This window comes from Amblyraja radiata, chromosome 26, assembly GCF_010909765.2.
Source record: "Amblyraja radiata isolate CabotCenter1 chromosome 26, sAmbRad1.1.pri, whole genome shotgun sequence".
Classification (NCBI taxonomy): Eukaryota; Metazoa; Chordata; class Chondrichthyes; order Rajiformes; family Rajidae; genus Amblyraja; species Amblyraja radiata.
The window spans coordinates 29,194,401-29,338,579 of record NC_045981.1 but is presented as its reverse complement, the minus strand read 5'-3'; the positions used below and the strand labels follow the sequence as shown (position 1 = coordinate 29,338,579).

Here is a 144,179-nt window from a genome sequence, read left to right as displayed (position 1 = left end):
AGTGCCCAGTTCGACACTAACCTTGGATGCTGTCAATGGGGAGTTTGCACGTACTCCCTGTGACCACGTGGGTCTCCACCTGCTGCTCAGGTTTGTTCCCACATCACAAAGAGGTGTGGGTTTGTAGGTTAATTGGCCTCTTAACATTGCCCCTAGCATGGAAGGAGGGGATGAGAAGGTGGGATAATATAGAATTAGTGTGAGCGGGTGATCGATGGTTGGCATGGGCTCGATGGGCCGAAGGGCCAATTTCCAGGCTGTATCTCTAAACTAAACTAAACAAAAAAGCATAGCTCCTTTGCAAGTACTATCACAACATATTTGGATAGATACATGGATAAGAAATGTTTAGAGGATATGGGCCAAATGCAGGCAGGTGGGACTAGTGTAGATGGGCATCTTGGTTGGTGTAGGAAATTTGGGCCGAAAGGCCTGTGTCCATGCTGTGTGACTCTATGACTATATCTCAGTGGGTCAGGCAGCATCCATGGAGCGAATGGACAGATGACCCTTCGACGGACATGGACGAGGGGTGAAAAAAAACTGGAAATGAGAAGTGGGGGCACGACAAAGCCTGGTGAGTGATAGGTGGACACAGTTGTTTGGGCGGGGGACGGGGGGGAGGGGGGGGCGGAGGGGGGGGGGGAATTGGCGGATGGTTGGAGAAGTTGACAAAGGCTGGAGGTGAAAAGGAGACAAAGTTTGGCAGTGCTGCACAGAAGGCATGGATACAATACTGGAATACAGGCAATGTCTTGTTTCCAATTAAGTTAATAGTGCGTTCCCAAGCCATTCCATTTCTTCACTCAATATTTTAGAATGATTAATTTTACCTCTGTGAGAACATTGCTCTTTAGATTGTCATATGGTAACTTTAAATAAAACTAATTGTTCTCAAGTTTCGCAATGATGCAGCCTCACTGAATCTCTGTTTTCATCTGCAAGCTTCCCAAGAGTGATGGTAATTATAACTCCCTCGCTAAATGGTTGAGAGCAAGCAAAGTTGCCTGAAGATGTCAAGAGTTTCAACTGCAAATTAATCATAGATTCAGACTCATGCAGCATGGATATAGGACGTTCGGTCCAACTTGCCCATGCCGACCAAGATGCTCCTTCTAGACTATTCCCACCTGCCCACGTTTGGCCCATATCCCTCTCAACCTTTCCTCTTTATGTCAAAATGGAAATGGATATTCAAAATGTTATAGAGTCATGTAGTCATACAGTATGGAAACAGGCCTTTCAGCCCAACTTGTCAATACCGACCAAGATGCCCCATTTAAGCTCGTCCCATTTGCCCACGTTTGAGGGATCATATAGAAACTTACAAAATTCTTAAGGGGTTGGACAGACTAGATGCAGGAAGATTGTTCCCGATGTTGGGGAAGTCCAGAACAAGGGGTCACAGTTTAAGGATAAGGGGGAAGTCTTTTTGGACTGAGATGAGAAAAACATTTTTCACACAGAAAGTGATGAATCTGTGGAATTCTCTGCCACAGAAGGTAGTTGAGGCCAGTTCATTGGCTATATTTAAGAGGGAGTTAGATGTGGCCCTTGTGGCTAAAGGGATCAGGGGGTATGGAGAGAAGGCAGGTACAGGATACTGAGTTGGATGATCAGCCATGATCATATTGAATGGCGGTGCAGGCTCGAAGGGCCGAATGGCCTACTCCTGCACCTATTTTCTATGTTTCTATGTTTCTATGTTTGGCCCATATCCTCTAAACCTTTCCTTTCCACTATCCAAATGTCTTTTGAATGTTGTGATAGTACCTGCCTCAACTACCTCCTCTGGCAGCTCATTCAATATACCCACCACCCTCTCTGAGAAAACATTCAGGTTCCTATTAAATCTTGCCCCTCTCACCTTAAACCTATGTCCACTGGTTCTTGATTCCCATACCCTTGGAAAAGGACTGTATTTACCCTATCTATCCCCCACACACCTCAATAAGATCACCCCTCATCCTCCTATGATCCAAGGAATAAAGTCCTAGCCTGCCCAACCTCTCCCTGTAGCCCAGGTCCTGACAATGTCTTTGTAAATCTTCTCCGCACTCTTTCCAGCTTAACATCTTTCCTATAGCAGGGTGACAAAAACTAGACACCATACAGCAAATCCATTGTTTGAATCATTGAATCCGGAAATTTAAATGTGTTTAAAATTTCAAAAATAAACTAGTGACAAGACAAGAGACATTTATGTGACAATAAATGTCTCTTGTCTGGTCACGGGTTTCTTTTTGAAATTTTAAACACATTTAAATTTCCAGATTCAATGATTCAACTATATTCTGCCCTCTGTTTCTTCACCTTTGCTCTATGGGCGATGGCTGGAGGCCCTGCAACAGCCTGGGGCTTGCCTGGAACAGGCCCCGTTCATAACAACCAGAGCGCGGACTGGACTTTGAAAATGGAACCAACACATGGCGCCTCTTGGATGCGAGATTACACACAATTTGCTCATCGGGGATCAATAATCATAACCCTAATATATTAGCCAAGTATGTTTTGCAACATACGAGGAATTTGGTTTGCCATACAGTCATACCAAAAAAGCAACAAGACACACAACTACGTAAAAATTTGACATAAACATCCACCACAGTGGCCCCTCCACATTCCCCAGTGTGATGGAAGGCAATAAAGTCTTATCTTCTTCCTCCTTTTCTCCCACGGTCGGGTATTTTCCCCGCGCTGTATCTCTGAACTAAACTAAACCAAAAACGGAAAGTTTAAGGACCCCAGTTAAATATTTGATTCCAAATAAAGTATTTTGGCTCCCATTTATTGGTGCATGAGTAAAATGCTTTAGTTGCTATTTATATACCTCTCATTATATCTTGCCAGGCAGGTAGTGTTATCAGTCGCCGAGAGGTTGGCAGGAGTATTTCCAGATCTCCGCGGTGCCAATCGTAAGCCAGTTATTAGATGGTGGGAGACCAGCCTGGAGTCATTTCCCCTCCAGCAAATGGCCAGCGTTCTCCACGTAATGGACTATTGTTCACCAGTGATTTCCCATGTGGGCAAAGGTTGGCTTTAATTGCCCTGTCATCAAGTTACCATCCAAAACCAATTGGAATCGAGCAGGTAGAAAGTTGGAGTGTATGGATTTATTCATGCCATGTTGTTTCCATTATCTTTAATATATTCCGCAGTAGGAACATCAGAGGAACAGGAAGGAATAACATGGGTTTGATCTGCACAGGGATGTAGCTCAGGGCTACAAGAGATGTATGCAACATGCACACAACCCTCTTTCAATAATTCTAGCTGCCTTTTTCTTTGAAACTCATTTGAATTCAGCATGAAGTGAAATACATTATGACTTGCTTTGGACTTTAACAGAAATGAACGGTGTGATTGATTTAAATGAGACTGTGGATGGTTGAAGGGTTTTCTGTGGCTGCTATAGGTGATGTTGTTCTCCATGTAGCTGCTGTTCCTTAATTTACATTTACAAAAAATGTCTGTCGAAAGTGTTGAGGAGCCCCATATTTCATGCAGCAGCAGGACTCGCTGTAAATTGACTGATTATACCAGCTTGCTATCGTTCACTAATAACTATTTAAATAACTTATGTCTGCCAGTGTATTAACCAGGAATCAGACACTATTGACATACTGCTTTGCACAAACACCTCCACTAAATTATGTAAACCTCAGGAAACCCACTCCTTTCAAGCTCCGATTCTCATTTGCTTCTCATGTTTTCTACGATTGATAGCCAGATGTGTTTATTGTCGTGGAGTTGTACAGCACAGAAACAAGCGCTTTGGCTCACATCGGTCCGTGCAGACTAAGTTGGCTGGTCCCATTTGCCTGCATTTGCCCCATAACCATTCGAAACCCGTCCTACCCATAAATCTTTCCAAATGTCTTTTGAATATCCGCTTCCAAAGCTTCCTCATTCCAGTTACGGACCACACTCTGAGTGAAAAGTGTCCTTACATCTCTCCACCCAAAGCAAAAGTCCCAGCCTATCCAATTTTTCATTGGAAGAGGTCTTCCATCTCTTAGAGACATTGTCGATATCTAGAGTATGGCGGGCGGCATGGTGGTATAGCGGTAGATTTGCTGCCTTCCAACGCCAGACACCTTGTTCAATCCTGACTACGGGTGCTGTCTGTAAGGGGTTTCAGTTGCACATAGCCTTCAAATCATCCACAGTGCTGCCTCCATACACAATACATGTAAGCATTGCATTAGCCCAATACAGATTGATTAAATTTGATGAACAAATGGCACCAAACTGGATTTTCTGTTTCAAACTGGTATGTTCTCCCTGGTTTTCTCAGGGCGCTCCAGTTTCCTCCCACACTCCAAAGACGTACAGATTTGTAGGTTCATTTTATTTTTATTGTTTACATATACAGAGCGGAATCAGGCCCTTCAGCCCACCAAGTCTGCATCGACCAGCGAACCCTGCACATTAACACTACCCTACACACACTAGGGACAATGTTACATTTATACCGAGCCAATTAACATCTTTGGAATGCGGGGGGAAACCAAAAATCTTGGCGTAAACCCATGTGGTCACGGGGAGAACGTACAAACTCCATACAGACAGCACCCGTAGTCGGGATCGAATGGGATCGAACCTGCGTCTCTGGCACTGAAAGCGCTATAAGGCAGCAACTCTACCACTGAACCACCATCCCTTCTGCCATATTCTAAATATTGACAAGAGTTTCTAAGAGATAGAAAAGCCTTTCGAATGAAAAATTGGATAGGCTGGGACTTTTAGTGCCGCCTATCTTTGTTCTCCAGAGATGCTGCCTCACCAATTGGCTTGATAAAATTGTAAATTGGCCCTAGTGTGTAGGATAGTGTTAGTGTGCAGGGATCGTTGTTTAGCGCGGACTCGGTGGGCCGAAGGGCCTGTTTCCACACTGCATCTCTAAACTAAACTACATCTAATCAGGAGACGCTTTAACATCCACCTAAGTGTAGCTAATGGTTCTGGAAGTCATGCCTATGAACCTGCCATCTTTTAACATTGGATCCAAAGTGGCACAGTGGTGCAGCTGGTAGAGCCGCTGCCTCATAGCGTCAGAGATTTGGGTTTGATCCAATTATGAGTGCTGTGCAGTTTTGCATGATCCACCTGCGACTGCTTGGGTTTTCTCCGGGTGCTCCGGTTTCCTCCAGGCAGATTTGAAGGTTAATTGGCCCTCTGTAAATTGTCCCCAGTGAGTAGGGAGTGGATGAGAAAGTGAAATAACATAAAACTAGTGTACAGGTAATTGATGGTCAGCGTGGACTTAGTGTGCTGAGAGGCCTGTTTTTGTGTTGTATCTCTAAACTCGAAAATATACTTCTATGGACACCTTTGCACTAGCCTTCCAACTGGGAATCAAATGGTTTGGGGACATTAGGAGCAGCCTGAAGGATATTGTACTTGGCAATATAGGGACAAGCATAGAAGTTTGTCTTCTCTCCTAAAAGAAATGGCCTCACGCTCTCGCACACCACCGTGTTTTTTAAACAACCTTTTGCCGAAGAATTCTTTGAATTCATTGAAGAATCCAATCTGGGAAGCACAGAAATTCCCAGAGTTTTGGGGGTAGGTTGGAGGCAGTTTCTCCAGCCGCCTGCAGGACCTGCGTTAAACTATTACTCTTCACGACTTTCTCTAGTTCATCCAGATTGTTGTTGAATTATGGTGGAAACTGCTGAAACTTCTTTTTATTGAATTCTTATTCTTCAAAAAGAAAGAAGGGAAAGTTAACAGAAGCTTCTCATGTGCCTCTGCTTGCGATATCACCCAATTATCTCGGCAGCTGACATCTAGTACATGGTGCTTTCAACTCTAATGACACAGGCTTAACATAAAGCTATTAAACTTGTGGATTTTTGCAGGTGTAAAATATTCTCCATAACTCTCCAAGAACATATTTAATTCTTTGCAATTTGCATCTATCACCCATTATCTCTCGGTAAGTAAACCTATAGTGTGGTCTCAAACAGGACATTAAAATCCAGTTTGGTGCCATTTGTTTATCTCATATCATCAATCTGTGATCGGCAATTGCAATACTTCATATATTATGTATGGACGCTCGCTGTGGATGATTTGAACGGCGATGTGCAACTGAAACGTCGCCCATCCTTTTTCTCCAGAGATGCTGCCTCACCAACATGTTTGGAGTTGTTTTCTCTGCTGTTTTGACTGTGCCTGCTTCCTTCTACGTGGACCTTTTGGGCTGTCCCTTGAAACTATCATGTTACAGAAGCTTTGGCTATCTAGACCTTTGCAGTTCTAGTGACAGATTATATATAACCATATAACAATTACAGCACGGAAACAGGCCATCTCGGCTCTTCTAGTCCGTGCCGAACACTTACTCTCATCTAGTCCCATCTACCTGCACTCAGACCATAACCCTCCATTCATTTCCCGTCCATATACCTATCCAATTTATTTTTAAATGATAAAAACGAACCTGCCTCCACCACTTCCACTGGAAGCTCATTCCACACAGCTACCACTCTCTGAGTAAAGAAGTTCCCCCTCATGTTACCCCTAAACTTTTGTCCCTTAATTCTCAAATCAGGTTGTTTGAATCTACTCTCAATGGAAAAAGCTTATCCACGTCAACTCTGTCTATCCCTCTCATCATTTTAAAGACCTCTATCAAGTCCCCCCTTAACCTTCTGTGCTCCAAAGAATAAAGACCTATCTTGTTCAACCTTTCTCTGTAACTTAGGTGTTGAAACCCAGGCAACATTCTAGTAAATCTCCTCTGTACTCTCTCTATTTTGTTGACATCTTTCCTATAATTTGGCGACCAGAATTGTACACCATACTCCAGAATTGTCCTCACCAATGCCTTGTACAATTTTCACATTACATCCCAACTTCTATACTCAGTGCTCTGATTTATAAAGGCCAGCACACCAAAAGCTTTCTTTACCACCCTATCTACATGAGATTCCACCTTCAGGGAACTATGCACAGTTATTCCTAGATCCCTCTGTTCAACTGCATTCCTCAATTCGCTACCATTTACCAATATTATATATTCTATTATAGATGCCTATATTCAGGGAGGGACTAGTGTGGTACAACCCCCCCCCCCAATATATATTATGTATAATAGCACATTGATGCAATCACAAAGACAACTCAACAACACCTCAACTTCCTCAGAAGATTGAGGCGTTCAATCCTGGCCTCGGGTACCATCTCTGTGGAGTTTGCACGTTCTCCCTGTGACTGCGTGGGTTTACTCCGGGTGCTTCAGCTTCCGCCCACGTCCGAAACGTGTGCGGGCTTGTAGGTTAATTGGCCTCTGTAAATTTCCCCTACTGTGTAGGGAGTGGACGAGAGAGCGGGATAACAGGGAACGGGTGATTCATGGTTGGCATGGACTCAGTGGGCCGAAGGGTTATTTACATGCTGTATCTCCAAACTGAGCTAAAAACATTAGGACAGATATATGAATAGGAAGGGTTTAGGAACCTATGGGTCTAATGCAGGAAAATGGGACTAAGCCAGCATGCCAACTTGGTCGGCATGGACAAGGTGGGCCGTAGGCTGAATAGTTCTCCGACTCTTTGACTCCAATTGGTTGTCCATGACATACCATGCACCATGTTGGGTACAGACATTGTGGGCCGAAGGGCCTGTTCCGGTGCTGTACTGTTCTATGTTCTATGTTCTTGAGACCAAAAGATACAGCTAAAGCCCTTGCACAGTCACTCATCCTAAACTAACGTCAGTGACATTTATATTGGGGGTGGTTTGTACTGAACAGATCCACACCAGTCCCTCCCTGAATATAAGCAGCAGAATCAAGAGAATGGATAAATCCCCACCTTTGCAGATCTGAAAATCCATTTGATGGACCTCTCTTCTCCTGTCACTCCATTAACAGGCACCACATCCAGGGGTTTGTCCCACTTTATTCACACTAGAGTCACTATTTGATATCATGAATAAAGATGTCTCGGCTCAAAAAAATATATCGTTTGCAGTGTGTTTCGTTGCAGATTTGCTGTAGATAGCAGCAAATGCGGTTGGCAATTGAGTGATTATTCTGAAATCCAGTCTGCACACACCAACAGGAATAAAATGTGCAGCTTCAAACGTTTCATCGCCAGACAGATGACTCCTGGGGGACAACTCCCGTGTAGGAGTTTCCTTACTCTGCATCTGAGTTGTGACAGCAGTGAAATCAATGAATACGGATAGAAGTGAATTTACCAACAATGCTAATGAATGCCGGTGTCAGGCTCAAGGCCAGCGTCTTGATTTATGCCACAACAGCTCAGCATGCCGGCAGCCCATCAGCAGATTGGAGTCAGGGAAGTCGATCAAGTTGAAACCACTGCGAAAGCATTAAAGGGGCTGTCAAAACTCAGTGGAATATTAACGGAGGTGGAAGCCAGGCTTGTGTAAAAGGGTCAAAGAGCGAGGGGGGAGAGATGTTGCAAATGTACAGATGATAAGATCACTTTAAATGGGATTTAAAGCACCTCTTGGTGCTCAATAATCATGATCGGATCATAGAACGTGCAGCACAGGAACAGACCCTGCGGCCCATAATGTTGTTGCCTCACATGATGCCAAGACCAACTCTTAAATGCATGCACATTATTCCCTCCATTCCCTGCATATCCATGTGCTTATCTAAAAGTCTCTTAAATGCCACTATCATATCTGCGTCTACCACCACCCATGGCCGCACGTTCCAGACACCCACAGTATGTTCTCTCTGTTCAATTCATCAGAAAGAGATGTGGAAGAGAGCTCGACTCAAAACTTAAAAATAAATACCCTAGCTGGCACCATCCCATCCCAACCATGCTAATCCAAAACCAGCCCTAGGCTAACTGCGTTTGAATATTTCCATCCTCTGCTCAGCCCAGAGGTGATGCAGTCATGTATCATTCAGGTCTACTGCATCTACATGGGAAATGATCAAGAAGCAAAGACCCATGCAGTAATGCCAAACAGTTCACCTTAACATGATAGAGTACAAAGTCATGTTGGCATGGTCCAATCTGAGTCAAATATTCTATCGGAATACACATCTGGCCCCCACACAAACATGTAGTTGGTTCCCAAAAAAAGACACAAAGTGCTGGAATAACTCAGCGGGTCAGGCAGCAACTCTGAAGAACATTGATAGGTGATGTTTCAGGTTGGGACCCTTCTTCAGACTGAAAATGTCACCTATCCATGTCTTCCAGAGATGCTTGCTGCCTGACCCGTTGAGTTACTGTACTTCGGCACTTTGGGTCTTTTTTTGTGAACCAGCATCTGCAGTTCCTTATGCCCAATCTTCAGCTTGAGTAACTTCACGCCATTGTAATAAAGATGAAGGAAGCTTCCAGACCAGACTAACTTGTCACTTGACACATCGAGCATGGTCGTACACACATGTGTCTGTCTATCAATAGTTATGGTACTTACATATACATCCCCCTGTCGTTGGGGCAAATTGCACTCAAGTTGATTAGCTAGCCTGTAGTACAGATCATATCCAAGGAACCCTATTGAAATTTCTGATTAAATAATTGAAGTAGTATTCTGTGGAAATATCTAAAATCTTAGAGTCATAGTCACACAGTATGAAAACAGGCCCTTCGGCCCAACTCATCCATGTTGACCTAGAGGTCCCATCTAAATTTGTCCTATTTGCCCACATCTGCGCTGTATCCCTTGAAACCTTTCCTATCCATGTACCTATCCAAATGTCTATTAAATGTCGTTATAGTACCTGCCTCAACTACCCCTCAGGCAGCTCGTTCCATATATCCAGCACCCTCTGAGTGAAAAAGTTGTCTCTCAGGTTCCTATTAAATCTTTCCCCTCTCACCTAAAACCTGTGCTCGCTCGTTCTTGATTCTCCTACCATGGGGAGATAAGAGTCTGTGCATTCACCGTATCTATTCCTCTCATGATTCTATACCCCTCTATAAAATCAACCCTCAGCCTTCTGCGCTCCAAGGAATCCAATGGAAAAAAATGGACCAAATGAATAGAACAAAAAGTAGTATTGGACTTTTTGAGGTAAAGTTAAGAAATATAGTACAGTGGCACAGTGGTAGAGCTGCTGTCCCACAGGGCCAGAGCCCCAGGTGTGATCCTGACTATGAGTGCTGCCTGTACGGAGTTTGTACACTCTCTCTGTGACCACATGAGTTTTTGAATTTAATATTTGAGTTTGAGTTTAGTTTATTGTCACAGGTACCAAAGTACATTGCTAAACAGTTAATGGAGAGACAATACTTGATTACAGTCATGCCATCCACAGTGTTTACATGCATGATAAAGGGACCATCGCAAATAATGTTTATTGCAGTAAACCCCAATCAAAGATAGTCCAAGGGTCTCCTAGGTACTCCCGAGTATTCCGGTTTCCTCCCACTTTCCGAAGACGTGCAGGTTTGTAGATTAGTCGGCTTCTGTATATTGCCCCTAGTGTGTAGGATGCAAAACTGGGATAACATCGAACTAGTTATCGTCAGATGGCACAATGGGCTAAGTGTTCGGCTGGCAACCGGAAGGTAGCTGGTTCGAATCCCGCTTGGAGTGCATACTGTCGTTGTGTCCTTGGGCAAGACACTTCACCCACCTTTGCCTGTGTGTGTCCTTGGGCAAGACACTTCACCCACCTTTGCCTGTGTGTGTGAATGTAATTATGTGAAGCACTTTGGGGTCAATACAAGTTGACTAAAAATGTGCTATATAAATAAAGAAATTTTAATTTAGTGTTGTTGAACGAGTGGTTGTTGGTCGGAACAAAATCAGTAGGGCCTGTTTCCACAGTATCTCGAAACTAAACTAAACTAAATTAAACTAAACTAAACTTCTGCTATCAAAGGTTGGTAGAAATTTGGAAATCCATTCTGCAAATGATTGCAATTCATCTTAGGTGATGGGGAAGAAGCTGGAGTCAATTATTAAAGATGTAATAGCGGTGCATTTGGATAGCAGTAACAGGATTGGTCCAAGTCAGCAGGGATTTACGAAGGGGAAATCTTGCTTGACTAATTTTCTGGAATTTTTTGAGGATGTAACAAGTAAAATGGATAAGGGAGAGCCATTGGATGTGGTGTACCTGGACATTCAGAAAGCCTTTGATAAGGTCCCAACAGGAGATTAGTGGGCAAAATTAGAGCATGTGGTATTGGGTGTAGGGTATCGACATGGATAGAAAATTAGTTGGCAAACAGGAAACAAAGAGTAGGAATTAACGGGTCCCTTTCAGTGTAGTGACTAGTGGGGTACCGCAAGGCTCGGTGCTGGGACCGCAGCTATTTACAATATATATTAATGATTTAGATGAAGGAATTCAAAGTAACATTAGCAAATTTGCAGATGCCACAAAGCTGGGTGGCAGTGTGAACTGTGAAGAGGATGCTATGAGGATGCAGGGTGACTTGGATAGGCTGGGTGAGTGGGCAGATGCATGGCAGATGCAGTATAATTTGGATAAATGTGAGGTTATCCACTTTGGTGGCAAGAACAAGAAGGCAGATTATTATCTGAATGGTGTCAGATTAGGGAAAGGGGAAGTGCAATGAGAAATGGGTGTCCTTGTACATCAGTCACTGAAAGTAAACATGCAGGTACATCAGGCAGTGCATGTTGGCCTTCATAACGAGAGGAGTTGAGTATAGGAGCGAAGAGGTCCTTCTGCAGTTGTACAAGGCCCTGGTGAGACCACACATGGAGTATTGTGTGCCGTTTTGGTCTCTTGATTTGAGGAAGGACATGCTTGCTATTGAGGGAGTGCAGCATAGGTTCACTAGGTTAATTCTTGGGAAGGCAGGACTGTCATATGATGAAAGAATGGAGCGACTGGGCTTGTATTTACTGGAATTTAGAAGGATGAGGGGGTTCTTATTGGAACATAAGATTATTAATGGATTGGACAAGCTAAATGCAGGAAACATGCTGGGGGAGTCCAGAACCAGGGGCCACAGTTTAAGAATAAGGGGTAGGCCATTTAGAACTGAGATGAGGAAAAACTTTTTCAGCCAGAGAGTTGTGAATTTGTGCAATTCTCTGCCAGAAGGCAATGGAGGCCGATTCACTGGATGCATTCAAAAGAGAGTTACTGCAGATGGAGCTCTTAGGGCTAGCAGAATCAAGGGATATGGGGAGAAGGCAGGAACGGGGTACTGATTGGGGATGATCGGTGTAGGCTCGAAGAGCCGAATGGCCAAATCCTGCACCTCTTTTCTATGTATCTATGTAAACTTCATATATAAGTTTAATAGGATGCTTGCTCACCAAGGATGCTGGGGGGAATGGCACAAAGGTAGGAAGTGGAGTTGGGTCAGGGGGCTGCCAAGACTTCAAAGGAGTGAAAGGAGGTTCTCAAAGGGAGACTGCTCTTCCTGTGTTCCCATACAATTTGCAACACTATTTTGAAGAATTTTGAAGAGGTATAATCTTCAAAGAAGAGCTCTCCATTGAAGTTTGCAATCGCCAGCATTAATCTATTATTATTGACAAACCTATGCTTGGATCACAGCCCTCTGGCAATGACGTGTTATGTGGCAATTGGGGAATGTTCTCTCTGAGTTGACCTGAATTAAGACGTTAAGATCCCAACCACATATCAACTGGTGATCACATAAATGTTTCAAAGAGCAGATCATAATTGTACGGTTTGACTCACTGTTTTTATATCTACATTAATATTTTATTTGAAAGGGCCCTGAAATTGGTATACTCAGCCTGAACTCCAAGTATAGCTCACTCCTGTACCACCCGTCTTTCTGAAGTAAGACCTCTGGCAATCATCCCTTAAGAGAAGTAATTCTCCTTTGCAAACTCCCTGCGTAGACTGATAGGGGTAACTTCAGGCATAAGCCTTCGGTTCTGCTGGTAAGGTTCCTTACTAAAGTTAATGCCTTTGGAGTACCAGAATAATATTATTCAATTCTAAACTCCCATTATCTAAAGGAGATAAATAACTTTAATTAATACTTTGAAATACAGAACAAATGGTATTAATTATTCAGGAAATTTAAGCTCAATTGCAAAATCTAAGGGAATAGAAATACAAATTCTAAACGAGGTACACTAATTGCCCAAAACGGAATTGTTTCACCTTTTGATTCCTGGATTATTTTAAAGAAAGATGTACAGGTGCATAGATTTCTAAAATTATAATAATTAGTTGGTTTATACAGAGCATTGTAAAAATATTGTTCAGTTAATATCTCTATGTGTTTACAGTGGCTTCCGTTTAACTAGGAACCCCACAGATATAATAACATCCTCATTGCCGACATTGGACTTCGCCTCTGGAACTGGTGCGCTACAATGCTGAGACCTATATTCCGCACTCTGTATCTTTCCCTTCGCTGTACCTATTGTACTTGAGTTTGGCTTGAATGTATTTATCTATAGTATTATCTGACCTGATCAGATAGCATGCAACATGAAGCTTTTCGCTGTACCTCACTTCATGTGACACTAATAAACCTAAACATCTATATCACACAAGTGGTTGCTTTCCAAGAGATTAGTCAAACATAAAGGTGGTTTGCATCTATAAAGCACCAGAGAGAGAGAGCTTTCAGAAGTGCCCCATAACTTGGCATAAAAGAACACAAAGTGCTGGAGTACCTTAGCGGGTCAGGCAGCATCTCTGGAGAACATGGACAGGTGACATTTTGGATCGGGATCCTTCTTCAGATTCAGCATGGATCAGTCTGATTTGTAAAGCAAAAGCCCATGAGGACATATTGAAAAGCAAAAAGTCGGCAAGTGAAATCTGGTTGTGAAATTTTATGCTGTGAATTTGGAGACTTAGGTCTAGATTTAAATGTATTATTGTCACATGTACTGAGGTACAGTGAAAAGTTTTAATGTCAAATAATACTGTACATAGATCTAATCTAACAGAGGAGATTTACTAGAATGTTGCCTGGGTTTCAACAACTAAGTTACAGAGTATAGGTTGAATAAGTTAGGTCTTTATTCTCTGGAGCGCAGAAGGTTAACGGGGGACTTGATAGAGGTCTTTAAAATGATGAGAGGGATAGACAGAGTTGATGTGATTAAGCTTTTCCCTTTGAGAATAGGGAAGATTCAAACAAGAGGACATGACTTCAGAATTAAGGGACAGAAGTTTAGGGGTAACATGAGAGGGAACTTCTTTACTCAGAGAGTGGTAGCGGTGTGGAATGAGCTTCCAGTGGAAGTGGTGGCGGCAGGTTCGTTGGTATCATTTAAGAATAAATTGGATAGGCATATGGATGAGAAGGGAATGGAGGGTTATGGTATGAGTGCAGGCAGGTGGGACTAAGGGAAAAAAAGTTGTTCGGCACGGACTTGTAGGGCCGAGATGGCCTGTTTCCGTGCTGTAATTGTTATATGGTTATATGGTTAATCAAGCCAAATTCAAGCACAATAGATAGATTGAAGGGAAAGGTAGAGTGTAGAATACAGATCTCAACATTGTAACACAACAACTCCATAGACAGAGTCCAATATCTGCATTGAGGTCGAGGTGAATGGGGCAGTGCCCTAGTTTAAGGAAGGACAGTTCGGAAGCCTGATAACAGAGGGGAAGAAGCTGTTCCTGAGTCTGGTGGTTCACCTTTTCAAACTTTTGTATCTTCTGCCCAACAGGAATGGGGAGAAGAAGGAATGACCGGGGCAGTAAAAGGCATTGATTATGTTGGCTGTTTTCCGGAGGCAGTGCGAGGTGTACGTTGAGTCAATGGTGGGGAGTCTGGTCTGTGTGTTGGACTGGGCTACATCTACAACTCTCTGTAAACACTGCCCAGTTCATCATCGGCTCTGACCTTCCTTCCATCGAGGGGATTTATCGCATTCGCTGCCTCAAAAAGGCTGGCAGTATCATCAAAGACCCACACCATCCTGGCCACATACTCATCTCCCTGCTACCTTCAGGTAGAAGGTACAGGAGCCTGAAGACTGTAACAACCAGGTTCAGGAATAACTACTTCCCCAAAGCCATCAGGCTATTAAACCTGGCTCGGACAAAACTCTGATTATTAATAACCCATTATCTGTTATTTGCACTTTATCAGTTTATTTATTCATGTGTGTATATATTTATATAATGGTATATGGACACACTGATCTGTTTTGTAGTAAATGTCTACCATGTTCTGTGTGCTGAAGCAAAGCAAGAATTTCATTGTCCTATCAGGGACACATGACAATAAACTCACTTGAACTTGAACTTGAATAATTCCACAATGTCCCTTCGTGTGGAGTGTGTCTTTAACCTGGATGAAAATGGAATCTAAGATCAAGACTGTAGATCACACTAAATTTTTCCAGGGTAGTGAAAAAGGAACCTTTAAAATGATATCAATAAACTGCTGAGATAGGTAGAAAAATGGGAAATAGAATGATCTGGAGAAGTATGTACAGTAATCATGCACTGGGCAAACAGGGCAACAGAATACACAATCATTGACCAAATAGTACCACATGATGTACCACATGATGTACCAAAAGATGCAGAGAAACCAAGGGATCATATGGATCCCTGTAGGTGATGGACCCAAAATGCTAGAGTAATTCAGCATGTCAGGCAGCATCTCTGGAGAAAAGGAATAGGTGATGTTTCAGGTCGAAACCCTTCTTCAGACCTTCTCAGTCTGAAGAAGGGCTTCAACCCAAAACATCACCTGTTCCTTTTCTCCAGAGATGCTTCCTGACCCGCTGAGTTACCCCGACACTTTGTGTCTACCTTCGGTGTAAACCAGCATCTGCAGTTCCTTCCTACACCTGAAGATGATGGCATGGGTAAATCAGGCATCTTGATTTACCTGACAGCACAGGTAATCAAGATGTCACACAAGAGTCCAGAAGAAGGGTCCTGACCCAAAACGTCATCTGTCCATTCCCTCTACAGATGCTGCCTGACCCACTGAGTTCCTCCAGCACTGCTTTTTGTTCAATAGTCTATTTGTTTTCCAATTACGGCAAGTTTAGAATTTAATTGATCACAATATTGACGTCAAGTGATCGTATTATTTGTCTTTTACTAGATTACCAAATAAGGAACTTCACGTAACAAAAATGATTGTAGTACAGACAAGTGTTTTTATGATATATAAAATTAGATTTTCCTTTAGATTCTAGACTTTTCCTGAGAGTGTGTCTTTCTTCAGTTTGAAGAAATCTAAACCATCAAAAAATTGTTGATTAAAACCCTTTCTCACCAGTAGATTCGGCAATAGTTGAGGCAGGTACAATAACAAGATTTAAAAGATCTTTAGGGAGGTACATGGATAGAAAAGTTTTAGAGGGATATGGGCCAAACGCGGGCAGGTGGGACTCAACTAGGCCCATCTGGGTCGGCATAGACATGTTGGGCCAAAGGGCCTGTTTTCATGCTGTATGAATGTAAACTATAACTCCATGATTCATATTTGGAGAACACGTCAGCTTAGTCTTTTGTACATTTACCATCCCATGGTGGAACGGTGTCTCTTTGCAAAGCCATGGAGCAGTATTAAAAAACTAACGGATGTTATGTGCAGCCATCACTTTTCATTGAAGCATCAACAATTTATCTGAATTTGGAAAACTCCAATACATTTTCACCTTTGGGAAATGAAAATAAATATTACTCTCAAACATTTCTTGACAATAGGAACATTCTGACCATCTGCTCTGTCAGCCTTCAACAAATTCCATTCTGAGATACATTAAATCAACAGCTGCATACCATGCAGTTCTCCAAAACTTTTTCATCTGCTCAATGACTAGCTTAAAACTCATAGAAACATAGAAATATAGAAAATAGGTGCAGGAGGAGGCCATTCGGCCCTTCAAGCCAGCACCGCCATGTAATCGTGACTGATCGTCCCCAATCAATAACCCGTGCCTGCCTTCTCCCCATATCTCTTGATTCCACTAGCCCCTAGAGCTCTATCTAACTCTCTCTTAAATCCATCCAATGACTTGGCTTCCACTGCCCTCTGTGGCAGGGAATTCCACAAATTTACAACTCTCTGGTGAAAATGTTTTTTCGCACCTCAGTCTTAAATGGCTTCCTGGAACTGATTCTGAATCTATTGAACATTGGAAAATGATCACCAATGCGTCCACTATTTCTAGAGCCACCTCCCTGAGGACCCTGGGATGCAGACCATCAGGCCCAGGGGATTTATCATCCTTATATCCCATTAGACTACCCAATACTATTTGTCGCCTATTGAAAATTTCTTTCAGTTCCTCTACTGCCTTAGATCCTCTGTCTTCCAGTACATCTGGGAGATTGTTTGTGTCCTCCTTAGTGAAGACAGATCTGAAGTACCTGTTCAACTCTTCTGCCATTTCCGTGTTACCCATAATAATTTCACCCGTGTCTGCCTTCAAGGAACCCACATTTGACTTTGCTACTTTTTTACCCTTAACATATCTAAAGAAGCTTCTACTGTCCTTCTTTATATTCCTGGCCGGCTTCCCCTCGTACTTCATCTTTTCAGCCCGTATTGCCCGTTTTGTCTCCTTTTGTTGTCCAATGAAAGCTTCCCAATCCTCTGGTTTCCAGCTACTCTTTGCTGTGTTATACATCTTTTCTTTTAGTTTTACTCAATCCCTAACTTGTCTTGTCAGCCACAGTCGCCTCAGTCCTTTTTGGAATGAAATGATCCTGCGTCTTCCGGATTATGCCCAGAAATTCCTGCCATTGCTGTTCCACCGTCATTCCTGCTAGGATCCCTTTCCCGTCTACCTTGGCCAGCTCCTCTCTCATGCCTTCATGGTCCCCTTTGTTCAACTGCATCACTGACACTTCCGATTTAACCTTCTCCTTCTCAAATTGCAGATTAAAACTAATCATATTATGATCACTACCTCCAAGCGGTTCCTTTACCTCGAGTTCTCTTTTCATATCTGGTTCATTGGACAACACTAAATCCAGAATTGCCTTTTCTCTGGTCGGCTCCATTACAAGCTGCTCTAAGAATCCATCTCGGAGGCATTCTACAATCTCTCTTTCTTGGGGTCCTGAACCAACCTGATTTTCCCAGTCTACCTGCATATTGAAATCCCCCATCACCACAGTGGCATTACCTTTGTTACATGCCAGTTTTAACTCCTGCTGCAACTTACACCCTACTTCCGGGCTACTATTTGGGGGTCTGTAGATAACACCAATTAGTGTCTTCTTGCCTTTACAATTCCTCAACTCAATCCACAGTGACTCTACCTCGTCAGTCCCTATGTCTTCCCTCGCAAGGGACTGAATTCCATCCCTCACCAGCAGAGCTACCCCCCTCCTCTGCCCACCTGCCTGTCCTTTCTATAGGATGTATAACCATGAATATTAAGTTCCCAGGCCCGATCCTCCTGCAGCCACGTCTCAGTAATCCCCACAATGTCATATCTACCAACCTCTAACTGAGCCTCAAGCTCATCCACTTTAATTCTTATACTTTGCGCATTCATATACAATACTTTTAATTCCTTACGCATCTCACCTTTCACTTCGATCCCTATTACACTTGGCCATACACTCCTATCCCTTTGTGAGCTTCCTTTCCCGTTAATTCTGGGGTCATTAACTATCTCTTTACTCACTTTCCCTTTAACTCCGTCCTTGACTATCCCATTTGACACCCCACCCCCCTTATTCAGTTTAAAACCACCCGTGTAGCAGTGGCAAACCTGCCTGCCAGAATGCCGGTCCCCGACCTGTTAAGATGCAATCCGTCCCTTTTGTACAATTCCCTCTTACTCCAAAACAGATCCCAGTGGACTAAGAATCTAAATCCCTGCCCCCTGCACCAGTTCCTCAGCCACACATTCAGGTCCGATATCTCCCTGTTCCTGCTCTCGCCAGCACGAGGAACTGGAAGCAAACCGGAGATAACAACATTGGAGGTCCTGCTTTTCAGCATTTTTCCGAGCTCTCTAAAGTCACGCTGCAGAATATTCATCCCCTTCTTTCCGACATCGTTTGTGCCGACATGCACTACCACTTCCGGCTGTTCACCTTTGCCCTTGAGGATTTTCTGCACTCTGTCCATGACATCCTGGATCCTGGCACCAGGGAGGCAGCACACTATCCTCGAATCCCGTCTGTTGCCGCAGAAACCCCTGTCCGTACCTCTCACAATGGAGCCTCCAACTACCATGGCGTTGCCTGACGTCGGCCTCTTTGGTTTTGGCTCAACAGCCCTTTTTGCTTCGCAAGCCAGTCCGCCGCTCAGTGTGTTAACTCATTTCATGACTCACAAAAGTTACAATATTCTTACAAAAAACTTACAAAAACTTACAAAACTTACAAAATTCTTAAGGGTACACAAAATTGTTGGGGAAACTCAGCGGGTGCAGCAGCATCTACGGAGCGAAAGAAATAGGCGACGTTTCGGCCCGAAACGTCGCCTATTTCCTTCGCTCCATAGATGCTGCTGCACCCGCTGAGTTTCCCCAGCAATTTTGTGTACCTTCGATATTCCAGCATCTGCAGTTCCCTTTTGAACAAAATTCTTAAGGGGTTGGACAGGCTAGATGCAGGAAGATCGTTCCCGATGTTGGGGAAGTCCAGAACAAGGGGTCACAGTTTAAGGATAAGGGGGAAATCTTTTAGGACCGAGATGAGGAAAACATTTTTCACACAGAGAGTGGTGAATCTGTGGAATTCTCTGCCGCAGAAGGTAGTTGAGGCCAGTTCATTGGCTATATTTAAGAGGGAGTTAGATGTGGCCCTTGTGGCGAAAGGGATCAGGGGGTATGGAGAGAAGGCAGGTACAGGATACTGAGTTGGATGATCAGCCATGATCATATTGAATGGCGGTGCAGGCTCGAAGGGCCGAATGGCCTACTCCTGCACCTATTTTCTATATTTCTATGTTTCATACTACCATGCCAAATTCCTCAGGAGCCCAGTATTAAAATTTCTCTTTGTTACCCTTATTTTGAGAGCAGGGGAATGTTCAGTAACTTTGACCATCTTGTGAGGATATACTTTTTTCATGTTACGGTACTTTAGGAATGCTTTACATTTCTATTGGGTGAGATTTTAGTTAATTAGTTTGCGTAAATTGTAAATTGTCGGTAGTGTGTGTAGGATAGTGCTAGTGTACGGGGTGATCGCTGGTCCTCGCGGACTCGGCGGACCTAAGGGCCTGTTTCCGCGCTGTATTTCTAAAGTCTAGAGTCTAAAGAAGAATCCAAGTAGAAGGGTCCTGACCCGAAATGTCACCTGTCCATGTTCTGCGGAGTTGCTTCCTGACCCGCTGAGTTACTCCAGCACTCAGTGTCCTCCTGGGAATTGAGACTGGGCAAATGGGTGATGTATCAGCGAGGGAACACTTTGGAACCAGTGACTGTGATTCTGTTTGTTTCAAGATAGTCAAGACGATGGGACTGGTTCTCAAGATGAAGTCCTAGGCTGGGAGAAGATTGATTTTGACAGCATCAGACAGGAACTCTCCAAAGTTGAAGGGCAGAAGCTGTTTGCAAGCAATAATTTGGGAGCCTTTAAAATGGAGATAAGAAGAATTCAGGCCGGCATGTTTAGGTTGGACTGAAGGGCAAGGCTGGCCAGATTAGTAAACCCTGTTTACAAGGGATATTGAGGATCTAGTCAGGAAAAAAAGGAGATATGTGTCAGATGTAGGCAGCTGGCATTAAGCAAGTCTCTGGAAGAGTATAATCGATTTAGAAGGACACTTAAGAAGGAAATTAGCAGGGCAAAAAAGGGCCATGAAATATCCCTGACAGATAAGATAAAGGATAATGCTAAAATATTCTATGTATAATAACAGTAAAAAGGTACCTAGGGAGAGTTAGTCCCATTAGTTGTCATTATGATAATATATATGTGGAGACATAGGTAGTGGGTGAAGATTAAATGAATAGTTCTTGTCTGTATTCCTCAGCCGCAGAAAATTGGAGAACTGCTAGTCTGCCTAGTCGGCAATGCCCTGTCTCTACTTCTTGAAAGATTGAGGGGATTTGGTATGTCGCCAAATACTCTATTGAACCTTACAGGAGTATGGGAGAGAACTTATTAACTAGTTGCATGACGGTCTGGTTCAGCAACTCGAACGCCCAGGAGTGAAGAGGGTTACAAAGAGTGGTGGACACTGCCCAGTCAATCACAGGTACTGACTTTCCCACCATCGAAGGGATCTATAGGCGGCACTGCCTCAAAAAGGCAGCCAGCATCATCAAGGACCCACCCCCCCCCCTGGCCACAAACTCTCATCTTTCTGCTAGCATCGAGAAGAAGGTACAGGAGCCTGAGAACCGTGGCCACCTGGCTGACCAAGAGCTTCTTGCCAGCAACCATCAGGCTCTTGAAACACTGCACAACACTAAACTCAGCCTTACCTCAGCAATTACGATCTACTGTAGACATTGTTTCGGTTGCACTACAGACTTTTTTAACTCTCAATAGCAATAATGCCCTTCCTCACATTAGGAGACCAAAATAGCACACAATACTCCAGGTGTGGACTCACCAGGACCCTGTACAACTGTAGTAGGACCTCCTTGCTCCTAAACCCAAATCCTGACACCATTCAGATAATAATCCGCCTTCCTGTTCTTGCCACCAAAGTGGATAACCTCACATTTATCTACATTATACTGCATCTGTCATGCATCTGCCCACTCATCCAACCTATCCAAGTCACCCTGCAGCCTCATAGCATCCTCATCGCAGCTCACACTGCCACCCAGCTTTGTGTCATCCGCAAACTTGGAGATGTCAAATTTAATTCCCTTCTCTAAATCATTAATATATATTGCAAATAACCGGGGTCCCAGCACCGAACCACCGGCACCCTACTAGCCACTGCCTGCCATTCTGCAAAGGACCCGACAAGGGCCTGTCCCACTGACGCGACCTTTCAGCGATTGTTTTCGACCTTCAAGCTCGGGGGTCTTCGCCTGAAAAACCCCGAGCTGGATCAACCGTCAGCGATGAAACCGCGAGCCGGATCGACCGTCAGCACACACACACACACACACACACACACACACACACACACACACACACACACACACACACACACACACACACACACACACACACACACACACACACACACACACACACACACACACACATCACAAAGGCGGGGGCCAGGGAAAGCGAGGGAGCGCTGTCTGAAATTCCCACTGTGCAAAGCCAAGGTGATACAGACACAGATCGCGATGAACATGAAGGTAAAAGATGGCTGGCACAGTGTACGGTAAGTCCTTTAAAAGAGCGGGGAGGGGCGGGGAGAGGAGAGGGGTAAGAAGGGGGGAGAAAGGCAGAGAACGGGGGAGAAGCGGAGAGAAGGAGTGGAGACACTTTTAAGAAGCCAGACAACTTTTAGTAACGTTTAGCGGGCATTTAACATTACCGGTCAGTTTTCCTTGGTTCTGAAAGCTCGTGCTTACGTTTTTTTCCCCAATGAGCCAATTAAAATGCCCGGTCAGCAAAGGAGATTGCCTACGGCTACCTCGACTACCTATAACTACATGACCCCACTACCACTGCACTACGAGGTCAAACAAACCATGCCAACCAAATTTTACTCGCGGATAATTTTTCAGCATATTAAAACTGAGGCCGCGAATATGCAGGAACTTCTCTCAAGCATGAAGGGGAGTTATAATGACCTCATAGGACCACGTGTCGACCATGCTGCGAGTTTGTGGCGAGCACAAACTCTTCTAAACTCGCAAATTAGGTCTCCATAGTGGGACAGGCCCTTTAATTCCTATTGTTTGCTTCCTGTCTGCCAACCAGTTCTCTATCCATGTCAATACCCTACCCCCAATACCATGTGCTCTAATTTTGCACACTATTCTCTTGTGTGGGACCTTGTCAAAGGCTTTTTGAAAATCCAGATACATCACATCCACTGGCTCCCCCTTATCCATTCTACTTGTTACATCTTCAAAAAATTCCAGAAGATCAGTCAAGCAGAGTAAGGCTGCGTCCTAAGAAATTCACAACAGACGTGTCAAATTAGGGCCGGCACAGTGAAGCAGCAGTAGAGTTGCTGCATTACAGCGCCAGAGACCTGGGTTCGATCCTGACTATGGGTGCTGTCAGTGCAAAGTCTGTACGTTCTCCCTGTGACCACGTGGGTTTTCTCCGGGTGCTCCGGTTTTCTCCCACACTTCAAAGACGTACAGGTTTTTAGGTGAATTGGCTTTGGTTAAATTGCAAATTATCTCTCTGAAGACTAATGTCAAAATAAGAACTTTATTGTTCCACTTCAGGACATATGACAGCAAAACGCTCTTGACTCTCTCTTGAAATGACACGTCCACTTTAGTTTAGTTTAGTTTATTATTGTCACGTGTACCGAGGAACAGTGAAAAGCTTTTATTTGTGTGCTATCCAGTCAAAGAAAAGACCATAGATGTCCGTAGTGCATAGATAAAGGATAAAGGGTATAACATTTAGTGCAAGATATAAATGTAAATACTTGTTTATTTTTGTATCCCTTAAAATCAATGAGACCATCAATACGTTCAAAGTTATTTAAGAGATCTAATAAAATTGGTGCAGCTTGTCAGAGAGTTATAGAGTCGTATTGCCCTTGGGCCCACCTTATCCATGGCGACCAAATTGGCATTCTGGGCTTGTCCCATTAGCCTGCATTTGGTTTGTAGCCTCGAAACCCTTCTTATCCTTGTATCTTTTCATTTCCAACCGCTTTGTCAGATTTCGTTCAGAGATATTGCGTGGAAACAGGCCCTTCAGCCCACCGGGTCCGTGCCAACCAAAGGTCACACATATCCTAATTCCATCCTACACACTAAGGACAATTTACAGAAGCCAATCAACCTACAAACCTGCATGTCTATGGAGTGTAGGAGGAAACCGGAGCACCCGGAGAAAACCCACGCTGTCACAGGGAGAACATACAAGCTCCTTAAAGACAGCACCTGTAGTCAGGATCGAACCCGGGTTTCTGGCACTGTAAGGCTACCGTTGCACAACTGTGCCGCCCTGAGGATATGCGTCCATGGGACACGTGATTATATCTAGGTCTAACTCATCAGATTCTAGTTCAGATATACTCCTAATGGAAGCAACATACTGAACACAGTAACGGTGAATTAACGGAGTTGAGCTTCAGCCTCAAATATCGGTAAGAAGAGAATGGTGGCCATAGTTGTTCTCTCCAACTATTCTCAAGCTCAATTCTTATCAAATCAGACAGGGGGATTTGAAACATTATTAATTCCATGGGTCCAAACAAAACTCATTGCCCCAGAGGTTAATTGAGGATCTACAAAATAACAAAATACCCACACTAGTGCACACCAATCTCTCCCACGATCACGTCCCTGCTTGCTGCTTCCATTACCTCCATCCCCTATATCCCTCCCTCCACATAATATTTCACTCCTCTTCTGTCCTTAGTTGACACGTTTTTGTCTTCTTTCTCCTCCAGATTGTCTCTGACTCCAGCTGGAAATTGCACGTTTCTAAGCTTCCCCCAAGTCTAGTTTCAGTAAAAACACGAAACAACTACATTTTATTTTAACAAAAGCGCATTAGAGCTCAACTACTGTACCTGTACCACCGAGGGTTCGATCCTCGTGTCTGCCTGTTCAAGCTCTCTAGGCCTCGCTCAGACAGAGACACTCCAGAAGTTCACGCAGTCCCAAGCGCTCTCCCAGGAGATCGATGCTGGACCTCGTGGTAGCAGACTTTTATATGTCCCGGGATCTCAAGGGGCCGAACCACATGGGGGTGGTCTCTTAATAACCCAATTACTGATATCGATTAACCCCATACATAACAGACAGTTCCCTAGCCCAATAATACAACAGCTTAATACATTGTATTCAAACCGGACTTCGTAAAGAAGCCAACTTAGAAACATTTACCCTGATCTGCCAGAAACCCAGACAAGGCTGAATACCTCATCCAATCAACACTCGGCAAAGCAGAACGCTGCAACATTATTTACTAGGTGTATGTCTGGTTTGCAGCCATCCAATCCATTCTGTGCATTTTGCACCTAATTGACAGGGTTGGCAGATGTTCTTATTCTTTTCTTGCAAATTGTATCTAGGCTCTAGACACACTGGCACCTCTCCGCAGCTTGTCCCAGCTCTGTAGAGAGCAATTCCAAATTGACCAAATCTCCCAGCAGCCCTGAAGCTTTCACCCCATTTTGAAGTCCTAGCCTCTCCAAGTTAATAATAATAATAATAATAATAATAATAAATTTTATTTTCGGGCGCCTTTCAAATCTCAAGGTCACCTTACAAAGATTAAACAGAAGAGAAAAAAAAACATATAGTCGGAGAAAAATAAATAAAAAGGACATCATCAATACACAAATTAAAGATAGAAATCGCTCCAAAGACACAAAATAAAAAAATAAAAAAAAACACAATGTGAAGAGAGAGCAGCGGCAGCTAAAGCGCGCCAGCGTCCACTCTCCCTTCCGACAGCCATCTTGGACACAGACTAACATAGTAACTACACACAGAAAAATCATCCCCCCACAGTGGTTACCACTGTGGGGGAAGGCACAAAAGTCCAGTCCCCAACCCCAGTTCTGCCAAAAGTCAGGCCTATTAAGGCCACCGCTGTTGCCTCAACGGAGGCCCGATGTTCCTGACCGTTCGAGCCGGGTGGTCTTGCCCCGGCGCCGGGAGAGTCCTCACAGCGGCTGGGCCACCTGGAACGGCTGCTTCCTAGCAGGGGATTGTCGGCTTCCGAAGGCGACAAGGACGCACCGAGTTGGAGCTCCCAGGCTCCCGATGTTAATGTCGGCGCCGCCCGCTCCGCTCCGCAGACCTGCAGCCCGGAGGTGTTGCTCTCGGCGGTCCAGCTCACCGGAGCTCCAGCGCGTCGATCCAGCGCGGCGACCCAGGCAAGGCATCGCCCGCTCCGCTCCGCGATGGCGCTCCAGCGCTGTGCCGCCACCGAAGCCGAGGTGCTGGGCGGTCCCCACCAGGAAACGGCACTCCAAGCCCGCTGGTAGGCCACGAGGACGGGTCGACGGGGCAGCCCAGAGAAAAAGCTGCCTCACCGACCAGGTAGGGACCTAGAAGTAAGGTTACCTCCTTCCCCCCACAATAAGAAGTCCATTTCTCCGAACAAAACTAACTAAAAACTGGAAAAAAAATGAATTAAACGGACGGCTGCTGGTTAGCAGCCGTTCCCCAAGATGGCTCCTCCTCCTCGGGAAGTTAGCCAGGATTAACACACCCATTTGCCAATGAAAATCCTCCTCACCTGTATCCACCTATCACTTGTGTGGGAAGGAACTGCAGATGCTGGTTGACACTGAAGATAGACACAAAATGTTGGTGTAATGGGTCAGGTAGCATCTCTGGAGAAAAGAGACAAAAGGAGGATCTGGACCTGAAACGTCACCTATTCCATTTCTCCCCAGATGCTGCCTGACACGCTAAGTTACTCCAGCATTTTGTGTCTATCTCCACCTATCACTTGCCAGGCTTTGTCCCACCCACACCTTTCTTTTCCAGTTTTCTTCACTTCCCCCCCACCCCCCTACAATCAGTCCCGTCCTGAAAAGTCACCTATTCCTGTTCCCCAGAGATGCCTGCCTCTCCTACTGAATTACTGCAGCACTCTGTGTCTTTTTTCTTGTAATCCAGCATCTGCAGTTCCTTGTGTCTACAACAAGTAACAGTCCTCACACAGACACGGGGTGCGGTAAAGTCTTCGTTTTAGATCTTTGCAGGATAGCTGCAAGTTGATCTCATTAGCCAATGCATGCTGCATATTCAAAGCACTTCTGAGAGCCCAAGAATTCTACAATAAAGCTACAAAAGAAGGTTCCCTGTAATCTGTAACGCCAGAGGATAAAAGATGCATGGGACGTTATGAAGAGGTGATAATCCAATCAAGGCGCTTCTGATCACAACATAATCCATCTGGATCAGTAGGTTCAAGTACTTCATGTGCCTCCCAGGATTAGATTATGGCTTTCAAATCTTTTTACTTATTTATTATGATTTACTATCTGTGCTTCTGGAGTTTTACAATGCACAGATGAAAAGAGATGGCCAGCTGACCTCAGAGTGAATTTGCTTATTGTTTTTTCTTGCCTGTCTCGTCTGTTTGCAGTAAATTAGAGCCTTCTGCGATGTCTTTTGTGTTTTCTTCACTTCCCCCCCACCCCGCTACAATCATGTCTTTTGTGAACCATAGCAGCAACACTTTGCTCCTTGGTGCCGAGATTTCCCCATTTTGGGAGAGTGCAATTTTATTAAGGGTATACACAACATTATTGATGTTACTGAGGCATTCCGTTGGAGTTTAGAAATACAACATGGAAACAGGCCCTTCAGCCCATCGAGTCCACGCCAACCATCGATCACCGGCGGCACAGTGGCGGCACAGTGGCACCGCGGTAGAGTTGCTGCCTTACAGCACCAGAGACCCAAATTCGATCCTGATTACAGGGTGCTGCCTGAACAGTGTTTGCACGTTCCCCCTGTGACCGTGTGGGTTTCCTCCAAATGCTTTTGTTTCCCAAACTCCAAAGACTTACAGGTTTGTAAGTTAAAAATTGTAAAAATTTGGTAAAAATTGTAAATTGTCCCTAGTGTGCAGGATAGTGCTAGTGTACAGTGATCACTGGTCGGCGTGTACTCGGTGGGCCGAAGGGCCTGTTTCTGCGCTGTATCTCTAAACTAAACTAAAATAAACTAAACCCGCACACACCAGTTCTACGTGATCCCACTCTCACATCCACTTCCGACACAGTCGGGGAGATTTAGAGCAAACCGATTAGCCTACAAACCCGCACGTCTTTGGGATGTGGGAGGAAACCGTCGCACCTGGAGGAAACCCGCATGGTCACAGGGAGAACGTGCAAACACCACACAGACAGCACCTGAGGTCAGGATCAAACCCGGGTCTCTGGCGCTGTGAGGCGGCAGTTTTACCAGCTGCACTTCATAAGCGTTATTAGCCCGTATCATGTGACAACGCCTACAGAAATGGGGCACATGTCTGCAGCAATTTGCTGAATACACATAAGTAATGTGTAGGATGGAACTGTAGATGCTGATATCTGAAGTAACTCAGCGGGACAGGCAGCAACTCTGGAGAGAAGGAATGGGTGACGTTTTGGGTGGCAACCCTTCTTCAGACTGGTTAGTGATAAAGGGAAACGAGAGATATAGACGATGATGTATCACTCTACAATGTCTGTGTTGTACATGATGCCAGGACTAACTTTTATCTGCATTAATATAATCCATATCCTTCCATTCCCTACATATCCACTAGCTTGTCCAAGTCTCTTAAACGCCACTATGGTATCTGCCTCCACGACAACCCCCAGCAGCACGTTCCAGGCACTTAACCTCCCTCTATGTAAAAAACTTGCCCGCACACCTCCTTCGAGGGCCTGTCCCACTATGGCGACCTTATTTGCGAGTTTTGGAGAGTCTGCGTTCACCATAATCTCGCAGCATGGTCAACACCTGGTCGTAGGTGTCACTGGTAAGTCTCCTTCATGGTCGAGAGGAGTTCCCGCATAGTGGTTACTAATCATGGCCGCATTTGGTCGAGGAAAATGTTTCAACAAGCTGAACATTTTTCTGCGAGCAAAAATTGTTCGGCATGGAGAAAATCGATAATTTTGAACTCGTAGTGCAGTGGTAGCGGGGTCGCCATGTCGGTGTAGGTAGTCGAGGTAGCCGTAGGGGCTAATTGGCTCATTGGGGATAAAAAAACGTAAGCACGAGTTTTCAGAACCAAGGAAAACCGACCGGTAATGTTAAATGCCCGCTAAACCTCAAAGCTTTGTATCTCTGGCTTATTAAAAGTGTCTCCACTCCTTCTCCCCCCTCCCCGCTCTTCACCGTACACTGTGCCGGTCATCTTTAATCTTCCTGTTCATCGCGGGTATCACCTTGGCTTTGCACCGTGTGAATTTCAGACAGCACTCCCCCGCTTTCCCTGGCCCCCGCCTTTGCGATGTGTTTGTGTGTGGGTGTTCAGCGCTGACTGTCGATCCAGCACACGGTGTTTCAGGCAAGTGCCCCTGAGCTTGAAGGTCGCAGACATTTTGCTGAAAAGTCGCGTAAGTGGGACAGGCCCTTTAAACTTCACTCCTCTCACCTTAAAGCTAAGCCTTCTCGTATTTGATATTTGATAAAAGGTTCTGACTGTCCACCCAATCTAGGCCTCTCATTATTTTATAGACTTCCATCAGGTCTCCCCACAGCCTCTGGTGTTCCAGAGGAAACAATCCAAGTCTGTCCAACCTCTTCTTGTAGCTAATGCCCTCCAATCCAGGCATCATTTTGATAAAAGATAATACCCACTCATTCAGGCATCATTCTGGCCCCACAGCAGAAGCATCCACGTCACGGGGCTGGAAACTGGACGTATCCTGAGCTAATTCTGCCACCACCATTATCTATTGCAACAAGTGATGGCTCCCACCGATTGTCGCCGGACGGACGATGACAGCGATGTCATCATTTGAAACACGGAAGATGAACACGAAAGAAGAAGAGGGCAGCATTCTATTAAAAGTTAACACCCTCTGATCCAGGCATCGTTCTGGTAAAAGCTAACATCCTTTAACCCAGGCATCATTCTGGTATAAACCTATTCCCTCTAATCCAGGCATTATTCTGGCGAAAGCGAAGACTCTCTAATCAGGCATCGCTTTGGTAGAAATATGTCAACCTCTGTAATAGTGAGCAATATCAGGCACCTAGACATTGACCCAACTACCGGGCACTTTAAAAAGTTTAATTGAATGTACTTTTATCTGTATTCCGTGATACTTCATCTGCACCATCAACCGAGTGTCAGCGGATATTTTACAAGCACCATCTCTCCAAAAGACCAAATACTTCAGTTTATTCCTTGTGCCCTGACTTCAGCTGGTGGCGGACACACATCACAGAAACAACAATATACCAGAGTCATGTTACAGTCGTTTATGGCCCAATATAAATATATTATTTTTCAGCTGAACGTGTCCTGGGGTAACTCGCTGTTGGAACAAGGCAGGTCAAGCACTATAATTGCTGTAAAATGCTCCCGTCCTACCACATAAGTGCTTACATCACAAGGAGTTACATCAATATTTTGTCATTTCTGTCATGCAATGTGACATTAACTGTCTCTAACCCCGGGGAGTTGCAGGAAGTAAGATTTATAATATGTACAATTTACTTCTGAACTGAGCATTTAAATCGAGGCTGGCTTGTACTGTGCTACAAGGTTGTATAACACAACCTTCGAGTTCAAATGGCTTCATAATCCACTTGTGCTGTATTATTTTGATTTATCACATCATCTCAACTGCAAGACAATGCCCCATACTTGTAACACAGTGAAAACCAGAAACTGTTCTCAGTATGGCAGCGATTCGTATCCTAGAGAGATGGAGAAACAAGGAACTGCAGGTAAAAGGACACAAATTGCTGGCATAACTCAGCGGGTCAGGCAGCATCTCTGGAGAATAATTCTACTGTAGAGAAGCAGCGTACTGGGGCGGCACGGTGGCACGGCGATAGAGTTACTGCCTTATAGCGCTTGCAGCGCCTGAGACCCAGGTTCGATCCTGACTACGGGTGCTGCCTGTACAGACTTTATCCGTTCTCCCCTTGACAGCATGAGTTTTCTCAGAGATCTTCAGTTTCCTCCCACACTCCAAAGACGTACAGGTTTGTAGGTTAATTGACTTGGTATAAGTGTAAATTGTCCCCAGTGTGTGTAGGATAGCATTATTGTGCCGGGATCAATGGTAGGCTGTGGGCCGAGCATCAAATTAGAATTTAAAATTAGAATTAGATCCTTTATTTGTCATTCAGACCTTACGGTCTGAACGAAATGTCGTTACCTGCAGCCATACATATAATAATAAACAACAGAACAGACAGTAATCACAAATTAACATCCACCACAGTGAGTCCACCAAACACCTCCTCACTGTGATGGAGGCAAAAATCTTAGGGCTGCTGTCTCTTCCCTCCTCTTCTCCCTCTGCGCTGAGGCGATTCCCCACCGGGCGATGGTATAATCAGTCCTGCGGCTCACCGAGCTCCGCGAATGGGCCGGTTCAAACTCCGCGGCCCGGGGTGGTCGAAGCTGCCGCCCTCCAGTCCAGCGGACGCAACTGTTGACGATGTCGTCCACTGGCCCGCGGCCGAACCCCGGACTCAGGCCGCCGCCGCCAGAACGCCGTCTCAGCCACCGGAGCACCGTTCCAGCCCCGAGCCGGGTCGCCCTCATGTGAGCGCCATTCCACCCTCAAGCCAGGCCGCCCTCACGGGAGTGTCTCAGCCCCTCACGGGAGCGCCATTCCAGCCCCGAGCCGGGCCGCCCTCACGGGAGCGAGCCCAGGGCGAGTCCTGACAGGCTCTGCCTGCGGAGCCTCGAGGTCACCAGCTCCGCCATTAGGCCTCAGCGCAGACGGAGGCAGAGAAGGGGGATATGACAAGAAAGTCGCATTCCCCCAAAGGGAGAGACAGAAAGCCCTGTTTCAACCCCCCCCCCCCCACCCCCACACACATAACACAAACCTAAAAACCAAAAACTTAACTAAACAAGACGAAAAATGTGTCTAGAAATCCATTGTCGTGACCCATGTCACGGAACTACATTACATTTTCCACAGATTTAGATGAAATATAATTGAGAATGATGTCATAACTCGTCATTGCCGAACGTTGCACATTAAATAATTAAACTAATTAGAAAATGAGATCGGGAAAGTAACCGCCATCTAGTGGCCAATGCCCATATTACACCATGGACAGCCTATTTCCGTGTTGCAGTCCATTTAAACTATATATAATTATACCTATATATATATATATATATATATATATATATATATATATATATATACGACTGCAATATATAATTAAGTATAATTATCTATATTACTAAAAGTCTGTTCTTGACCGGTTTTGGCCATCTGTGCTGCGATTTCCAAGAGAACGCCGCCACCTATGGCCGTCATTTTTGGCCACCTTGCTCAGAGCCCCCTCCGCCGTATGTTTGCCGAGGATTTTTCCCGTCGATGAAAGATGACAGAGAAATTAATGATTTTACAAAATTCCCCATTCTCTCTGCTGCCCCTGCTGGCGACAGGGGGGAGGGACTATAAAACCAGGAAGTGTTGTGCCTCAATCAGTGTCTGCAAGCTGGAGGAAGGCAGAGGGTCACGTTTCTCTGAGCTGTGAATAACACTGAACACATGTCTACTCAAATGTAAGTGTCCTTAGTGGTTCTAAAACGCTTGCAGAATGTGTCTATTGGTTCTAAAATGTTTGCAAAAAGTGTTTATTGGTTCTAAAATGTTTGCAAAAAGTGTCTCTTTTTGTTCTACAATGCTTGCAGAATGTGTCTTTTTTGGTTCTAAAATGTTTTTTAGGTTCTCCACCCCCTTTCCTCACCCTCCCCCCCCCCTCTCCTCCCCCACCCCCCCCCCCCCTCTCTCCTCTCCCCCCTCCTCTCCCCCCCTTTCCTCTCCTCCCCCCCACTTCTCCCCCCTCTCCTCTCCCCCCCTTTCCTCTCCCCCCCTTTCCTCTCCCCCCCTTTCCTCTCCTCCCACCTCTCCTCTCCCCCCTCTCCTCTCCCCACCTCACACCTCCTCTCCCCCCTCTCCCCCTCTCTCCTCCCCCCCTCCACTCTCCCCCCTCTCCTCTCCCCCATCCTCTCCCCCCTCCCCCCTCTCTCTCTCCCCTCTTTTTCTCCCCCTCCCCTCCATCCCCTCCCCCACAATTCCTCCCCTAACCCACTCCCCTCCACACACCCCTACCCCCTTCCCTCCACCCTCCCTCCCCCTCCCTGATCCCCACCTCTCCCCCTCCCCTCTCAGCACACCCTCTCTCTCCCCTCTCTCTTCCCCCTCTCCCCCCCTCTCCCCCCCTCTATCTCTCCCCCCCTCCCCCTCTCTCCCCCTCCCCCTCTCTCCCCTCCTCCCCTTCTCTCCCCTCCTCCCCTCCATCCCTCCCCCACCCTCCCTCCCTCTCCTAAACCCAGCCCCTCCACACCCCCTACCCTCTTCCCTCCACCCTCCCCCTCCCTCCCCCTCCCTGCTCCCCACCTCACCCCCTCTCAGCACCCCCTCTCTCTCCCCCTCACTCACCTTCTTTCTCTCCTCCCCTCCTCCCCCACCTTCCCCCCCCCCCACCCACCCTCCCTCTTATCCTCCTCTCCACCCCCCATATCCCTCTTGCCCCTCTCTCTGTGTCTCTGTGTCTCTCTCTGCCTCTGCCCCTTCTCTCTCTGCCCTCACTCTCTACCCCCGCCCCCCCCCCACCCCCACCCCCCTCTCTAGATGTGACTGCGTTGGGGGCTATGCGTCAGTAGATAGGGTGGTTATGTGGTAAAAGGAGCAAATGAATAATATTAATATAATATCAAGGGGGTGATTAGCGTGAGTGCGGGGGGGGGATAGTTAATGTGTGTGACGCTGCGTGCCGTCTCCCCCCCCCCCCCCCCCCGACAACCGCACGTTGGGGGAACAGACCCAACGGGTCTGCACTTGGTCTAGTCTATATTACTAAAACTCTGTTCTTGACCGGTTTTGGCTTTCTGTGCTGCGGTTTCCGAGAGTACGCCGCCACCTACGGCCGTCATTTTTGGCCACCTCGCTCAGAGCCCCCCTTGCCGCATGTTTGCCGAGGATTTTTCCCGTCGATGAAAATTGACAGAGATATTAATGTTTTTACAAAATTCCCCATTCTCTCTACTGCCCCTGCTGGAGGGAGGGGGAGGGACTATAAAACCAGGAAGTTGTGTGCCTCAATCAGTCTCTGCAAGTGGTGTGCCTCAATCAGTTTCTGCAAGTGGTGTGCCTCAATCAGAGCTTTGATTGATTGATTGATTGATTATACCTTTAATAATCCTTTACAGGAAATTACAGTGCCACGACAGCTTCAAGACAGACATAACACCACACATTTTCTCAAATGGCTTCCATACTTAACAAGTTAAAATACAAGTTAAAATACAAGTTAAAATACAATTAATTAAAAAAAAGTGCAGTTATTTATGCGCATTATATAACCTTATAGCAGCTGGTAAACAGGACTTCCTATGTCTCTCAGTTTTGCACATTGGTGCAATCAGCCTCTGACTGAAGATGCTGCTCTTGATCACCTTCAGGGCATGGAGTGGGTGAGTGGGGTTGGTCATTATTGAACCCAGTTTGTTCAGAGTTCTGGCCTCTGCCACCTGCTGGACCGTTCGTTGCTCAGCCCCGACCACTGAGCCGGCCTTCCTGATCAGCTTGTCCAGTCTGTTTTTGTCCGCTATGCGGGCGCCATCTCCCCAACAGGCCACAGCAAAAAACAGAGCACTGGCCACCACTGAATGGTAGACACTGCACAGTAGGGGTTGGCAGATGTTAAATGACCTCAGCCTCCTTAAAAAATACAGTCGGCTTTGTCCCTTCCTGTACACCGCCTCCATATGACACTTCCAGTTCAGCTCACTGTCAAGCTGCACCCCAAGGTACCTGTGGTTAGCGACCACCTCCACCTCAGTGCCCTTAATGGTGATCGGCGTTGCTTGAGTCCTCCTCCTCCCCCTCCTGAAGTCCACAACTATCTCCTTGTTTTTTTTGGTGTTAAGATGGAGGTTATTGTGTGCACTCCACTCCACAAAGTTGCTTATTATGTCTCTATACTCCTCCTCATTGCCCCCTTTAATGAGGCCGACAACAGCTGTGTCATCCGAAAACTTCTGCAAAAAGCAGCTGTTGGTGTTATATTGGAGATCCGCTGTGTAGATGGTAAACAGGAACGGAGCCAGCACAGTTCCTTGTGGAGCCCCTGTGCTGCTCAAGATGGTGCCCGAGACACTGTTCTGTAGGCGCACGTACTGTGGTCTGAGGGAAAGGTAATCCAAACACCACAGTACCAGTGATGGATCCATTTTCGTCTTCTCCATCTTCTCCCCTAGCAGTCGGGGCTGAATTGTGTTGAAGGCGCTTGAGAAGTCAAAAAATGTAATCCTTACAGATGCATCAGTAGTGTCCAAATGTGTGTACACCCTCTGCAGCATGTAAATGAGGGCATCATCGACACTGATGTTAGGCTGATATGCAAACTGTAAAGGATCCATTTGATTTGACACACTAGTCCTGATGTAGGAAAGGACAAGTCTCTCAAATGTCTTCATTATATGTGAAGTGAGCGCTACTGGTCTGTAGTCATTGTGGAGAGTGGGATGGGTCTTCTTTGGGACAGGTACCAGGCAAGATGTTTTCCACAGCCTTGGAACCCTCTGTAGACGCAAGCTCAGGTTGAACAGGTGTGTTAGAATACCACACAGCACTGAAGAGCAAGTCTTCAGTAGCCTTGGGCTGGTGTCATCAGGCCCCACTGCTTTCCCTGGCTTCAGTCTGTCCAGCATCACCTTGACCTGAGCAGTATGAAGAGTCATGGGTGGGGCTGCCGGTGGAGTGGGAGGTGGAAAGAGGGGACTCCGTACAGGTGACATCTCAGGAGTGATGGAGAGAGGGATGGGAGGTGGAGAGGAAGCAGCAATGGTCAGCAGACCAGGTGGGGGAGGCTGGGGTGGTGTGGGGCAGTCAAATCTGTTGAAAAATCTGTTCAGATCATCAGCCAGACTCTGTTCACCATCAGGCAGTGTACCACCATTCTGCTTCATGCCCGTGATCTTTCGCATTCCAGCCCACACCTGCTTCACACCATCTTGCTGCAGCTGTCGTTCTAATTTGAACCTATAGGCTTCTTTCCCCTCCTTAATCCTCACCTTCAGTTCCTTTTGAAGTTCTTTGATTTTATTCCTGTCGCCCTCCCTTGAATGACACTGACAAATGTCTACAGCACTGTGAGTACCCTTAATTTGGTTTGAAAATGAAAATATGGTTAGAGGTAAAAAAGCACTGCCTGCAAATGGTTGTTTGGGTTTGGGTTGAAGTAAAAAGGCACTCTCTCTCCCCCCCCCCCCCTCGCTCTCCTCTCCCCCCCTCCCTCTCCTCTCCCCCCCCTCCCTCTCCTCTCCCCCCCTCCCTCTCCTCTCCCCCCCTCTCCTACCCCCCCCTCTCCTCTCCCCCCTCTCCTCTCCCCCCCTCTCCTACCCCCCCCTCTCCTCTCCCCCCCTCTCCTACCCCCCTCTCCTCTTCCCCCCTCCCTCTCCTCCCCCCCTCTCCTCCTCCCCCCCTCTCCTCCTCCCCCCCTCTCCTCCTCCCCCCTCTCCTCCCCCCTTCCATCCCCTCCCCCACCGTCCCTCCCCTAAACCCCCTCCCCTCCCCTCCACACACCCCTACCCCCTCACTGCTCCCCACCTCTCCCCACCCCTCATCTCACCCCCCTCTCACTCCCCCCTCTCTCCTCCCCCCTCTCTCCTCCCCCTCTCTCCTCCCCCCTCTCTCCTCCCCCTCTCTCCTCCCCCTCTCCTCCCCCTCTCTCCTCCCCCCTCTCTCCTCCCCCCTCTCTCCTCCCCCCTCTCTTCCTCCCCCCTCTCTCCTCCCCCCTCTCTCCTCCCCCCTCTCTCCTCCCCCCTCTCTCCTCCCCCCTCTCTCCTCCCCCCTCTCTTCCCCCCCCCCTCTCCTCCCCCCTCTCTCCTCCCCCCTTTCTCTCTCTCTCTCTCTCCCCCCTCCTCCCCTCCATTAGCGTGAGTGCGGGGGGGGGGGGTAGTTAGTGTGTGACGCTGCATGCCGCCTCCCCCCCCACAACCGCACGTTGGGGGAACAGACCCAACGGGTCTGCACTTGGTCTAGTATTATATAAAAATAACATGATGAATATAATTGTGAATATTTTTTTTATGAGATTGTCACAGAGGTCCTGCTCCTGAACCAGCCTAATTAATGGGTGAGGGCAGTTCTTGTGGGTTCCTCCCTTTACTGAACCCCACTGACTGCCAGTGTGCAGAGTGGGGGTCACGGCCATAGTGGGACTGGGGCAGTTCCAGGCTGGGGGACAGTCCTGCAAGGCATTTTCAGTCGCTTTAATAGGAAATTTAATGAGACTGCAGCAGAGGTCCTAGGTTTTAAGGGCTCATGACCTGCCTAATTAAAGGGTCAGGACAGATCCTCTGGGTTCCCCCATTTACTGAACCCCACTGACTGCTATAGTGAGGAGAGTGGGGGTAACGGCCATAGTGGGACTGGGGCAGTGCTAGGCTGGGTGACAGACCTGTAAGAGACCTGTCTTATTTCTGATGTAAATGTCACATCCTGACCAAGAATCAAATGCTCTGATGTTTACTCGATGAGTATTCATTTTAAGCTACAATGAGATTATTTATGTTAGAGATGGTGCCTTTGCAATTGAGGGCTATTACCTTTAACCTAAAATAACCCTAAAAGTGTTGCATTGAGTATCTGTAGTTTGTGTGTGTGTGGCTGTGTATACCTGTCAAACATGTATCTGTGGATATGTGGATGTATATGTGGATGTATGTGTGGATGTATGTGTGTGGACGTATGTGTGTGCGTGGAAGTGTACATGTATGTCTGCGTGCGGATGGATGTGTGTGTGGATGTGTGTATGTATGTATGTGTGGATGGGTGGGTGGATTGTTTCACTGTCATTCACCAGCACGCCATTATCATAAGGAATTCACTCATTGTTTAAATAATTTGACCAAATAAACAGTGAAACGATCGACATTAAAATAAAACATTATATAATCATTTATTTCCCCAATTTATTTGTTTACATTACATCTGATCTTCATCTGAATATTCTTCATCAGATTCCAAGTCTTTTGATAAGTTTTGATAAGTCCATTGATAAGTTAGTTCAAGTTCAAGTGGAGAGTCAGGCAGAGGCTACAAAAAAAAACATCTCGTAGTCCTTAAGTCTGCATGGACTTCAATTCATAAAATTTCAACCTCTTCTTAATGTTAATGAGAATAACACTGTTACTACCATAGATAAATTAGTTCAAGTTCAAGTTCACATACACCAATTCATTTCTACATAAACATCAGCCATTTCTGACCATTTCTCACTCCGATGGCAGCCTATAAAGTGCAGTGAATATTGCTCCATTTTTCTACCGTGGTCGGAGCCTGGAAACGGCCACTATGGACGGCACTATGTACAGCCTCTCCCCGCCGCGGAGACGATCCAAACACACTCCGCGGCTCCGCGTTCGCGAATCGTACATAGGTCCATAGGCCCCGCAGTCGGGAGTACTTTTACTCGGTAAGTTATCGCAGGCAGCTTCGAGATTAGATGTTAAAGACTTATTAGACTACAACAAGCTGGCATTAGTGAAATTTTTGTTTTACTTTGTTATGGATACAGATAGTTTAGGCCCTCAACTTCCATACAGATTAATTTTCATAAATTCAGACTTTAGATCTTACCTTTCAGTTCCAGTTGATTCACAATATTTCACTGGTTTCACGACTTGGCTGTCCTCTTTGTGTTGCAGCATCTCAGCAGCGACTTTGCTTTCAAGACTTTCTTCCACTTCTATCCACTTAGCTGCACATTCTTCAGACTTCTTAATGCTTTTCTCACTAAATTAAATTACCCTGCTGCAAGTTTCCACGACATGTATTCCATAGAACAACAAAGAACCTTCATCGGGATCTCCAGTAAAACAGGCATCAGTAGAAGCACTCTCAGCCATGATGTGTGCTCCCTGCCTAGTTAGCCTGAAACAAAGCGCATGATTGGCCAACTGGCGTCCGACCCAATGTTAAACGTGTTTTGATTGGACTAAAAATACCCGAAATTTTTCCGTTTATTCTCTAATTTAATAAAAATGTGCAAGTTTTGTTCTTGACGAGTTTCAGGGATGATTTATATAATATTTTTACACAATATGTGAAAATTTCATGTAATTCCATGAGTTGGGTCACGAAACTGCACAAAAAGCTCCTCGGCCCACAGATGGGTCTCAACCTGAAAACATCACCTATCCATGTTTTCCAGAGTTGCTGCTTGACACGCTGAGTTACTCCGCACTTTAGGCCTTTTGTGTAAACCAGCATCAGCAGTTCCTTGTTTCTACAAGAGTTGCTGATTTACAAAAAAGACACAAAATGCAGTATAGTTTATTGCCACGTGTACCGAGGTACAGTGAAAAGCTTTTGTTGCCTGCTATCCAGTACTGGAGTAATTCAGTAGGTCAGGCAGCAGCTGTGGAGAACAAGGATAGTGGATCTAATGAACATGGATCTAATTCAGTATCTTACAGTGGCGTAGAGTTACTACTGCAAACCAGACTAATGGAATTGGATGCACCTTGAGGTAATATCTGCAACTATTAAACAATAGCTGCAAGCAATGTCTTAAAGAGATGGGCAGTATGGTGGCGCACCAGTAGAGCTGCTGCATTACAGTGCCAGAGACGCGGGTTCGATCCTGACTACAGGTGCTCTCTGTACGGAGTTGGCACATTCTCCCCGTGACTGCGTGGGTTTTCTCCGGGTGCTCCAGTTTCCTCCCACAATCCAAAGACGTCGAGGTTTGTATGTTAATTGGCTTCGGTAAAAATTGTAAATTGTCCCTGGTGTGTAGGACTAGTGTACGGGGATCGCTGGTCGGCATGGACTAGGTGGGCCGAAGGGCCTGTTTCCGTGCTGTACCTCTAAATTAAACAAAGCTAAGATAAATATTTAAAGAAGATAGACACAAAATGCTGGAGTAACTCAGCCGGACAGGCAGCATCTCTGGAGAGAAGGAATGGGTGACGTTTCGGGTAGAGATCCTTCTTCAGACTGGTTATGGATAAGGGAAACAAGAGATATAGACGATGATGTATCACTCTACAATATAGAGGATGATGTGTCACTCTCCATAGATGCTGCCTAACCCGCTGAGTTTCTCCAGCATTTTTTGTCTACCTACGCATTTAGAATGTTGTGTTCAGGTTTGGCCACCCTGCTATAGGAAAAATACCATTGAACTGGGGAAAATGCAGAGACGATTTACGAGGATGTTACCAGGACTCGAGGGCCTGAGTGACAGAGAGGGGTTGAGCAGGCTAGGACTTTATTCCTTGGAACACAGGCTTGTAAGGGATGATCTTATGGAGGTGTATAAAATTATGAGGGGAATAGATAGGGTGAATGCAGTCTTTTTTGTGGGATAGGGGAATCAATAACTAGAGGGCATGGGCTCAAGGTGAGAGGGGGAGAAATTTAACAATAACCTGAGAGGCAACTTTTTCACATCGAGGATGATAAGTATATGGAACGAGCTGCCAGACGAGGTGGTTGAGGCAGGCACTATCTAAAATACACTTGGACAGGTGCACAGATAGGAAAGGTTTTGAGGAAAATGGAGCAAATACAGGCAAATGGGAGCCGCATAGATGTGGCGTCTTGGTCAGGATGGATGAATTGGGCCGAAGGGCCTGTTTCCATGCGGTTTGACTATCACTCTCTGTGAATTACAGTCCATGAAGTGTCCTTATTGTTTCTGCATCTCCTATGCCGAGGAGATGAATGGAAACAAGAGAAAATAGAGGGTTGACAAACATGCTGGAGAAACTCAGTGGGTGCGGCAGCATCTATGGAGCGAAGGAAATAGGCAATGTTTCGAGCCAAAACCCTTCTTCAGACTGATGTAGGGTGGGGGGGGGGGGGGGGCAGGAAGAAGAAAAGAAGAGGAGCCAGAGGGCTGAGAGAGAGCTGAGAAGGGGAGGAGACAGTAAGAGCTATCTGAAATTGGAGGTCAATGTTCCTACCGCTGGGGTACAAACTACCCAAGCGCAACATGAGGTGCTGCTCCTCCAATAGAGGAATTAACGACGGTGAAAGAGGTTAAACAATGATCAGGAATTGCTGAGGAGTTAATCTTCAGTTAGGTGTGTTCCCTAATTAGATTCACTCTTTTTGCTACTCACCTACGAAAGCTGCAGGCGGCACTTCCACAGTCAAACTCACGCCAATTAGGCAGGAGCAAAAGTTTTCAAATATCCCTCAGAAGTTTGTACTTAATGCAAAATTTCCTGTATATTTATGGAGAAAAATGGGATGTGGTACGAATCATCTTCATGCCATAATGTGGTTGCAACGATTTCTTGCTGATCGAATGCATTTAAGACACCCTGACTCAATATGAGATAAAAATGGCTTCTGTGTGGGAAGTGAAAGCAAACATTCCTACTCAATTTACAGCCACTTACACTAATTAATTAATTTATATTCCTACACAAGCTGATTAGTCATAGGTAACAATATTTTGAGCATACACATTTGTGAAGAGACATATGCTGTTGCTTAACAGTTGAATGTTCTTTTGAATACTGATTGAAATACTTAATGTTGAATAAAATGTGATAATTACCCTTTACCTGTAGAACAGATAGCTAATTAATCTGTATTCACTGATTAATGATTGGCCTTGCTCAGTGTCATTAGCATACTGCCACTTGAATATCTTCAAAGAATGCCACTGATTTCCTGATCGCTCAAAACTCACGTGCTCCATCTCACTGACTTTAGACTTTCGAGGTACAGCGCAAAAACAGGCCCTTCCGCTCACCGATTCCGCACTCACCAGCGATCACCCCGTACACTAACAATATCCTACGCACTAGAGACAATTTACAATTTCCAGAGACCAGTTAACCTACAAACCTGCACGCGTTTGGAATGTGGGAGGAAACCGGAGCACCCAGAGAAAACCCACGTGGTCACAGGGAAAATCTGTAGAACCAGCCCTTGTGGTCAGGATTGAACCTGGGTCTCCGGCGCTCTAAGGCGCTGCACCACTGTGCCGCCCCTACTGTATTATCTTGTCTTTGAGTTCGCTTATCCAGTCAAGAGGGCAAACGCGAGAGAAGCATCTTTTGTAATTTGCCATTTGGAACCAAGATTTAACTTGGAGACAACACACGCATTCCCCACGTGACCCCAGCAAAGAAAATGTCCATCAGTTTCATTGGAATTAAGCTAATTTAGTTTAGAAACAAGGAACTGCAGATGCTGGTTTGTACCAAAGATAGACACAAAGTGCTGGCATAACTCAGCGGGTCGGGCAGCATCCCTTGAGAAAAAGGATAGGTAATGTTTCGGGTCGAGACCTTTCTTCAGACTCTCAGTTTGAAGAGTATCGACCTGAAACATCATCTATTCCTTTTCTTCACAAGGCACGGTGGCGCAGCAGTAGACTTGCTGCCTGACAGCACATGTCTACAAACAACCCCTCCTTGCTTTCCTTCCCCCTCTCTCCCCTGTGTCCCATCTGCATTCACATCAATTTCTCCCCCTCCCCTTCCACCTATATTCCATCCTCTGGCTTCACAACTCGTCTATGCCTGTCTCAAACCTTTTGACTTTTCATCTCAGGCCTTTGTCCAACCATTTTCCCATCAACCCCCCTCCCCCCCCCCCCCCCCCCCCCCCCCCCCGCTCAGCTGTATCCACATATCACTTGTATCCACATATCCTGCTCCATCTATTCCCCCACCCACACAATCAGTCTGAAGAAGGGTTCCAACCCAAAACATCATTTGTCCCCGTTCACCAGAGATGCTGCCTGTCTTGCTGAGTTACTCCAGCACTTGGTATCTTTTTTTGGTAAAACCAGGAGACCCGGAGATTCCGGTATATAGTTTCATGAAAGGGGTGACACAAGAGGACAGAATGGTGAAGAAGGCATTTGACATTCTTGCCCTCATCTTCACCATGGACGCCCAGTCACTCTACACCTCCATCCCCCCCCCCCCCCACCAGGATGGTCTCAAAGCCCTCCGGTTCTTCCTCGACCAGAGAAGCAACCTATACCCGGCCACTGATACTCTCCTCCGCCTAGTCCTTACCCTCAATAACTTCTCGTTTGACTCCTCCCATTTCCTCCAAACACAAGCCGTAGCTTTGGGCAAACGCATGGGCCCCAGCTATGCCTGCCTCGTTGTCGGGTACGTCGAAAAATCCTTGTTCGATACATACCAGGGCCCCATCCCCAACCTCTACCTCCACTACATCGACGACTGCTTTAGTGCCACCTCCTGCACCCGCACACAACTGACAGACTTCATCCATTTCACCACTAACTTCCATCCGGCACTCAAATACACCTGGGCCATTTCCGACACTTCCCTACCATTTCTTGACCTCACTATCTCCATCGCAGGTGATAGACTTCTGACCGACATCCACTATAAACCCACTGACTCCCATGGCTATCTGGACTACACTTCTTCCCACCCTGCTTCATGTAAGGACTCCATCCCCTACTCCCAATTCCTCAGTCTATGCCGCATCTGCTCCCAGGATGAGGCGTTCCACACCAGGGCATCTGAAATGTCCTCATTCTTCAGGGAACGGGGGTTCCCCTCCTCCACCATAGATGAGGCTCGCACCAGGGTCTCTTCCATACCCCGCAACACTGCTCTCTCTCCCCATCCCCCCACTCGCAACAAAGGCAGAGTCCCCCTAGTCCTCACCTTTCACCCCACCAGCCATCACATACACCAAGTAATCCTCCGTCAGTTTCGTCACCTCCAACGTGACCCCACCACTCGCCACATCTTCCCATCTCCCCCCATGTCTGCCTTCAGATCTCTCTTCCGCAGAGGAGAGGGAGAGAGAGGGAGAGAGAGGGGGGGGGAGAGGGAGAGAGGGAGAGAGGAAAGAGAGAGGGAGAGAGAGGGAGGGAGAGGGGTGAGGGGGAGAGGCGGGAGAGGGGGGAGAGGGAGAGAGGGAGAAAGGGTGAGAGGGAGAGGGGGAGAGGGGAAGAGGGGGAGAGGGGAAGAGGGGAGAGGGAGAGAGGGGGAGAGGGGGAGAGGGGGAGAGGGGAAGGAGAGGGGATGGGAGGGAGAGAGAGAGGAGAGGGAGAGAGAGAGGGAGAGGGAGAGGGAGAGGGAGAGGGAGAGGGAGAGGGAGAGGGAGAGGGAGAGGGAGAGGGAGAGGGAGAGGGAGAGGGAGAGGGAGAGGGAGAGGGAGAGGGAGAGGAGAGGGAGAGGGAGAGGGAGAGGGAGAGGGAGAGGGAGAGGGAGAGGGAGAGGGAGAGGGAGAGGGAGAGGGAGAGGGAGAGGGAGAGGGAGAGGGAGATGGAGACACTGACACTGACAGAGATGGAGACGGAGATGGAGACGGAGAGACAGACACAGAGACACAGAGACACAGAGACAGGGAGAGGGCAGCAACATGAAGGGAACAAATGGCTGTAATTCTGTGTGTGCCAGACTGCTGAATATTTTATGCCACAGAATGAGTTCAGATTCCTCTTTCGTTCCCGAGTGATAGATTCTAGTTTAGTAAATGGGACCGTTGGCACTGACAGAAGTCCACGCCTGGTTGTGCTGAGTAGTTACATTTTGTCATGCTAAATTTTAATCAACTGTTCATTTTAATGACTTCATTGGATTCAAATAGCATAATTGGCTGGCGATTCAGCCTTGCCAATTCATCAGAAAAGGATGAAAAAGATTGTTTTGCCCCTTTAAACCAGCGTCGCTTTGTGAAGCTTCGCTGCTAAGACGTCGGCATAGCAAAGCCAGAATGTTACTGATATTGATCAAGAGCAAAAGAGCAAGCTTGCTGATCGTGCAACTTTACCTTGTCAATCTTCATTTCCAAAGCCCAAATTGATTTTGTTTTTATTAAATATAATATTTTTCATTTAATTAGCTTTGCCAGTAGCCGTGAGGTGGGGGTGCTCTAAAATAATTGTGCCCTTGCCGGATCCACAGAGCCTTATTGATGTTCTTTGCTGACATTTTGTCCGAGATACTGACATTTATTTCTGTGTGTACAGTCCAAATAATAATTGCTTTAGAGTGTAGATTCAGATCAGCTTCGGATTAGCTTATTGTTATATACACCAGAGTGCAATGAAATTCCTTGTTCACACAAAGCTCACAAAGTAAACAGTGTACACACTGTAGTGGGTAAAAAGGAACTGCAGATGCTGGTTTATACCAAAGATAGACACAATGGGCTGAAGTAAATCAGCGGGCCAAGCAACATCCTTTTTCTCCTGAGATGCTGCCTGACCCGCTGAGTTTGTGTTTACATACCACAGTGCCACGTACAATGATGTGAGCAAAGCAGCAGAATGGTGCAAGATTGTCACATATGAGGTGTACATTTTCCAGAGGAGGTTACCAACTTACCAGATTTCTTCGAAATTCCTGAAAGGTTGGCATTTCTATGTTGCTTTGGATGAATTAATTGGCAGGGATGTGCAGTCCCTGATACAATCCAATGCCACTTGTACTTTGCAAGCAGTCAGTGAGATAAGGTATTAGGCTTTCATGGTACACATTTCCATTTTTTACATTATTTATGAATTCCAGATTTATTCAAGTATTGCTTTCAAAATATGACCATTAAAATTCAGATTTGGTTTATCTAAATATTACATTTGTAATTTAGTGCAATTTACCAAATGTGATTTTACTAAATCGCACTGTAAAACCGTTGGAGTCAGCATTAACTAATTTAAAACACAATCTTTACTTTCCTATAAAATTTAAAGTGAGGGTTTAATTAGAAAGGAGTTTATAAATAACTTAACTGAGTGAGCTTTCAATAATTAGGATTGAACTGGGATAAGTTTTTAAAACAGCGATGCAGGTTTTGTGGAAGATTTATTTAAATAAGATTGGATTCTGTAATATTGACTTTAAACAGTTGGATTTGAAGTGTAAATATTTTCTTATTTAAAAAATAGATCTGTATAAGTGAAAGCTAGTCGAGCAAATCTAGTAGAAATTGACTTAGAAATGCAAGTTCCTGGCAAAAGAGTTTATAAATAAATGCGTGAGAAAGCTTTGAAAAGCGTCAAGTTTTTCGAACCTGAAATACACAGTCACAGGGTCACAGGGTCATACAGTCTCACGGCATGGAAACAGGCCCTTCAGCCCAAATCATCCATGCCACCCAGATGCCCCATCTAATTGACTTCCATTGGCCCATATCTTGTTAAACCTTTCCTATCCATGTACCTACCAAATGTCCTTCAATTGTAGTTGTGCACTGCCTCAACCACCTCCTCTGGCAAACGCGCGGTAAAATGAAGGAGAAGGTGAAATCTTTTATATCTGAAAGATATAAAAGTTAGACAGTGAAAGGGCCAGTTGTGCAAACCAGAAACTGAATGCTCGTAATGAACATCGAACAGTACAGCACAGGAACAGGTCCTTCGGCCCATAATGTCCATGCCGAACATGATGCCAAGACCAACTCTTATCAGCCTGCACATAATCCATATCCATCCATGCCTTGCATATCCATGTGTCTATCCAAAAGCCTTTTAAATACCATATAGTATCTGCCTCCACCGCCACCCCTGGCAGCTTGCTCCAGACACTCATCAACCTCCGAGTAAAAAAACTTGCCCCACACATCTCCTTTAAATCCTGAATATTAAACACGTATGAAAGAGTAATTATTTCATATATTTAAAATGAGTACCTTGAATTTATTTTTAAATGAACAATTCGCAAACTTCCAGTGAGAAGGAGATTGATTAATTAATTGATTGATCGATTGAAAGGTACTGCCAATGGCAATTTACAGAGAGCCAATTAACCCACAAACCCACACGTCTTTGGGATGTGGGAAGAAACCGGAGCGCCCGGAGGAAACCCTCGCGGTCACAGGGAGGACGTGCAAACTCCACACAGACAGCAGCCGAGGTCAGGATTAAACCCAAGTGTCTGCTGCTGTGAGGCAGCTGCTCTACCCACTCTGGGTCTACTGTGCCGCTCCTTAAATATAATATCTCTGCTTTAGCTCCCAGTAATTTTCCACGATTAATTGAATAAAGGAAATTCAATTTGTTGTTCCAGAGAAACCCTGTTGCTCTTTCCCCCTGCAACCCATCACCCTTGAAACTTGAAAAAACAATGATGTTAGCTTACCAATGGTGATGGTGACATCACGTATTCTCAATGTTCCTTATTATGGTCCAAGTTTGTTTTTATCAGACCTTCAGTTAAAAGCAGTTGTATAAATAAGCAAAATCACTGGGAAAAAAAACCTCATTATGTCTCTATTAACAAACCAAGCCTGCAGATAAACAGAGAAAGTGTTGAGCTTGTGTTTTTTTTCCCTTGAGTACTCTATCAGTTGAACAGTTAAGGTCGGCAAAACCACCCCCAACCAAAAACACTCGATCGTTTGTGTCAAATGGTCATTTATTTTATATTGGGTCACTGAAAGAAATGGAACTAATTTATTCAAAATTTAATTCAAACTTCACAGCAACAGTTCCTTATCATTGTTGAATATGTTCCTCAATGTGAAATTAACTATAATATAGTCTACTTTCTTTCCTGCTGAACCAACAATAAAAGATACCTACTCAGAAAATGCATGAATTTTTTTTTTCCAGTACAAATTCTTGACTGCCTTTGGATAAGATTTGCAAGTGAGGGGGAGCACAAGATGTGAAATATATGAAATTGGCATTTCCTCAAACATGCTTCGAGGCACTTAAAGGCGGTAATGAATTGTTTCTACCCACTTAAGGACAAAAAGAGCCTCTCCAATTTACATTTCCCTAGAGGGAGGTTAATGTAAAGATTGAAATTCAAATGACATTTCAGTGAGCGATGGAGATTAATGACATATATGGTTACTATGGCTACTTATAAATACAAACAAATAACAACAGCCCGTTTGGAGCTGTTTAACTTCTGTCCATATGATTCCAGCATTACCTTAATCTCATTTAACCATTCAATCAACATCATAATCAACTGTTTTAAGTAAGGAAATAGGAAAAGTATTGAGGACTAAGTATTGAGCATTATAGTGGTGGGTGGAACCGAATAGCAGCAAGTTTAATACATTCACTAAAGCATTACAGGTGTATTAGTTAATGCGGCAGTGGCACAGCTGGTAGATTCGCTGCCTCACAGCACCAGAGACCCAGGTTTGATCCTGACTACAGGCACTGTCCGTACGGTGATTGTGCGTTCTCCCTGTGACCGTGTGAATTTTCTCCGGGTGCTCCCGTTTCCTCCCTCATCCCAAAGACGTGTGGGTTTGTAGGTTAATTGGTCTCTGTAAATTCCCCCTCGTGTGTAGGGAGTGGGATAACATCGAACTAGTGTGGGCGGGTGGTGGATGGTCGGCGTGGACTTGGTGGGCTTGTTTCCATGCTGTAGCCCCAAACTAAATATTTGTTCACATTACCAATGTGTGCAAAGACTGCTGTATACCATATGTAGATGCCTACAGAGCTGGAGAGTAGTTTTAAGTAGTTTGGGAACACAAAAAGCTGGTGTAATTCAGCGAGTCAGGCAGCATCTCTGGAGAAAAGGAACAGGTGACATTTCGGGTAAGGACCTTCTTCAGACTGAGAGTCAGGGGAAAGGAAATCGAGAGATATAGAAGGTACATAGAACAAATGAATGAAAGATATAGCAAAAAGCAACGTTGATCAAGGAAAGGTAGAGACCACAATGGTCTGTTGTTGGCTGTGGGGTAGGTGATAATGAGTTAAACGTGGTCATACAGCTGGAGAGTTGGAGGAATCAAAGAGGAGGGTGCAGGGAGAGAGGGTGTTGCAGAACTCTCGACAGAGAGAGGAGTAAAACTTCTTCAAAGTAGGCATACCTTGAGGAGATTTCGCAGTGGAGCAGACAAAATATGTAGGAAGGATCTGTAGACCCTGGATCAAAGCATGTCTGTACTCTGGGGAATATTCAATCCAATATCAAAATAACCCTCTTCATGACGGATTCTCGCTTCCAAATGTTGGTCACAACGAAGTCACAAGAGTCCTCCAGCTGTCCTCTGCGGAATAATAGCATTCTTCGCAGAGCAGATATTACTCTTGTGCTGGATGCAACCAGAAACATGGCTAACTCTGCAAGCTCATGGCTTGGAGCTTACTGACAGAACCGATGGATCACTTCAGAAAGCATGCCACAAATCTGGTCACATCAAGTTGCTCACCTGGCTCAGACTCATAGAGTCACACAGCATGAGACAAGGCCCTTCAGCCCAACTCACTCATGTGCCCCATCTCAACAAGTCACATTTACCCCAGTTTGACCCTCAAGGGGCAGCAGCACTGAGTTGCAGCAGTAGAGTTGCTGCCTTTGCCCCTGTCCCACTTATGAAACCTGAACGGAAACCTCTGGAGAATTTGCGCTCCACCCAAGATTTCCGTGCGGTTCCCGGAGGTTGCAGGTGGTTGCCGGAGGTTGCAGGTAGTGGAAGCAGGTAGGGAGACTGACAAAAACCTCCGGGAACCGCACGGAAACCTTGGGTGGGGCGCAAAGTCTCCAGAGGTTTCCGTTCAGGTTTCCTAAGTGGGACAGGGGCATTACAGTGCTGGAGACCTGTGTTCAATCCTCACTACAGGTGCTGTCTGTACGGAGTTTGTACGTTCTCACTGTGACCTCGTGGGTTTTCTCTGGGCGCTCCGGTTTCCTCCCACACTCCAAAGATGAACTGTACAGGTTTGTAGGTTAAGTGGCCTCAGTAAAAATTGTATATTGTCACTAGTGTGTAGGATAGTGCTCGTGATGTGCTTATTTGATGTGACCATCAACAGCCAGCTTTAACCTGATGCCACTGGCCTATGTAAACTTCAAGAGCTTCAAAGAAATGTTCTGTAAATATAATGAGTAAAAGCATCAGTTCAAAGATTATAAACTGGGAATGATGTATTGGAAAGACTGAATCATCAAATCCTTGGAAGTAATTGAAGCAGGTATTTCTGGAGCTGATTAGACCAGAAAAGATTTCAAATCTGTCACTTCACTGTAGTGCACGGTGACTTTATTTATTAGCGTATCGGCTCAATATTGAAATATTATTAAAAAAACATGCTCGACCAACTCAGAATCCAACTGTCCCAGAGAACAAAAATATTACAGAAATGTACATTTTCCAATAAATCATTTTGCCAACACTTGAAACTGCAACTGCATTAGTGTCGCGAAGTATATCAGACACAGAACCAGCCTTCCGAACACACAGCCCCCTTCCCACTTGAGACACGTTCCACTACCCATAGACCGCTCAGATTGCATAAAGTATTTTTCTGTATGATAGTGTAGCGGCGCCTGCTAGCGCACGCAGATATCGAACCCGGCGTTCGGAAGCCGCGGTCACGTGACTCGGGAGGGGCTGGTGTTTTCCCGCGGTTTTTCCCCTGCGCGCATTAGTTCAGTGCTGACCACCGATGTGGCCAGACGTGTCTGTTAAACCTGTATGCTGCAACTTGAACTTTCGACTAAAGTATTGTTGAAAACTCCAGGAGTCGTTTACCAGGCCACTAAAATAGACACAAAATGCTGGAGTAACTCGGCGGGACAGGCAGCATTTCTGGATAGAAAGAATGGGTGACGTTTCGGGTCGAGACCCTTCTTCAGACTGAGAGTCATGTGAAAGGGAAACGAGAGATATAGACGATGACGTTAGCGAGATGTAGGACAAATAAATGAAGGATATACAAAAAACTAATAATGACGAATTAAGCAGCCCATTGTTAGCTGTTTGCTAGGTGAGAATGAAAAGCTGGTGTGAATTGGGTGACGGTGGGATGGAGTCAAGAGTCATGAATGTTTTATTGTCATATGTCCCGGACAGGGCAATGAAATACTTACTTGCTGCAGCACAACAGAATATGTGAATATGTAACCAATGTATATAATGGGGAAAAAAGAAAAAGTTCAATAAATAACAAGTATAGTGCAAATAACAAATAGTAATGTAGTATTTTGCAGTTCAGAGCTCGTAGCTTATTCATTGTGTTTAATAGCCTGTGGTTGTGGGGAAGAAGCTGTTCCTGAACCTGGACATTACAGTCTTCAGGCTCCTGTACCTTCTTCCTGATGGCAGTGGTGAGATAAGTTTGTGGCCAGGGTGGTGTGGGTCCTTGATGATTTTGGCTGCCCTTTTTGAGGCAGCGACTACGATAGATCCTTTCAACGGTGGGGAGGTCAAAGCCGGTGATGGACTGGGCAGTGGTCACAACTTTTTGTAGTCTTTTTCGCTCCTGGACGTTCAAGTTGCCGAACCAGGCCATGATGCAACCAGTCAGAATGCTCTCTACCGTGCCTTCTTTACGATTGCATCGGTGTGCTGGGTCCAGGAAAGATCTTCTGATATATGCACGCCCAAGAATTTGAAGTTATTTACCCTCTCCACCATCGTCCCGTTAATATAAACAGGATTGTGGGTCCTCATCATTCCCCTACTAAGGGAATGCACGGGTTACTTGAAGTTAGAGAAATCATTATTTATACCACTGGGTTGGTAAGCTGCCCCAGCTAAATATGAGATGTTGTTCCTCCAATTTGCGTTTAGCCTTACTCTGACAAAGGAGGAGGTCGCAGACAGAGAAGTCAGTGTGGGAATGGAAAGGGGAATTAAAGTGTTTGGTAACCGAGAGGTCAGGTAAGTCCAGCATTTTGTGCCTATCCGGTTAAAACCAGCATCTGCAGTTCCTTCCTACACATTTTTTCTGTATAATCTTCAGTTCACACATCGAGGGGCAGAGTCTGGTGGGGACACCCCTCAAGCAAGGGAAGGGATGACATCCCAGGGGGGTCACAGGAGTGTCAGGGTGTTTGGTCTAAAGATAGCCGTGAACACTACTGAGTATGACTATTAAATGTATAGACACTGAAAATATACAAAAAGGTGCTGCACAGTTTTTGTTTTGTGTGTATATATATATATATATATATATATATATATATATAGCAGGCAAATGGGGCATCTTATTCAGCATGGGTGAGTTCAGCTGAAGAATCTGTTTACATGATGTATAACTTTATTGAATAAGATATAATCGGAACCTGAGAGGTAACTTTTTTACACAAAGAGTGTTGGTTGTATGGATCGAGCTGCCGGAGGAGGTGGTTGAGGCAGGCACTATCGCAACGTTTAAGACACGTTTAGACTGGTACATACATGGTCAGGACAGGTTTGGAGGGATATGGGCCAAATGCAGGCAGGTGGGACTAGTGTAGATGGGACATGGTGGTTGGTGTGGGTAAGTTGAGTCCCATGCTGTTTGATTCTATGACTTGAAGCTATTTTACGTCTTTTGGAAATCTAAACGGATGAATGAACGATACATTATTATCACATGTGACATGTCACATGCGGTTCTTTGTTTTGCACACACAAGGTATGCAAAGAGTGGCCACATATAGGGCACCGACAGTCAAAAAGTATTCCATTTAGTCCCCAATGGTCCTTCTTGTTCTTGGCCCCACCCCCACGCGAGGTCCCTTTGTTCCCGGTGGCGTGTCCGACGTCCCGCACCATCCGGTGGCCAGTCCTCGACCGCCGCGCCCATGACATCAACTGCTTGACCTTGGCCGCCAGTGCCTGCCCTTGACCGATGGTGCCCGTTCCCAACTTCAACCGCCGGCCTGTTCTCGACCGCTGTCGGGTCCCTGCCTGACGGTTTGGCGGTGAGGGACCCGAGCCCGGCCGTGGGGACCCACCTCCCGGCCATCCCTCAACCTCCTGGGCGCGGGCAGCATCCACATTAATTCTATCTGTTGCACGAACTTCGTTTGCTCCATCATCTCCTCACAGAATTCAATGAGGTCGGCCAAGCAAAACCTTTTCCTTTGAAACCTCATCTTTGTTTCTGGTGTTGTTTATTATCTCCTGAGGTAGAGTTTTCATTATTTCTGCTGTCACTCATATTAAGATGACTGTTTTTAACTCCCCAGACATGCTATCTTACTCATTAAATATAATTATAACATTAGCCCACCAACAACTTCCTGTCATTACAATTTACAAATTCACTGAAGAATTGTTAAATATGGCTTCAGTTATTTAGACTCTAGAAATACAGCGCGGAAACAAGCCCTTCGACCCAACGAGTCTGTGCCGACCAGCGATCATCTTGCACACCAGCACTTTACTACACACTAGAGACTATTTACCATTTACAGAAGCCAATTAACCTACAAACCTGTACGTCTTTGGAGTGTGGGAGGAAACCGGTGCACAGGGAAAACGTACCAACTCCGTACAAACTTGTACTGAACGGTATACCAAAATGAATTTCATTCTACCTTGGCACGTGACAAATAGAGCACCATTGAACCATTGACAGCACCTGTAGTCAGGATCGAACCGAGGTCTCTGGTGCTGGAAGGCAGAAATTCTAACACTGTGCTTACCACTAACTCTACCACTGTGCGCTTTTCACCCATCTCAGTTTTACTTTGAAGTCTAGTATATCATAGTTACTAATACCTGCGTGTTCTGCACATTGCATCGCTCAGGCTTGCTCTCGTTCACACCCCATCGTGCTTGTTGTGCGATAGTGCCTCATTAGGCTTCACGCCTACTGGGCTGCACAGTGAGAACTCCACCCCACGTTCACTCTGCCGGTGCCTGCTGCACAACTCACTTCACGAAAGCTGACAATCCCCGCAATGACTGTTATAACTTTATTCAACTTTCCTGCCTCGTTTTCCCCAGTATTTCTCTGAAGCTTCTCTCGTTAATTGATCCGCGTTTGTGATATTTGGTGCTTTGTTGAGCCAGATCTCCCGTGGACCACTCCAATCTACCTGTCTTCAGCGGAGCTGTGTGCTCCTACCCACACACTGTCCTCAGGCACAATTCTCTATTAGTAAACCTGCTCCAAGATGAAGGGTGAGGTGCCATGTCGAGCCACGCATGTCAAAGCTGACAGGAACCACCCCCAGAATTACTTTGAGACCTTGTTCCGACCCACCCCTGGCTCTGATGGATTGTCAAAACCATCACCAAGATCAATTGTCTGTAACAATCAAACAGACAAAAGACTTTTCTATCCATGCACCTGTCCAAATGCCTATATATACAACACCCTCTGAGATAAAAAGTTGCATTTCAGGTTCCCATTATATCTCTCCACTCTCTGTAAAATATAGTCATAGTAATATGGTAGTATAATTAATACTGGTGTTAGAAAATCTTGTTGAAAACATTTAAATTCTGGGAGAGGTTGGGCAGGCTAGGACTTTACAAGGGGTCACAGTTTAAGGATAAGGGGGAAGTCTTTTAGGACCGAGATAAGAAAAAGAAATTTCACGCAGAGAGTGGTGAATCTGTGGAATTCTCTGCCACAGAAAGTGGTTGAGGCCAGTTCATTGGCTATATTTAAGAGGGAGTTAGATGTGGCCCTTGTGGCTAAAGGGATCAGGGGGTATGGAGAGAAGGCAGTTACAGGATACTGAGTTGGATGATCAGCCATGATCATATTGAATGGCGGTGCAGGCTCGAAGGGCCGAATGACCTACTCCTGCACCTATTTTCTATGTTTATTCCATTGAACGCAAGAGGCTGAGAGCACCTCTTATCGAGAGGATCCTCCAGAGATGCTGCCTGACCTGCTGAGTTACTCCAACACATCTGTGTCCTTTTTTCTAATTCAACACCTGCAGTTCCTAATGTCTACAAGAGTCTAAAGTGATTAATTCTCATTTGTACCGAAAACAGAACAATGAAAATCTTACCTGCTGCAGCTTAACACGCCCACTAACACAAACATTCAAAAACAATACACAATAATCAACACTACAGAACATAGAAAAGCACAACACAGGAACAGGCCCTTCGGCCCACAATGTCTGTGCTGAATATAATGCCAAGATAAACTAAACACATCTGCCTGCACATGGCCCATTTACCTACATTCCCAACATATCCATGTACTTATCTGAAAGTTATTTTTTTTAAATTAAAAGCTAAAAATGAATATTTAATACTGGGTAACCAGACCATTAGAGTGCAAAGAGCGTAGTGCAAGCAAAACAAGTCCACCGTCGCCCACAGTTGCCGAGGTAGTGGTTTGTTGTGTGCAGTGATTAAAAGATGCTGCAATTAGCAGTCATTTATTTATTTCAGAATACCAGGGCTGCCAACTCTCACGCTTTGAGCGTGAGACTCACGCCCTCAAGCAAACTCTCACGCCCTCATGCTGATCAGAAATTTCTCACGCTCAGTGGTGCGAAATTTTGTGATCAACGAAAATTTCAAAACTCGGATAAACTGCATGGTCCGCGGGTGTTGGAGAGTCGGGGCTGCGGGAGGGATGGGAGCAGAACCAGCGGCGGGAACAGATGCGGGGAGCTGGGACTGGCGAGTGTCGAGTCGCTTGTTGCAGCTCTGGCCATGGAGCAGTACTAGTCCCGGTCCGTCGGAGGCGTTGCTCCGCTGCCGCGAGAGTCTCTGTGCCGAAGGGACAGACTCTCAAAGGGAGGTGGAGAGAGAGAGGGAAGGAGACAGTGGGGGGAGAGAGAGGGGGGTGAGAGGAGAGAGAGGGGAGAGACAGAGGGGGCGTGAATTGAGAGAGAGAAGAGGGAGAGGGGGGGAGAGAGAGGTAGGGGAGAGAGAGAAGGGAGAGGGGGGGAAGAGAGAGAGGGAAGAGAGAGAGGGGTGAGAGGGAAGAAAAAGGGAAGAGAGAGGGGGTGGAGAGGGAGGAGAGGGTAGGAGAGAATGGGAGAGAGAGGGGGAAGAGAGAGGCGTTGTAAAAGAGAGAGGGAGAGAGGGGGAAAGAGAGAGAGATGGGGGGGGCAAAGAGAAAGAGGAGATAGAGACAGAGGAGAAAGAGAGTTGGGAGGGAGAGCCAGGGGGAGAGTGAGGTGGGAGGGTGAAATGGGGGAGAGAGGGCGAGAGATGAGAGAGAGAGGGGGGGGAGAGAAAGAGGTGAGAGGAGTGACAGAGAGAGCGGGGAGGGTGTGTAGAGAGGGAGAGAGAGGGAGAGATAGAGAGGAAGGGAGAAAGAGAGAGAGGGGGGGAGAGAGGGAGAGAGAGAGAAGAGGGGAGAGGGAGAAGAAAGAGAGGGGAGAGAGTTAGGGGAAAGAGAAGGGAGAAAGAGGAAGAGAGAGGGGAGAGAGAGGAGAGAGGGGACGAGAGAGGGGGAGAGTGAGGTGGGAGGGAGAGAGGGGGAAGAGAGAGAGGGAGAGAGAGAGGGGGGAGAGAGAGAGAGGGGGGAGAGAGAGTTAGGGGAAAGAGATGGGAGAGAGAGTTAGGGGAAAGAGGGGGAGAGAGGGAGGGGGAGAGAGAGGGGAGAGAAGAGAGGGAAGGGGAGAGAGTGAGAGGGGTGAGACAGGGGAGAGAGGAGAGAGAGGGGGAGGGGAGAGAGAGGGGGTTGAGAGGAGAGAGAGCGGAAGAGAGGGGGGGAGAGAGAGGGGGAGAGAGAGGGGTGAGAGTGAGGTGGGAGGGAGAGAGAGAGGGGAGAGAAAGAGAGGTGGAGAGAGAGAGGAGAGAGAGAGGGGGAGAGAGAAAGGGGAGAGAGGGATAGAGGGATAGAGAGGCAGGGCTGCCAACTCCCATGCATTGTGCGTGAGAATCACGCATTTCACCAAATTCTAAAACTCATATCAGCTGCATGGGCCACGGGTGTTGGAAGCAGAAGCAGCGTCGGGGACAGATGCAGACGGGGAGTGGGGCTGGCGAGTGTTTGCCGGGCTGGCGAGTCGCTCACTGCAGCGCCGGCCATGGAGCAGCCTCAGTGCAAGAGTCCCGGGCCGTCGGAGGCGTCGAAGCGTTGCGCTGCTGCCGTGAGAGTCTCTGTGCCGAATTCGCCCAGGTGACCGGCATGGATCAGGCAGCGGCTCGGTGCATCCTGGAGGACAACCAGTGGCTGCTGGAAGTAAGTACCAAGCACTGGGTAGATACGGTGGAAGATAGTGGACCTCAAATGGGGGTGGTTGGTGAAAGCATCCTGCTAGATTTTCACTTACTGTAACTGCAGGAAAAATGTTCCCGATGTTGGGGGTTCAGAACCATGGGTCACAGTTTAAGAATAAAGGGGGGGCCAGTTAGGACTGAGATGAGAACAAACTTTCTTCACGCAGAGTTGTGAATCTGTCGAATTCTCTGCCACAGAAGGCAGTGCAGGCCAATTGACACGTGTGGACCCTTTATGTGAATAAAGTTACACCAAAGTTACCTCTTAAAAATACTTCATACAAAAAACATTGAAATCATACTTCTACAGTGCACTAAAACTTGATTTTAATACATCAAATTTCAAAAAGTTCCTACCCTGGGAGGTGGGACACCCTTCTTCCACACCCTTCTCCCCACTCGGTTGCTCCACTCCCTCACCAGGTACCCCCAACGCCAGTGATCTGTGATCGCACAGCCTCTCCCCTTTCAAAAACGCTCCAATCCAATTTAAAGCATATATATTGTATTCAAGTGTAAGTTAAAAGACTCGCTACAGTATGCACCATATTGCACAATTTCAAGCTGAAAAATGCGAATGTTCCGTACCAATGGGAGGGGGACACCCTCCTCTCCCCCCCTCGGGCTTGGTCTCTCGCAATTTCTCACTCCCAACCCTCACCCAATGTTGGCAGCCCTGGAATACAGACATACTTCACTCAAAACATGGTGTATTCCTCGTGCAGAATGAACAGACACCTTGACAACAGTGCCGATTTCTGATTGCTGTTTAATTATTTGGTCAGGACCCTGAAATATTGTTAGAAGCCTGCTGGTATTCGAAGTAACATTTTACTGACCATTTGAACTTTGTAATGGAAGCTGCTATTATGCTGCTGAATGTGTCAAAATACAGCAATGCAAACAGGTTACAGAATGAAATTGAAAGCCTTCCAAAATTAAAATAACTTCCCTCCATTGTTTATCCTTGCCTTCCTGACCCCATCACAACTACAAGCTTGCGATTGTGCCAAGATTAAATCAATACTGCAATGGCAGAGCAGTCCAGGAGAGGGAGCCGCTTCACAGAAGCAGACTGCTACTGTTCAATCCACATGTTCACAGTTTAGAGATATATTTAATAAGCATTGGAAAGTGTCAAAAGCAATTCTTTTTAAATTAATTACTTAAAAAATAGCTACATCTGCTGCTTTATAACATTATTAGACCTTGGACAGAATAAAATCACCTTCATAAAAATCAGACATGCTACTTTAAGATGCACAAATACACAATGATACCTACTGAATAACTCCAGCATTTTGAGTCTATCTATACTAAAATGTCTAGGCTATAACTGGAGACACAAGGAACTGCAAATGCTGGTTTGCAAAAACAAGACAATAACTCAGCCGGTCAGTTAGCATCTCTGGAGAATATAGATAAACGACGTTTCCGGTCGGTATCAGTCTTCAATCTCTTCTCCTGTCTGAAGAATACAATACAATACAATACAATACAATTTATTGTCATTTGGACCCCTTGAGGTCCAAACGAAATGTCGTTTCTGCAGCCATACATTACAAACAATATAGACCCAAGACACAACATAATTTACATAAACATCCATCACATTGCTGTGATGGAAGGCCAAAAAAACTTCTCTCTCCACTGCACTCTCCCCCCCGATGTCAGAGTCAAAGTCAAAGCCCCCGGCGGGCGATGGCGATTGTCCCGCGGCCATTAAAGCCACGCCGGGTGATGCAAGGTCGCGCACCGGGTCTTGATGTTAGAGCCCCCGGCGTGCGCTCGCAGTCCCGCGGCCATTCCAAGCCACGCGGGGCGGTGCTGTAAGGCCCCGCTCCAGGAGCTCTTCAACCCCGCAACTCGGGCGGGAGAAGTCGCCGTTGCGGAAGCCCCGAAAAGCGGTCTCCCTCCAGGGACCCGCGAGCTCCCGGTGTCACTGTCCGCCAGACCCGCAGTTGCAGCCTCCGAATCTCCGGAGGTCGGGCCGCAGCAGCGTCCACCACAGCTCCACCCGCTCTGGACTCGGCCAGCTCCGCGACGGTGAGGTGAGTAGTCGGCACCAGAGCCCCCGGTCTTCCTGTTGGAGGCCGCTCCTCGTTGCAGCCCCAACGACAACGGAGACCCGACAAAGAAAAGGTCGGGTCTCCCGTGCAGGGAGAGATTTAAAAGTTACCCCCTCCCCCCCCACACCACCCCCACCCCCCCACACACCACCCCCACCCCCCCACACACCACCCCCACCCCCCCACACACATACCCCAACAAAAAATAACAAAAACTACATAAAAACATAGACATAAAATAATAAAAACGCAGACGGACTGCAGAGGCCGCTGCTGACGAAAAGTCGCGCCGCCCACCGAAGGGTCCCGACCAGAAACGTCACCAATCCATGTTCTCCAGAGAAGCTGCCTGACCCACTGAGTTACTCTAGCGCTTTGTTTTTGCTTAAGATTCCAGCATCTGCAGTTCTTTGTGTCTCGATAGAAAAAGTCAGAAGGTTAACTCGAGGGGGATATTTCCTGATACTCTCTACAGTTCATCTATCCAGGTTTGTTAGAGTAAGGTGAGACGGGAAGGAACCTGAGGAACAACTTGGTGGTGGTGGGTATATGGAATGAGCTGCCAGAAGTGGCAGTTGAAGGGGGTACTATAATAGGTTTGGGAGGGTATTTGGACTAGCAGGCAAAGTTTACACTATCAACATGGTCTTTAGTCAGATGGTAGGTCATTGCCACAGAGAGCGGTGGAAGCCATTTTTAAGGCAGAGATAGCCAAATTCTTCATTAGAATTGGTGTTAAGGGTTATGACAAGGCAGGAAATTGGGATTAGGAGGCAGAGATCAGCCATGATTGAATCGCGTAGTGGACTCGATGGGCTGAATGGCCTAATTCTACTCCTATAACTTGTGAACGTGACATGGGTATGAGTAGGGCTGAAGGGCCTGTTTCCATGCTGTACGTGTGTTCTCCATGGCATCAATCCTTGCTGTTGGATGAAGTGGGTATTACCACAAAGGGGAACGTGCTACAAAGAGAACATTTTCAGATGGACTTGCCTCTTCTGAAGTTTCCAGTTGCCAGTCAGAGATCGCAGGCAGCCTGGTTTTAAACTTGATTTATGCACTCGAGAAAGCTCTCCCTCTTGCTCTCAAATAAAAATTACCGCTGGAAATGTGACTCGAGATGTTTTTCTTCACTGAAAGCGGCTCCATAATTGCTATTTGAAAGACCTAAAGGCGTGATTGATGATCAGCTCCCTGCTAGGCCGAGGTGCACTCAGTTTCAAAAACCGGGCCTTTTCAACATGTTGTCTTCCAATGTGATGGAAGGGTCACTTATTTATTTTATAACACTCTGCCGTGCTTCGCAAGTTCACAGGAACATACACAAAGACATACACATCTATTCCAATGATGTTTTATTCAAGATATATCTTCCCCAGGAAGGTATTCTTAACTTATTTTAAAATTAAGAAATTAATTCAGGAGAAAGCAGACGAGATGCGCGGCGCAGCCAAACGAGAGCGGTGAGGGCTGCCGAGAGAAACCCAGCGGGGTGGGGGGGGGGGGGGGAAGAGTGAGAACATAGGGGGGGCTCTGTAAACGAAGGGGGACTCAGCAGGAGGCCATCTGCAGCCACGTGCTGTGGCGGGCCAGAGTGGCCGCTGCAGGAAGATCAGCCTGGCCCGATCAACATTTTGTAACTTTGTTGGTTCCAGAAATATGCCGATTCTGCGTGCTGCCTGGGTAAGGTCTGCTGTATGATTTTACCGGGTATCATTGAAAAAACAGGATCAGAGAACATCCACCTCGAGTGTAACGATGGCCTCCACAGCCTTCTGGTCTGAAGGTTAAGTCAGTGGATATTTTTAAGGCAGAAATAGATAGATTCTTGATTAGTATGGCTGTCAGGGGTTATGGGGAGAAGGCAGGAGAATGGGGTTGAGAGGAAGAGATAGATCAGCCATGACTGAATGGTGGAGTAGACTTGATGGGCCGAATGGCCTAATTCTTCTCCTATCACATGAACTTTTCTGTTGAGACACAAGAAAATGCAGCTGCAGGAATCTTGAGATAAACACAAAGTGCTGGAGTAACTCAGCAGGACAGGCAGCATCTCGGGGGAACATGGATAGGGGACGTCTCAGGTCAGGACCCTTCTTCAGACTGATTCTCTCTCAGAAGAGTCCTGACCAAAACGTTGCCTGTGCATGTTCTCCAGCGATGCTGCCTGGCCTGCTGAGTTACTCCAGCACTTTGTGTCTTTATTTTGTAAGCCAACACCTGCAGTTCCTCGTGTCTGCAAAGTGGTCCACATTTCACCAGTACAACTGCAGCAAAGTGCCTGCCACTAATGCCAAGCAAGGGAAGTTGAATAGCGTTCACGCAGCCACAGGTGGCTACTGCTCAATGTTTCTTCACTGAGGGTGACTGTAGGTCAGAACTGCCTTTCCCCAGGCTGATCGATCCACCGTAAAACCTGCCCGGGTCACTGGCTGGATCAGAAACCGTGCCTGCCGCACCTCACCACCGGTGGCATTGGCAACTCGCAGATCCACCACACGGTAAAGGTTAGCACTCGTCCGGCCGATGCTCGTCAGCTCAGAGTCATCGGTCCTGTGGTCTTCAGAGTGGCTTGTGGCCTGACTGTATATCTTGAAGTAGCTTGCTGAGTTTGGAGGGTAGGTCCATCGCAGTGTGACACTGAGAGAGAGCTGGTCTTCCATTTCCTGAACCTTCCTCCACAAGATACTGGACAAGGTAAGCTTCCCAACTGGGTACTGTTCCACACTCAACTTGGCAGCATCTAGAATCTTAAAGAGAACAGATCATTTATTTGCATAGGTTAAATGACTAAATATATTTCCTATTATTAAAGCAGCACAGTATTGCGGTGGTAGTTTGAAGTCTGAAGAAGGGTCTTAAACCAAAACATCACCCATTCCTTCTCTCCAGAGATGCTGCCTGCCCCGCTGAGTTACTCCAGCTTTGTGTCTATTGCAATGGTAAAGTTTAGTTTAGTTTAGAGATACAGCGCGGAAACAGGCCTTTCGGCCCACTGTGTCTGCACCGACCAGCGATCCCCGCACGCCAACACTATCCAACATAGTTACATTTATACCAAGCCAATTAACCTTCAAATCTTTACGTCTTTGCAGTGTGGGAGGAAACCGAAGATTTCAGAGAAAATCTGAGGAGATGGGGTCACGGGGAGAACATACAAACTCCACACAGACAGCACCTGTAGTCAGGATCGAACCCGGGTCTCTGTCGCTGTGAAGCAGCAACATGCACCACCGTGCTGCCTTACAAAGCAAGAGACGGGGGTTCGATCCTGACTACGGGTGCTGTGTGCGTGGTTTGAACATTCTCCCTGTGACTATGTGGGTTTTACCCGGGTGCTCCGGTTTCCTCCCACATCCCAAAGACGTGCGGGTTTGTAAGTTAATTGGCTTCTGCAAAGTTGAATGTGAGGGATAGTGCTAGTGTACGGGGGCGATCGCTGGTCAGCGTGAGATCGGTGGGCCAAAGGTCCTGTTTCGGCACTGTATCTCTAAAGTCTAAAGCAGCACAAGGCGGTCACAGGGAGAAAGTGCAAACTCCACAGAGACAGCACCTGCGATCAGGATTAAAATCCTAAACGCAGAAAGGATCGTAGAATCACTTTAATACATGTTCAGAGTCTTGAGCTGGATGTAAGTCAGCTCATACTTTGTTTTCAATTTCAGATACAACCTGGAAACAAGCCTTTCGGCCCACCAGCTCCATGCCGGCCATCTATCACCTGTTCACACTAGTTCTATGTTATCCCACATTTGCATCAATTCCCTACATATCAGAGGCAATTTACAGATGCCATTTAACCTACAAACCCACACATCTTTGACAATGTAAGAGACCCAAGTTCCATCCTGACCTTGGGTGCTGTCTGTGTGGAGTTTGCCCGTTCTCCCCATGACCGCCTTGTGCTGCTTTAGACGTTAGAGATATAGTGCGGAAACATTTTGAGCAAAACATAAAGTGCTGGAGGATCTTAGAAAGTCAGGCAGCAGCTATGGATGCATCTATCTCTGCGTAAAAGACTCTGTACATGTAACCTGGAGTAAGTGTTTTTTAAACTTTTATAAGAACTATCGTAAGCCGATGTTTTTGCATCTGGGGGATGTGCAGACAGTGCAGAACCAGTTGGAAATGGATGATTTGCTGGGAGCTGATTCTCCGGGTAAGTTTTAAAAAAGAGCTAAATTGCCTGGTTGTGGTACGATGATGTAATCAACCGTTCCGTGTAGTCTCCCGCGCGCGGCGTCACGTTTGATCGCCGCGACGTTTAATATCCTCAATCCTCCTCAGCATTTGCAATACGTGCCGGCCCTCCCTCAAGCCCTGCACAAGTGACCCAGTAGGAAAGTACAGCCCGGCACTTATGCAATGACAACATAAACGAGAACTTAAATCAGACCAACAGCATTGGAAATCTTTTCATTTTACAGATGGTTCAAGAGTAGATGGAACCAATCCTCTCCCATGTCTATATGGTGGCCTTTAATCAACAACAACACTATAAAGATTCAACAGTCAGATGTTGCGGCATAAATAAATGCAATGGCTCAAGAACCAATATCTGAGCAGCAAACACCACCCCATCATACAGCAGCTAAAATTGGGACAGTAATTACTACATCTTTCATCTCATTTATTTCATACGCTCTGGCTAAGGGGTTACCTTGACTTCTCCCAGTCTGCATTTAAAGTGCACGTCCGTGGCACCCTCCACTTCACGCGCAAAGCTGACAGAGAAATCCTCAACGATGCAGTCCGTCAGCTCGAAGAGAAAGCAGCTGATGAATGGAACAACCCGTTACTTATTACAGCAGAGAGTGGTTTCGAGTCATAGTCGTACAGCCTGGATACAAGCCCATTCCCCCAACTTATCCATGAGAACCAAGGTGGCCATCTACCTAGTCCCACATGTCTGCGTTTGGCCCACATCTCTCTAAACCTTTCCTATCCATGAAGGTCAAAAGGTCAAAGGTCAAAAACTTTATTTGCCATTTGTGCTTACACACATAGGAACTCTTGTGCGGCTATTCAGAGAGTCAAGTCAAGTCAAATTAAAAATTAAAATTAAAAATTAAAAAAATTAAAAAGACACACAGAAGACACATAATCCATAAAAAACACATACCACTCCAGAAATAAAAAAAGAAAATGCCTAAAACCCTATACAAAGGGGAAAGTGAGAGCATTGTAACTTGCACAAACCCTATATCAGGACATCAGTTCATTTTGTTTTGTTTTGGCCAAGAGTCTCACTGTTGCAGGGAAGAAGCTCTTAAAAAAGCGTGTTCTATTTGTGGCGATACTGTCCGCTCGTCTGTGCCTGAGGTTGTATGTGCAGTTTTTGTGTTTGAGCAGGGAGTGAGCTGGATGTAGTGTGTCTCTGATGATTCTCTCTGCTCCTTTTTGACAGCGCTGTGTGTAGTTTGTGTCCATGGAGGGGAGTTCAGTTCTGATAATCCTCTCTGCAGTCTTTATGACTCTTTGCAGAGCCTTCTATGAGAACCTGGCCAAGTGTCTGTTTAACTGTTGTTACAGTACCTGCCTCAACTACCTCCTCTGGGAGCTCGTTCCATACGCCCACCATGAAAAGGTTGCCCCTCAGGATCCTATTAAATCTTTCCCCACTCAACATAAACCTGTGCCCTCTGCTTCTTGATTCCCCTACTCTGGGTAAAAGACTCTGTGCATTCACCTTATCTTTTCCCCTCATCATTTCACACACCTCTATGAGATCACCCCTCAGCCTCCTGCGCTCCAAGGAATAAAATCCTTGTTTGTCCAATCTCTCCTTATAGCTCGGGCTAATAGCCACTTGGTAGGGTAGAGCTAAAGCAAGTATCTGTAGGTGTAAAGATTGCGGGTAAGCTGGTCAGAGGGTAATGCTGCCCAGCACCAGGGCAGTGTGAGGGAATCATACGGTGACCACTGTTCATCTCTCAGCTGAAATATTGACCAAAAATCCCACCTGGTTTTAGGGGAAGCTCTGTACCTGTCATGGAGCTCACTTTGTGTTCAATTTATTCCTTGACCAATAGCAAACTACTCACCCCCCTCTCCCATAACTCCCATCCCCCCTCCTCCCTTTACCCCCCCCCCCCCGTTTGCAATTTACCCCCCCCTTACCCCCTCTCCCCACCCCATCCCCTATTCCTGCCTCGCCCCACCACCTTCTAACCCCCACTCCTTCCTCCTATCCCCACTCACCCACCCCCCCACTCCCCCTACCCTCTTAATCCCTTCCCCCCCTTTGCCTCCCCTACCCGCTGCCCCACTCCCCCACACCTCCCATCCCTCCCCTCCTCCCACCCCAATTAACTGAGAGCTTTAGTGGGACCTTACTTTTTATGCATTAATCTGGACACTCTCCCTCTCTATTCTATCAGAAAAGCACAATGGCGCAGCGGGATGAGCTACTGCCTCCCGTCACCAGAGACCCAGGTTCGATCCTGACCTCGGGTGCTGTCTGTGTGGAGTTTGCACGTTCTCCCTGTGACCGTGTGCGTTTTTGCTGGTTTCATCCAACATCCCAAAGACGTGCGGCTTTGTAGATTAATTTGGCCTCCGTAAACTGCCCTTAGTGTGCAGGGAGTGGATGAGAAAGTGGGACTAATGTGAATGGGTGATCGATGGTCGGCGTGGACTCGGTGGGCTGAAGGGCCTGTTTCCATACTGCATCTACAAACTAAAAATTCTAAAGTAAACAAATGTTTTAAAGTGATTCGTTGACAGAGAAATGCTATGGGGTGTTGTGAGTCATGAAGGACGCTCTGTGGGGGCAGGTGTACCTGTTATTATGTCAGGAAATCAATGCAAATCATTTTATTACCATCACCAATAACCTGGATATTAACCCCGTGTGGCCCAGATATTACAAGGTCGGAACAGGTACAAAAGGGCAATTTTACAAACGTCATTTTTAATTAATAATCTAATCCGGGTTATCCCATGTTGAAATATTTCCCTCAATTATTCTCGGTCTTCCATCTGTGCGTGGAACTGCATCAGAATCTGAATCCCCTTGAGTTTGCCTGGAGGATTTTCGTCAAAGGTCACGATGTTTAGCTGGCTAAAACTTCCAACTTTGTAGCTAATTAAAGGCTCCAGTTATTTAATACAAGGATTTGCATAATGCTCTGCCGTTTCATGCCGTACCTTGAAATAGAAAGTTAGCGCGGAACAGTGTAAAATCACAGCGGAAGTCACTGAAGGTTAATCACAGCTCACGGCAGGGTTTCAGTAAGTGTTTGTATGAAATTCTGATTGGTGCCATACATCAATGTCCGCCAGATATCCTGGGTGTCCTTTACACTTTGACTTCAATACACATCATTCTTTTCCTCAACATATATTTAATAATTGCATTTCGAGTCAACTGGACTTTATTCCCACCTTGAGGACACCATTGAACCACAGTGCACATCGCAAGTGACCATTTAGGCACCATTTAGTTTTAGAGATGCAGCGTGGAAACAGGCCCTTCAGCCAACTGAGTCCATGCCAGCCCACGATCACCCCGTACACTAGTGCTAACCTGCGCACTAGGGACAATTTACAGAGGCCAATTAACCTACAAACCTGCAACGTCTTTGGAATGTGGGAGGAAACCGGAGCACCCGGAGAAAACCCATGTGGTCACAGGGTGAACGTGCAAACTCCATACAGACAGCACCCGTAGTCAGGATCGAACATTGGCGCTGTAAAGCAGCAACTTTACCGCAGCCCCACCGTGTCTGAGATCATATTAACAAGTCCCGTAAATGATGAAGAACTGTCCCGACCCAAAACATCACTGATCCATGCTCTCCGGGGATGCTGCCTGACTCGCTGAGTTACTCCAATACTCTGTCTTTTTTCGTACACCAGCATCTGCAGCTCCTTGTTTCTCCGTAAATGATGACTTGTGCCCAAGTCAGAGTGCTTCAGGTGAGCTGGATCTGGCCCTTGCAATATTTTAATTTCCTTCTTGCCATTGCTATTTTCCCCACCAGTTTTTCCTTTTCCTCTCAACTCCCAGCCTGGCCATATTTAACTGACAGAGAGATCAATGGAAACAGGCCCTTTGGCCCACTGTTCATGCTAACCATTCACACTAGTTCTATTTCATCCCACTTTCACATCCACTCCAGATAATTTATATTAAGGGAAAAGAGTAACTACAGCTTTTTCCCAGCAACCGTCAGGATCTTGAACACTGCACAACACTAATCACAACCTACCTTAGCAACTATGATCTACTGTGGACTTTGTTTTGAGTTGCACTACCTATTTTGTTTTTAAGTTCAAAAGGTACATAACTTATAGGAGCAGAATCAGGCCATTCAGCCCATCAAGTCTATTCCGCCATTCATTCATGGCTGATCTATCTCTCCCTCTCAGCCCCATTCTCCTGCCTCCTCCCCATAACCCCTGACATACTTACTAACCAAGAATCTATTAATCTCCGTTGTAAAAATCCCCAATTACTTGGCCTCCACAGCCATCTGTGGCAATGAATTCCACAGTTTCACCATTCTCTGGCTAAAGAAATTCCTCCTCATTCCCTTTCTAAAGGTACGTCCTTTTATTCTGAGGCTGCGCCCTCTGGTCCTAGACTCTCCCACTGGTGGAAATATCCTCTCCACAACCACTCTATCCAGGCCTTTTACTATTTGATACATTTCAATGAGGTCCCCTTTCATCATTCTAAACTATTGTGCTCTCAAGGTTAGGTTTACCTGGTATTACAGATAATTAATTGACTATTATTAATTATTTTACATATATTTTTTGTATATATTTGATTTGCACGGGTGTCAGGGGTTATGCGGAGAAGGCAGGAGAATGTTAGGAAGGAGAAATAGATCAGCCATGATTGAATGGTAGAGTAGCCCTGATGGGCTGAATGGCCTAATTCAGCTCCTATCACTTATGAAAATATTTATCTGTGTATTATTGTATTAATGGGCCTGCTAAGCTGCAGCAATTAATGTCACAGTTCCATTGCCGGTACACGAGAATTAAACTCTTTCTCTCTCGTAACCCAAGAATCAAGTTTTGGCAATTTTTTTCCCCCAAGGCAAGATGGTCATGAAGATGTCTTTCAGTGCATGCTACCACTTTTCCGTCAGCCCGCTTTAAGGTTTCACAAGGATAAAGTGTACTAACATTATTCTGGCTGTGTGAAGGGGGAGTCACATATTAAGGCTACTAACATTGTATAATACTTTATTCCCTCTCTATATTTCTCTCTCTCTCTGTAAAACAAAAGCAGCTGCCTCATACTCACCGAAGGGTCCATCCCTCAGGGCTCCAGCGAGTATAATTCTGAATATAATTATGCACCAGGGCATCATCCTCTGACAGTGGCTGCGGTTTCAATACTACAGAAAAACACAAGAAAAGAACAGTTCACTAATATATGGTGCAAACTTGTCTCATGCCTTTGGACGGTGCTTTTTTCTGACTGTTCAGTGTATTGCCACCTTTAATGTGACATTCCCATCAAGCAAAAGATACACTCACCTCCAGATTCAGGGACAGTTTCTTCCCAGGTACACAAAAATTCCGGAGAAACTCAGCGGGTGCAGCAGCATCTATGGAGCGAAGGAAATAGGCAACGTTTCGGGCCGAAACGTTGCCTATTTCCTTCGCTCCATAGATGCTGCTGCACCCGCTGAGTTTCTCCAGCATTTTTGTGTACCTTCGATTTTCCAGCATCTGCAGTTCCTTCTTAAACACAGTTTCTTCCCAGCTGTTATTAGGCAACTGAATCATCCTACCACAAACAGAGAGCAGTCCTAAACTACAATCACCTCATTGGTGACCCTCAGACTATCCTTGATCGGACTTTACTGGCTTTACCTTACACTAAACATTATTCCCTTATCGTGCATATGTACACTGCAAATGGCTCAATTGCAATCAAGGATTATCTTTCTGCCAACTGGTTAGCACACAACAAAAGCTTTCCACTGTACCTCGGTACACGTGACAATAAGCTAAACTGACTGACATGCATATTTATTAGTTGTGCTTAGCTAATGGATAGCGTAAGTGAATGAATTAGAACATTTGTTTAGACAGTGTTCAGTTATTATATTACAAGTTAACAAGTCCACAACATTGGATACATGGATAAAAAAAATTTGTTGAGGAATGTAGATGTCTAATGTCTAAAGATGAGCAGATCTTTCTTCCGACAATTAATTGAGAATAGTCCAGTAACCAATCTCTCCCACGCCAAACTAAACTTTAAAAAGGGAGGCACAGTGGTGCAGTGGTGGAGCTGTTGCCTTACTGCACCAGTGACCCGGGTTCGATCCTGACTACGGGCACTGTTTGCATGGAGTTTGTACGTTCTCCCTGTGACCGCGTGGGTTTTCGCCAGGTGCCCCGGTTTCATTCCACACTCCGAAGACATGCAGGTTTGTAGATTAATTGGCTTCGGTAAAATTGCAAATTGTCCCTAATGTGTAGGATAGTGCTAGTGTACGGTGCGATTGCCAGTCGACGTGGACACGGTGGTCTGAAGGGCACTCTAAAGTCACTTCATTTCTAATTGGTGTACGCACTGGCACCCTCTTCTACACAAAAAAAGCCTGGTGTTTTTTTAGAGCATCCGATTTGGATTTAATCCTGATCTCTGGCGCTGTCCACGTGCAGTTTGCACGCTCTCGCGTGATGTTCTGGCCTCCTCCCACAACGCAAGGGCATGCAGGTTGGTGGATTAACCGGCCATTGGCCCTAGTGTGAAGGTAAGGGGAAGATGCTTCGGGAATGGGTGGAGTGGGGTTGACGGAAACATGGTGAGAAGAACATGGGATTGCCGTTGGATTAGTACAAGTGGATGTTCAATAGTCTGTGCAGACTTTACGACAATCGTGCCGCACATTTGACAGCAACGGACTGATTATCTAACACCACAACATTGAATGCATTTAACAGGCACGGCACGGCTGGCTGCAAGTTGTCAGCCACCATGGTGTGGAGGTAGAAGGTACAGAAGATACTGGTGTCTATTAACAAACCACAACCAACTGGGTATTTCAACCACATCTGTAATTTAAACTGTAGCTTGGCACAAAATTACAGTGCAGCAATATCAAACAGCCGATATCCAGCCTCGACACTAACAACAGTCATTGCGGCACAAAGCATGAAAATAGCTCCTTCGGCCCACCACGTCCACTCCGACCATATACCCACCACCCTCAGGTTCCCTTCAAATGTTTCCCTGCTCACTCTAAACTTATGCCCTCTAATTTAAGAGTCCCCGACACTGGAGGGGAAAATCTGACACCATCCATCATATTTATGCCCCTCACGATATTTGTAAACCCGAGGTAGGTCACCTCTCAGCCTCCACTCCAGGGGAAAAGCCCCAATGACATGGAGCCTCTCCACAGTAAAAGTATTTCATTCACCAGGAAAAGTGCTGTCAAAGTTTGTTTCTTAAAAGCAGACAACAACAAACTGGTTAAAGGTAAACCAAGACAATCTTTAATCGATTCATCAGACCTTAAAGAGCACAAACATTGCTCGGTGCTTCTCGGGTTCCAGTCCTCGAACAATGAGGAATTTGTGTCGTTATATATTTTTCATATCAGTAAAACACACCTACCAAGTCTGAATATGGCATGATTGAAAGATTCTATAGCATTTCAGAATATAGGACAAGCTGGGTCCAAATTAAGCTCATCCAATCAGTTTATCTCTGCAGCGTCAGCTATTTTTTCAATCCTGGCTTTTTCATAGCCTTGAAAGAAGCACATGTTATTACTGCATGTTTCCATCTTAATTTCTTTATTAAAAAGACAACCTGTCCTCCATTTGGGTTCCATATCATTTGCAAAGTCATTCAGACTTGGCACCGAGCCATTCTTTTGCTCAACTAGACCCGAAGAATGACTCCATGTTGTAAACTATATTAGATTTAACTATTAGCCCTTTCATTCCTTCCTTTTTATCATACATGATAACATTCACTGTCCTCGATAGACACACAATGGTCGCAAGAAATAGAGCAATGATCAGCAGAATGATAAAACCATAATGTATCACAGTACCCCAAAGTCCACCAAACCAAAGGTATGGCGACCAGTTGACCACCATCCTGATGAAACCTGTTTAGGGTCGATGGATCAGGTGCCACCTGTAGGCGGTGTAATCCTTTCAGCCGATATTCTTGGGTTTGTGCCATAAATTTCGCACCTGTCCAAGGGTGTTGCCACTCTCTTTGGTGAGCGTTACACAGGTGCTCCATCCCCTCGGCCCATGGTGGGGTTCACCATTGTTAGCGAGACGCCAGTGTATCCATGGGCTTTGGACGGCTTCTCCTCCCAGTAGGTTTGGGTGACCTGCTTTCACATCACCACATAGAAGCGGCTGCAGGACTGGAAGCCAAAGACAAAGCCAGCATAGATTGCAGTCTGTGTTGATGTTGAAGGTGCCACTGAAGTTGATGATGTTGATCATCGAATCTGACAGTAAGGCCAGGGTCAGAGTTGGCAGTCTGCAGTAACTCCCTGCCCTTGTTGAGCACTACCCAGTTAGGATCAATCTGCATCGTCCCCTTTGGAACTTCCTCAGGTCAGTCTCGCTGATGGCGCTGTTCTCGGGGCACATGTCATAGATACCTGGGATGTTGTCGTTGTCAAAGTTGTTCCTGCAGGTCGTCTCCTCTGCCATCACCATCGGCATCGATCTGGTCAGGGTTGGGAACAAAACGGCAATTGTCCTTTTCATCAGAAACGCCATTGTTACCGTCCTCATCAATGTCCTGATTGTCATCACACTGATTACCCACCAGGTCTGAGTCATTGTATTCCTGGTCAAGGTTATGTATAATCTCTTTCAAGAGGTTCATCTGTTTCAAAATGTTCAGCGTCTCTCTCTCTCTCTCTAGACCCTTGGTCACATGATAGAGTTGTGACCAAAGGCTTTGCACTTCCTCCTGATCTGTAAAGAGGTTATTTCTCCCAAGTTGTCCATCAGTGTGTGAAAGCAGCAATCTTCTTCCACCTCCATCAATGCTGCCTGTCTGTCTGATCCATCCCAACTCAGCTCCTCACTTTGAAACCGGCTGGGATTTACCTCAATCCAGTTCTGTAACTGAGTTGCACTCCAAAATCAAGGCTTTGCAACTCCACAACCCAATTGCTCTCCTTCAGCTGCTGTGTGATGGAAACGAGATGATCATTTACAGACTTCGCATTGGTGAGCACATGTTTCATCTGTTTCAGCTCGGTCTGTAGCTCCGATGGAAGGAAAGGCTCAGCTGCCGCCTTTTTAGTCGGCAGGATGGAAGGAAAGAGCTCATAGTCAAATCTAATATAGTTTACAAACTGGAGTTGTTCTTCTTGTTGGAGTGAGAAGATAAAATGAACAAAGGGAGTAATGTAGCATAATGGTCTCTCTATCTCTCTCTCTCTCTCTCTCTCTCTCTCTCACATGTATAGTACAGCTGTCTTTCTGTCGCTCTTATCCAAAATATTCCCATGTCTATCCAATCACCGACTACTTATTTAGTACACAAATTGTAAAAAGCTGTAGTGATTGGGCACGGAAGATTACAAAGGTTTTGTCGCTAATGTCTATTATAAAGAGTGTTTTGAAAAGACAGTATTGAAAAGACTGTGTTGTCAATTTGCTACTAGAGAGTAGCCAGGTTCGGGCACAACAGACTGCAAAGGTTTGTTACTAATATACAGGATCGGGCATAACAGGCTGATAAAACGTTGTTGTTGTGGTCTGCTTTTAAGAAACAAACTTTGATGTTGCGACAGGGATTGTCCTTTCAAAACTCATTAAACATGGCAGCAAAACCACAGGGTTTGTTTTGCATTTCCAGAAAATGTCCCATGTTGCGATTTTCCATATCACAAATCGGCATCATCTGTGACACGTCAGGAAACACTAGCTTAAAAAAAAGTAATTTCTTCGTTTACTTTTTAATCACAGATTCTGAGAGCATATTTTATGCTGCACCTCAAATTTTTATAGTGGTGATCTTTGAATTCTGCAAATTCAGCAAATTTCCATAGCTCGGATGACCATAATGCAGGAGTTGCCTGTAAAGGCCACATCCCTTCAAGATGAATTCATCTCATGCTGAAAATGTATTTTACATGAGTAATTTTTTCCCCACAGTGCCAGAACTGTGTCATGTCCACAACACATTGCAGCAGAATCAGGCCATTTTCCCGTATTTATACAAAAATAAAAATATATTATCCGCTATCTTATAATAATAATAATAATAATAATGGATGGGATTTATATAGCGCCTTTCTAATACTCAAGGTGCTTTACATCGCATTATTCATTCACTCCTCAGTCACACTCGGTGGTGGTAAGCTACTTCTGTAGCCACAGCTGCCCTGGGGCAGACTGACGGAAGCGTGGCTGCCAATCTGCGCCTACGGCCCCTCCGACCACCACCAATCACTCACACACATTCACACACATTCACACACAGGCAAATGTGGGTGAAGTGTCTTGCCCAAGGACACAACGACAGTATGCACTCCAAGCGGGATTCGAACCGGCTACCTTCCGGTTGCCAGCCGAACACTTAGCCCATTGCGTCATCTGTCGCATTCCTTTCATTTATTTTTCTTTCTCTGCATATTACATGTTGAGGTATTCTATCATACTTGGACACACAAGGAACTGTAGATGCAGGAATCCTCAGCAAAAGACAATGTGCTGGAGGAACTAAGCGGGTCACCTCTAGCCTTTGTCACTTTGGCCATCTGCCAGTAATTCCTTGGAGTGCAAGAGGATGAGGGGTGATCTTATAGAGGCGTACAAAATAAGCGAGGAATGATAGATTGGGTAAATGCACAGAATCTCTTGCCCAGAGTAGGGGAATCAAGAACTAGAGGACATAGGTTTAAGATGAGGGGGAAAAGATTTAACAGGAACCTGAGCGATAACACAGATGGTTGGTGTAGGGAACGTGCTACAGGAGGAGGTATTTGAGGCAGGTACTGTGACTACGTTTAAGAAACATGCGGACAGGTTCATGTTTAGGAAAGGTTTAGAGGAATATGGGCCAAACGCAAGCAGGTGGGACTGGTGTAGATGGGACATGTTGGTTGGTGTGGGCAAGCTGGGCTGAAGTACCTATTACTCTATGACTCATTTAGAGCTTTTATCCTCCCTCCCCTCCCCCCACCCCTCCCCTCCACTCCAGAGTCTGAAGAAGGGTTCCAACCCGAAAGGTCGTCTGTACATTCCCTCCACAGACACTGTTGGACCCACTGAGCTCCCCCAGTTTTTACTCTGTTGTACTTCCTGGTTTAATTATATGTCCCAGTGGAGATTCTTTCACTTAAATGGTTACTTTTCCATTCCTGCAGTCCATTGTGGCTCTCCAAAAATCACAGACAAACAACATAAAGTTTGCTGGCAAATGCAAGCGTAATAAATCACGCTCACAAGTCACTCCCCACAAACTCCCAGCTACTACCCTTCTTGGTGTCCAATACAGTCTGAACAAACATACACCACAAGTCCTTTTTCAATTAAACATAATATGTGTTTAGTGGTTATTAGACCACCATTTATTGGGACTTGGAATTCGTCTCAAACTTCATGAAGCTAATAGGAAAAAAGATGTAGTGGTATCAGATTTGCCAAGAAACTGTGTGCTTGGACGATGGGCTGAACAGCAATCATTAAAGAACATTTTTACACTTGGATCGAAAGTACACTTAAGATATAGGTGTATCTTGAATAAATATATAGCCGAAAAGGAACTGCAGATGCTGGTTTACAACAACAAAAAGAAAAAAGCACTGGAGTAACTCAGCGGGTCAGGCAGCATCTCTGCAGAAAAAAAGATGGGTGACGTTTCGAATCTGGACCCTCCTTCAGACTGCTACCGACCCGAAACGTCAACCATCCTTTTTCTCCAGATGGTGCCTAGCCCGTTGAGTTACTCCAGCACTTTGTGTCTATCTTTGGCATAAACCAGATTCAATATCAAAAGTACACTTGCCCAGGCACACTTTAATTATATTCGTCAGAACTGCCAAATATGTGGAAACACAAAATAAAACATAGGCAACCCGGTTTGCATTGGAAACAATTCTGCAGAACAAACACAGCAGCTAAGCAGACAGCACATGATCTCACTATTCCACAGCATACCCACTGTATTCTGATTCTGTCATTGCCAAATTATGGCATGAGCACAACAGATGCTAGCTGACGCTGAATTAAGAAATAATATTGTGGTTATACAATAACAAACAGGTTTGGCTGACATCTGCTCTCTTTCTTCAGTGGGAAAGAAAATTCAGATACTGAGAGGAAGGCTCCTTGGTAGGTTTCCAATCAGTTATGTGAACAGCCATGGCTACAGATTATTCCAAGATCTTTAATTTAGTGGAGAGCTCAAGATACATAAATACACTCACTTCCCTTGCAACAAACTTGCCAAAGCACAAAATGCCAAAAAGGTTTGGCATGTCTCCCAACAACTTCTATGGGTGCACTGTAGGAAGCATACTGTTGGGTTCCATCACAGCTTGGTTTGCGAGCTGCTCTGCCCAACACCACAAGAAATTGGCAAGTTGCAGATGTAGCCCAGTCCATAACTCCCCACCATGCATTCCATCTATACTTCACGCTGGCGTGGATAAAACAGCCAACATGATCAAGGACCATTTACACCCCGGTCATTCCGTCTTCCATCAGACAGAAGATAGAGAAGCTTAAACGCAGGTGCAACCAGATTCAGGTACAGTCTCTTCCCTTGTGTTATGAATGGTCCCCCCATAAGCTAAAGATGTCATTCTGATCTCCCGACCTACCTCACGGCAGCCCTTGCACATTTTCAAAAATCCTCTTTCTCTGAAACTGTAAAGGGCCTGTTCCACGAGCATGTGACTCCATGCGGCAAGCACGACTTAAAGGGCCGGTCCCACCAGCATGCGCCTGCATGCGGCAAGCGCGACCAAACCAGAAGCGGGGGCCGCACGGAGGTCGAGTGAGTGACATGAAGTTCGAGCGAAGTCCGCGGGAAGTTCGCGAGTGACGTACGGCGTCGAGGCGGCTGTGGGTCGGCAGGCCGTTGCCACGCAGAAATTTTGAACGGTCAATTTTTCGGAGCAGCGGGCGATGTCAGGACCAGCTCCGCACAACTCCATACTGCTCCAGCGATCGAAGTGGGACCTGCCCCGCGAGGCCGTACGGCTCAAGCGACCACGTTAGGTCGCTCTTGCCGCATGCAGGCGCATGCTGGTGGGACTGGCCCTTTAGGTCGCGTTTGCCGCATGGAGTCGCATGCTCGTGGGTCAGGCCCTTAACACTATATTCTGCATTCTGGTCCTGTTCTCTTTGGACGATCTGATGTACTTGTACTTGCCTTGATTGTACTCATGTATAGTATGATTTGACTGTGTTTTTTCCCCCAGTATCTCACTACACATGACAATAATAAAACAAAACCAAAGTGCTGGAAATGGGATGAGTGAGGATATGTGTTTAAGAAGGAACTACAGATGCTGGAAAATCGAAGGTAGACAAAAGTGCTGGAGAAACTCAGCGGGTGCAGCAGCATCTATGGAGCGAAGGAAATAGGCAACGTTTCAGGCCGAAACCCCTTGGGTTGTCTATTTCCTTCGCTGCACCCGCTGAGTTTCTCCAGCACTTTTGTCTACCTTTGAGTGAGGATATGTTCTTGATATTCCACATGGCTTGTTTGTACGATATATGACTACGATTCTTACTATACACACACGCACATGAAGGGGAAGGATTTGTTTATGAAACGTAACTATTGTTACCAGTAATTTAGTGCTACATACACGCACATCTATTCCCACGTCACGTACCATTAGCTGAGGAAAGCTTGCCAGAGTTGCATTGTGGCAGGGGAGATGCCGATAGCTCCGGATTCACCTTGACTCTAGCGTCATCTTCCACCTTATAAATAACAGCCACAAAAACTCTGGGAGGGCTCTGGATCTCTAAACCAAATAACCTACGGAAATAAAAGCACAAAGCGCTGGTGTTACTCAACGGGTCAGGCAGCATCTCTGGAGAACATGGATCGGTGGCGTTGCGGGTCGGGACGCTTCTTCAGACTGATTGTTTTGGGCGGGAAGAAAGTTGGAAGAGAGGAGGGGCAGGATGATGGTTGGCAGGTAATAAGTGAACACAGGTGTTGAGGGGGAGGGGGTGGGGGCTGATAGGCAGATGGTTAAACAAAGTCCAGAGATAAGAAAAAGCTGTGAGACTAAAGAATTGAAGAGCTGCAAATTGTGAAGTCTGAGGAAAGAATGTAGGTGGAGTGGGAGGGAAGATATAGGTGCGAGTCCAGGGAAGGAAACAACCTGGAGTCTGAATTCATCTCCTGGCAAATAAGAAGGATATTTACATAATGTTATGGTCAATAATATGAAAAGATTTCATAGCATATGAGGAAAGATTGAAAAGACTAGGCTTGAATTCACTGGAGTTTAGAAGGATGAGGGGGTATCTTATAGAAACATATAAAATTATAAAAGGACTGGACAAGGTAGATGCAGGAAAAATATTCCCAATGTTGGGCGAGTCCAGAACCAGAGGCCACACACAGTCTTAGAATAAAGGCGAGGTCATTTAAGACTGAGGTGAGAAAAAAACTCTCACCCAGAGAGTTGTGAATTTATGGAATTCCCTGCCACAGGCCAAGTCACTGGATGGATTTAAGAGAGAGTTAGATGGAGCTCTAGGGGCTAGTGGAGTCAAGGGATATGGGGAGAAGGCAGGCGCGGGTTATTGATAGGGGACGATCAGCCATGATCACAATGAATGGCAGTGCTGGCTCGAAGGGCCGAATGGCCTCCTCCTGCACCTAGTTTCTATGTTTCTATGTTTCTATAGCGAATACAGGTCCTTACTACTTAAGTATCTGTCAATCCGTGCCTTAAAAATATCCAATGACTTGGCCTCCACGGCCATCTGTGGCAATGAATTCCAGATTCACCAACCTCTGACTAAAGAACTTACTCCTCATTTCCATTCTAAAGATACATTCTTTTATTCTGAGGCTGTGCCCTCTGGTCTGACTCTCCCACTAGTGGAAACATCCTCTATCCAGGCCTTTCATCTTTTCAATGAGCTCTCTGTGTTTGTCTTAGTCTATGTGCCTGTGATGCTGTTGTTGCAACCTCAGTACCAGACTCTTTCTGGATTATCGGTGTTGCTGGACCAACAGAGGTCACGGCCGTGGGTGGCTGAGATACCAGCCCACAAACTCTATGGGAACGGAAGTGGGCTCTGGGAATGGATCTGTCGGCTCTGGCCGGGACGGAGTTCCAGAGCCCCGTCCGCAGGGGGCAAGTTCATCCCGCCGATAGGCCATGGAAGTCCTGATGAGGTCGAAATTAGCCGCCTCACCTGACCTAGGTGTCACATTTTCGGGGAGACTTCCGGAGGGGTGGGGATCACAGTCTTTCCCCCAGGATAGAGGAGTCTAAAACAAGATGCAAAATACTTAAGTAGATTCAAGGAACTGCAGATGCTAGTTTACCAAGGAAAGACACAAAATGCTGGAATAACTGAGTGGGTCAGGCAGGATCCCAGCTGTTATCAGGCAACTAAACCATGCTACCAACAACTGTGCTACTATCTACCTCATTGGAGACCCTTGAACTATCTTTGATCGGAATCTATTGGACTTTATTTGCACCAAACATTATTCCTTTTATTGTGTTTCTTGCACACTGTGGATGGCTCGATTGTAATGATGTATTATCTTTCTGCTGACTGGTTAGCACACAACCAAAGCTTTTCATTGTACCTTGGTACACGTGACAATAAACTAAGCTAAACTAAACATCCCTGGAGAACATGGATAGGTGATGTTTCGGGTTGGGACCCTTCTTCAGAGACGGGCCTCAGGGGCAACTTTTTCTCTCAGAGGGTGGTCCGTGCCTGGAATGTGTTGCTAGAGGAAGCTATAGAAGCTGAAACAATTACGAATTCAGAAAGCCATTTGGACAGATATATAGATCGGAAAGGTTGAGAGGATGATGGACCACATGCATGGACTAACCTCACAGACATTTCTGGCCTGGTCTTTGGGATTAGACCCTTAATTACCAGACTGCATCCTCCATTCCAGGCACCTTCTGAACACCCGTAGATCTTCATTAAACCATTCGCCAGATCCGACTGCAGGTCTATAAATAAAGGCTGAATTTCCTGTGCACTAAGATTAAGCCAGCTCCCAGCGGTCTCCACCTGCGGGGAGGAGCAGCAAAATTAATACAGATTGCCCAAGGGAAACGTTAAACAATACGAGGGTTTAATCCCAATTTCTACCGAGTAAACTCACAACGTGGTAAATAAGCTAGTTGCTTCGTTGCATTCTCAGCCAATGTATGCTCATTTTCCAAATGATCAATTATGCTCACAACTTAGCATTAAAAATGTGCTCATTACAGCACAAAGCTGACATCAATACGGAGCGTCTCGGAACCTCAAACCGTTCCTCGAGCAGTTTATGCGCAGTTAATTTTAGAAAATGTTTAGGCTCTGTTGCATTTCTTGAAACATCATCAGCTCTGGAAAAACGTTGCCAAGTTCTGAGACGCTGAGGTGTCACCGACCACTCGTGTGTCATCCCAGCTTTGACCAAATCATTTTCACAATCGTTATTAAAAAGGCTATAAGGTACTGATGTGACAGTGTGATAAACCAGAGTGAAATTGGATATTTCTCACAAATAAATAAACAAGTGCGTAATCAGATAATGTGTGATAACTGTTGTGGAACAACTGCATTTCGTTGTCTCTGTACTGTACACTGACAATGACAATTAAAGTTGAATCTGATCTGATCGGAATCTGAATCTGATCTGCTGTGGACAATCAGTGATAACTGTTGTGGAACAATGACTAATGCCAGGAAGGACCAGAAGCCGACCACACCCCCCTCTTGGTTTACTTTCGAGATACAGCACAGAAACAGGCCCTTTGGCCCACCGAATCCATGCTGGCCATTAATCGCCCATTCACACTCACTGTACGTTATGCCACTTTTTCATCCACCCCCTGCACACCAGGGGCAATTTAATGGAGGCCAATTAAACCACAAGCCCGCACGTCTTTGGGATGTGGGAGGAAACCCGAGCACCCAGAGGAAACCCCCACGGTCTCAGGGTGAACGTGCAAACTCCACGCAGACAGCACCCGAGGTCGGGATCAAACTCGGGCCTCTGATGTTGTGCGGCAGCGGCTCTACCACTGTGTGCCACCCCTGTTCAAGATTTACTTTCCCCCTCATTCTAATCCACTTGAAGGTACAGACAGTGCGGTGTTTTAACATTTCAGCGGTCTGCTGCAGAAGAAATCTCAGCCCAGGTTTCTGTACTAGTTACTAGTGTGAACCTGTTAATTCAAAGCTGTAGATTCTACCAGTGATCAAGTGCTAGCACATGTGAGGCTATCTTCTGACATGCTCTTAAGTTTGGGTCAAATCAGCCGTGAACAAGTCTAATTCAGTACACCAAGCACCAAGGGCACGACAGCAGACTTCAAATTCGCAATGTTTATATTTGCTACTTTTAAACAGCAAAGTGCTAGAGTAACTCAGCGGGTCAGACAGAATCTCTGGAGGACATGTTCAAGTCAGGACCTTTCTTCAGACATCGACTCCACAGTCAAAAAGACACAACAGAGGATGTACTTCCCGCGGGGCAGCTGAGGAAGCACAATCTGCCACAGGCAATGATGGTCCAATTCTACACAGCCATCGTAGAGTCTGTCCTCACATTCTCCATCATGGTCTGGTTTGGCTCAGCCACCAAGCACGACATCCAGAGGCTGCAGCGAATCGTCCAACCAGCTGAGAATGTTCTTGGCTGCAACCTTCCCTCCATTGACGAACTGTACACTGCAAGGGCCAGGAAGCGAGTGGGCAAGATCATCTCTGGCCACAAACTCTTTGAGTCACTTCCCTCTGGAAGGCGACTCCGGACTGTCAAGGCTGCCACAGCCAGACATAAAGACAGCTTTTGTCCACGAGTAGTAGCTCTACTCAATAACCAAAAATCTGTAGCCTCCTTTTGCTCTGGTATTTTATTTAATCCACATGTTTAATCGATAATGTTTTATTATTAATGTTTTATGTGTCATTCCTATCTGTCACCGTATGTCATGTTGTCACCTGTGGGCGGAGCACCAAGGCAAATTCCTTGTATGTGAATACTTGGCCAACAGACTTATTCATTCATTCATTCATTCACATTGTGAGATGGGAAGTAGGAAGTTGGGGGGGGGGGGGAGGGTAGAAAGCTGGGAGAGTGGGGAGGCAGGACAAAGCATAGTAGGTAATACAAGGGCACTGGCTGGGGGCGGGTTGAATGGCAGATGGTCGGAACAAGGGCCAGAGATGAAAGAAGAAGATGTGACAGACTGATTGCAGAGTTGCAAACTGTGCAGCCAAAGGAAAGAATGTACAAGGAGGGAAGTTGGTGCATAGGGAATATATGGACAGAGAGGAGGGGTGGGGAAAGCAAAGGGGAAGTGCTGTAGGACAGATAGATTAGACATTTCTACAACTGCTAATTGTGATAGAGACGAGAAAAGACCAAAGGGCCTTTTCCTTTTTGATTTAGATTAGTTTAGACATACCGTGTGGAAACAGGGCCTTCAGGCTAACAAATCCATAGTGGCCGTCGATTACCCATTCACACAGATTCTAACCTACACACTTGGGACAATTTACAGGAGCCAACTAACCTGCAAACCCAAGGTCATCAAAAATGCTGGAGAAACTCAGCGGGTGCAGCAGCATCTATGGAGCGAAGGAAATAGGCAACGTTTCGGGCCGAAACCCTTCTTCAGACTGGGGGTTTCGGCCCGAAACGTTGCCTATTTCCTTCGCTCCATAGATGCTGCCGCACCCGCTGCGTTTCTCCAGCATTTTTGTGTACCTTCGATTTTCCAGCATCTGCAGTTCCTTCTTAAACACTTAACCTACAAACCCACACGTGTTTGGAATGTGGGAGGAAACCGGAGCAAAACCCACGCGGTCACAGGGAGAACGTGCAAGCTCCTCACAGACAGCACCAAGGTCAGGATTTGAACCCGGGTCTCTGGCGCTGTAAGGCAACAACTCGACCACTGCACCACTAACTGTGCCTTGTGTTGGACTGTTCTATCTTCTATGAAGCAGCGCATGTTTGCTATTTTGTCAAAGGTTCGGAATCTTTGGGATGATCCCTTGTTAAAATATCTGAATTCAATCATTATTTGATTGAATTCAATCCATGCTATTTACATCAACACAATAGAGGAACTTTGCATAATTACAGGGGCAAGTAAATGCTCCTACCAATGGCTTAGACTACAGGCTGTGGAGGATTTAGCTTGTTCTGCAACTTGATATTTTGCAGTCAACAAACCTCTTTAATTTTAGCAACATTCCAGAAGGGAGTAATATTAAACTGAATATTTTACTTGAAAATGCAATCATTTCTTTGATCTGCTCATTGAGTCAGTGCCTAAAGTTTTCTTGTTTTTAATCGATATCAGGGAGAACGTGCAAACTCCTCATAGACAGCACCCCAGTGCAGGATGGAATCTATGTCTCTGGCGCTGTGAGGCTGAGACTACCTGCTGCGGCACTGTGCCGCCTAATAAGTTTGTACTCCAATAAGCAAGCACCTCTGCAGCATTAAGAATTATACAAACAAAGGATTAACGAGAAACAGTTATAGAGTCATAACGTCCGACAGGATGGAAACTGGCCCTTTGGCCCAACTTGCCCACACCCACCAACATGTCCCATCTACACTAGTCCTGCCAGCCTGTGTTTGATTATGCTCTCTTGAATTAGGGGGGTGGGACTGAGGATAGAGCGTGGTGATTGGAAGAAGGAGACGTGCCAAAACACCCTCGGCAACCCTGGACACAGATCTGCGCCTCATCCACAGCCAGGATCGATTCCGGTCTCCGGACCTGCAATCGCTGCCGAACCGCCACTGGAACATCCCCGTCCCCACCCTAGAGCCCCCCCGGGAGTGGCCAGAGACGGCGGGAGTCAGACAGGAGCTGTGCCCCAGGCCCATAGCCAGTGCAGAGAAGCAGCGCTAAACCCAGCTCAACTCTGCCTGTCCCGCCAGGTCAACCTACAGCCCTGCCTGGACTTACGGGAAATATGGCCCAGGGTTACAGCCAGCGCGGAGAAGCAGCGCTAGCTCCACGGCTCCAGGCTGGTGTCCCGTCAGTCCAGGCAGGGCTGTAGGTTAACCCGGCGAGACAGGCAGAGTTGAGCTGCATTTAGCGCTAGATTGAGCCTGCAAAGCCTCGCGTGTGTGTGTGAGTATGCGCATGCGCGAGCGACCGCCAAGAAATTGTGTCTCCCCTGTCCCCCCTATATTTTGATAGCGATTTCCGTGCCTGCATATTTTTAAGGCAGAGATAGATATATTCTTGATTAGTACAGGTATCAGGGGTTATGGGGAGAAGGCAGGAGAATGGGGTTAGGAGGGAGAGATAGATCAGCCATGATTGAATGGCAGAGTAGACTTGATGACGGAGTAGACTCCAGCACTTTGTGTCTATCTTCGTTTTATAATATTATCAAGATTGGTGCAGTAGTAATGTAATACCGAGCCTAATTCTGCTTCTATCACTCATGACCATTCTTGGTTCAACTAAAGGATTGAAATACAACAACTGAAGATTGTCAGCATCAATAGCAAGCTATTTAACAGCCGCTGCATTAACTATCCATGGCCTTCGTCAGAAGGGGAAAGCTGCAATAAATCACTAAACACCAGTAGAACTTCATACATAACAGAGACAGCAAAGGGGGAGGAATTGTTACTATCGTGCGTGAGCATGTTAAGGAAAAGCAGTGGGCTTAGATGCATCAAAACTGGGCTCGGTATAGCTACTGCACCTATCTTGATAATGTTATAAAACGAAGATAGACACAAAATGCTGGAGTAACTCAGCGGGTCAGACAGAATCTCTGGAGAACATGGATAGGTGATGATTTGGGTCAGAACCCTTCTTCAGTCTCTGTGTCTATCTTTAGTATAAACCAGCATCTGCACTTCCTTCCGACACACATAAAGGGCCTGTCCCACCAGCATGCGATTGCATGCGTCTAGCACGACCAAACGGAAGCGGAGTTCACGCTACGTTTGGGGTAAATACGCGCTACGTATGCGGTAAATACGCGCAAAGTTCGCGCGTGACGTACTTTACACGAACTCACCAATCAGCTGGGCAGGAGGCGGGCCGACTGAATTTGGACGGCGCACAGCGTCGGGCGGTGACGTCATCACGCAACGGCACGCCGGGCGGTGACATCACCGCGCAACGCCACATGCTAGGCGTAAGCCGTCAAGACGCTGCTTACGCCGTCGAGACGCTGCGTACGCCCTCAATGCGCCTGCGGGCCGACAGGCCATTGGCTCGCGGAATTTTCGGACAGTGCAAGATTTTTGGAGCCCCACGCGATGTCAGGACCAACCCCGCACAACTCCATACGCCTCCGCCGATCGAAGTGGGACCGGCCCCGCGAGGCCGTACGCCTAAAGCGACCACGTTTGGTCACGCTAGACGCATGCAATCGTATGCTGGTGGGACAGGCCCTTAATGGTGTAAAACTACACATAGTCAACGCAAATGATCAGTCTATGTAACAACTCCTCTTCCCGCCCTCTCCCCACCGATGGATTCAGGATGTGGGAGAGGAGAGGTAAATCTGCACCATTGAGTGGTTCATTCAAACACTACCTTTCCATTCCAGTAAACGTTCTTCCCAAAGCCTTGACAGAACGACGTGACAAGGGGCAGTGTGCAGATACGGTGAACGGGCAAATATTCAGCCAACAAACTCCAGAACCTAGAGAGGGAGACAACGGATGCCAATGAACAATAAAATAAATGATTAATTCAGCTGATGCTTGACAAGTTACATTCATACGGATTTTTTAACGCAATAAAATTCACCGTTTGTTTCCCAGATCAAAAAAAAACACCGCACCGATCAAATAAGTTTAAAGATGCTTTTTAAAGGATGGAGAGAGTGGTCGGTAGAGCTACACAGTGCCAGAGACCCTGGTTCGATCCTGACCACTGGCGCTGTCTGCACGGAGCTTTTACCTTCTCCCTGTGGGTTTTCTCCTGTTCCCCCCACATTCCACACGTACAGTTTAATTGGCTTCAGTAAAATTATAAGATTGTCCCTAGTGTGTGGGATAGTGTTAGTGTACAGGGTGATCGCTTTGTATCTCTAAAGTCTAAAGAAGCTGAGAGGTTCATGGATGGGAGACCAACAGTCCTTTTAATTTGCCCCTCATTCTAATCTAATTAGTGTTTTTTAGTTTTAGTTTAATTTATTGTCACCTGTACCAAGGTATTATAACAAGTTTATTTGCTTGCTATCCTGATAGGTGCCATCCAGTCAGCAGAAAGACTATACATGGTTACAATCAAGCCGTCTAGTGCAGAGATACAGGATAAAGGGAACAATGTATAGCGCAAGTAAGTCCAATTAAGGACAAGGGTCTTCTTTCATGATGTCCATGACCTCCAAGTTCAAGAGCTGCTTCTTAGAAACATAGAAAATAGGTGCAGGAGTAGGCCATTCGGCCCTTCGAGCCTGCACCGCCATTCAATATGATCATGGCTGATCACCCAACTCAGTATCCCGCACCTGCCTTCTCTCCATACCCCATGATCCCTTTAGCCACAAGGGCCACATCTAACTCCCTCTTAAATATTGAATTGAATTGAATTGAATTGAATTCCTTTTATTTGTCATCCAGACCGAAGTCTGAACGAAATTTAAGCAGTCATTACATATAATACAATACAATAAAAAACAACAATAAACACATATTAACATCCACCACAGTGAGTCCACCCAACATCTCCTCACTGTGATGGAGGCAAAAGTCTTAGGGCTGCAGTCTCTTCCCTCCTCTTCTCCTTCTGCGCTGAGGCGATACCCCCCGGGCGATGTTCCTCGCGGCTCAAACACGGGGTAGTCGAAGCTGCCGGTCACCAGACCTGCTGACGCAGCCGCTGGCCCGCGGCCGAACCCCCGGTCTCAGGCCACCGCCACCAGAACTGCCGTCCCAGCCCCCGGAGCATCATTCCAGCCCCGAGCCGGATCGCCCTCACGTGAGTACTGCCACCGTCTCAGCCTCGCGCCAGGCCGCCGCTCCTCCCTCGCGCCAGGCCGCCCCGACCGGGCGCCGCTCCTCCCTCAGGCTGGGCCGCCCCGACTGGGCGCCGCTCCTCCCTCAGGCTGGGAACGCCGTACCTCCCCGAGCTCGGCTACTCCGACGGGAGCACCGTTCCTTCCTTGGGCCGGCCGTCACAGCCCCTCACGAAAGCCCTGTTCCAGCCCCGAGCCGGGCCGTCCTCACGGGAGCGAGCTCAGTGCGAGTCCTGGCAGGCTCTGCCTCCTGAGTCTCGAGGTCGCCAGCTCCGCCACTAGGCCTCAGCGCAGACGGAGGCAGAGAAGGGGAATACGACAAAAAAGTCGCACTCCCCCGCAGGGAGAGACAGCAAGCCCCGTTTCAACCCCCCCCCCCCCAAAACACAAACTAAAAACCAAAACTAGACTAACCAAAACGAAAATAAACAAACCAAAAAAACACAAAACTAACAGGACTGCCGGAGAGCCGCTGCAGCCAGAGCCGCGCCGCCACTAAAACCATTAATATAGCCAATGAACTGGCCTCAACTACATTCTGTGGCAGAGAATTCCACAGATTCACCACTCTCTGTGTGAAAAATGGTTTTCTCATCTCGGTCCTAAAAGACTTTCCCCTTATCCTTAAACTGTGACCCCTTGTTCTGGACTCCCCCAACATCGGGAACAATCTTCCTGCATCTAGCCTGTCCAACCCCTTAAGAATTTTGTAAGTTTCTATAAGATCCCCCCTCAATCTTCTAAATTCTAGCGAGTACATGCCGAGTCTATCCAGTCTTTCTTCGTATGAAAGTCCTGCCCAGTAACCATTAGACTCTTAAGCACAGCACAACACTAGCCACTACCTCAGCAACTATGACCTTCTCGGGACCTTGTGTCAGTCACACTATGGACATTGGTTTTGCATTGTTATCGCCTGGTTACCTCATGTTACTGATTATTTATTTTTGTACCATTGATTATGGTATATTTATTTGTGTGTTATTGCGTTTACAGGCCTGTAAAGCTGCAGCAAGCAAGAATGTCATTGTTCCATTGCCAATACATCTGACAATGAAACAGAATTGACTCTCAACTCTTTCGGGATAATTAGCGTGGTCAGCTTCAGATGCCAGCAAAGCTGCAATCACTGCCTTACACATGTCTCATAACCCAAGCCTCACAGCTACAGATTCCGGATGATCCTAGCTACATTATCCTGATGTTGCACATGGATGCCAAGATCTTCTGTCTGGAAGCAAATACCATTAGCGCCGACTTTAATGCAGCTTATCGTCTACAAATATGGCATAACAAATCATTTATTTATGAGCTCATGAAATGCTTTGCAACTTACTTGTGTTGGTTTTGATGGAAGCTCTCCTTATCCAGAGCCTCATACACCCAGCCAGGAGCGAACAAAGCTCCCGACAAGTTGTACTTCCTGATCAGCTCGAAGGACTGGAACACAACGCAAATCATCACAAAAATACTTCACTCTGAAGTTGAAAATATCGCAAATGAAAAATGCTGAGAGATTATTGCACCTGGTGCTTAACTTCCCCATAAAACTACAACACCTTCCCGCTCTCCCTTCTTCCCCCAAGCCTTTCCTCTGCCTTCAACGCCCCCCCCCCCTCCCCCTTTCTTCTCACCTGTGCCCCACCTGGACTCATATTTCCACCCTCTCCACCTCCATTTCTTCCTCCTCAATTCTTTTGTCTCACTTCTGTCTTTTCATCTCTGGCCTATCATAACCCACCCTTCACCTGTATCCACCCATTAGCTGCCAGGCTTTGACCTTCCCCTCCTCTCTTCCACCCGTCCCGACCCAAAACATCACCTAACCATGTCCTCCAGAGATGCTGCCTGACCCACTAAGTTAGTCCAGCACTTTGTGTTCTAAACTAAACGGATACTTTGGGCATGACAGAACACTAGTCTTTACACAATTTAGCTATAAAATAACTGCTGCAAAGACAAACTTTGATTTTCAAACCTTTCCCTCCAATTTGAAAAACGTTATTAATGTCCAGCAATAGCTTATTACCATCATTAAAGGCAGTTACAGAGGACCCTGCTGTGAATTGTGTTGAGAGCAAGGATTGCAGAAAGCTGGAATACTTGGCCACAACAGCAGAGGGCAGCAAAAACACTGGCATGGTTCTTCCTGAAGCAAAGCTCATCTCCACCAATCCAATTGGACACAGCCAACAACTATAAGAAGCCACCTCAGGACAAGACTCATGATTCCGTAATGCATCTAATTACATTTATATTTTGATGCAAATATTAAAACTTCACGTCACCATTTATTGACAACACACTGAGCTGCACAGCACGGAAATAGGCCCTTCAGCCCACCTTGTCTATGTTGACCAAGTTGATGCGTTTGAGCTAGTCCCATTTACCTGCATTTGGCCCATTGCCCTACACCCGTCCTATCCACATAATTGTTCAAATGTCTTTTCCAAATCAAACTTAAATGGTTCGGCTTGACGGTGCTGGAGTAACTCAGCGGGTCAAGCAGCATCTCTGGAGAACGGAGAGGCGACGTTTCAAGTCGGGGCCCTTTTGTAAACCAGCATCTACATCTGAACTGTGTCTACGTTCAAAGATAGACACAAAATGCTGGAGTATCTCAGCAGGACAGGCAGCATCTCCGGAGCGAAGGAATGGGTGACGTTTCAGATCAAGACCCTTCTTCAGACTCCTCCTTCAGTCTCAACCCGAAATGTCACCCATTCCTTCTCTCCAGAGATGCTGCCTGTCCTGCTGAGATACTCCAGCATTTTGTGTCTATCTTTGATTTAAACCGGCATCTGCAGTTCTTCCCTACACGTTGTGTCTACATTCTCTCTTGTTTATTGTTCCAATTAGATAGTCTTAGAAACGTCTGCAATAAAATACAGTCTTGAAGATCAATGCTAAGCCTTCTGCAATGAAATTGCCAATTACTTCAGCTCCAATAAAATCATGTAACCAGGCTACAAAACAGAAAAACAGAGAGACACGAGGAACTGCAGATGCTGCAATCCTGAACAAAACACAAAGTGATGGAGGAACTCAGCGGGTCAGGCAGCATCTGTGACGGGAATGGACAGATGATACTTTGGGTCGGGATCCTTCTTCAGTCGGTGAGCTAACCCGAAATATCGTCTGTCCATTCCCGCCACAGATGCGGCCTGACCTGCTGAATTACACCAGCACCTTGTGTTTTGAACAAAAAAGACAGGTGTCCATTCGATTTTCCAGCATCTGCAGTTCCTTCTTAAACACAGGTATCCGTGTCTCAGTCTTGCAGAATGTTCTATTGAAATAAGCACCTTGAAATATTTTTTAAAAGGCTAGTGTCATTTTTTTTCTTATTTATATGGCAAACTCATTGCAAATGTACGAATATAACTGAGTGAAAATTATCTAGCGTATTGGAATAATATAGAACCAACAACGATTTTTTGGCATCTTCAGTACCAGAGCCTTTCTGGATTATCCATTTTGCCGGATCAACAGAGCTCACGACCTTGGAGAGGGGGGAGGGGCTGAGATACCAGCCTGCAAAGTTGGCTTTGGAAGTCGACTATGGGAACCAATCTGCCGGCTCTGGCCGGGCTGAAGGGAGGCAAATTCAAACCGCCGATCAGCGCAGAGGTCCCAATGAGGTTGAGTTCAGCTGCCTCACCCAGCCCACTTGCCACATTTATGGGGGGACTTCTGGGGGCGGGTTTCCCCGATTCAAAGAAAGGGCGGACCACCAGTTGCCAGAAAGATCGGTGGTGGGCCTGCACTCTAAATCACACATTACCCGATTGGTTTCGAACATTCCTCCAACCACATCTCCTCGGCCAAACACATCTACCCCAACATAGACATCTGCCTGGCGTCCCACCACCAGATCCAACGTCCGCTCCAGGTGCTCCTCCGTCCAGTTGTAGTTCAGGAAAATACCGTCACAGGAATCAAAGAAAACTCTACCGGGAATAAAACACAGCTAGCTTGCGTTTCTCACTGAATTGTGTACATTTATTAAAATGTAATCCACTTTGAAACCCTATTCCAGTGTCTGCAGTTTCTTGTGACTTTAGTGCAATTTGGAATCGCTGAGAGATTAAGCAGTAGATCACAGTTAATGACACAAGGTTGACAGGGTGGTGAAGAAGGCTTTTGGCACATTGGCCTTCATCAGTCAGGCATTTGAGCACATAAATCGGGGTGTGATGTCGCAGTTGTGCCAGACACTGGTGAGGCCACATTTAGTGTATTGTTCAATTTTGGTCACCCTGCTATAGGAAGGAAGGAGAACATTTACGATGATGTTGCTAAGACTCAAGAGCATCAAGGAGAGGTTGTGTAGGCTAGGGCTTTATCCCTTCGAGTGCAGGAGGCTGAGGGGTGATCATATAGAGGTGTACTAAATCATGAGGGGAATAGATAGGGTAAATGGACAAAGAATCTAACCCAGAGTAGGGGAATCAAGAACCACAGGGCATAGGTTTAAGGAGAGAGGGGAAAGATTTAGTAGGAACCTGAGGCGCAACTTTTTCCACTCAGAGGTTGGTGGGTAAATGGAACAAACAAAATGGAAGTGGCTGAGGCAGGTACAATAACAACATTTGATAGACACTTGGACAGGTACATGGATAGGAAGGGTTTAGAGAGATGTGGGCCAAACACAGGTAAACGGGACTAGCTTAGAAGGGACATCTTAGTTAGCATGGGCAAATAGGGCCGAAGGGCCTGTTTCCATGCTGTGTGATTCTATGCCTCTATCAGCATTTAATGAACTGATGGTCAGAATCAAAGTTAATCTTGTGCAGGAACTTAAAGGAACCGCAGCTGCTGGTTTAAACCAAAGACAAACACAAAATGCTGGAGTCGCTCAGTGGGACAGGCAGCATCTCTGGAGAGAAGGAAGGAGTAACGTTTCGGGTTGGGACGCTTCTTCAGACTGAATCATCATGCCTTCCTTCTCTCCAGAGATGCTGCCTGTCCCGCTGAGTTACTCCAGCATTTTGTGTCTATCTTCAAAGTTGATCTTGTTGAGAGGTGATTTTTCACAGAGGGAATTGAGTGATTGGGACACAAGTGCGATATTGATGCATTGATACTACTCCAACAGCAGGCAACAAGATACGGATGATTCCCATAACAGGCACTTACTTGTTCAATTCATTCAGCTCATTCTGCCATTCCAGTTCACCAGTCTCCAACACACTATCATACCAGATAACTAGGCTCTGAGGAACAGCTTGCTGCATGCTGGCACGTAGATAGCTGAGAAACTCAGGCACATTCTTAACCGCAGTGGCCTGGGATAGATACAAAACAAAGGATATTAACAATGCAACGTGCAACATATGCAACAGAAGATGGTGGGTGCCTCAAATGTACAACAAGGGTGGTGGAGGCTGATATGGTAGTGGTGTTTAAAGGACTTAGAGACAGGCACGTGGATATACAGGAAAAGGAGTGATATGGATCACATGCAGGCAGAGATTAGTTTAATGGCATCGTGTTCAGCATGGTCAATGCGTGCCAAAGGGCCTGCGCTGTTCTATATTCCATGTTGAATGCTGGCTACCATATCTCATAGGTTCTGATTGTCTACCCTATCTATGCCTCTCATAATTCAATATTCATTCATCAAGTCTCTCCTCAACTCCCGACGTTCCAGATAAAATGATCCAAATCTATCCAACCTCTCCCTGTAGTTGAAGCACTCTAATTACCCAAATGTCCGTCAAAACAGTTATAACATTATGTATATTCTGCTTGGGTAGCTTACATCCTAACGGTATGAACACTGGATTTTCCAATTTTAGGTAACTAACCCAGAAACAATCACCTACCCCATCCCCACCCTCTCTTTTCCTCTTACACAGGTGCACATCCATATCTCCAGCCATCCTGCCTCCTCTCCTTTCCCCCCTCTCCCCATCCCCGTCCTAGATTTCGTCCTCTGGTTTCACACTTCATGCCTCCTTATCTCACACGTTTTGTCTTTTCATCTCCTGCCTTTGTCCAACCATCTGCCTATCAACCTCCCTCCCTCTCACTTGTCTCCATCCATCACTTACCAGGATAGACACCAAAAACTGGAGTAACTCAGCGCAAGAGCGGAACTCACTATCAAAACATGGAGGGGACGGGGGACACCATTTTTTGGCGGCCACGCTTGCATGCGCACACTCACACACACGCGCGAGGCTTCGGAGGCTCATTCCAGCGCTAAAAGCGGAGATTTTTAAATCGGCATCACAAATACTTGGGGGGGGGGGGATGTCCCCCACCTCTCAAAACATGGGGGGGGACGTGTCCCCTCTGGCCCCCCCGGGTTTTCCGCCCCTGACTCAGCGGGACAGGCAGCATCTCTGTAGGGAAGGAATGGGTGGCATTTCGGGTCGAGACCCTTGTTCAGACTCGACCTGAAACGTCACCCATTCCTTCTCTCCAGAGATGCTGCCTGTCCTGCTGAGTTACTCCAGCTTTTTGTGTCTATCTTCGGTTTAAACCAGCATCTGCAGTTCCTTCTTACACATATCACTTGCCAGGCTTTGTCCTGCTTCCAACTTTCTCTCTGACCCCCCGCCCATCCTCCCCCCCCCCCCCCTCTATAGTCAGTCTGAAGGGTCTCAACATAAAATGTTGCCTATCCATATCTGCCCGAGATGTTGCCTGACCCGCTGAGTTACTCCTGTGCTTTGTGTTTTGTGTAACATGACGAATGTTAACTGCACACATGACATTCACTCCAGAGAGTTAAGGGCCTGTCTCACCAGCATGCGAGTGCATGCGTCTAGCGCGACCAAACGTGGTCGCTTGAGGCGTACGGCCTCGCGGGGCCGGTCCCACTTCAAACTACGGAGGCGTATGGAGTTGTGCGGGGCTGGTCCCGACATCAAGCGGGGCTCCAAATATCCTGCACTGTCCGAATATTCCGCGCGCCAACGGCCTGTCGGCCCGCAGGCGCATGAGGGCATACGCAGCATCTTGACGTCGTACGCAGCGTCATGACGGCGTACGCCTAGCGCGTGGTGTTGCGCGATGACGCCACCGCCCGGCGTGCCGTTGCGTGATGACATCACAGCCCGACGCCGTGCGTCGTCCAGATTCAGTCGGCCCGCCTCCTGCCCAGCTGATTGGTGAGTATGATGTCGGGACCAGCCCCGCACAACTCTATACGCCTCCGCGGTTCAAAGTGGGACTGGCCCCATTCAGCCGTACGCCTCAAGCGACCACGTTTGGTCGCACTAGAAGCATGCAATCGCATGCTGGTGGGACAGGCCCTTTACAGAGAGGTTTTCAATTGGGCCATAACTTTAAACAAACATACAATTTAATCTGGAACCAAGAACCTCACAAGTGTACAGGCTCAGTATTGAGTAAGAGTCTAGTTATTTCCCAGAGTCATGCTGCCCAGGACTACTATGTTTTTGAATAACAACTACACTGTCTAAAGGGGCTGTCCCACTGCGGCAACCTAATTGCCGAGTTTAAAAGAGTTTGCCCCCGACTCATACTCGCAGCATGGTCGACACGAGGTCCTAGGAGGTCTTTGTAACTCTCCTTCATGCTCGAGAGTGGTCCCCGTGTACTCGAGGCCTCAGCTAGGTCGCGGCGTATTTTTCAACATGCTGAAAAATGCCCACGAGTAAAAAAAAAAAAGGTCGCCATGGAAAAAAAAAATCAATATTTTTTTTACTCGTAGGTTTAGGCGAAGTAGGTCGTAGTAGGTCGGCACGTTAATCGTAGGTAATCGAGGGTTGTCAAAGGTAATCAAAGGTAGTTGTAGATAGTCTTCAACATAGTTGAAGGAGGTCTTCAACATGACACCTTTTCAAACTCTCCTAAACTCTCCTAAACTCGCCAATTAGGTCGCGGCAGTGGGACAGCCCCTAAAGGCTTTTTCTCCCTCCAGATGGATACGTATTTGGACACAAATAGTCCATGGAAAGATGCCGAGCTATTCATGTGGGCAAAAGGACACAAAGTGCTGGAGTAACCCGAGAAGTCACCTAGTTTAGTTTAGTTTATCATGGTCACATGAGGTACAGTGAAAAGCTTTTTTGTTGCCTGCTACCCAGTCTGCAGAAAGACATGATAACAATCAAGCCGTTCACAGAGTACAGATTAGGATAAAGGGAATAATGTTTAGTGCAAGATCCAGAGATGCTGCCTGACCCACTCGGTACGCATGACAATGATAAACTAAACCAAACAAAATTAAAACAGGTGCTGTCTCGGGTCGAGACCCTTCTTCAGACTATTCAAGTGGGCCCCCTATTAAACAAGGGCATTGAGACTTTTGTAATATACCACATGGCTGGTAAATAATACATGCTGAGGGCTCTGTGACATAGTTATTAAAACAAAACTCTGGTTGTTAAAATGTAATTGGGTTTGCCGTATCCCTCTGTGCAAGGACTCCACTCATAGCGGTTATGACTGTCAGTGTGATTGGATACTCCGTTTGATATCCATTTAATCAGTATTTTTATTTTATTAGACCCCATTATAATAATACCAGTCACTGCACAGCAAGCGAAGGAATTCCATTCATGGACTCTGGGATATGCAATTCACTCCAACAAAAATTGTTAATGCTATAAAACAATTCAAATCATGATTCGCCTGGAGACTATTAATTTGGAGAAATCAAAGTTTCAGAAGCAAGAGCTCCAAGCAAGGGAGCAACTAGTTATTTGTCTGTTACACACACACAGACACAGACACAGACACAGACACAGACACAGACACAGACACAGACAGACACAGACACACACAGACACAGACACAGACACAGACACAGACACACACAGACACAGACACAGACACAGACACACACACAGACACACACACAGACACACACACAGACACACACACACACACAGACACACACACAGACACAGACACAGACACAAAAGTAGGAAGTGAAGTCAAAACGCAAGTAGGTTCTTGATTAGTACGGGTGACAAAGGTTATGGGGAGAAGGCAGGAGAATGGGGTTGAGAGGGAAAGATAGATCAGCCACAATTGAATGGCAAAGCAGACCCAATGGGCTAAATGGCCTTATTCTACTCCTCTTTTCAACATATCAATAAGCAAATGAGGATCTGCATTACCATCACAGAATGCAATTTACTCTTTGAAACAGCACACTCCACAGAAGGAAACATCACAAGGGAGTCAAACATTCAATAATATCATGGATGAACTAACTCAATCCATTTTTCCACTATATTCAGACTTGGGGGATTTCATCTTTTCAAGAAATTCAATTTCTTATTTACTGAGGGTTTTATTCAACGGGGAATCCCTTAAAATTAAATGGTGAGTTAAAGTTCATGACCACATCGTAATGTAATGGTAATCTTGGGCATAACTCAATAAGGATAGCAATTAATGTTCCAGCTAATGCTAAATAAACACAGTAAAGAACTCAAGATGGGTCCAGGCCCGAAATGTTGCCTGTCCATTCCCTCTGTCCCAAAGACATGTGGATTTGTCAGCTAATTGGCTTCTGTCGATGCTTTTCAGGAGTAGATGCAAAAGTGGGATTACATAGAACTAGTGTGAATGGTTGGCGCAGACACAGTGGGCCAAAGGGCCTGTTTCCATGCTGTATCTTTCAATCAATAACGGTGCTTAGTTATGTTTCACTCATGCCTCTCTTCACCCGTCCCAGCTCCACATCCCAGATAGTTTATCTGATCCTGGTACAAAATGAACAGAAACTTCCTTCAATTAATTATTATTAAGACTAAATCATTTGACTTTGGTCTCTGACTGATAGCATCGTGGTCTTTTGATTCGGAGGCCGAATGACATGTTCTCATATGTTGCATCACTAAACTAAACTAAACTAAAAAAAGATTCGGCATGGAAACAGGCCCTTCAGCCAACAAAGTCCACACCGACCACCGATCGCCTGCTCACACTAGTTCCATGTTATCCCACTTTCCCATCTGCTCCCTACACACTAAGGGAAATTTACAAAGGGCCAATTAACCTACAATCCCGCACGTCTTTGGGACGTGGGAAGGAAACCAGAGCACCAGGAGGAAACCCACGCAGTCACAGGGAGAACGTGTAAACTCCAAACACAGACAGCACCCGAGGTCAGGATCGAACCGGGGACTCTGCCGCTGTGAGGCAGCAGCTCTACCCAGCTGCGTCACTGTGCCGTCCGCTAGCAGACTACTGAAACTGAGCAGCAAAACCCAAATCACAGATCTCAGCAGCTGCAGTAACAGCCGGGGCTCACACTACGACTAACAGTTTCACTTCTTTAAAATATACCTCCTGTCAGCTTCCCAGAGTACAATGTATTTTGAAAATTAAACTGCTGGCTATAAATGAAAGTACCAATTCCCCCCGAACTAATGGTGCCATAAACATTCCTTCAATAAAACCGACTGCCTCTTAAAAATCTGCTCTACAGCAGAAGTCTTTCGATTGCCAACGCAAGATCTAATAGTTTAGGTTTCTTTAGTTTGGAGATACAATGTGGAAACAGGCTCTTCGGCCCACCCAGTCCACGACAACCATCGATCGCCTGCTCACACTAGTTCCATGTTATCCCGCTTTCCCATCCACTCCCGACACACCAGGGGCAATTTGCAAAGAACCAATTAACCTACAAACCCGCACGTCTTTGTGACGTGGCAGGAAACGGGAGCAACCGGAGGAATCCCATGCGGTCACGGGGAGAACATGCAAACTCCACACCAGAGCACCCGAGGTCAGGATCGAACCCTGGTCTCTGGCGCTGTGAGGGAGCAGCTCTACCCGCTGCTCCGCCCTGCACCCAACAGTTATACTAAAGTTCGGAGAGAGCGAGTTAAAATATTCTGGAAGATATTCAGAGTACTACAGGCTGGAACACAACAAGAAACAAATTAACTGCTCAACGAGGCATCATCAGCTCCTGAGCATGAAATTCTCCAAGTGAACAGCAGCTCGTGATGAAATACAAACATCCTATCTGTTGACAATAAACTGACATTTATAGTTAAACTGTTAACTGGAATATTTACGAGTCAAGTTCTTTTTCAAACCCCACCATATAACATCTCCACATAATTTCTTGGCTGTGAAACTGGGCAGGCAGCTTGCACTCAATCTGCCTGCAAATCTGCACTAACTAGCACCGGAAGGCAAAGCTCGGAACAGCAGCCAAAGATTAGCTCTTTCTCACTCACTCTGGGAATACTCCGCACTTCTCCAAGGCCCATATGTGCTGCAGCTCCACAAAAACCCAATCACCTCGATCTCTGATGTCGAGTTATTCACCTTCCATCATCGCCTTCTTGCAAACTCTCCCGAACTTCTTGCAAAACTCTTCTTCACTCCCTCCCTCTTCATTAAACTCGAGCCTGTTAGAAAATCCTCCTCCTCACATTGTCCCAATCCCTTCAATTGTCTTGATTTTGCATTCTGAAATTCACTCCAAACTTTTTTTCTCCATTTGGAACTTTCTTAAATATGACCTCTCTGACCAAGCTATTGTTATATTTTGTAGAGATTACCCCTTATCTTGCAATTCATTGTTATTTTGTATCCGTGCACTATCTTGGGAGAGACCTGCTTTAAGTGATCTACATTGATGTATATAATAACGGTAGCTATCGTAAGCTCACCAAGTTACAGCTCGCACCCACTATCACCTCCCTCTACCTGCCTGCATCTTGTTCCATTTGACAATTAAACACTCTTGATGCTTGATCTTTCATCATAGTTGACCTCCACCAACTGTTCTCCTTCACTGTCCAATAGATGGGACTGCATTAACCATATTTTGTTTTACTCCACTCAAACATAACAAAAGAATCTTAACCTTTGTAGGCTAATTGGCCTCTGTAAATTGCCCCTAGCATGGAGGGAGTGGGTGCAATATTGGGATAACATAAAACTATGAGTGAATGAGTGAATGGTTGGCGTGGACTCAATGGGCCAAAGGGCCCATTTCTATGCTGCGTCTTTAAACTAAAAAAGCCTTGTGCAATTGAGCAACATCAATGCATTTTGCCAGGTTACCCAGAGAAAATCCTAATGAATAAACAAGAATGGACACAGTGCTGGAATAACTCAGCAGGTTCGGCAGCTTCTCTGGAGAACATGGATAAATGACAATTTGAGTCGAGACCATTCTTCAGACTGGAGTTACTGCAGCATTTATTTAATTTAGATTTAGAGATACAGTGTGGAAACAGTCCTTACACTACTTCTATCCTACACATTAAGGACAATTTATCAAAGTCAATAAACCTACAAAACTGCATATCGTTGGAGCATGGCAAGAAACCGGAGCACCTGAAGAAAACCCACAAGGTCACAGGGAGAACATACAAACTCCGTACAGACAGCACCCATAGTCAGGATCGAACTTGGGTCTCTGGCGCAGTAAGGCAGCAACTCTACCGCTGCACCACTATGGTGCCTTTTGTGTATTAACCAGCATCTGCAGTTCTACTCTCGAAAGTCTTAAAGAAGAAGGGAATCTAGAAATCGCTGGAAGAATTATTATTCTCTCCCCTCATTAGAGAGGAGGTCAGCAATCTTTACCAAGTGAACCACAGTCAATGAATCCTAAATCGTGTTACTCACACTCAACTTGTTTTCAATGTTGATCAACCATCCATCAAACCGAAACCACTGGGCTACCATCACAAGCTTGTCCGCCAAGGCACAGAATGACTCCTTGTTTTTCAAGAATGTCTCACAGACTGCAGCCCCTTCCTTCCATTCTGTGATGAAAGTTCCTGAAACCAAATCACAGGTACCACAAGGATCAAAGTCTTTCACCTATTAAGATAATTTTCCATGGGGAATAGGATGAGGTGATATTTTGGGTCAAGACCCTTCGTCAGACTGAAAGTCAGGGGAGAGGGAAATTAAATTAAAGGTATGAAAAGGACAAATTAAAGCCAGCAACGCTGATCAAGAAAAGGTGCTAACAATGGTCCATTGTTGGCTGTGGAGAAGGTAATAGTGAGTGGACGGTTAATGCTCTATGTAAAGTTATAAATCAAACTGAAGACCGCACAAAATAAATCCAATTACACATAACTGGAACTATTCACTGATATTTGCAGTGAGCTGGAAATAAATGCAAAGTTCCATCTCAATGTTAGCACTGGAAATGATTCAAAGATTGGGATCTAATCCTTGGAGGCAGCAATTAAAACGAGTTAAAAGTCAAAAGGTAAAAATAGTTCCTCTCAACCACTCTCCCCAGAACTCGTTGGTTAGCGCACGGGCGACACTCAAGGACTGGAGGCACCAGCTCATTGTAGTGTCGTTTAGTTTATTGTCACTTGTACTGAGGTACAGTGAAAAGTTTTTTGTTGCACGCTATCCAGTCAGCGAAATACTTTTCATGATTACAATCCAGCCAACTACAGTCTCCAGATACAGGATAATGGGAATAATGTTTAGTGGAAGTTAAAGTCCAGTAAAGTCCGATTAATGATCGTCCAAGGGTCTCCAATGGGGTAAATGGGAGCTCAAGACCGCTCTCTATTGGTGAAAGGATGGATCAGTTGCTGGATAACAGTTGGGAAGGAACTGTCTCTGAATCTGGAAGTGTGTTCATAAGTTATATGAGCACAATACCGCTGATAGAGCACTAGGGGCTAGTGGAGTCAAGGGATTATGGGGAGTAGGCAGGCACGGGTTATTGATACAGGGTGATCAGCCATGATCACAATGAATGGCGGTGCTGGCTCGATGGGCCGAATGGCCTCCTCCTGCACCTAGTTTCTATGTTTCTATGTGTATAATAAGGCCATTCAGTCCATCAAGTCTACTCCGCCATTCAATCATGGCTGATCTATCTTTCCCACTCAACCCCATTCTCCTGCCTTCTTCCCATAACCCCTGGCACCCTTTACTAATCAAGAATCTGTCAATCTCCGTCTCTGCCTTTGATTAGTTTTCGGTGTCAGAGGTTATGGGGAGCAGGCAGGAGAATGGGGTTAGGAGGGAGAGATAGATCAGCCATGATTGAATGGCAGAGTAGACTTGATGGGCCGAATGGCCTAATACACTTATGATCTTAAAAATATTCATTGATTTAGCCTCCACAGCTGTCTGTGGCAATGAATTCCACAGATTCACCACCCTCTGACTAAAGAGATTCCTCCTTTCCCTTCTAAAAGTACGACCTTCTATTCAAAGGCTATGCATCTTGTCCTAGACTCTCGCACTAGTGGAAACATCCTCTCTATCCAGGCCGTTCACTATTCAGTAGGTTTCAATGAGGTTTCCCCTCATCCTTCTAAACTTTAATACCAAAGCTTGATTTACAAGCATATATTTTTGGAATAATGTGCTCAAATTTACACCTGGCAACATGGTGGCATATGTGTTTCATTTACACGTTTTGAATTACACGCTGCTTTTCAAGAGCGCAGCCCGAGGTGGAGCCTCGGCGGCAGCAGTGGAGCCTCGCAGCGATGGGGCCTTGGCTGTGGCGAAGCCTCGCGGGTCGACACGCAGTCGGCGGTGATTGAGAACATGGGGGAACCGCCGTGAGGGGGTGGGCAGAACATAGAAACATAGAAAATAGGTGCAGGAGTAGGCCATTCGGCCCTTCGAGCCTGTACCCCCATTCAATATGATCATGGCTGATCATCCAACTCAGTATCCTGTACCTGCCTTCTCTCCATACCCCCTGATCCCTTTAGCCACAAGGGCCACATCTAACTCCCTCTTAAATATAGCCAATGAACTGGCCTCAACTACCTTCTGTGGCAGAGAATTCCACAGATTCACCACTCTCTGTGTGAAAAATGTTTTTCTCATCTCGGTCCTAAAAGATTTCCCCCTTATCCTCAAACTGTGACCCCTTGTTCTGGACTTCCCCAACATCGGGAACAATCTTCCTGCATCTAGCCTGTCCAACCCCTTAAGAACAATGGAGGATACGGCGAGGAGGAACCGCCATGAGGGAAGAACAACGGATAATGGGAACATGGCGTGGGGGAGCCGCTGTGGGGGAGGGGGGAGAACAAAGAAGGAGCTGGCCTATATAACTTTGTCAGCGCCATTAGTGGCCGCTATTTACATGCCTCAGGTATGCAAGCAAAACATTTCACTGTGCCTTGTCACACGTGACAATAAAGTATTCCACTCCCTCCTGTGTACAATGCAAGGTGCCTGCACGTCACATATACGCAAGTCGTTTTGCTTTTGCCTTCCACGCATCAGCATATTGAGAAACCAAGGTGGTACAAGGCGGGAGTTTTGCTGTAAAGGAGCTGCTGTTTACCGAGGATGAGGACTCCATGTTTGTGTGCAGCATTGGTCCAGCAGGAAGGTGGGATAGTCACCATTCGATGGCTGAAGTACACAAAGATGTCGATGTACGACCAGTGGTAAAAGACAAAAGGGTTCTCATCACATGTTCCTTGTATATACCTGAAACCAAAGCAGTAGGTTAGTGGCAAATCTGTCAGGAACACACAGAGTAAAAACACAATACGATCACACGCACGCACGCACGCACGCACGCACGCACGCACGCACGCACACACACACACACACACACACACACACACACACACACACACACACACACACACACACACACACACACACAGCTGAAGGAACTCAGCGGATCAGGCAGTACTTGTGGAAGGAATGGACAGACTAGATTTTGGATTGGGACCTTTCTTCAGACCTTTGGCTTTATGGACTACCCTCTGAGTGACAATGTTGCCCCTGAGGTCCCTCTCAAATCCTTCCCCTCTCACCTTAACCCTACACCCTCTAGTTTAAGAATCCTCTACCCTGGGGAAAAAGACTGGCCATTCACTTTATCCATGCCCCTCATGGATCTTGTACATGGGTTTCCTCCGGGTGCTCTGGTTTCCTCCCACATTCTTCCCAATTCTATGTAAACCGTCGCTAGTGTGTAGGGTAGAACAAGTGTATGGATGATCGCTGGTCGGCACGGACTCGGTGGGCCGAAGGGCCTGTTCCCACACTGTATCTCTACACTAAACCTAACACAGTCCCAAGATAACAAAATTGTGTAAAGGAGAGACGGTGCTGTAAAAGAGAATCACACTCAGTGTTTTACTTTCACCGAGATTGTCTCCTGTCTAGGACATCACGTGGACGTGCTAGTTTTGAAGACGCACCTGTCGTTCAAGTATCCACCAGCCATGTCGTGACAGACCAGTGTCCTTGGCCGATTACACTGTAGAGGAGGCTGGCGTGGAGCTAAGGGGATAACCGCTCTGTTGAACTGATGGTCGTGCAAAGCGGGCTGCCAGCAATTGAGCTCCTCGAGTGATGTGATGTAGAAGCTGATAGGAGCAGTGGTGTCATGGTCGTAGCAATGGCCTAGAGTCAACAAAGAATCCAAACAATTAACGGGCTTAACTCCCATGGACACACAACACTGGCAAACACTAGAACGTTTCATGTACGCGCACGGCAGTACATCAAAACCAGCTTGTGGTAACCTGCAAACAGTATCCTACAAAGATATTGTCCAGACAACATGAAAGTTTCTTTCTAGAAACAAGGAACTGCAGATGCTAGTTTACACAAAAGGACCTAAAGTGCTGGAGTAACTCAGCGGGTCAGGCAGCATCTCTGGAGAACATGGATAGGTGACGTTTCAGGTCGGGACTTTTCTTTAGACTTGAAACATCACCTATCCATGTTCTCCAGAGATGTTGCCCAACCCATTAAAGTTTATTTTCTTTATTAGATGCAACTTTACTTCAAGATTGAGCCGGACACAAAGTTCTGCAGGAACTCGGCAGGGCAGGCAGCTTGTGTCGAGGGAATGGACAAGCGATGTTTCAGTCTGAAGAAGGGTTCTGACCCAAAACATTGTCTGTCCATTCCATCCATAGATGCTGCCTGACCCACTGAGATCCTCCAGCACTTTAAGGTTTGCTCAAAATTCCAGTATTGAAATTGATTAAAAGATACAGCATGGAAACAGGTCCTTCGGCCCATCGAGTCCATGCCAACCATCGATCACCTGTTCACACTAGTTCTATGTTATCCAACTTTATCATCCACTCCCTACATACTAGAGGGACAATTAACCTACAATCTGCATGTATTTAGGATGTGGGAGGAAACCAGAGCACCTGGAGGAAACCCACTTGCTTTCAGGGAGAGCGTGCAAACTCCACATTGACAGTTACTCTAAGTAAACTGGACCATGATAGAGCAAAAGCCAAAGTACACAAAAGTGACCAAAGTCTATACTGGTTCAGTTCCGAGATCAGAGTGTGGTTAACATTCTGAGGGTGGCTAAGGAATCTGATGGTTGCTGGGAAAAAGTATTTCTTAAACCTGGTGGTTCAAATGGATTTTAATAGTAAGATTAAACGAGAACTTACCAGTTTGAAGTTTGATCGTTATTTTATGAGTAACGTTGAGGGATTACGTGAAGAACCCGCCAGGACGCATGCGTGTCATTCTTCAAAGCAGCGGTGTGAAATCACAGATAACAGTAATGACCTGAACATAGTAAGATTAGAGAAAAAAGGATACCAGTTGAACTTTATGATCGAGAGTGGGAGCGGAAGGCACGTAATCCCTCAACGTTACTCCTCATAAAATAACGATCAAACTTCAAACTGGTAAGTTCTCGTTTAATCTTACTATTTTACTTCGGAGTCACGTGAGTGACTACGTGAAGATTTCAAAGCTCTGTGATTTCATGCCGTGGAAACGAGTCCATGCCTCACAACTGCCTTAATTGACTAAGGGAGGAAATAGTGTTAACATATTCAAACATGAATCCGACATTGAAATTCCATGATGAACTATTAACAACAATTATAGCCCGTCTTATGGGGTAATCATGATACAGATCTAATTTTGATTCTGCAATGTCACATCTCATTGCCTCTGTGCTGTTTAGAGTTCTCTATGTATAAGAACAAATGTCTCATAATGCATAGGCAATCATCTATTGGGTATGCACTGAACTCTATATGAGGCCTGACGATCCCGGTCTATTCTGTTAAACTCATTCGTGGATGTAAGTTATTTTACTCGTAGAAGAGGTGTTACTATCCAGCCTTGATTTATGTAAAGACTGAATTCTATGTGCTGAGACCAATGCCATAAGCATGACCATGTTATGTGCAAGTCTATGCAGGGACAGAGCTGTAGCTGGTGACCAATTCCTCAGTAATGTTGGACTATACTCATATACCATATAAGGGAATACTAGTCCTTGGGGATAATATTAAAAATTCCCCTCATGAGTTTAGTCACCAGGGTGTGAGACCCGACAGAATGACGCTCTGATCCTTGCCCCAGAATACTGAAAAGGCACTACTGGCGCAGTTTGTGGCACTAAACTGAGGCCCTCATCATAGTGGAGGCTAGCCAGGAATTTCAGAACAGAAGTTATGTTCGTCGTACAGTAGTGATGTTGTTCCTAGAACAATATTTCCCACTTCCTGATGTGGACCCGATAGTTTCTTTGTGGACTGCCTGTGAGCCGCTGTAATATGTTCATTGTTCGGTTCGTTAGTCCCAGGTCCGGAAATGGTTACTTAAGATTCTGCTGACGAACACATTTGTCCTATTATGGTAGGGATGATTTTCCCGCCCATTACGGAATGAACCAACAATCTGGTTATTTCGGAACGGAGAGCCATGTTTAGTCATATTTTGCGTAATACCCGACTGATGAGGCAGAAAGGAGGGAATGCATAGAAAGAACAATTCCCCCCCCCCCCCACCCCCAATGCAGCGAGAAGGCATCCATCGCTGATGCCCCAGTCTGATTCCCAAGAAACACAGATAGGCAACTGGTGATTAAGCCGAGATGCAAATAGAACAATCTCTGGTGTTTCATATCATGCTACAATATCAGCAAACACTTTGCGGTCCAACATCCATTCGATGTTTGTCATTGAATTTGCGTGACCTGGTGTCTGCCACTGAATTTGAGGTTACCTGGTAAGTAACTAGCTGATATTCAAATGTTTTTCTGAATACACCATTGTCAAATTGTGTTAGCCGGATTATCACATGATACCGATTTGATTCCACCCATGTAATTAGTATATGTCACCATGGTGGTTTTATCAATCTGTAGTCTAACATGCAGGTGATGCATTTCTGAACAGTATGATTTTAGTCCATAGAACGCACCCAACATTTCCAAGTAGTTTATGACATGTATCTGAAGCAATGATGCTTCTTGTGCATCCCATCTATATCCACAACTAGAGATGGGGTTAGTAACACGCCAACCATGAACACTCGCATCAGTTTGTAGCACCACTGAATGGTTGCTGACAATGATAGGGCTTGAGCAATGCCCAATATTTCCCCTATCATTGTAATTCCGTGATTGCTTAGATTGGTAGCCTCATTGGTCTCTACACATGACCAGTATTGATTTTAAGTGCTTATACCTTTGTCCTTGTAATTATTGGTAATACAAAGGTCAAACAGTGTGGCTGGAAAGGCCACAGTATTGGCAATTACCCTTGCTACCAGTCGATTAGGTGGTTTACTGATGTCAATGAGGTTGTTGGCCTCAGTTAAGTCTGTACCTTCCTTTGATAAGTTACCCACATGTAGACTAAGTCAAAGGTGAACCCCAAGTAGTCCTTAGTGGTGGAAGGTGTTAGCTTAGAATTAATAACGTCTATAATCCTTCCGCATAGGCACCGTATAGTAAGCATATTTTAATGGATGCAATCCATAAAGTAGCCTATGGAATCAATTGTTTGGCAGTAACAAAGGTTTCCAATTTCGAATGAATTTACTGCACAATGTATTCAGGTTTGTCAGACCTGAATGATTGGTAACCACATCTTTTTGTTTTTCGTAAAGATATTGACACGAATTCCAAAGAGTCGTGTTGGGATTTCCCCATGATTCCCTAGCATCTAGCCTCTCCAGTTCAGCATGCGCTTCCAGTTTTTCTTATCGTGAAGGCACGAACGTTCAGTTCGGTACATGCTGAACCGGGAAAATTTGTGCACAAATTCAATTGTATATCCCTGAACACTAGGTAGATAATAAGTGTTAGTAGTTATTGCACTCCATGCCTCCCAAGAAAATGTAATCTACACACCAATTTGTGTTATTTACACTTCCTGTTTTTTGGAAGAGACCAGACCCCCCTACCTCCATGGTGACCAGTGGAAAGTTCGTTTTCTTCCTTGCAGTCGCCGTAGAGGTTGTGGCGTCGGGTTTTGGATTTGGGGTTGCACGTCTTCCACGAAGGCCGGTCTGGGCCCGGCCTAAAAGACCTCTGTCCTGTAGCCCGGCCTTTGAGCTTTCACCAGCTTCTGGGTGTCTTTCTGCTGGTGGGTGCGTGGAGGTGCTGTTGTCGTGTAGGAGATCCTGCCTGTTGCCGCCTTTATGAGCCCCAGGGTGTTGGCCTCCTTATTGAGCTGTTTTACCTGTTTTGACAGGTTGCCCCCAAGTAGTAATATTGGTGGTTTAATCCCTCCAGGTCTGCACAGCTCTGCAAACTTAGGGTTTTAAGCTGGGCGGATGGCGTTCTCCTGAAACTATTAATCTCATACTCCGTTTTTTTTAGATGTACAAACTTGGACTCCTTTTCCAGGAGGTTTCCTTGTTCTTGCACCCCCTGCACACTGGTTGTTTCTTCAGCAAAACCCCTCTTCAGAGCCAGCCCAGAATTGGCTCCCAGTACTCCCCTCTGTCGAGGGAGATGCACTGTGCAGCCCTGATAAGGTGCTGCCATGGGTGTATTATATACCCATTGTGACTAGACTCCATCTCCCAGAGTCTGTCACAGTGGAGCATGTGCTCCATAAGCCGCTCCATTTGGCCCCAGTAACGCTGGTCCACGCGGCATTTCTTTGCAGTTCGACTTGTCAGCCAAGTCGGGCACAGCTGATCCCACTAACGGTGATCTGGTGCCGTCAGCCGCTGCTGGCTGTCCGCAACTCCGCGGTTTCCCCAGCCAGTGCAGCCCTTGTGGACTCTTGTCCATATTTTCCCCCTGTAAGAAACAGACACGGGAAACAAACACGACCGCAGTAATTCCCTTACCTGTCGGTCTTGGTTTTAAAAACTTGCCGCTGCAGGGGAATGCTCCCCCCGCTTGCCGTTTCGACTTGTCAACGGCTGATCTGTGTAGTCTTCCCGCCCAGCCGTGGTGTTGATCTGGCCGGCGCGGGTGCTAAGTCGGGCACAGCTGATCCCACTCATGGTAATACTGGTGCCTTCAGCTGCTGCTGGCTGCCCGCAACTCCGCGGTCCTCCCCAGCCAGCTTTAGATGCAGCCCTTGTGGACTCTATTTTTGTCCAGTTTCCCCCTGTAAAAAACAGCACGGGAAACAAAAAACGACCGCAGAGTAATTCACTTACCTGTCGGTCACTGTTTCAAATTTACCGCTGCGGGGGAACGCTCCACCCCGCCTGTCGTTTCGCAATGCGTGAAGCGATATGACACGCATGCGTCCTGGCGGGTTCTTCACGTAGTCACTCATGTGACTCCGAAGTAAAATTGTTGTTATACTACCTGCCTCAACTACCTCCTCTGGCAGTTCGTTCAATATACCCCCCACCCTCTGGGTGAAAAGGTTGCCCCTCTGGTTCCTATTAAATCTTACCCCTCTCACCTTAAACCTATGTCCTCGTTCTTGATTCCCCTACTCTAGGACCCTATTTATTCCCCTCATGATTTTATACACCTCTATAATACACCTCATCCTCCTGCGCTCCATGGAATAAACTCCTAGCCTGCCAGATCTCTCCCTGTAGCTCAGGCCCTCGAGTCCTGGCAACATCCTTCTTAATCATCTCTGCACTCTTTCCAGCTTAATGGATACTGGGTGCAATTGGTCATTTCAGAATACATTCATATATCATTCAGGAGACCCATTTATTCTAAATAATTTGTAGCATCTTTATTATTCGAAAAATAAAATCAGTAAACCTCACCACAGGATCACTCATTAAATGTTAGAATTGCTAGCTTCCTTACAGATAACTCCTGTTTCGAGATCAAGATGGGAGTCAAAAATCTTCAGCTGTAAGGCAGGGGCACAGATGGAGAGAGACAGAAATAAATAATTTCTGCTGCAGATTTTCCATTTCAGCCACTAATTTCGTCTCTCCCATTCCTGCCACACCTCTCAACAAAACATATAGAAACGCCACTTTGAAGTTCTCCTCACTCCTACGGGTCTTCTATAAGACCCTCCCTCACTGCTCCCCCTCGGTGATTCCTACTGCAGCTGTATCCACCTATCACTTGTCGGGCTTTGCCCCTTCCCCCACCTCGCTTCCAGCTTTCCCCCCCGCCCACCTCAATCAGTCTGAGGACGGGTCAAGACCCGAAACATTGGCTATGCATATCCTACAGAGTTTCGATCGGGACTCTTCTTCCGAAAGATTAAAACAGGGTCAAAGTTAGAAACTAACTCTTCATGTAAACAAGGGCGTGCAGATATAGAATAAAAATGACGGGACTGAAAAAGGTTCCAGACCCAAAACGTCACCTAGCAATTTTCTCCAGAACTGACCCACTGAGTTACTCCAGCACTTTATGTCCTTACTTTTATATATACAGACACTTGTAACTGTATCACTTGTAAGTTACCTTAATAAAGTTATTACCTATACCTTAAACATTTGAATTATTACAGTAACATTACAGCAGTATAAAATAACTAATGCAACAGGCAGGAAACAGTTTCCTTCACTCCAGGCAATGTTCAAAATAAGCATTGTCCCCAAGGAGGTTTATATGCTCAAAGCAGGTAGCAAATGCAAACCTGTTGAAAATGTTTTGGTTACTCCCTTCCCCCTCCCACCCCCACCTCCCCCCTCCTCCTCCTCCCCCTCCCCCCTCCTCCCCCTCCCCCCTCCCCCTCCTCCCACCCCCACCTCCCACTCTCCCACCTCCGCCTCCTCCTCCTCCTCTCCCACCCCCCTCGGTCTCATCAGACACTCCACTGGGTCTGCTGGGGTTCCAGTCACTCACTGGGCAGCAGAGATGTTTCATACTGAATCACGGTCTCCACTTGATGTTCCATAGTGCAGCACTGACCACTGACATCCCTGCAAAACAGACATCCGAGCAGGACAAATTACAACAGGATCATCTCCCACAATATACCAAAAGCTGTGGATCATTACACATGGCAAAGCCGTCAACAAGGATTCATTTACTGATGTTGCATAGGAGTATATAATCAGTAAAATTAAACCACATGGCGGGGGGAACCAAAGCTTCCAGCTTTCTTCCCTCCCCCCCACAATCAGTCCAAGAAGGGTCCCGAACATCACCTATCCATGTTCTCCAGAGATGCTGCCTAAACCTGCTGAGTTACTCCAGCACTTTATGTCCTTCATTGTTAACCAGCATCTGCAGTACCTTGTTTCTGCCAAATAAACCTAGATGTCACATTTCACTCAACTTCCTTATTTATGTGACAAGTTTATGTCTCCTTTTATCTCCATTTCCCTTTGTCCACACATTTACCAACCAAACCCTCCACCTCACCTGTATCCACCTATCACTTGCTAAACTTTGTCCTGCCCGCACCTCTTCCAGCTTTCTCCCCTCCTATTCCATCAGCCTGAAGAAGGATCCCGATTCAAAACATGGCCATTCATGTTCTTTAAAGATGCTGCCTTACCAGCTGAGTTACTTCAGCACTTTGTGCTCTGTTATATTGCTCAATGCACAAGTGTATGGAGAAAAACAAACTCAGAGAGAACTCAAGATGTTATAGAAATTTTATATGTAGTAAATTTTGACCAAGATATTTCCATTCTAAGAAGAATCACCCTTCAAGCGTTTCCATGAACAGCATCAAACAAACTTCATGATTATTCTCGTATATTCAAAATCTAATCTGTATAGATACCTTAAGGTGCAATTTCTGACAGCATCAGGACTGCAATAAGATGTACATGAAATTAAAACACGTTACCTATTAGTAAAGGGTGACAAGGTTTCTGATTCAGTTTACATTCTCTGCTGCAGTAGCTGATCCTAATTAGACTGGCACTAAGGACACTATGGCTGATGGGGAGGTGAATAAATATCATGTACTCCAACCGAAAGAAACAAAAACAGAATATTCCACCTCTTTACAAAGGGGCTCATGGTTGGCGTAATATACTGGGGCCCACTATTTATAAAACACTGGGACAAGTACATGGATAGGAAAGGTCTAAGATAAGCAGATGGGACGAGAGTTGGTGGGGCATTTCAGTCAGTGTGTCAAGTTGGGCTAAAAGGCCTGTTTCTGTGCTGTGCAGGTCTGTGGCTCTATATTGCTATTTTCCACAGATTTCATATTATATTAAAACACTTTTAAGTATATTTAGATAGTAGAAGCCATCATGTGGAGTTTCAAAATAAACTACCTGCTTTAATTCACGTACTGACAAAGGACCTATGTTTTGGCTGGCACAGCAGTTGCGTAGCTGCCTTCCAGCACCAGACCCAGTTTCAATCCTAACTGCGGGTGCTGTCTGTACGGAGTTTGTACGTTCTCCCCATGACCGTGTGGGATTTCTCTGGCAGCTCCAGTTTCCTCCCACACTCCAAAGACGTACAAGTTTGTAGACTAATTGTCTTCTGTAAATTGTCCCTAGGGTGCAGGAGATTGAACAAGTGTACAGGTGATCGATGGTCAGTGTGGACTCATCGGGCCGAAGGGCCGGTTTCCATTCTGTAACTCTAAACTATCGTGAACATTTCAGCCACTTGAGATGCACCGCTTGAAGTTCAGGTTAGCTGCCGACTACCAGAGGTACACAAAAATGCTGGGGAAACTCAGCGGGTGCAGCCGCATCTATGGAGCGAAGGAAATAGGCAACGTTTCGGCCCGAAACGTTGCCTATTTCCTTCGCTCCATAGATGCTGCTGCACCCGCTGAGTTTCTCCAGCATTTTTGCGTACCTTCGATTTTCCAGCATCTGCAGTTCCTTCTTAAACACAGACTACCAGAGGTACATAAGCAAAACATCATCACCATCAGAAATTATTTGCAAATACCCCCATAACGATGTGCACCTCCACTAATCACAAACTTTGATCACCTGCTTCTGTCAGTACGCTAGTTTTTACAGGAGACGCAAGGAACTGCAGATGCCGGTTAACAAAGAAATTCACATAGTGCTGGAGTAACTCAGACAGCATCTCTGCGGTGCATGGATCGGTGGTGTGAGAAAAATGGAAGAGATGTGGGATAGGACAAAGTCTGGCAAGTAAAGTGTGAGATAAGTAGATAGAGGACACTTGCCAGTCTTTGTCCCAACCCAACCTTCCTTCCGGCTTTCTCCCACCCCCTCAATCAGTCTGAGGAAGAGTCCTGACCTGAAAATGTCACCATCCAACAGGCCTGGTGAAAAAGTGTGTCAGAAGCAGATGTTAACCCGGTGAGAACGATACCCAGTCTCATCACCTCCATCCCTCCTGCCCCTGCAGTACCATCCATCATCACGCACCCCTTCCCCACCTTTCCTTCCACTCCCACACCACCCTCCCCTACACACCCCCCTCCCCTACACACCCCCCTCCCCTACACACCACCCCTACACACCCCCCTCCCCTACACACCACCCCTACACACCCCCCTCCCCTACACACCACCCCTACACACCCCCCTCCCCTACACACCACCCCTGCACACCACCCTCCCCTACACACCCCCCTCCCCTACACACCACCCCTGCACACCACCCTCCCCTACACACCACCCTCCCCTACACACCACCCTCCCCTACACACCCCCCTCCCCTACACACCACCCTCCCTCCCCACACCACCCCTGCACACCACCCTCCCCTACACACCCTCCCCTACACACCACCCTCCCCTACACCCCTCCCCTACACACCCTCCCCTACACACCCTCCACTCCCCTACACACCACCCTCCCCTACACCCCCTCCCCTACACCCCCCTCCCCTACACACCCCCCTCCCCTACACACCACCCTCCCCTACACCCCCTCCCCTACACACCCTCCCCTACACACCACCCCTACACACCACCCCTACACACCCCCCTCCACCCCATCACCAACTCTATCCCTCCACAACTGAACCACCAGCCCCTCCTCAAACCTCCCCCCATCCCTCCCCCCATCCCTCCACACCGCTCAACTATCCCCTCTCCCCCTCCCCACCTTTATCTCCCCCTCACCCTCTCCACTCCCTCCCTCCCTGTCCCCCGCTCCTCAGGGTGGCGCCGCTGCCCGGCCCGGTTCCCCGCTCACTCACCCGCTGGCCCTCGGCCTCTTGCCGCCGCCGCCGCCGCCGCCCTCCTCCCCCCCGGCCCCGGTCTCCTCCTCCACCACCTCCACCGCCCTGCGGGCCCCGACACCGGCCCCGGCCCCGCGCTCCATGTCCATGTCCCCGCCTGGGTTCCGGGTTCACAGCGCCGACGGCGGGGACTCGCGGAACTGCAGCGGCGACTCCACACATAGAGATACATGCATCATGCACACACACACACACACACACACACACCCACACACACACACACACACACACACATACACACACACACACACACACACACACACACACACACACACACACACACACACACACACACACACACACACATATATATATGTGGTACACAAAAATGCTGGAGAAACTCAGCGGGTGCAGCAGCATCTATGGAGCGAAGGAGATAGGCAACGTTTCGGGCCGAAACCCTCAACTATGGAGCAAAGGAAATAGGCAACGTTTCGGGCCGAAACCCAAAGGGTTTCGGCCCGAATTGTTGCCTATTTCCTTCGCTCCATAGATGCTGCTGCACCCGCTGAGTTTCTCCAGCATTTTTAAGTCCTTCAATTTTCCAGCATCTGCAGTTCCTTCTTGAACATATATATATATATGTGTGTGTGAGTGAGTGTATATGTGTGTGTGTGTATATATATATACATACACAGATATACACACACACATAGTGCTGGAGTAAAACACACATGTACACAGTGCTGGGGTAAAGCACACACACACACACACACACACAAAGTGCTCCAGTAACACACACACAGTACTAGAGTAACTCACACACACATACATAGTGCTGGAGTAAAACACGTAACTCTCACACACACACAATACTGGAGTAACACACACAGTACTAGAGTAACTCACACACAGTACTAGAGTAACTCACACACACACATACATAGTGCTGGAGTAAAACACGTAACTCTCACACACACATACAATACTGGAGTAACACACACAGTACTAGAGTAACTCGCACACGGTACTAGAGTAACACACACACACAGTACGAGAGTAACACACACATAGTGCTAGAGTAACACACACTCAGTACAAGAGGAACTCACACACACAGTACTAGAGTAGCACACACACAGTACTAGAGTAACTCACACACACATACATAGTGCTGGAGTAAAACACGTAACTCTCACACACACATACAATACTGGAATAACACACACAGTACTAGAGTAACTCACACGCAGTACTAGAGTAACACACACACACAGTACTAGAGTAACACACACATAGTACTAGAGTAACACACACTCAGTACAAGAGGGACTCTCACACACAGTACTAGAGTAACACACACACAGTACTAGAGTAACACACACACAGTACTAGAGTAACACACGCACACACACACAGTACTAGAGTAACTCACACACAGTACTAGAGTAACACACACACACACACACACACAGTGCTAGAGTAATACACACACAGTACTAGATAACACACACACACACACACACACACAGTACTAGAGTAACTCACGCACAGTACTAGAGTAACACACACACAGCACTAGAGTAACACACACACACAGTACTAGAGTAACACACACACACACACAGTACTAGAGTAACTCACACACAGTACTAGAGTAACACACACACAGTACTAGAGTAACACACACACAGTACTAGAGTAACTCACGCAAAAGTGCTGGGGTACTCAGGTGTTGAGTATTCACATCTCCCTCCTCTTCTCTCCGTGTCTGTCACCCCTTTTGTCTCCTTTCCACCTCCAGCCTTTAACGGAGGTTGGGTTTTGCTCCAGATAACAGCACCTGTAGCCTCCGATGCTTTCATCTGCTGAAGATACATCAGTCTACACGTGCCAACTTGCAATGGAAACTTAATTCCCACTTTTTTCCAAACTCCGGGGCTGGCTGTTTCCGTCCCAGCATATCCAGGAATGAAATAGAAAGGTTCAGCACAGGTTGGGAATTTGTAGCTTAGACCTTCAAGCCAATGCAGTGATCTGGTGGCGACAGTGGAAGGTGAAGTCGACGGCTTTGAAGGCTTGGGAAACGGGACACAGCGGGAACAGCTGGAGTAATTCAGCAGTAACTCAGGCAGCATCTCTGGTGGAAAATGATGGGTCATCATTTTTCTCCAAAGATGCTGCCTGACCTGCTGAGTTACTTCACCACTTTGTGTCTATAATAAAATGTACTTGTTCTGTCCGGTAAACAACATGTGTTGGAAATATACTGCAGGACAGTCAACGTCTGCAGATAACTTATGGCTTATTTCAAGTGAGGCACATACACTTGGCTTCATTCTTCTGCAATTTGCTCAAAATAGCAGAGATAACTCCTTTTGTTATTTCCCACAGTTAATGCCCCTGTCCCACTTAGGAAACCTGAACGGAAACCTCTGGAGGCTTTGCGCCCCACCCAAGGTTTCCGTGCGGTTCCCGGAGGTTCCCAGAGGTTTTTGTCAGTCTCCCTACCTGCTTCCACTACCTGCAACCTCCGGCAACCACCTGCAACCTCCGGGAACCGCACGGAAACCTTGGGTGGGGCGCAAAGTCTCCAGAGGTTTCCGTTCAGGTTTCCTAAGTGGGACAGGGGCAACTACTGTCCTGAAACATGGTGCCTGTCACAACTGTAGAAACCCAGTTCACGTGAACATTTCCTTGTACTTTATAGAGATAATTTATTGGTTCACCACACGTTGACAAGTTACTTTATCAATCAGACCTTTGGATTATTTTATAATGCAGCAGATTTGATTCAAGATATAATAATTCACTCCTTGTATAAAGATAACATGTTTGGAAATGTTGGTATGATACTGAACTAAATCCAATATGCTGAAGTATAATTCTATTTGGTCAATAAAACAACACTCATAATTCACCCACTCTTACTAAATAATCACCACACCAGTGTATGAAAATATATATCATGCAAGAGAATGTTTTGGAGAAATTAAACATTTAAATAAATTGAGGTAACTTCTACATTTTTGATTAAGGTTTCAATAACGTAAAGAATATTATTTATTATCCTAATTCTTTCCTCTTTACCATGCATGAAGATAGCTAGTAGATCCACTGCCTCATTGCGTCAGAGGCCAGGGTTTGATCCTGACCTCGGGTGGGATCTACATTTTCCTTCATCTCCATTCCCTTTGCCCTGTTTTCACATTTTCACACTTCCTTATCTATCTATCTCCCTCCCCCTTGACGTCTGTCTGAAGAAGGGTCTCGACCTGAAAGGTCACCCATTCCATCTCTCCAAAGATGCTGCCTGTCCCGCTGAGTTACTCCAGCATTTTGTGTCTACCTTCAGGTTTGTAGGTTAATTGGCCTCTGTAAATTGCCTCCTTAGTGTGTAGGGAGTGGATGAGAAAGTGGGATAACATAGAACTGGCAGGGCCTGCCTTAAGCTGATTGGACCGATTGCTCCCAATTGGGCCGCGCGAGTAAGGGGGCCCCGCGCCAAAGTAATCTACTCTCGGCTCGGGTAGATCTACCCTGGGTGGAGGGGGGAGAGAGGGGCGGAGAGACAGTAGAGGGGTGGAGGGGGAACAAAGGGGTAGACGGGGAGGAGGGTGTGAGGGGGAATGGAGAAGGGGGAGAGGGGGATGTGGGTCGTTCGCTCACGGCAGCGCTCCTGCCATTCCAGTCGCCGTGCTTCACACACACAGCCCCGGCTCCACCCCTCTCTGTCCCCAGGGAGACGCGGTGAACAATACAGGGAGGGCCGGGCCGGGGGTTGGAGCAACGTTTACAAACCTCGGCCTCAGCTCACACCCATCTGCCCTCAGCCCGGCATCCACTCCCGCCGACGGCCCTCTCCTTCCCTTCTCTCCTTCCCTTCTTCCCTCCCTTCCTTCTCTCCTTCCCTCCCTCCATATAACCATATAACCATATAACAAATACAGCATGGAAACAGGCCATCACGGCCCTTCTAGTCTGTGCCGAACACTTATTCTCCCCTAGTCCCATCTACCTGTACCTATCCAATTTATTTTTAAATGATAAAATCGAACCTGCCTCCACCACTTCCACTGGAAGCTCATTCCACACAGCTACCACTCTCTGAGTAAAGAAGTTCCCCCTCATGTTACCCCTAAACTTCTGTCCCTTAATTCTCAAATCATGTCCTCTTGTTTGAATCTTCCCTACTCTCAATGGAAAAAGCTTATCCACGTCAACTCTGTCTATCCCTCTCATCATTTTAAAGACCTCTATCAAGTCCCCCCTTAACCTTCTGCGCTCCAAAGAATAAAGCCCTAACTTGTTCAACCTTTCTCTGTAACTTAGTTGCTGAAACCCAGGCAACATTCTAGTAAACCTCCTCTGTACTCTCTCTATTTTGTTGACATCTTTCCTATAATTTGGCGAACAAAATTGTACACCATCCTCCAGAATTGGCCTCACCAATGCCTTGTACAATTTTAACATTACATCACAACTTCTATACTCAATGCTCTGATTTATAAAGGCCAGCACACCAAAAGCTTTCTTTACCACCCTATCTACATGAGATTCCACCTTCAGGGAACTATGCACAGTTATTCTTAGATTCCTCTGTTCAACTGCATTCCTCAATTCGTTACTATTTACCATGTACATCCTATTTTGATTTGTCCTGCCAAGATGTAGCACCTCACACTTATCAGCATTAAACTCCATCTGCCATCTTTCAGCCCACTCTTCCAAATGGCCTAAATCTCTCTGTAGACTTTGAAAATCTACTTCATTATCCACAACACCACCTATCTTAGTATCATCTGCATACTTACTAATCCAAGTATTACTCCTTCCTCTCTCTTTTCCCTTCTCTCATTCGCTCCATCCCTTCTTTCTCTCCTTCCCGCCCTCGTTTCTCTACTACCCTCCCTCCCTTCTCTCCTTCCCTCCCACACACAAGTAGCGCACAGACAACTAACACACACACAAATAACACACACACACACAAAACTAAGTTAGGATGGGGCAGAAGCCCAAAGGGTAGGATGGGGCTGAAGCCCAAAATATAATGCCTGGACTGGTTTTTCACCAATGGTTATTGGTTTTCCAGGATCTATTTAATTAAATTACTCTTTTTTTTTCATTTCACCGTCACTAAAACAAGTGGTATTGTAACTACGTACATTTTAGAGGTGATCTACACATTTTGTTTGTTACTTGTAGGCTTACATGTATGCAATTTTATATTAAAATGTAGCCTAGATCTGTTTGGTCCATTAAGTCGCAGGCACTTTTTAAGCGCACATTTTGATTACTTTCCATTCTACCCTAGAGATATAAGGTCCATAATAGACTTTATTTATATTTCTATGAATCTACAGACCTTGGCTGGGAACTTGGGGCTCACCAAAATTGTTCCCAATTGGGCCCCGCACCTCCTAAGGCCGGCCCTGAGAACTGGTGTGAATGTATGGTCGATGGTCGGTGTGGGCTCGGTGGGCTGAAGGACCTGTTTCCATGCTCTGCCATTTCAATAAAAAATCAGGATGAAAAGATTCTTGTTCAACGTGAACCGTAGGGCAGAGATTTAGGAGGCAACAGGGAACTATGTTACTTCTCGTAAATCTGTCACTTTAATGGTGTTTATAACATATTTTGTTGAAGAGGTTATAACATGTGGCATGACATTTATATCATCCCTTTCCCACAAATGCCAAGTTTTTGGAATAATTAAATGCAAACGAATATATGGAGAAGAAGCCAACTTTTGATTGATTTCAGTCCTCAATCTGGAAACCTTTAGCTCCCAGTTTTGCTGATCATAACACGGCAAATATTTTAATGCATTCACAACCCCAAACCAGCCAGTAATAAGTAGCAAACATTGTAACTGAAACACCCAAAGCAGAACCCAATCGAATGGACAACTTAGAGCTGGACGAAGTTGCTACCTCACAGCGCCAGAGACCCGGGTTTGATCCTGACCACGGGCGCTGTCCGTATTGGAGTTTGTACCTTCTCCCCATGACCACGTGGGTTTACTCCGGGTGCTCCAGTCTCCTCCCACACTTCAAAGATGTACAGATTTGTAGTTTAATTGTGTCGGAAGGAACTGCAGATGCTGGTTTAAACCGAAGATAGACACAAAAAGCTGGAGTAACTCAGCAGGACGGGCAGCATCTCTGGAGAGAAGGAATGGGTAACGTTTCAGATCTGTAGAAGATTCTCTACCCGGAACGTCACCCATTCCTTCTCTCCACAGATGCTGCCTGACCTGCTGAGTTACTCCAGCTTTTTGTGTCTATCTTCTGCAGTTTAATTGGCTTTGGTAAAGATTGTAAATTGTCTATAGGGTGCAGGATAATGCGAATGTACGGAGCGATTGCTGGTCGGCGCGGATGGGTGGGCCTGTTTCTGCACCGTATCTCTAAGCTAAACTAAACTAAAAGCTCAAACAAGTTTAAACTGCAAGGAGCAACCATGAGAGGCACTAATGTGAAATGGAACCCAGCACGTAACAGGTCCCTCCGCTGCTCTGACCAGATGAGGGGCTGGTTAGCCAAATGTCTGTTGTTTTCCTTGTTTGTGATTTTGGACCGTACTCCAGCAGCAGCTGTTGGAGAAAACTGACTTCACTCAGAAGGAATCTCAATGTGGGAATCCATCACAGAGTAAAGTGTGAGTTGATGAATATAGCCATCTCAGAATGTTGAGCAAAACACAACCAGGAACCGATTGGGAATGATTTTCTGCACTAGCAACAAAGTCCAATAATTAGACTTTAGGATACAGCGTGGAAACAGGCCCTTTGACCCACCGAGTCTGTGCCAACCATCAATCACCCCATACACTAGCACTATCCTACATACTAGAGACAATTTACAATTTCTACCTAAGCTAATTAACCTACAAATCTGCACGTCATTGGAGTGTGGGAGGAAATCGGAGCACTCAGAGGAAACCCACGTGGTCACAGGGAGACCATACAAACTCAAAAGTCAAAGACAAAGTATCCTTTATTGTCATTCAGACCTTTCGGACTAAAAAAAATGTTGTTGCCTTGCAGTCATACATATAATAAAAATAACAAAAACACACAATAAACACAAATTTAACATCCACCACAGTGAGTTCACCAGGCACCTCCTCACTGTGATAGAAGGCAAAAGTCTTAAAGTCTTTGTCTCTTCCCTCCTTGTTCTCCCTCTGCGTTGAGGAGATCCAGGCCTCCGATGTTGTGACCGCACCGGGTGATAGTAAGTAAGTCCCGAGGCTCAACCGTGCTCCACGAACGGGCCGGTTCAAACTCCGCAGCCCGGGGTGGTCGAAGCTGCCGAAGCTGCCGAAGCTGCCGCCCTCCAGTCCAGCGGACGAAGCTGTTGTTGCGGGAGCTCCAGAAAAACAGGTCACCAACCTGGGACCTGCGAGCTCCCGACGATGTCGTCACTGGGCCCGCGGCCGAGCCTCCGAAGTCGGGTCCGACGCCGGAGCGCCACCACAGCTCCGAAGTCTGGTCCGACGCCGGAACCACGGAACGCCGGAACACCGCCACAGCCCCGAGGCCGCCAGCTTCACCATTAGGCCTCAGCACAGACGGAGATGGAGACGGGGACACGACAAGGACAAGTCGCCTCCCCCCGAAGGAAGAGACTAAAACCATGTTTCTCCCAACCCCTCCCCCACACATACACAACCTAATAAACTAAATTTAACTAACTTTAACTAAAACAGACAAAAGAAAACAACAACAAAAAAGAAAAAACAGACGGACTGCAGGCGAGCCGCAGCTGCCAGGCAGGGCCGCCACTTCCGGTTCAGCATACAGATAGTTGGTGTTTGTAGTGTTCATGATGGTTGTTGGGAAGAAGCTGTTCCTGAACCTGAAGGTCAAAGTTTTCAGACCCCTGTGCCTTCTTCCCAATGGCAGCAGCGGGATGAGAGTGTGGACAGTGAAACAACCTTTTCAAAATTAGACTGTCCTCACAAATGCTTCTCCACCCAGCATCTGCAACATGAGTGCATGCCCACTGTAATCTTACCACAATGTACAATCACAGGAGGGTTTCAAATTCTGTTGCATATCTGTTGGGTTTTTCCATCTAATCGGTGCTGTGAACTGACCTCAGGTGCAGTCTGTGTGGAGTTTGCATGTTATCCCTGTGACCTGGTGGATTTCTTCTAGGTGCTCTGGTTTCTTCCAACATCCCAAAGTCGTGCGGGTTTGTAGGTTAATTGGCCCTCTGTAAATTTCCCCTAGAGTGTAGGGAGTGGATGAGAAAGTGGGATAACATAGAACTAGTGTGAACGGGTGATCAATGGTCAATATGGGCTGAAGGACCTATTTCCATGCTGTTTCTCTAAACTAAACTAGACTAGTTTTGGTTAAGTTTTAGTTTGTTGGGTTGTGTTAGAGGGGGGGGGGGTGAAACATGTTCTCTGTCTTTTCCTTCGGGGGAATGCGACTTTTTTGTGTCGTATCCCCCTTCTCTGCCTCCGTCTGCGCTGAGGCCTAATGGCGGAGCTGGCGGCCTCCAGCCTGCGACTGACCCCGAGGCTCCGGAGGCAGAGCCAGCCAGGACTCACCAACGAGAGGCTGGCCGTCTTCAGGGCTGAGGCAGCGGTGGCCCGACTTGCTGGTGCGGCGTTCTGGCTTTCGGTGGCGGCCTGGAGCTGATGCAGCGGGGCTCGGAGCTGAGACTGCGGGACCCGGAGCTGGGGCAGCGGCCCGGAGCGGAGGCTGCGGGACCCGGAGCTGGGGCGGCGGCCTGGAGCGGAGACTGCGGGACCCGGAGCGGAGCGGGGCGGCGGCCTGGAGCTGGGGCGGCTGCCCGGAGCTGATGCTGTGGCGGGCCGTCTCGGAGCGGAGACGGCGTTCCGGCTTTCGGCGGCGGCGACATCACCACGGAGGTCCGCTGAACTGGAGGGCGGCATCTCCGTCCTGGATCGATCGCCTCAGCGCAGAGGGAGAACAAGGAGGGAAGAGACGGAGACTAAGACTTTGCCTCCATCACAGTGAGGATGTGCTTGGTGAACTCACTGTGGTGGATGTTTAATTTGTGTTTATTGTATGTTTTGTTTATATTGGTTCTGTGTATGACTGCAGGCAACATAATTTCGTTCAGACCGAAAGGTCTAAATGACCATAAAGGAATCTAATCTAATCTAATCTAATCTAATCAGATGGTGACCACAAGAAGGAGGGATAGTCATCTCAGTGAACAAACTAACCAACTTTAACCGACTGTGATACACCGACAGCTAACTTTAGACTTTAGAGAAACAGCACGAAAACAGGCCCTTCAACCCACCATGTCCACCCTGTCCAGCGATCACCCCATACACTAGCACTATCCTACACACTAGGGACAATTTACAATTTTAATGAAGCCAATTAAACTACAAACCTGTACATCTTTGGAGTGTGGGAGGAAACCGGAGCACCAGGAGAAAACCCACGTGGTCACAGGGAGAATGTACAAACTCTGTACAGGCAGCACCCGTAGTCAGGATCGAACCCGGGTCTCTAGTGCTGTAAGGCAGCAACTCTACCGCTGCACCACCGTGCCGCCCTTAAATCTGGCGGAGCATTGAAGTAAATCTTCTTCCCTTCCTCGTAACCAGTTGGAGTGCATGGTACAGAGATAATGAAACTTGAGAAATAATTAATTGGTGATAAGTTGCCGTTAAACATTAAACCTATCTTTTGCAACCATAAAATTTCCCAAGCATTTATTGTCAGGTTTCTAGATCTGGGCAGCACTATAAAGCAGGGTAGAAGGCCATTATACTTCATACCCACTGCAAACGGATCATCCGAGATGTCCTTCTCTGGAAAGTATGAGGTTGAGAGCAGAGAGAATTTTGAACCATTCATGAAAGCCATCGGTAAGTTGAACCAAGCAGGATTTGATCGCAACCAACTTTATTTTCTGAATCAAAAGCTGCTGTTTGATCCAAAAATGAGCAGGGAGATAATTATCAATTGGAGGATATTGTTACTAAGTATCATTCAAGACATAATCTGAAGGCACAAGGAACTGCAGTTGCTGGGATCTTGAGTAAAACACAGAATGCTGGAGTAATTCAGCAGGTCAGGCAGCATCAGTGGAGGGAAATGAACAGACGACTTTTTGGTAGGGACCCTTCTTTTGACAGATGGAATGAAGGGGTGGGGTGGGGGAAGCTGGAGAAGAGAGGTGGGTGTAGGCAGCTGGGTGGAGATAGTGACAAAGGCTAGAGGTGAAACGGAGACAAAAAGGTGTCAGAAAGAGAAGAGGAGAGATGTGTAAATCTGGAGGGAGGGATGTGGGTGGAAGGGGACAGGAGGGAGGGGAAAGGGAAATATGGGATGAGTGTATGGATGAGAGGAAAGGATCAGGGTGACTTGTACGGTGGAAGAAATGTGTGCGTCCCGGGGTGGGTGGAGGCCAGGGGAAGCGAGAAGGGCAGGGCAGACTTAGTTTAGTTTAGAGATACAGTGTAGAAACAGGCCCTTCGGCCCACCAAGTCCACGCCAGTCAGCAATCGCCCGTGTACGAGTTCTATCCTACATGCTATGGACACTTTACAGCGGCCAATTAACCTACAAACCTGCACGTCTTTGGGATGTGGGATGAAACCAGAGCAACTGGAGAAAACCCACGTGGTCACAGGGAGAACATACAAACTCCGTGCAGACAGCATCTGTAGTCAGGATCGTACCCGGGTCTCTGATGCTATAAGGCAGCAGCTCCACCACTGTGCCACTGTGCCGGTATTGTCTGAGACTGGAGAAGTCACCTCGGGCTAGGGGTGGGAACTGCATATTCCTGTTGGGGCCAATGCAACATTTCAACTTCATCATAGAGTCATACAGCACGGAATCAGGCCCTTCAGCCCAACTCATCCATTATGACCATGATGCCCCATCCAAGTACCTGTAGTCCCATTTGACCGTGTTTGGCCCACATCCCTCTAAACCTTTCTTTAATGTCTTTAATGGTGTTATTGTACCTGGCTCAACCATTTGTTCCATACACTTGTTGGAAGTGTATGCATACACTGCATACCATGCAGCTTGTTCCATACACCCACCCAAAGTGTGTGAAAAAGTTGCCCCTAAGGTTCCTGTTAAATCTTTCCCCTCTCATCTTAAACGTATGTCCACTGATTCTTGTTTCCCCTACTCCACGTAAAATACTCTGTGCATTCACCCTATCTACTCATGATTTTCACCTAAAATCAAAATAAATAATTCATCCATGCCATATTAATTAGGATTACATTTTGCCTTCTTAAATATCAATGCATGGGATCTGAAATTTCTGCTCCTTATCTGTGACCAGGGAACTCATCTGTATTGTGTAAAAATCGATTTGCTAATGTTAAGTATTTACAGGGACAAGCTGCATGCAATTGTAGGTTGCATTTTGAAAGCAGGCTATAAACTAATTGTTTAATCCAATCTTGTTTTAAATTAAAAGCTAAATTGTCTTTCATAAAAAATAAATTTGCTTTGCAGGTACTTCAAAATGTTTGCATCCAACATTACTAATTATTTTATTGGACCCACCGTTGAAGCAAAGATTACCACCATATTGTTAAAACAGCTGAAGACGAAATATCAAATTAAAACTGCTATTGCCTTTGTCTCACTCATACACATCTTATCCTCTGAGTAATCAGGGAGTTTCTTAGACCTCAAGAAACAAATATGCTGGTTTTATTTCACATATTTGTACCTGCTAATTTAAAGTGCAAGTGAGTGGCATATCTTCTATCTGTTTGCCTGGGATAAAGCAGACCTCGTTAACAGAAATGTTGCTTGGAGAAGTAAGAGTTACTCATTCAGTGCAACAACTGGCACAGTGGCGCAGCAGTAGAGCCACTGCCTGACAGCGCCAGAGACCCAGGTTCGATCCTGACCACAGGCACTGTCTGTGTGGAGTTTGCACGTTCTCCCTGTGACTGCATGAGTTTCCTCCAGGTAATCAGTTTCCTCCCACATCTCAAAGATGTCCGGGTTTGTCGGTTAATCGGCATCTGTGAATTGCCCCTGGTGTGTAGGGAGTGGATGAGAAAGTGGGATAACATAGAACTAGTGTGAACGGGAGATCGATGGTCAGCGTGGACTCGGTGGGCTGAAGCTGTTTCCACATTGTATCCCCGAACTCACTACATCTCTAAACGACCCCGTTCAGATAGATAAACGCATGAAGCGTCCGATCCGAAACGTAACCTATCCATGTTCTTCAGAGATACCGCCCGGCCTACTTTGTGTCTATCTATGTATGACTATCTGTTGGGCACCAATTTTACTCCAGCACCACTGTGCTGCCAATTTAGACTGTTTTCTGGAACATGTATTTGTATAGAACAGTATTTCATTTGTCTGTTGGGTTAATAAGGCATACTTCCTTCAAGCAAGATATATTCACTGTCTGAAAAAGGGGCCAACCCAAAACGTCACCTATCCGTGGTCTCCAGAGATGCTGCTTGACCCGCTGAGTTACTCCAGCACTTTGTGTCTTATTTTGTAAACCAGCATCTGCAGTTCTTTCTGTCTATATATTTACTTCTTATTTACATAAAATGTTGTACCTTTGTAACTTTCTACCCTCTCTTTTTCCCTCTTTCTATAAAAAATAAAAACACTAGAAGCAGAAGTAATTGATAATGGAAAATTTTAATAATGTATGATTGATGTATATGAAAAGTTTTTTTACTATAATATGTAACTACATTTTATAATATGTCTACTTCTAATAAATAAATAAATAAATAAATAAAAGATTTTAAAAAATAAAAAATGTTGTACCCTTTATCCTTTATCTACACACTGTGGACGGTTTGATTGTAATCATGTAGAGTCTTTTCTTTAACTGGGTCACATGCAAGCAAAGGTTTTTCACGTGACACTAATAAAATAAACTATCTAATTACCGCTGAATCCGATGATTCCGCTATAAAAATGACAAAAGGTTGGATGGAAATTCAGAAATTTTCCCCTTTTTGTTTTCCTTAGAAATGTCAAACGAACTGATTCAAAGATACAAAGACACGAAGGGCATCACAGAGATTGTTCAGAACGGAAACGACTTTGACGTCACCATCACAACTGGAGACAATGTCATTCACAACAAATTTACCATTGGGCAGGAAGCTGAGTTTGGAACACTCGCAGGGACTAAGATTAAGGTACGGATCCCAGATTATAAATTATTTACATCGTTTACATAAAGGCACAAAGGTAAAAGGAATACGGGCCAAACACGGACAGGTGGGACTAGTGTAGATGGGGCATCTTTGACGCCATGGGCTAATTGGGCTGTTTCCATGCTCTATGACTCTATCTGTCAATATCACCACTGTCCCAATATAACAGAGACTATGTAACACGCACACACTTCCTCTAGATGCCCGACACAAGCAAATACGGTCATAAGGAATAGGAGTAGAATTAGGCCATTCGGCCCATCGTCTACTCCGCCATTCAATCATGGCTGATCTATCTCTCCCATCTAACCCTATTCTTCTGCCTTTGTCCCATAACCTCTGACACCTGTACTAATCAAGAATGACCCGTTCCCATCAGCTCAGATGCCTTTTAGCTACCCAAATGTTAAGGAATCCTAAATGTTATGTATCCATCAATTCAAATGCCTTATGGATATCTAATTGCACTTGTTAAATTCTAATATTGTTCTGCTTTAGTCTGTAGCAAATTTGGATGGTGCAAACAAGGTTGTTATCAAATTAAATTCAGTAACGGCGGTCACTGAACTGAATGAAGACAAACTAATTGATGTAAGTGCTTCCTATTCCTTCTCACAACAACTTATATGGTTGCTACTCCTGTGTCCATGTAAAGATTTCAAACACCAACTCAGTAGGTGTTCAGCTCTCATTGTCTTGTGTAAATTAGTGTTTATTTCTGCGTGATTTTAATTCATGCATTCATACAGTGCTTTGTTTGTAGATGAGAAGAGTATAGAAGTTGGGAGGTCATGTTGCAGTCATATAAGAGTTGGTGAGGCCACATTTAGAGCATCGTGGTCAGTTTTGGACACCATGCTATAGGAAAGATGTTGCCAAGCTGGAAACGGGCAGAGAAGATTTATGGGGACGTTGCCAGGACTCGAAGGTCTGAGCTATAGGGAGAGGTTGAGCATATGAAGACTTTATTCCTTGGAGTGCAGGAGGATGAGGGGTGACCTTATTGAGATGTACAAAATCATGAGGGGATTAGATTGGGTAAACACAGAGTCTCTTGCCCAGAGTGTGGGAATTGAGAACCAGAGGAGATAGGTTTAAGGTGAGGGGGAAAAGATTTAATATGAACCTGAGGGGTAACTTTTTTACACAAAGGGTGGTGGGTATATGGAACGAGCTTCCGGAGGAGATAGTTGAGGCAGGTACTCTCACAATATTTAAGAAACATTTAGACAGGTAGAATAGGTTAGAGGGATGGGGCCTAACCAGTGTATTTTATTTGATTGTTTATTTTTTATTTCCCCTCAAGTCCTTGAATACAAATTATTCAGTGAAAGGACAACTCGCTGATCATGCCTGGCGGGAAAGAGTTATGGGCCTGTTCCATAAACAGTTAAACTAAAGTCTGCTAAAAACATGCAAGGACCTTAAAGAGTGATTTTGTTTTTAAAGTAATCTCCTGAAATTAATTCCCAACCCCACCCACAATCAGTCTGATTTTCCATATTCTCCAGAGATGCTGCTTGACCCACTGATTTAATCCAGCGCTTTGCGTCCTTTCCTGAATTAATTTGTTGTTGCTGGTGTCAATGGTAAAATAGTGACGTTGATACCACAGCATTCGATATATCGGCTCACACAATACTGTTGGCAGCAACGGTACATCAAATATTTACTTCCCAGCTGCTGCGATGACCACCTGTGAGAACAGTTGCTGTTTAAGGAGACAAGCGACTGCAGATGTTGGGCCCTTGAGCTGTTTAAGCTGTCTGACCGCCTAATTGAATTAAGATTTTTTTTTTTACTTTTGTAATCTTTTCCAATAAAACTGATCAATTCAAGAGTGCAAAAATTAAGATTCTAAAATTTTGCAAAACCAATTTTTCACTTTTTATAGATCACACCACGCTGTGCTGGGGTGTACCATCACTAACAAAGCACTGACTTCAAATATGATTAGAATGCTTTGTATTAGAAATTAAGCCAAAGGCTCGAGGAAAGATGAGAAAAAAGTTTTTTACAATAATGATGTCGCTTTCCAAGGCACCTACAGAAGATCTAAGTAATCTCCTGTGCTTTGGCTAACAATAAATGGGAAAGTCATGGGTCTGTTTCCATGCTGTACTGTTCTATGATTGTAAAGGTGGGTGTTAGGAAAATCATTCTCTTTGGGCGAGGGGGGAAACCAGTGCTTGTTAAAGCTGGAGAAAGTAGAAAGTGTGAAATGGGACAAGCCCAGTATGCCTAATTGGTTGGCATGGAGAAAGTGGGCTGAAGGGCCTGTTTCTGCACTGTACAGCTCAATTACTCTTTGTAATACATTTATTATTCAGATTTGAACCTGCATTTTTTTTTGATAAAGAACAATGTTTAAAAAGATATGAATTTAGAAAATCTTCGGTAATCTTTCTTGTTCTTCCAGGTTCTCACGTTTGGAGACATCACCTACAAGAGAATCAGTAAAAGAATGTAACGAGGCTTCTCTTGAACTGAACGTTTGCCAAGTCTGAGTAATTTCAAATAATAAACAACAAATTAGACAAAAAATCATTTCTCGTTGTCTTTTGTGGAAATTAGGGATATGTTGAGTTTATTGCAGTGATAATTTGCATAATTAGCTGACCACAGCAGATCAACCCTATATCTGTAATGTGTGCACTCATAATGATTACAACTTTATAATTCATGAAGTTATAATATGCAGAGAGTTGTGGATGTATCCGAGTCCATCACACAGACCAGCGTCCCCACCTCCCACTCCATCTACACTTCATGCTGCCTCAGGAAAGCAGCCAACATAATCAAGGACCTTTCTCACCCCCTTCATTCGATCTCAAGGCGGCCGATCTCAACCTCGTCAGGACTTCCGTAGCAGTATTCTGCACTCTGGTATTTTTCTCTTTGCACTACATGTTGTACTTGTGTATGGCTTAATTGTTTCATGGATAGTATGACGTGTCTGGATAGCATGCTAACAAAAGCCTTTCACTACATCACGGTACACGTGACAACAATAAACCAACACCGATAATTGTCAGTTTAGCAATTTATATTTGTGCTGAAGATTCCAGCATCAGCAGTCTCGTGTGGCTCCTCCAGCAGATTAGTTGTTGCTCCATATTCCAGTATCTCATTGGCTATTTATTAAGTTGTTCCACAAGAGATGCTGCAGGCTTTGCCAACGCTTTCGAGGCATCTCGACTGGCATGGGCGAGTTGGGCTGAAGGGCCTGTTTCCGTGCTGGATGACCAAGCTATAGAGATGGTGCGAGAGTGATGGAAAAGTTAAAGGAAACCTGTCCCAAAGGTCGATTTTTCCTGTGGGGAAAAGATGTGGAGGGAGCCATTTGGTTGATGAGTTTATGAGGATCATTAGGGTGAGAACACAAAGCCCCAGGAGAAAGCTCTGAGCTGAAGGAAATGCCCAGACCTGGCTGATGAAGAGAGAGAAATCACCAATGTTGCAGTCCACACTGCATTACACTAATATTAGAGTCCATGCCAATCCAGATGGCAGACTGGCAGTAGCTTCATTTCCTCCAGCACTTTGTGTTTTGCTCAAGATTCCAGCATCTGCAGTTCCTTGTATCTTCACAGCCAATTACATATCCTGACCCCTTTCTACCAACAGAACTAAAACTATAACAGCATCTAAAAGACACTTGGACAGGGACAGGCCTGTGAATGGGAAAGGTTTAGAGGGATATGGGCCAAACATGGGCAAATGGCACGAGCTTAGATGGGGCATCTTGGTTAGCATGGATGACTTGGGCCAAAGGGCCCGTTTCTGTGCTCTGTTCCTCTACGAATGTGCTTTTTTCAAAAATAATCTCTTTGCAGATGTTCCAAAATAAATTGCCTGAAGGGCCATTTAAAATGGAATGGTGCCACAAAAAACATTCCATCCAGATTATGTATCTGGAATCGGCTGACAGAACAGTACATTCCTGGCAAAACAGAACACACATATGCTGGAAATCTGAAATAAAGCTGAAAATGCAGAACAAATCAGGTAACCCTTGTGGAAAAAACACAAAGATGCCTTTCACAACTTGCATCATGAAATATATTCCCTGAAACTTTAACTCATTTAAGGTTACATGGATAGGAACCATTTAGAGGGATCTGGGCCAAACACGGGCAAGTGAGACTAGCTTAGATGGGGCATGGATGATTTGGGATGAAGGGCCTGTTTCTGTGCTGTATGCCTCTATGACTCCTCATACACTGCCAACTGCGCTGAGCATTTTATTGCAAACTTAACAATGATTATGTAATTGTATACTTCTTAACTCGCTCTGAAATCACAGTTGGTAAATGAAGTTAACTGGTTTAATGAACTATAACCTTTAACATTTCATAATTACTCGTAGCAAACTAATTGCCCTAGAATTTACATTACATCTATGAACAGACCTTAATTCCTTTCTATTTTTAGATGTAGAGATTCAACATGGAAACAGGCCCTTCAGCCCACCGAGTGCATGCTGACCTAGTTCACGCTAGTTCGAAGTTATCCCACTTTCTCATCCACTCCCTACATACTAGGGCCATTTTACAGAGAGCCAATTAAGCTACAAATCCACACCAATTCCCCCAGGAGGCATGTGTCATTATTCTTTGGAATACCAACAACTAGTATTAATTTCTGTCCAGCACTCCTGTGTCCTCTTAAACAAGTACAAATGCTCTGAAGAGCATTGTTTAACAAGTTTGGGTTTGAAATCGCCTCAATAACATAAAAATAAGCAACAGCCGAGTTAAGAATGGCTAAATACTTTCAGAAATAACTCTAATATTAAAGTAAAATATTTTGAAAGACATCAATAATTTACAAAATAAAAAAGAATCAGGAAAACTATGAATGGATTAGCATTTTCATTAAAATAAAAAGGGAATGATTTATTACATTGACATAAAATACTATTTAGCATATTTTCCCTGTGTAAGATCCAAATATAATCAAAATGTCCATTTTGAAAATACAATTAAAAGTGAGAATCTTGCATTTACATCTAACAGTCTCATTACTGAAGCTACAAAAATAGCTTTAATCTTTTGAAATTGGACATCTACTTTCCACAATTCAGCAGGCAATTAAATTAAAATAAAGTGAACATTACTGGAACGTCGACCTAATTAATTTGATTTCTGCCGTCTTTAATTTTAGCCATTATTCAAAAAACAATTTTTTAGTTCCGATATTTCCAGTTTTATATTGGAGACATAATTTCTGATTAGAAATTCATTAAAGTGAATATGCGTTCATGAAAGGTCTCGATATATTTCACGCTTTCTGTCTGATTTAACAGGTTATTTGCCACACTTGGGTGAATATTCACGTTCTGAGTCATATCAATTCAGATCATTCTACTTGGAAAGCAAAATAAATAAACCGGAAAGAAATTTTATGCAAGATTTCTTTTCCTCTCCTTTTTTTCTCCCCGGATGATCAGGACAGAAGATTATAACCAAATAGAAAATCTGCCCCAGCTGTAGAATGGGGTTCCATGAACTAAGGACACCCACAACTTGAACAAAGCATGGTTAACAATGATAGGGGAAGGATGAAGCATTTACTAAGCAAACATTCCTCCCTCCTGTCCTGAAAATTTAACTTTGCAAAAATCGCTCTTTAGAAAATCAGCTGTCATTTGGGTGGAGAATTTTCAGGTTATAATTGTTGAAAAAAACATTTTCCTTTGGCTATCAGATTAGAACCACTTTCAAACTTTCCTTTACCTTAGATTTTAGAGATACAGCACGGAAACAGGCCCTTCGGCCCACCGAATACGCAACGACCAGCACTAGCACTATCCACTACACTAGGGATAATTTACAATTTACAAAAGCCAATTAACCTACAAACCCGCACGGCTTTGCAATGGAGGAGAAAACCCACACAATCACAGGGAGAACGTACAACTCCATATAGACAGCACCCGTAGTCAGCATCGAACCCGGGTCTCAGGTGCTATAAGGCAGCAACTCTACCGCTGCGCCACCGTGCCACATTGGGCATTCTGTGTGCCGTCTCATTTGGAAATCTGACGATTGTGTAGCCCCTGGGTATAATGAGTACTCTGTCACAGTGGCGCAGCAGGTAGAGCTGCTGCCTCACAGCGCCAGAGACACGGGTTTGATCCTGACCTCAGGTGCTGCCTGTGTGGAGTCTGCACGTTCTCCCTGTGATGGCATGGGTTTCCTCCGGGCGCTCCGGTTTCCTCCCACATTCCAAAGACGTGCGGGTTTGAAGGTTAATTGGCCTCTGTAAATTGCTCTCTGGAGTGCAGGGAGTGGATGAAAAAGATGGAACGAGTGTGAATGGGTGATCGATGGTCGGCATGGACTCAATAGGCTGAAGGGAATGTTTCCATGCTGTATCTGTAAATGTATAAAGGCCATGGAGAATGCAACTCAGCAGGGATTGAATGAGGCCATGCTGTTTGTATATAGTGCTGATGATGGTGCATTTAGAGGGCAAAGAATACTGCTGCCTGTGTGGAGTCTGCACGTTCTCCCTGTGATGGCATGGGTTTCCTCCGGGCGCTCCGGTTTCCTCCAACATCTCAAAGACATTCGGGTTTGTTGGTTAATTGGTCCTCTGTAAATTGCCCCTTATATGTAGGGAGTTATTGAGAAAGTGGGATAATATAGAACTCGTGTGAATCAATGGTCGGCATCGACTCAGTGGGCTGAAAGGCCTGTTTCTGTACTGTATCTTTCAATCAATCGACCAATCAATCGCCTTCCTATCTAACAGTGTAAAACAACACAATGAATGAAAAATCCTCTCTGAATCTCAATCCATGTGCCACTGATAACACTTGAAATCAGTGCAGATACAAGGAGCCGCAGATGCTGGAATCTTAAGCAAGACAGGTTGGGACCCTTCTTCACACATAGTTTAGAGATATAGCACGGAAACAAGCGCTTCGCCCCACCGAAACCGCACCGACCAGCGATCCACATTATACTAGTACACCCTACACACTAGGGACATTTTCCAATTTTTACCAATGCCAATTAACCTACAAACCTGCACGTCTTTGGAATGTGGGAGGAAACCAGAGCACCCGGAGAAAACCCATGCGGTCCCAAGGAGAATGTACAAATTCCATACAGACAGCACCCATAGTGAGGATCAAACCCGGGTCTCTGTCACTGTAAGGCAGCAACCCTACTGCTGCGCCACCATTTTCTAATTCAGTAATACAATGGACAAGTTGCAGACTGAGTTTTAAATGTCCCTGCAACTCTTGCTTCCTGAGAACTTCCTTAACTGTCCCAACCAATCTCACAGCTGCCCCAGATAAAGCTGTCGTTACAGAGTTGTGCAGCATGCAAACAGGACCTTCATCCCAACTTGCCCACACCAACCAACCAACCTGCCTGCCTTTGGCCCACATCCCTCTAAACCCATCCTGGCCAAATGTTTTTTAAAACATTGTGATAGTACCTGCCCCAAACTACCTTCTCTGGCAGGAGATGGGATAGAGTGAGAGGGTGTCAGAACGGAATAGCTCAAAACGGAGCCACATGGAACTGCAGATGCTGGAATCTGGAACAAAACAGAAAATGCTGGAGGAACTTAGCCCTCTGTTTTAGCTTGTGAAAGGTATTTGTTGCCTTTCTTATTGTTGAAGATAAACACAAAACGTTGGAGTAACTCAGCAGGTCAGACAGCATCTCTGGAGAAAAGGAATTAGTGACGTTTCGGCTCTCGACCCTTCTTCAGACTGAAGAAGGGTCTCGACCCAAAGTGTCATCTATTCCTTGTCTCCAGAGATGTTATCTGTCCTGCTGAGTTACTCAAGATTCTTGTGTTTAAACCAACATCTGCAGTTCCTTCCAACGCCTTTCATATTGCTTTCAAAAAAATATCTTGAATGTTGCTGTGTACAGTTTGTGGTGCCCAAATCAGATTGTATGTGACTCTTTCACACATGTGAAGCCAATCTCCTTAACTTATTCTGCACATTCAACCATCGGCTTGTAGCAAATTGATTATATTCATAGAAATGGGATCTTCAGAAACGACAAGGGTGGATCGAGGGGCAACACAGAGATGCTGCCTTTCAGCGCCAGAGACCTGGGTTCAATTCTGACCTTGGACACTGTCTGTGCAGAGTTTGCATGTTCTCCCTGTGACCACGTGGGTTTTCTCTGGGTGCTCCGGTTTCCTCCCACATTCCAAAGACGTGCGGGTTTGAAGGTTAATTGGCCTCTGTAAATTGCTCTCTGGAGTGCAGGGAGTAGATGAAAAAGATGGAACGAGTGTGAATGGATGATCGATGGTCGGCATGGACTCAATAGGCTGAAGGGAATGTTTCCATGCTGTATCTGTCAATGTATAAAGGCCATGGAGAATGCAACTCAGCAGGGATTGAATGAGGCCATGCTGTTTGTATATAGTGCTGATGATGGTGCATTTAGAGGGCAAAGAATACTGCAGCACCGTAATACCAAGATGTTGAATAAACAGATGAAAAATTCAACATTAATGAAAATAACAGGCTGCCAGCAGAAACTATTCCAACACTTGGGAGACTTTGGAAAATTGGAGGAATGGAGATAACGATAGGATGTTTTGTTATTCAGGAGAAAACGAAGAAAATTAAGTACAGAACAAAAGAGGTTCGCTGGGAACAGTGGGACCTATGGAACTACATTGAACACTGCAAAATTGTCGACTCTTTGCATAATTTGTGTACGGTATGCCAAACAAAGAATTTCACTGTGACATGTCACATTTGATAATAAACTATCATTCATTCATTTCTTCAAGAATCCATTATTGAATGATTGCAGGATTTGAACAGTCAGCCTCTTATGGTTTCAAGTTGCCATATTGAGGCAGGTGATTATAATTCAAACCATCAAAACAAGGGAGACTACAGAGACATTGTTCCGTCGATCGCAGGTACTGACGTCCTACCCTTCCTTTACCCCCCCCCCCTTCTTTTTCCTCCCCCTCTTCCCTGTTCCCCACTTGGATTCACACCCATATCTCCCCTTCCCCTCCCCCTCCCCCCATCCCCTTCCACTGATTCCTTCCTCTGGCTTCATAATTCTCACTTCTTCCATACTTATCTCACTCTTTTTGCCTTTTCATCTCTGGCCTGTGTCAAGCAACCTCCCCCCCTCACCTCACCTACCTATATCCACCTATCACTTGCCAGGCTTTGTCCTCTCTTCCAGGGACAATTTAGAGGCCAATTAAACTACAAACCCACACGTCTTTGGGATGAGGGAGGAAGTTGGAGCTCGCAAAGAGGACCACTGTTTTCACTAAGACAACTAAGAAGTGTTATTAGATAATCTATATAACTAAAAGTCTCATCTTGACCACTTCCTGTCTGCGCTGTAAATTGATTTTAGAAATAACGCTACCATATATCGCTATGATGTTTGGCCATCGTACTCACATTCCTCCTCTTCTGAGGCAGCCCCGAGGATTTTTCCGATCAATGAAAAATAAAAAAGTTATGAATGTTTAAGAAATCTTGAGATCAGCTGATTGGTCCTCTCACCTGTCAATCACCATGATGAAGGTAACGCCCCTTCTGGGAGAGCCAGGAGTATAAAGCCCAAATGGTATGAAATTGCATTTGAATTTGGTGGCCTGCACTCTGCTTGAAATGTAATGAAATTGAATTTGAATTTGGTGGCCTGCACTCTGCTTGAAATGGTATGAAATGAATTTGAATTTGGTGACCTGCACTCTGCTTGAAATGGAATTTCATGGAATAGCCGTGAGTGAACTGCCAGCCCACCAGCCGTGAGTCAATCATCTGCCAGCCCAACAGCCGTGTCAGTCAACTGCCAACTCACCAGACGTGAGTGAGTGAACTGCCAGCCTACCTGCCGTGAGTGAATGAACTGCTAGCCCACCAGCCGTGAGTGAGTGAGTGAACTGCCAGCCCACCTTTGGCCTACCTGAAACCACTCACTTCTGCCCACAAGCCCCCTATTAGCCCAGAAACCAGTCCCTTTTGCCAAAAGTACCCGTATTAGCCCAGGAGTAGCGTTTTGGCCCAAAAGGCCCATGCCAGGCCAGGAAAAGTCCACAAAAAGTGCCTTTCACTGAGATTTCACTCTTTTTTTTTTAAAGTCCCTTCAGCCCATCAGGCATGTAGTAGCCCAGGAGGAGTCCCTTCAGTAAGTATTCCTCTGTAAGTATTAAACCTCACCCCAGTATTTTTCTCCCTCCCTTCATTGGCTCCCTGTGAGATCAGATCCAGGCCAGGATAGACTTTCTTCCGTCATTGCTGTGATCTGTAGAAAAATATGAAAAATGTCTAAAATTGATTTTCCACCCTCTCCCCCTTCTCTCTCACAAAGTCTCTCACCTGTTTTGGGCAGAATTTCTGGCAGTTTCTGAGCTGCCAGCCCTGAGTGACTGGGCTGCCAGCCAACCAGGCCTGAGTGACTGGGCTGCCAGCCCACCAGCCCTGAGTGACTGAGCTGCCAGCCCACCAGCCCTGAGTGACTGAGCTGCCAGCCCACTAGGCCTGAGTGACTGAATGCCAGCCCAAGAATCTATTCGACCCATAATGTCCATACTAGCCCTCTGGAACCAGTCCCTTTGGCCCACAACACCCATACTAGTGCTCCAGAATGCCCCCCCACACCATTGGCCACCAATATTGGAATTGGTGGAGAGGTGGAATATTGTGACCAGCCCTCCCAAGTGAATATGGGACCCAACGGGTCCCACTTAGTCTAGTAATCTTCTAACGTTCCACCAGTAACTCACCCAGCACAAAGGATACCCACACCCTCATCCTTTCACCCACTTCCACCCATCCTCCCCACTTCTCCCAACCCCCATCCTTCCACCACCCCCACCACCCCAACCCCCCACCCCATCTCACCCCTCCCGACCCACTCCTCACCCCCACCCCACCCCAAACCGCCCCCCATCACATCCCACCCTTCACCCCCACCCTATCCTGGCTCACTCCTTACCCCTACCACGGCCCACCCTGTTCCACCACACCCCACCACAACATCTCTCCACACCCATAGTGTTCACATTCATAAAAACATAGACATAGAAAATAGGTGCAGGAGTAGACCATTCGGCCCTTCGAGCCAGCACCACCATTCAATATGATCATGGCTGATCATTCAAAACCAGTACCCCCTTCTGGCTTTTTCCCCATATCCCTTTATTCCCTTAGAGTTAAATCTATATCTCTCTTGAAAACATCCAGTGAAGTGGCTTCCACTGCCTTCTGTGGTAGAGAATTCCACAGATTCACAACTCTTTGGGTGAAAACGTTTTTCCTCATCTCAGTCCCAAATGGCCTAACCCTTATTCTTAAACTTATTCTTGATCCCTGATTCTGGATTCCCTCAACGTCGGGATCATTTTTCCTGCATTTACCAAGTCCAATCCTCTAAGAATTTTATGTTTCTATAAGATATCCTCTCATCCTTCTAAATTCCAGCGAATTCGCATAAAATTCCAAAAGATTAGTCAAGCATGATTTCCCCCTCATGCTGACTTTGACCGATCCCATCACTGCTTTCAGAAGGTTCTCTCCAATTCACCTTGATAAAATTTAGATCATATAGTGGTAGCGGTGTGGAATGAGCTTCCAGTGGAAGTGGTGGAGGCAGGTTCGTTGGTATCATTTAAAAATAAATTGGATAGGCATATGGATGAGAAGGGAATGGAGGGTTATGGTATGAGTGCAGGCAGGTGGGACTAAGGGTAAAAAGTTGTTCGGCACGGACTTGTAGGGCCGAGATGGCCTGTTTCCGTGCTGTAATTGTTATATGGTTATATGGTTATATGGTTATATAGGCTGGCATTTTTCTAGTTCAGCTGTTTGTCCAACGTTAGCACAAATGTACAGGATCAATCCCTAAACTGTCTGGTGAGATAAAAGTCACCTTGCTCCGTGCTGACTATGGTTTGTATCGATGACTAGTTGCAGCCATCGATACCAACCATATATATCACATGCCCCTGTTCCATTATCTAAAGGGGTTGCTCCTTGCCTTCTTGCTGCACTTCTCACCCACCACCCTCATCTTTGGACACCCTGTGCGTAGGGGAGAGGGTAAGGCCGAAGATGTCCTGGTTGGTTGCTCCTGGGGCTGGCCAAGCTGGCCATCCGTGAGTCACGGCTCCAGGCGGAAGAGGGCTCTGTCCGAGTTAGCTGCCTGCCCCTTCTCCGGGGTTACGTCCGTACCCGGGTGGTGTTAGAGAGGGACTTTGCGCTGTCCACGGGCGACCTGGGGAATGCATCATTGACAAGGATTGTAAGATAGTTGTATAATGGTTTATCGTTTGTTGTGTATTATGGTGGTGGGTTCTGTTTTTTTTTTTACTGTACTGTATATATTATTTTAATATTTGAATAAATAGTTTTGATTAAAAAAAACATATATATCACCTGGTCGATGACAAGATTGTGCCAGATACTGAATTATGGGGATTCATCTCTCATGCTGAGTTCAAAGGTTGTAGGAATTTATGAGCCTCTACAATTTGTTTCTTTTTAAATCTTTTTATTCGTTTTTTTCAAAAACAAAAACAAGATAACAAAAAAATGATAAACATAACAATGATATTGATACGTAGGGATCAGGATTACATTAATTTCAGGTACAACCTAAATATGAGTCCAGTGTCAAAATACACATTGAATATAGACCTCCCGATCTCTATGTAAATACAGTTAAGTGTTTAAAAGAGAACTTGTGTATATATAAAAACAAAAAGATAAAAAGAAAGAAAAAAGAAAAAAAGAGAAAAATAAACCCCCTAAACTAGAAAAAAAAAAGCAAAACAGAATCTGGGCTGCAAAGAATTTCAACAATTTAAGTCCCTGTTTGTTGTCAAGTCCATTCCACCGTATAAAGATAAAATAATTATTATAACAGTTGGAGAGGGGACAATTTATGTCGTATGAAAATGTTGAATAAAGCTTCCCCAAGTCCTATCAAATTTAGCCAAGGGTTCAACAATGTAATTCCTAATTTTTTCTAAATTTAAACAGGATATCGTTTCAGAGTACCAATGGAGTGTAGTCGGAGGATTAGTGTCTTTCCATTTAAATAAAATAGCAATTGATGTGGTAAAAGCAATCAGCCGATGGGCGGAACGGGACAGATTAATAGAATCTAACATTGGTAGCCCAAAAATTGCAGTAATAGGATGAGATTGTAAATCAATACCTAAAATTACAGAAATAGTATCAAAAATGTATTTCCAATATCTTTCCAAAAGTGGGAATCATTCAATCCAAAAAACATATGAAATTGAAACCGTATTCAGAGTGTATGTCTTATTATTGGGTTAGTCGTATATTTATTCAATCTCATAATTGTAAAAGGTAACGAGGCCCCTAGAATAGAAGCCAATGATAGCCCTTGCATAGAATCACGTTCAAGATTTATCCATCCTGGCCATTGGGTATCTTCTAAATCTTTTGTCCAAAACATTAGATAGTGAGCATTAACTGCCCAACAGTAGAATCTAAGGTTCGGCAGTGCCAAACCACCGTCATTTTTTGATTTCTGTAAGTTTTCTTTACTTTGGCTGGAATTTTTATTCTGCCATATACATGAAGAGATTTTGGAGTCAATAATATCAAAGAAAGATTTAGCAATAAAAATTGGTATAGGCTGAAATAAATACAAAAATTTTGGTAAGATAAACATTTTAATAGCATTGATTCGGCCTATTAAAGATAAGGACATTGGTGACCATTTAGTGAACTATTGTTTGATATGGTCAATTAGAGGCATAAAATTGGCTTTAAATAAATCCTTGTGTTTCTTGGTAATTTTAATGCCTAAATAAGTAAAACATTCAATAGTCAATCTAAATGGAAACTGTCCATAATTCGAAACTAGATTGTTTAATGGAAAAAGCTCACTCTTACTATGATTTAGTTTATAACCAGAATACCTATTAAATTGATTAAGTAATGCTACTATTGCCGGAATAGATTTCTCAGGGTAAGAGATGAATAATAACATATCATCTGCATAAAGAGATAGTTTATGTGTCTTATTCCCACGGACAATACCAAAAATATTAGGGGATTCCCTAATAGCGGTGGCCAAAGGTTCCAAAGTGATATCAAACAGTAAAGGACTTAAAGGACAGCCCTGTCTAGTACCGCGAAAGAGCCTGAAAAAAGGGGATCTCTGATTATTGGTAAGTACCGAAGCCTGAGGTATATGATATATCAGCTTGATCCAATAAATACATTTTGGACCAATCTTAAAATTTTCAATTGTATTGAATAAGTATTCCCAGCCTACTCTATCAAACGCTTTCTCAGCATCAAGTGAAATGACACATTCTGAAGTTTTATTTGATGCTGTATATACGATATTAATTAATCTCCTAACGTTAAAGTATAAGTAACGATTTTTAATAAAACCTGTCTGATCTTCAGAAATAATTTGCGGTAAAATATTTTCCAATCTCACAGCTAATATTTTGGAAAGAATTTTGGAATCTACATTTAACAGTGAAATGGGTCTATATGATGTCACTTCAGTAGTGTCTTTATCTTTTTTAAGAATTAAAGAAATAGATGCTTCATAAAAGGATTGTGGTAATCTATTCTTTAAAAAGGCTTCTTTAGCCAGGGAGGCATAGTCAGGGAGACAGTAAACTTGAGAAATACTTTAAAAAATCCACTGCAAACCCATCTAAACCAGGAGCTTTACCAGAATTCATCGAATTCAAGCGAAATTCATCGCTTCTGTATTTCTCATCTGTGATGGGTTCATCTAACAACAGAGACTCATTATGTGGTAAATTTGGCAATTTTAAAAACTCATGCATTATATTGGATTCAGTAGGAAATTCTGATTGGTATAGGGAGGTATAAAATTCCTGAAAGGATTTATTAATTTCATCATGGTCCACAGTCAATGTATCATCCCGTTTACTCACTTTAATAATCTGACGTTTGGCTGACACAGCTTTCAACTGATTGGCGAGTAATTTACCAGATTTATCGCCATGTATATAAAATTGACTTTTGATTTTAAGTAACTGATTCTCAATTGGTGATACTAATAACAAATCATGTCTCAATTGAAGTTCAACTCTATTCTTATAGAGCTCTAGACTAGGAGCTTTTGAATATTTTTAATCAATTTCTTTAATCTCATCAGCCAATATACGTATTTCATTTTGAGTTTGTTTTTTTTAATCCCGCAGAGTAAGAAATAATTTGTCCACGAATATATGCCTTAAAAGCATCCCAGACTACACCATTGGATATTTCTTCAGTAGAATTTGTTAAGAAGAAAAAAAGCAATCTGATCTTTAATAAAATTAACAACATTTAGATCTTGAAGCAGAGTAGTATTAAATCGCCATTGTTTGGCACTAAACTTGGAATCAGGTAGTTTAATTGATAGTTTCAATGGTGCATGATCAGAAATAGCAATTGCATCATACTCACACGCAGTGACCGATGAAACTAGCCGAGAATCTATTATAAAGTAGTCAATCCTAGAGTAACTATGATATACGTGAGAGAAAAAAGAAAATTGTTTGTCATTTGGGTGTAGGAATCTCCAGACTTCTAACATTCCAGAGTCAAGTAAAAAAGAATTGATAAAACTATGAGCCTCTCCATTTTGAACAACTTTGAACCTGAAGGCTACATATGCCACTGGAGATGTGATAGCCCTTGTGTACTGCTTTCTACTATTGTAATCTACTATTCTTACACTCTTGTACTTAAGTATGATTGTGTTTATGTATAGTAAGTTCTTTACTGAACTGTATGCAAGAGGAATTTCACTCCAGCTAAGTATAATTGAACCATTAATATTCTGTTTATTTCCTGTTTTTGTATGGTGTGTTTAATTTGTTCCCTAATAGTTTTTTTCACATGCATCCACATTCAAGATGGTGACAAGATACAGAATGCAGAGAGCATGTTTACAGTTGGTACTTTACTGAAAATATATCATGAAGAAAGCAATACACAAGTACAATTTTATAATGTTTGTTTTTTTTATGAACTGCATTTGTGTAGCATTAATAGGTCATCATTTTGAAGCAGGTGTCAAACCTTGATCACAGTTACAGCCACTTAACATCAGAGCAAATTTTCAAAACATCGAATTCACATCTCTGATCCTAGAACTGATCCCGTAGGGGCTGGTATTTTGGGATTCAATCGGATACAATCCTATTTCATCAACCACAACTTCTATACATTTAGCTACATAGAACTGTACAGCACCAGAACAGGCCCTTCGGCCCACAATGTCTGCGCCAAACATGATGCCGTTAAATTAATCTCTTCTGCCTGCAGGTAATCCATTCCCAATATATCCATGTGCCTATCTCCAACCCTCTTAAATGCCACAGCCTCCACCACCACCCCTGGCAGCACGTTCAATGCACCCACTGTTCTTTGTGTAGAAACCTTGTCCCACACATCTCCTCTAAGTTTTGCCCCTCTCACCTTAAAGCCATGCCCTCAAGTCTTTGGAAATTTCCACCCTGGGAAAAGGTTTTGACTGTCTACCTTATCTATTTTTATATACTCTCTCATAATTTTATATACTTCTATCTGGACTTCTGTTCGTGGATATTATTTCACATGTTATGGTGTCAAAATATATAATATGACTCATCCAAGTATTGCTTCTTTATGATTCCTGCAATAAGGGAGCCCAACACCAGGCTTGACCAGAGGTCAGAATGTTCCTCACCCGACCTCTAAAGCAGCAAAAGAAAAATAAACTGAAAATCATGCTGTCGGAAGGATGGCATCGAGCTGGAAAGGGTGCAGAGAAGATTTACAAGGATATTGCCAGGACTCAAGGGCCTGAGCTACAGATAGAGGTCGGGCAGGCTAGGACTATATTCCCTGGAGTGCAGGAGGATAAGGCGTGATCTTATAGAGGTGTATGAAATCATTAGGGGAATAGAGAGGGTGAATGCACAGAGTCTTTTACACAGAGTAGGGGAATCAAGAACCAGAGGACAGAGGTTTAAGGTGAGAGGGGAAAGATTGAATAACAACCTGAGGGACAATGTTCTCACCCAGAGGGTGGTGGGTATATGGAATGAGCTTCCAGAGGAGGTAGCTGAAGCAGGTATTACAGCACATGGATAGGAAATGGGATAATCGTGGACAAATGTGACGAGCTTAGATGGGGCACCTTGGTCGGCATTGGATGAATTGGGCCCAACGGCATGCTTTGGGCCTCTCTATCACTCCGATGGAGATCTGAAATAAGGACAGAATAAAGACAGAAAATGGTGGAAACACTCAACAACAGGCAGCATATGTGGAAAGGAAAACAAAGTTCAAGTTTCAGGTTAAGAACTAGGAAAAGTTTTAAGTTGTAGAGAGTACAGAGGAGGGATGCTAAGGACTCCCTTTGAGAGGGTGACATCAGGATTGCAGCAGTGAGCGTAGTTTGCACTTTCTTCCTGTGACTGCGTAGGTTTTCTCCAGGTGCTCCAGCTTCCGCCCACATCCCAAAGATGTGAGGGTTTGTGCATTAATTGGCCTCTATAAATTATCCCTAGTGTGTGTGAATGGGTGATCGATGGTCGGCACGGACTCAGTGGGCTGAAGGGCCTGTTGCCATGCTGTATCTCTATGCTATACTGAACACAACTAAACGTCCACGGTTCAGCCAAAGGACCTTCAATGTGAAACGTTAACGTCTGATTTTCCACAGATGACACCTGACCTGTTGAGTATTTAATGCATTTTTTTTTGCGCTTTTAACTTGAAACTGGGATCAGTCTCATTAAAGGAGACAATATAAGTAATGAAGAGCTGGCACAGGATATAAATAGCCAGCTGTTGTACTGTAGATAGTGGAGCAGATACCTCTGGTGTATCGCAACTCTTTACAAGACTCAGCAACATGGGGAAAGCAAGCAAGCTCCTGGCATCCTGCCAGAGGAACTGAGAAAGCAGAGACGCACGCCTCTATTGCGTTGGAACATCACAAGATCCCCGCGTGAGCGCCGCTGCAGTGTTGCACAAAATAACCACCAGTATCAATCCTGTAAAACAGACCACACTCTGCACCATTGACTCCATCTACACTTCACGCTGCCTCGGAAAAGCAGCCAACATAATCAAAGACTTGTTCAATTCCTTCTCACTGCTCAGGTCAGGCAGAAGGTACAGAAGCTCGAACGTGCGCGCCACCAGACCCAGGAACAGCTTCCTCCTCTCTGTTATCAGGATGGCCCTTCCACAAGCTAGGGTACAGTCCAATTCACCTCTACCCCATTGTGGACATGGTTAATTGGTTTCAACAGCAATAGAACCCAGAGCCACAGTCTTCTACTCAAACACATTGAGATACTTTGTCTACTGTATGTGGATGTCTCTAAAACCGGTGTGCCACAATGCTGAGAACTATATTCTACACTCTCTATCCTCCCCTTTACTCTACCTATTGGCTTTGACCCGATTGTGTTTAGGAATGATATTATTTGATCTGATTGGATAACATGTAAAACAAAGCATTTGGTATAAGATGTCACGGGGTGACGCCTGTTTGGTTGTGAGTAGTCGCCCAAAGAGTCGTACCTTTTTCAGGTCGCCGCTGGGTTTTCAACATTTTGAAAATTTTCGGCGACCTGCTGCGACTATGACGGGTGTCGGCAAGTCTCCGAAAAAATCCCGTAAGTGGGACAGGCCCTCTACACTAACCGGAAGTCACAAAGCCTTTGGATAACACGTTGTTAACAACCAAAATTGGCAGCCCCTCTGATACCAAAGGAAAGCACGGGGACAAAAAGATAGGAATAAATAGAAAATAGGCTAGGTGTATGCTACAAAACACTGAGATTAAAAAGTATTTACAAAGTAACCAGGATGATTTTATGCACCATAAATCACGAGATAAAAGTAACTTTTGAAGCAAAACGTTGTCACTTTAACATGCTTCATAGTGACCTTCCTTCAGTTGTTTACTTAGTTTCAATGTGTAGAAAGGAACTGCAGATCCCGGTTTATACCGAAGATAGACACAAAGTCCTGGAGTAACTCAGCAGGTCAAGCAGCATCTCTGGGGGAAAAGGATGGGTGATGTATCGGGTTGGAATCCTTCTTCAGACCCTGAAGAAGAAGTGTCTGAAGAAGGGTCCC

General features: G+C 45.6%; 2 protein-coding genes across 2 annotated transcripts; one reads left to right on the top strand and one right to left on the bottom strand.

Annotated features, from left to right (window-relative positions):
* Positions 1-60,668: 60,668 nt before the first annotated feature.
* engase (endo-beta-N-acetylglucosaminidase) lies at positions 60,669-112,029 on the bottom strand. The gene is made up of 14 exons (XM_033043982.1): positions 111,899-112,029; positions 108,642-108,718; positions 101,821-102,025; positions 100,947-101,095; positions 98,282-98,436; positions 90,836-90,984; positions 89,481-89,646; positions 87,033-87,136; positions 84,268-84,376; positions 78,567-78,754; positions 76,360-76,508; positions 67,803-67,896; positions 63,201-63,315; positions 60,669-61,290 (listed from the first exon to the last, which is right to left on the bottom strand). The coding sequence occupies exons 1-14, from the start codon at positions 112,027-112,029 to the stop codon at positions 60,895-60,897; spliced, it is 2,187 nt and encodes a 728-aa protein (XP_032899873.1). The 3' UTR covers positions 60,669-60,894.
* Positions 112,030-121,680: 9,651 nt separating this feature from the next.
* Positions 121,681-127,591, top strand: LOC116988107 (fatty acid-binding protein 1, liver-like). Its single transcript, XM_033044588.1, has 4 exons — positions 121,681-121,747; positions 124,866-125,038; positions 125,555-125,647; positions 127,476-127,591. The coding sequence occupies exons 1-4, from the start codon at positions 121,681-121,683 to the stop codon at positions 127,524-127,526; spliced, it is 384 nt and encodes a 127-aa protein (XP_032900479.1). The 3' UTR covers positions 127,527-127,591.
* Positions 127,592-144,179: the final 16,588 nt, after the last annotated feature.

Bases quoted from the DNA above. Each gene is read 5' to 3' on its own strand.
- LOC116988107 (XM_033044588.1), top strand. From the start codon at position 121,681: ATGTCCTTCTCTGGAAAGTATGAGGTTGAGAGCAGAGAGAATTTTGAA. The intron at 121,748-124,865 runs GTAAGTTGAACC...TGTTTTCCTTAG, and splicing joins ACCATTCATGAAAGCCATCG to AAATGTCAAACGAACTGATT. The intron at 125,039-125,554 runs GTACGGATCCCA...GTTCTGCTTTAG, and splicing joins TCGCAGGGACTAAGATTAAG to TCTGTAGCAAATTTGGATGG.
- engase (XM_033043982.1), bottom strand. From the start codon at position 112,029: ATGGACATGGAGCGCGGGGCCGGGGCCGGTGTCGGGGCCCGCAGGGCG. The intron at 101,096-101,820 runs GTGCGTCTTCAA...CTTTGGTTTCAG, and splicing joins GGTGGATACTTGAACGACAG to GTATATACAAGGAACATGTG. The intron at 98,437-100,946 runs GTAAACAGCAGC...ATTTGGTTTCAG, and splicing joins ACATGGAGTCCTCATCCTCG to GAACTTTCATCACAGAATGG.